Source organism: Ovis canadensis, chromosome 2, assembly GCF_042477335.2.
Source record: "Ovis canadensis isolate MfBH-ARS-UI-01 breed Bighorn chromosome 2, ARS-UI_OviCan_v2, whole genome shotgun sequence".
Lineage (NCBI taxonomy): Eukaryota > Metazoa > Chordata > Mammalia > Artiodactyla > Bovidae > Ovis > Ovis canadensis.
Window position 1 is genome coordinate 255,306,082 of NC_091246.1, and position 137,967 is coordinate 255,444,048.

The 137,967-nt window shown below is 55.6% G+C and overlaps 5 protein-coding genes and 2 long non-coding RNA genes across 33 annotated transcripts; 4 read left to right on the forward strand and 3 right to left on the reverse strand.

The window, feature by feature from the left end:
• The first annotated feature begins 17,316 nt into the window (after positions 1-17,316).
• Positions 17,317-40,970, forward strand: FAM131C (family with sequence similarity 131 member C). Of its 4 annotated transcripts, none has more exons than XM_069579307.1 (8): positions 17,411-17,573; positions 34,376-34,479; positions 35,908-35,943; positions 36,188-36,281; positions 38,682-38,867; positions 39,297-39,407; positions 40,192-40,503; positions 40,619-40,970. In XM_069579307.1, the coding sequence occupies exons 1-7, from the start codon at positions 17,552-17,554 to the stop codon at positions 40,434-40,436; spliced, it is 798 nt and encodes a 265-aa protein (XP_069435408.1). In that variant the 5' UTR covers positions 17,411-17,551; the 3' UTR covers positions 40,437-40,503; positions 40,619-40,970. The 4 variants fall into 4 exon arrangements, with proteins under 4 accessions (XP_069435407.1, XP_069435408.1, XP_069435409.1 ...); XM_069579308.1 differs by having other exon boundaries at positions 17,423-17,573; positions 40,638-40,970; XM_069579306.1 differs by having other exon boundaries at positions 17,317-17,573; positions 40,192-40,970.
• A 451-nt stretch (positions 40,971-41,421) lies between these two features.
• Positions 41,422-67,835, reverse strand: CLCNKA (chloride voltage-gated channel Ka). Of its 24 annotated transcripts, XM_069579285.1 has the most exons (21): positions 67,683-67,835; positions 53,869-57,099; positions 53,219-53,324; positions 52,670-52,798; positions 51,801-51,929; positions 50,888-51,027; positions 50,509-50,586; positions 50,337-50,415; positions 49,735-49,860; positions 49,364-49,448; positions 49,185-49,286; positions 48,614-48,698; positions 47,992-48,165; positions 47,491-47,560; positions 47,214-47,324; positions 46,629-46,842; positions 45,673-45,806; positions 43,253-43,341; positions 43,027-43,110; positions 42,213-42,299; positions 41,422-41,870 (listed from the first exon to the last, which is right to left on the reverse strand). In XM_069579285.1, exons 2-21 carry the CDS (start codon positions 53,959-53,961, stop codon positions 41,823-41,825), a joined length of 2,163 nt encoding a protein of 720 aa, XP_069435386.1. In that variant the 5' UTR covers positions 53,962-57,099; positions 67,683-67,835; the 3' UTR covers positions 41,422-41,822. The 24 variants fall into 24 exon arrangements, 16 of the variants coding, with proteins under 16 accessions (XP_069435386.1, XP_069435387.1, XP_069435381.1 ...); XR_011254799.1 differs by lacking the exon at positions 67,683-67,835 and having other exon boundaries at positions 41,422-41,718; positions 45,654-45,806; positions 53,869-55,548; XR_011254798.1 differs by lacking the exon at positions 67,683-67,835 and having other exon boundaries at positions 45,654-45,806; positions 53,869-55,548.
• HSPB7 (heat shock protein family B (small) member 7) lies at positions 57,873-61,796 on the forward strand. Its single transcript, XM_069579327.1, has 3 exons — positions 57,873-58,327; positions 58,805-58,950; positions 60,032-61,796. Exons 1-3 carry the CDS (start codon positions 58,132-58,134, stop codon positions 60,209-60,211), a joined length of 522 nt encoding a protein of 173 aa, XP_069435428.1. The 5' UTR covers positions 57,873-58,131; the 3' UTR covers positions 60,212-61,796.
• Positions 67,610-70,065, forward strand: LOC138434478 (uncharacterized). The gene is made up of 4 exons (XR_011254805.1): positions 67,610-67,728; positions 67,812-67,933; positions 68,233-68,395; positions 69,922-70,065. It is a non-coding gene; the product is annotated as an uncharacterized lncRNA (long non-coding RNA).
• Positions 70,066-70,827: 762 nt separating this feature from the next.
• Positions 70,828-77,837, reverse strand: SRARP (steroid receptor associated and regulated protein). The gene is made up of 2 exons (XM_069579328.1): positions 75,459-77,837; positions 70,828-71,609 (listed from the first exon to the last, which is right to left on the reverse strand). Exons 1-2 carry the CDS (start codon positions 75,544-75,546, stop codon positions 71,188-71,190), a joined length of 510 nt encoding a protein of 169 aa, XP_069435429.1. The 5' UTR covers positions 75,547-77,837; the 3' UTR covers positions 70,828-71,187.
• LOC138434475 (uncharacterized) lies at positions 72,383-75,023 on the forward strand. The gene is made up of 2 exons (XR_011254802.1): positions 72,383-72,750; positions 72,955-75,023. It is a non-coding gene; the product is annotated as an uncharacterized lncRNA (long non-coding RNA).
• Positions 77,838-132,120: 54,283 nt separating the features above from the next.
• Positions 132,121-133,211, reverse strand: LOC138433104 (adapter SH3BGRL). The gene has a single exon (XM_069575172.2). It carries the CDS (start codon positions 133,148-133,150, stop codon positions 132,806-132,808), a length of 345 nt encoding a protein of 114 aa, XP_069431273.1. The 5' UTR covers positions 133,151-133,211; the 3' UTR covers positions 132,121-132,805.
• Positions 133,212-137,967: the final 4,756 nt, after the last annotated feature.

Below are 137,967 nucleotides of genomic sequence, written 5' to 3' on the forward strand. Positions count from 1 at the left end.
CTCAGCTGTGACCAACACAGAGGCTGCCCCTTACCCTCCAGGAGGTTAATGAGAAGTTGGTCGCAAATCAGTGGGATCTGGGCATTGCAAGGAGATTCAAGCAGGGGAGGCTTCCAAGAGGAAGTGATATTTAAACTGAGGCCTGAAGGATGTGTAGCAATTATCCAGCAAACACGTCTGTGAAGGTGCTGAGCGGAGCTGGTGAATCAGCCTGGAGGTCGGGGTGGGGATGGAGGGGCAGGGAGAAGCTGGGAGGCGGCCGCAGCACCCCGACTGCCTTTATGGATCCCCTCTTCCTGCCTCCCCCGAGAGATGGGCCTACAAAGATGAGAGGCCCCGTGCTTGAGGGAAAACAAACGCCCTTGACCTTCAGCGCCACGCAGCCTCTTTCAGGAAAGGTCCTTGGCTCGCCTCAGTCCTGGGCTCCGGCCTCCTCCTCTGCTCCTGCCTGGGGCGGAACGGGAGTGGCCGCGTCCGCTCGGCTCCAGAGAAGCCGGATGCAGGGCTGAAAGAAGCCACAGAGCCGGCTCCCTCAACCGCGGCTGCCAGGGCGCCCTCTGCTCAGCCCCGAGGCCCTTCCTGTGCCACCTCCGGGTCCATCCTCCCATCTGTTTGCCTTGGACAGGATCCCTGCGCTCGGGAACCTGAGGGACAGGGTGACGGGGTGACGGGGTGCAGAGGAGGCCTGAGCCTTCAGAGCAAGCTCCAGAGATGCTCTCTGTCCAGCTGGGGGTGCAGCGACTGGAGACACATGGGACCCCCAGCCCCTCTCTTGCCCCCATGTCCCCCTTGATGTGGGCCCGAGCCTGGAAGGGAAGGTCGGTTAACCCTCAGGAACCAGGAGCTGAAGGGGCAAAGGGGAGGTCGCTTTTCTTGACCGCTGAAGGGTTATTGCAGGGAGCTGGGTGACCCTACCTGAGGAGGGACTCCTTTATCCCACCCCATCCCATTGTCCAGATGGATAAACCGAGGCTCAGGTCACGTGCAAATAGGGGGCAGAGGCGAGAGCTGAACCCAGGTGCCCTGCGTCTTCTCCCATCCCCGCCTCAGACGCCCCCATGGTGGGGGGCCCTCAAGGCTCACACTCAGGCTGCACTGGATGGGACCGCAGGAGTTAACCGTTCTCCAGCTCCAGAGCCTGAAACTCGGCCTCCGGGGAACAGATGGGGGTGACAGGCCCATCCCACCCCGTGACATTTCATCAGAGGCTGACACCTTCCTGGCCCACAGCTCCAGGGCCAAACACAAAATGCGCTGAACAAAACAGGTCCTGCGCAGTTTTTCTAAGCCTTTGTCAATGCCTCCCAGGCAAAGACCCCCAGAAACGCAGCTGAGCAAAGTTGGCTACTGCTTGTGGCAACGAGGGTGGAGGCTGAGGGGCGGCTCCACGAGGAGCAGCTGGGCAGGACTTGGGAGGGCTCCGCGCTGCTGTTAGGAGCTCTGGGAAAGGCTCGAGGAGTTCACTCTGGGCTGGATGCATCCGGAAGCGGGGTGATTGTGTGGTGGGGTACCCTAATGGTTTTAACCTGGAAGTGAAGAGGGGTGAACTGAAGCTCAAGCTGTGATCAGCAAAGAAGCAGTCGCCACTCACTCAGCTGGGATGTCTGGCCATTTGTGCGGTTTGGATCGCATTCGTCTTTTGTCTGCATCAGACTCGATTGTCGAGTGGCCTTGATTTTTGTCCTGATCCCTCGTGGTCCTCGAGGGGCCCTGTCTGATGCTGGTGATCTGTGAAACTGCTCTGCTTAATGGGAGTGCATGGGGGCCCAGGTAGGGGGGCCGGGCTGCTCCCGGATGTCTGTAGGGCCTGTGTTTCTCTTTCAAACCGTGAAACGAAATACGTGGAGCCTGGGAACGCGGCCACCTCACACAGGAGACCTGTAACTGGATGGACGCCAGCCGTGCCTTGTGTGTGGGTCCCAAGGCTGCGGAGGAGGTTCGGGTGAGAGAGAAGCCCAGAGCCTCTGGAGTCAGGCCTGGGCTCAGAATCTGCCTCTGTTCAAGCTCTTAGACAGATCACCTTCCTCCTTGCAACTGCACCCACCCACGAATACTTAGCGAATGCCTACTGCATGCCAGGGAGGGGTAGCCTTGGGCGAGAGCCCCCACTTTCTGGACGCAGTCTCAGTTTAGTCCAGTTCAGTCGTGGCCGACTCTGCGACCCCATGGACTGCAGCGCGCCAGGCTTCCCTGTCCATCACCAGCTCCCGGATTTTGCTCAAACTCATGTCCATTGAGTCAGTGATGCCATCCAGCCATCTCATCCTCCGTCACCCCCTTCTCTGCCTCCAGTCTTTCCCAGCATCAGGGTCTTTTCTAATGAATCTGCTCTTTGCATCAGGGGGCCAAAGTCTTGGGAGTTTCAGCTTCAGCATCAGTCCTTCCCATGAATATTCAGGACTGATCTCCTTTAGGATGGACTGGTTGGATCTCCTTGCAGTCCAAGGGACTCTCAAGAGTCTTCTCCAGCACCACAGTTCAAAAGCATCCATTCTTCGGTGCTCATGGTCCAGCTCTCACATCATACACGACCACTGGAAAAACCATAGCCTTGACTAGACGGACCTTTGTTGGCAAAGTAGCGTCTCTGCTTTTTAATGTGCTGTCTAGGTTGGCCATAGCTTTTCTTCTAAGGACTCAGTCTACCCCTCTAGTAAATGGGAAGAAGGTTGGTCCGTAAGATTAACTACTGTCTATCTCCCAGGGTTGCTGTGAGGTTCACTCAAAATCTGTGTGGAGTGTCTCAGGCACGGTCTGGCACATGCCATCTAGTCTTCCCAGGGTCCCCCACCTCTCCTGACCACCCCTGCCTTGCTGGCCCTCTGTTGGTGGGAAAGAAGAAGAGGCGCGTTCCAGGTTTAGCCTGCTCGGGGGAGTGAGTCCCAGGGACCTGAGATGCCAGCTGGTTGCCGAGCAGGTCTGGGGCTCACCAAGCAGGAGGAGGGCCTGGCTCCTGCGGTCTGCGTGTTCAGCTGCTTCCTGGGGCTGGGCCATGGGGTACAGCAGTGTGGGAGTGGTGACCCCAAAGCTCGGAGTCTCCCTGAAGACAGCCCAGGTGCCCCAGCTCTGCCCAGGTACCCGCTCCACCTGGCTGCACCATGGTCTGGATGCTGCCTGTTCTTGGGCCCAAATCTGTGCCCTATGGAGGCGCCTTCCCCGGCCTGCTGCAGAGCAGTGGTGCCAATCGCTTACTGGGGCCTGGGGAGGCTGCGAGGGCCCCGGGTGTGGGGGTGGAAGACTGCATGCCCCGTCCTGCCCTCTCCCGGTTGTGGAGGAGGGTGGTGAGAGAGGAGGGCATGAGGCCAGTCCTGGAGGAAGCGTGTGTATCTGCTGGAGGTGGCAGAATGGAGGGCCCATTGCAGGGCCTCAGTGGTGTGGCAGATGGGGGCCTCCGCAGATGGGGCCTCCATAGATGGGGGCCTCTGTAGATGGGGCCTCTTCAGATGGGCCCTCCGTAGATGGGGCCCTCCATAGATGGGGGCCTCTGTAGATGGTGCCTCTGCAGATGGGGGCCTCCATAGATGGGGGCCTCTGTAGATGGAGCCTCCATAGATGGGGGCCTCTGTAGATGGGGCCTCCGCAGATGGGGCCCTCCATGGATGGGCCCTCCACAGATGGGGCCTCCATAGATGGGGGCCTCTGTAGATGGGGCCTCCACAGATGGGGCCCTCCATAGATGGGCCCTCCGCAGATGGGGGTCTCCATAGATGGGGGCCCCCGCAGCTGGGCCTCCGCTGAGGCCTGTGCGGGGTGTGGGCATGCACTGACAGGGCCCTGGCACCTGGGGAGGCGCCCCTGCTCTCCTGTCCATGTGGTGCCCCACAGTGGTGGGTGGTTCTCAGAAACAGCCTGGGCTGAGGATCTGAAATAGCCGGGGCCGCCCCTCAGAAGAGCGGCCTGCTGGCTGTGTGCCCTTGGCCAGGCTGCTTGCCTTCTCTGAACCTCCTTCATTCACTCCACGAGGGTCGCTTGAGCTCTGGCCGAGTGGCAGGCATCGGGAAGACAGGGACGGACAGTGAGAAAGTCCAGTCCCTCAGGCAGCCACGAGTCTCACCTGAGTGTCCCCGTTTTTAAGGTGGGGGAGGCAACGCCCGTCTCCCAGATAGTGTGTGCCAAGGGCAGGGCCTCGGGTCTCAGTGGTCCGTGCAGACTGGTTTTCCTTCTTGTCCTGGAAACCTTGGAGCCGCACCCCTCCTTCCAAAGGACACAGCTCTCAGCTGGTGGGGACGGGGGCCAAGGGGGCCCCTTCAGGGTGCGACCCAGCGCCCAGACGGCCCTTGTCCTGCTCTGTGAGCCTGGGGAGCCAGTGGCAGAGGCAGGCGGGCCGGGGTGGTGGAGGTGGGGGCCTGGGATCCCGAGAGCCTGGCCCCTTCCCAGCACCAGCGCAGGGAAGACGTGGGCTAGGTGCGGGCCTGGAGCACAGAGAGTCTCAGTGGGCCCCCCGCTCACCCCTACCCTGCCCAGGATGGGCACAGGTGAGGGACGGAACTCCTCTAACGAGTCGGGGCACCCTCTTCTCCCTGGGCGGGGCTCCGGGGAGGGGACTGGGGAGAGGGCAGCGGAGGTGACTGCCAGCTTCCCGCTGGGCTGCTGTTTACACCCAGCTGGTGAGCTGGCTCTTGGCTTCGCTGCCTGCTCACCCGGCCAGGTATGTCAGGAGAGGCACCCAGTGCTCTGACCTTGCTGGACCTGGGTCAGGAGGGGTGGCAGTGGAGGAGGACTCTGGGCCCCCGCTTAGAACTGAGTGTCTGGTTTCTCTTGCCGCCTGCTTTCTGACGTGGGCTGAGGGCAACTCCTCTGAGTCTAAGGAGCTGCAGATCCTCTCGTGGGGGGAGGCGGGTAGTGCCGCAGGCGCCCCTGGGCCGGCCAGGCAGTCCCACGGCGGGAGCTGGTGACCTCTCTTCCCCACCCGTGGACTTGGGGTGGGGGGGTGCATCTCTACAAGGGCAGCTGCCAGCTGCTGGCTCAGAGGCAGGTGAGGAGGAAACAGGCCGCAGCTCATGCGGGAAAGATGCAAGTGAGGCCCGAGAGTTGGAATAGCCAAGGGGGGTGCCGGCTCAGCAGAGACGCTTGCAGTTGCTGACCTGAGCCGTCTCAGGGCTGGCCTTTGACAGCAGTGGGGAGATGGTCCAGCAGAGATGGAGGAGGGACTGGGAGTCTGGTCCCCTCTCCTGACACCAGCTGGAGGGCACGTGGATCCCGTCCCAAACCCACCTACCCACCCATTCCCTTCCGCGTCCTAGCCATCGCCATGGAAAGAACCAGGCTTGGGAGCTGCTTGGTCAGAACTGTGCAGCGAACCACTTCAGCCTCTCTGGGCCTCAGTTTTCCTCTTCTGTATGATGGCAAAGTGTATCTGCGTCTCAGGGCCTGTGTGAGGCCACACGATGTCACACCAGCGGTCAGATTGGCGTTGTCCAGTCGCTCAGTCGTGTCCGACTCTTTGTGACCCCATGGACTGCAGCACGCCAGGCCTCCCTGTCCATCACCAACTCCCGGAGTTTACCCAAACCCATGTCCATCGAGTCGGTGATGCCATCCAGCCATCTCATCTCTTGCCCTCCATCTTTCCCAGCACCAGGGTCTTAGCAGTGAGCCTTCACATCAGCCAGCTGTGCCAGGCAATTTGTATCTGCCACGCATGGTTTCATTTATTCCTCTCGTCAGCTCTCTGAGGCAAGCGTCATTATAGCCCCATTTGACAGTCAGGGAAGCTGGGGCTTAGAGAGTCCGGGAGACACGCGGTGAGCTGGGAGAAGGGAGGCCCGTGGCTGCTCCTGTCGCTCTCAGAGGGCAGAGGAGGGAGGCGGGGGCTGGGGTCGGGGCCTGGACACGCGGCAGCTGCAGGAGAAGAGACCCGCTGCACAGTCCCGGGCTGCAGCTGGCCCCTCGGAGGGGGTCTCACCATCCAGACAGGGGTTTCCTTCCAGCCGCCTTCCCGACTTTCATTTTCCGCAGCAAAGGGTCCCAGCTGCACGGCTGGCTCCCTAGTGGCAGGGACTGGCACCCAGGCCCCCACCCCCAGCTGAGGTTCTGTTCGGGAGGACGGCCTCGGCTTCTCAGTGCTTGCCCCAGGGGGCACCGCCTCCTCCCAGCCCCTCTGCTCCAGGCCGGAGCCCTGCCTCCATCCCGTGTACCTTCCCTGCTTGCTCGGGCTCCCGTTGCCCCGGTCCAGGCGTCCTCTGGTCGGGGCACTCACGCTGGGGCATCCAGACAGAGGCGGGGAGGGGTTCTGTTTTGGCCCAGTTCTGACCTCACTTTCATTTTACGTGCAAAGAGCAAGGTGCAGGGAATTAAGGCTCCATCAGCACACAGCCTCGGAGGAGGAGCCGGAGTGGACCCCAGGGAGCCCACTCTGGAGCCCACACATCCACCCCCACTCACCCAGCCTCTACTAAGCCCCGCCCCCCCTTTTCCAGACCCCCGCTGCTGCCCAATCTTCGGCCTCCAGTCTGCGCCTTCCAGAAGCCACATCTGACCGTCTCCCGCCCTCTGCTGAACCTGTCAGGGGCTCCGCTGTGCTTCCTGGCCTCCAGCACCCTCCCTGTGGTGACTGGCCAGGCCACGAGCCAGCTGGGCCTGGGGCCTCCTCCTGGCCCTGCGTCCAGAGTGAGGGGGGCAGCAGTCCCCCGTGAGTCGACAGGAAACCCCTCACATGTGCTGGGTCCCACCTGGGCAGTCCAGCAGGGCCCCTGCCCAGGGCTGAGCCCTCCCTCTGGAGACCCCCAGGCTCCTGGGAACCAGAGCTGGTGAGTCAGCGGGCGGCTGGGGTGCAAGCACACACTGGCCCTGCTGGGCGCCCTTGGCCCTCTCCTCCCCAAGCAGCTCCCCTTCCAGGGAGCAACGAGCTGACCAGCTGCCTCCTGGCAGGCAGGCTTGGGGGACAGGGCGGTGAGGCCTCAGCTCCGTGCATCTCCACCTGCATCTCCACCTCCCGGTAGGGAGGCCTCCGCCACAGGGCCCACCCCACCTGCCCAGCTGCCCCCTGCAGGTTGCTTTCCGGCCTGGGTCTGGCTCAGCCTCAGGGCTGCTGGTCACGTAGCCAGGCTCGCTCCTCCTCTTGTGGCCGTGCTGCTGAGCACAGCGGTTTCCTGCTGGGAGCACACAATGAGGCCTGCCCCACGGGACCCACCCGGGGAGGTGCTCCCGCCGGCGCTGAGGCACTGAGCGCGGCGACCTGGGACGGGCGACGCCCTCTCTGAGCCTCGGGTGCCCTGGTGAGAAGTGAGGGGTGAAACAGGGTCATGGGAGGCCACTCTCCCACGACGATAAGAGAAACTCGCTGTGAGCACCGAGTGTGCGTCCTCACTAACACCGCAGAAGCTGGCGCCCAGCGAGGCGAGCCCCCTCCGTGCCGGGCTCCCCTCCGTGCCGGGCTCCCCTCCGTGCCGGGCTCTCCCTCCGTGGTCCAGCCCCCACTCCGCGGTCCAGCCCCCCTCCGCGGCCTGGCTCCCTTCCACGGGCCGGCCTCCCAGAGCTTCCTCCTGCTGCTCAGAGGTCTGTGACCCGCGCCAGCCCCACGTGCAGCCCATGTCTCCCCCATCTCCCCCCAGAAGGCACCCAGCCCAGATGGGTTGAGCACCAGAGGCATCGTTGGCTCAGATCCAATCAGAGGGACCTGGCCTACAGTGACCCGGGTCTGCAGACCCTGGGGGGCAGTGGGACAGAGGGTTAGGGCAACATTGGAAGCAGAACTGAAAATGGAAGTGAATTGAGGAGGAAGGGAGAAATGAAAGCTGAAAACGGCCTCAGGGGCAGACGGAGCCTGCCACCTTGGGACCAAGAACCGTGTGACAAGCCCCCAGCCAGGGGTTCTGCAAGCCTGGGAGCCCAGCATCTCGCAGAGCTAACTCCTGACCCCCGCCTGCCTCCCCCTCTACAGGACCCTCAGCCTCGACAATCCCTATCTGTCTCCCAATTTGGACCGGGCTCTCCAACCCAAAGCCTGGGCCCCAGGGTCTGACCGTGAATCAGAGCCTCCTAGTGGCGGGGAGAGGGGACTCGGCCATACGCTCCAGGATGGACCCCAGAGCCCCCTGGCCTGACTCTGCCAAGGATCAGGGTTTGCACAGGGGGTTCCTGGGAGAGCGGGCCCCAGGGAGGGTCTTCCTCAGTTCAGGGCAGGTGTCTGTGGATGAGGAGACAGCTTTCTGCCCGGGCGCTGAGGTTTCCCTGGGGGTAGGGGTCGTAGCTATTGTCCCCACGGCATGTCTCCCCCTCCTCAGGCTCAGTGTCCAGAGCCTGACAACGCCCCTGCCTCCTCGCCAGCCCTCCAGGATTAGAACGGACTCTGGTGATGGTCAGCCATGACCTGCATCCTGCCCCTCTTCCAGACCTGCAAGTGTCTCAGCCACTCAACTCTGAAGCTCCGGGTCCCCAGAAGGATCAGCCCTGGACAAAGCCCCAGCGGTGCATCCTCACCTCCTGCCCCCGGCCTTCTCCTCCTGGCACGGAGCGTGGCCGCCCTGCTCTCCTGGGCAGATGGGGTGCAGGATTCCAGCGCTCATGTCTGAGTTTCCTCAGCGCTGCAAAGGTCCTTAAAATAACCCCCACTCCCTAGGTTAGTTGCTAAGTTGTGTCAGACTCTCTGCAACCCCACGGACTGTAGCCTACCAGGCTCCTCTGTCCATGGGATTCTCCAGGCCTGAATACTGGAGTGGGTTGCCGTGCCTTCCTCCAAGGGATCTTCCCAACCCAGGAATCGAACCCGTGTCTCCTGCATTGGCAGGCGGATTCTTTACCACTGAGCCACCTGGCAAGCTCCTAAACTTTGAGGACCAGAAGGTCAACGTGTATGGAAACCTCCACCCAGTGAGGTGCAGCATCCTGAGGACTTTAATTGTTAACAGGATTGACTTGCTGTCCCTCTGCATGCCTGTTCCCCCCTGCCTCCCTGCATTTCTGACTTCCTTATCTCATGGTTGCCGCTGCCTCGGGCCTCCAAGCCTGCTGGAAGAGCCCTCCATCCTCAGACAGACCCTGCCCCAGAGCCACTCGCTCTCACGCCACCACAAGCCTCTTCCCAGGTCAGCTTCTGCCTCTCCCAGCAGGCCTTGCTGGGTCTCCTCCGTCAGACCGCCCAGGGCTTGTCGCCACGAATCTGGGGAATTAGGGCCCGGGTGGCAGGGCTTGTGGGAGGACAGGGGCAGGGTCTTGGATCCTGCATGTTGACCCTGCTTCCCACTGTCCTCCCAGCTGGAATAGGAGCGTCTCACCCGTCAGCTGAGTCCTGGGGGCCCTGCTGTCAGCTCTACCCTGACCTGGTTACTGCCACTCCCTGCACTGGGAAGAAACACTTTCCCAGAGCGTCTGTTTCTCCCCCGACTCACCCCACCTGCTTCTTGGGCTGCGAAGGCAGGAGTGGGCAGGGCAGGGCTGGGCAGGGCTGCAGAGACCAGCTGGGCTGTTTGTGTTGGTGGTTTTCCTCTTTAGCTGGTTTTCTAGACAAACAACCTGGGAGATTGTGGGGCCAGAGCCAGACCCACCCCCTTATGGGACGGGAGGGGTCACAGTGGAAGCTGGGGTCCCAGAGCCAGGCTGTCTTAAGGAATCCTGCAGCTCTGTGATGCAGAAGCTATTACCCCATTTTACAGAGGAGGAGACTGAGGCTCAGAGAGGCCTGAGGACATGCCCAAGAGCACACAGCTGGGGAAGGAGCTGGGAGGGGGTGAGTCAGCAGGGAGCAGAGGTTGGGGGTGCCGCACGCACGGGACACTTTCCTCCGATCCTCCCGCACCTCACCGCGGCCCTCCTCCCCACTCTGTGCTCCCGTCCCCCTCAGGCAGCCTCTTTCCTCTCCAGGTGGCCCGTCCTCAGCCTGTCCTCACCGCTCTGCTCCTAAGTGGACGCGAACCCCTCTTGGCTTCACCGGTCAACGTGCAAACTGTCCAGATTGGGTCACAACAGCAACATTTAAGAAGCTGGCCAGAGTCAGGACCTGCTCTAAGGTGTCACCCACGGCTAGCTCTTTCGGTTCTCACAACAGCTGTGTGAGGCGGGTGCAGTTATCACTCCCATTTTATAGGCAAGGAGCACGAGGCCCGGAGAGGCAACCTGGCTGCGGGCGGCAGAGCCACCATTCAAGTCCAGACAGCCCCGACGCTTCTCCAGTCTCCGCCTGGCTGTCCAGCCCAGACCGCCTGCTTTCCCGTGGGCCCCCGGCCCGGGGGGTCACTACCCCTGCCCGGCCCGGCCACGATGCCCACCGCTCGCTTCAAGTGCCCACCGCAGCCCCCCCGCGAGGTCGGGGGTCTCTTGGGCCCCCTTCATCCATGTCCGCGCTGCGCAGCCAGGTCCGCGCTCACGCGAGTTCGGCCTCCGCTTGCCCACAGCGCCCCCTGCCGGTCACAGCGAACGGTGCCCCGGGACCCCCGGCTCAGGCCAGGCCCCACCGCCCTAGGAACCCTCTGGGTTTACAGAGGCCCTTTCTTCCAGCGAGCTGTGATCTCCCTGGCCGGGGCCCAGCCTCAGGAGCGTGGGAGGGCTCAGCATTTCTCTCCCCACTTTACAGAGACAGACCGAGGCCTGGAGACAGACGGCGCGAGCCCCAGCGTGCCGCTGCAGATCCAGAGAACAGCTCCTTTCTTCCAACCTTTTCAGCTACAGATGAACAAACTGAGGCCCAGAGGAGAACAGGCTTGCCCAAGCGATACCTGGGCTAGAGCCCTGGGGTCTTAAATACTGTCCAGGGCTTTCCCACGACATCAAGAACTCTGCCTGCTGCTCAGCAAGACTCGGCCAAGTCATTAAACGTAATGAGCCTCTGTTGTCCCGAGTGTAAAACCAACACTGCTTCCCGCTCTGCCTGCCTCCCAGGGGACAGGGAGACGGGGGACAGTCATGACCGGCTGAGGTCTGGTGAGGTGAGAGAGAAGGCGGGGAGCCCTCACTGCGCATTTCAGCAGGACCCCACCCCTGCCGCAAACACAGCGCAGGGGGGGACTCCAGTCCCAGGCCCGCCCTTCAGACAGGCCAGTGCGTTGCATGTCCTGCCCCCACCGACTGCTCAGAGAATCAGGGGCGGGAGGGAAGAGGCGGTGGCCGTCGCACCTGCGTCTCAGCTCCTGACCCTCGCTGTGCCCCTCCTCGCACGACTCACGATTTGTTGCTCATCCCAGTGACTTGGTCATGTCTGCCTCCTCTGCCAGACTCTAAACCAAGCGTCAGCAAACTTTCTCTGCAAAGGGACAGGTAGCGAATATTTTTAGCTTTGAGAGCCACAGGATTTTTGCTGCAGGAACACAGCTGTGCTGTTGTCAGGCAGGGCGGCCATAGGTAAACAAATGAACACAGATGTGTTTCCATAAAACTTTACTTTAAAACGATGGCCAAGGGCCGGATTTGGCCCTTGGATCATAGTTTGCTGACACCTACTCTAATCTCCAAGACAGCTGGGACCTGTCTGATTGCTCTCAGCTGTATACCATTATCTGAGCAGACAGCACATTGCTGATGCTGATTTGATCAATATTTGACGAAGACATGCATGAGGAGGGACACAGGGAAGGCCTCTGCGGCTGAGACTCGAGGGGTGGATACCGGGGACATGAACTAATCGAGGGGAATGCACAGTTTGTGCAAACATCCAGAGGCGGAAATAGGGGCAGGCTTGCGGACGGGCCCTCCTGGAGTCTCCCGGCTGCCCCAGCACGGCTACAGCTCGGGCCCATCTTGTAAGGTTACTGGAAGGATTAAACAGGACAGGACTGGGAGGGCCTCAGTACAGCAGCTGGCATACGGGAAGGCCTAAGCTGCCATGATTATCACTGTTGCTGTTATTTACGCAAACATACCCAACTGCCCCCCAAGCACACACCAACGGCCCCCTGAAATCAGGGGGCTCTCCCACACTGAGGGTGTGCCTCTGAGGCCCATGAGAACTGCCCCTGAAACAGCTGGGGGACAGCTGTCCTGATGCAGGAGACACGTCACCCCGCTTATGCAGCGGCTGGAAGCTTTCCGAGAGCAGGGCTGCTGCCGCCTTAGTGCCCCGCGCTGTAACTGTTCCTCCTCCATCAGACCGGGGGCGTGTCCCCTGTCCCTCCCCCGTCTAGTCCTGCTGGTCGCCTGGAAGGGACTCCGACCTGTCATCTCAGTCTAGCTGGAATCCCCCAATCTCGAGCCTGGAGCTGAGAGTGCAAAACTCTGAGGTCTGCCTGCGGCCTTTTCTCTCACTTCCCTGAAAGGCCCCAAGCCCTGGTCTCCGGGACCTCTAGGCAGGGCCTGACCTCCAGAGGAAGCCCCTGGCACCTGAAGCCTCCAGGCAGAGCAGGTAGTCCCTCCAGCTGCAGGTTCCAGGCCCAGCTGTGCTCCTAACTGGCCTTGGTTGGCTTCCCAGGCCTTTCCACATCTGTACAGTGGGAATCAGGACCAGGTAACGTGAGCTCAGGAGTGTTGCTGGCCTAAGTGAAGACTGTGTGCAGACCCGGTCAATGCAGCCTTGTATTCTGAAGCATGGAAGGAAGACAGCAAGTTTGTGCTAATAAAAAGGCCCCCTGGGACCTCCCTGGTGCTCCAGGGGCTGAGACTCTGTGCTCCCAATGCAGGGGGCCTGGGTTCGATCCTGGTCAGGGAACTACATTCCACATGCCGCAACTAAGACTCCACATGCTGCCACTAGGACCCAGCACAGCCAAATAAATAAATATTTAAAAACAAAAGGTGTCCCTTACTAGGGCAGACCCAGCCCATGCCAGGGCCCAGGGCTTGGTGACCAGAGCACGGGCAGGGTTTCCGTGTCCTCCTGCTCGGCTGGGCCCCCTCGGGCGGCACACACCACGCACAACCTCACACAGCGGGTGAGTCCGAGTCGCTAAGCTCCGGTGCTTTCCAGGTAAATTGGCCTCGGGAGGAAGGCCAATGACAGCGGTGAAGAATGAGGCTGTCTCAGGCTGCCCCCTGGTGGTCGGACGGCGCATGACACACACCGCCCCGGAGACGCGCCTCAGGGGGCCCTTAACCAGCCTTCGTCCCTGCAGGGGGCCTCCTCCCCGCCGGCAGGGTCAGGGTACCAGCCTCGGATCCCTGAGAAACGGATCCTGTGATGAAGCAGCTACTGCAGGCCAGGCCTGGGCTGGGCACTTTAGAGATGGGCTCAGTGAACCGCGTCACTCACCGGCCGGGGCCGGCCCACCCGTGTCACCAGCACCCATCACAGCGTCTCCTCCGCCACCTGGGGGCGCCTGCGGAACTTCCCTTTTTCCGTCTCCCGGTCCCGCCCAGTCGTGAGGGAGGAGGGGGAGCTCTCACTCGGCGTGTGGCTCACTCCCTCTGGCTGGAAGCCCCCGGGCCCGACGCTGGACTGCGGAGTGGGCACCGTCTGAGGCCAGCTGTGCGCGCCTTGCTCAGGTGTCTCAGAAAGGCCCCCAGCCCTGGTCCTCAGGACGCCCGGGCCAGGCTGGGCCTCCGGAGAGGTAAGGCGCCGCACTGGGGGCCTCATCCGGGCTTCGACAGCCCCTGGCCCGCGCCCCAAGGGTGACTGGAAGGGAGGCTGGAGAAGGAGGATGGGGCTTCCCAAAGCCCTTTGGATGAAGATGAGATCCCAGCACCTGGGGATCCGGGCCCATGGCCTGGCCAGCTCTGCTGCCCCACCAGCTCACCCTCTGCGTGCCAGCCACCCAGGCCTGGCGGGGAGGGAACGGTGCGGGGCAAGGGGAGCCACACGCAGAAATAGCTCAGGTCAGGGAGGCCAGCAGTGCACGGCCGTTCCCGCTGAGTGTGGCAGAAGGAGAGCTGAAGGCCAGCTCGCGGAAGAAGCACACACTCGTCCCCCTGAGCACTGGACCCTCCCTCCCTCCTCCAAACCATCGCCCCCGTGCTGGTCTCCCTGCCAGGCCGGGCCCCACTCACCTTCCCCTGCGGGCTTATCGCCGTCACCCCCGCTGGACGCTCCCTCCACCTGAGAGACCAGATCAAGTCCTCCTCTTCCACCGTCTCAAGAGCTCTTGTCTAGAACCTTCCAGGGCGCTGAGTCTCAATTTGCCCGGGCCGTTATCAGCTTAATGCCAACCTCCCCCACCAATCTGTTCTCCCTCCCCAGGGAATGTGTCTCCATCACCACCCCACAGCGCCGGGCACATAGTAGGTCTCCAGAAGTATCTGCTGGATGAAGGAGAGGTGAAATCAGACAGCCCTGGCTGCAACCACTTTCCGGACGTGTGGCCTCGGACAAGTCGCAGGTTCTCACCTTCAGTCAGTGAATATTTACTGAGCGTCTACTAGGTATTATTCTGAGCACCGGAGGTACACCCAGGTCCGTCTGGTTTCCAGTTCTGTTCTCTTTCCGCTTATCCAGCTCTGTCTTTCCTGAGAAAACCGGTGTTGAGGAAGATGTCTGAGGCTGGGAGGTGGGCACCTCCAGCCTAAAGTCTCGTCCTTCCCCACTGGACCCTGGGTGTCATAGATGCCAGTCCCCCTGGGCCCGTCAGCACCCTGCCTCCGAGTCTTTGTGGACATAGAGCCCTCCTTCATCTCTGCATGCCAACATCCCTCTTAACCTTCAAACTTCCACTGTGGGCTCACCCTGGCCTTGACACCCATCCTTCTGACCCTTGGCAGAAGCAGCTCTCCCCCGACCACCCGTGGCTGGTGTGGGGGTGCCCCGCTGGCCACCCTGACCAGAGTTACTTGTGCACGTGGCTCCCTGCACTGCGCTCCCTGCACTGCGCTGTGCCGCCTCCTGGGACTGGGCGGGGACCGAGTCTGAGTCATCTCTAACCCTCCGCTGGTTGACCTTGACCTCTCTCCCATCAAACCCCGCAGCGTCTCCTCTCCACGCTCCAGCGCCCAGCCTGGGGCCAGGCACTCGGCATGGTGGACGTTCACCGTCCACCAGGAGCAGCGGGGCAGGCCACGCAGAGGGGTGCTGGCTGGACCCCCCAAACCATGTTGTGAGAGCACAGTCGGCACTCTCCTCTGGCCCCTCCCCTACCAGGAGCTCCCCTCCCCCATGCATGGCTGGGGGCGGGGGGGGGGGTGGTGGAAGGTCACCAGGCAGATGGGCTCTGGGCTGAGACGGAAAACGACAGCCTGGTCCCAGGGAAGGACAGCCACACGTCTCAGCGCTGTCGGGGAATCGTCCGCTTCAGCAGAATTCCAAGGACTGGGAAGGTGCATGTGGGTGTGCTGGGGGGGGGGGGCAGCCCACCCCCCTGAGGCCCAGTCTCAGCCGAGGGCCGGGGCTGGGCTGACAGGCAGCAGGCCTGTGTTCCAGTCCTCACTCGGACGTCAGCTGGCTGTGTGACCTTGGGCAGGCCCCTGCCCCTCTCTGAGTGCCCATCTGGACAAGGAGAGCAGCAGGCAGTGGAGAGCGGACCAGCGTGAATGCTGAGGCCGGGCTGGCCGGAGCCCCACCCTGGACTGTCTCTGGCTGGGGAGCAAGTGACCTGGGGTGGCACACTGCCCAGCCTCCCCATGGGCCTCTGTCTCAGGCTGAAGGGGTGCCGTGGGCTCCCCAGGCACCCTCAGCCCCCCGTGAGCCTGGCACCCCCACTGCCCCCAGAGCGGCCGGGCCGCCAGCGGGGAGCCTCCGTGGCTGTGACCCAGCATCCTGTGTCCGGGTGAGTCACAGCGCTCCCTCCAGCCGGAGCCAGGTGCCCAGTGCTGGGAGGAAGAGAAAGGACCCCAGCTCCCCTCCCTGGGCTGCAGGCGGACGGGCGAGGTCAGAGCTCCCCTCTAGAGCAGGCTTGGTGGGGAGGGGCTGGGGGTCCGAGGCGGGCAGGGCATGGCGGCCTGGAGCAGCCCAGTCCGAGGGCTGCGCTGCGCTCCAGGACCAGCACGTCTGTCGTGGGCATGCTGGCACCTCCTAGGCGCTTTGCATGCGTCCGCTGAACGGAGTTTCCTCAGCATTCCCGCTGCGTGAGGAAATGCCGCACACCTGCGTTCACCATCACTGCTATTTTTAGCTCTAAGCACCTACTACGGCTCAGTTATTTTGCACAGATTATCTCACGGATCCTTACAGCAATCCCGTGAGAGGCTCAGAGAAGGGAAGCAACTTGTTCCAGGTTGCACAGCGGGTGTGAGCTGAGCCCACGTTCTCACCAGCGGTGGACACCCCTGGCCGGGGTCTCTCCCCACCAGGACTTTTCTCCGGAGAAGGCGCCAGGCCTGAGGAAAGAAGGGGCAGCAGCGCCCACCCCAGCAGCCCACCCCACACCGGCAGCCACCAGGCCTGGATCCTGCCCGGCTGGAGGCCCCAAGCCCCACCACACGGCCACCCCAGCCGCCTTCATCCGTCAGCACCCTGCTGGGCGGGCACCAGGGAACCTGGCCTGCTTACTCGTAAAAGGGGCACCGTGCCATCCAGCCTGCCTGGCACACACGGAGGTGTCAGGATGGAGCGAGACGGAAGGAGGCGAAAGTGAGCGCTCGGTGCCTGAGGGCTGTGCTGGGCGGCTGGCTGGGGGGCTGGGGTGTCTGAGCACGACGGCGTGTGAATGGGGTGCGTGTGAATGCAGGTGTGTGTGAATGCGAGTGTGTGAATGTGAGTGTGTGTGAATGCGGGTGTGTGTGAATGCGGGTGCGTGTGAATGCGGGTGTGTGTGAATGCGGGTGTGTGTGAGTGCAAGTGTGTGTGAATGCGGGTGTGTGTGAATGCGGGTGCGTGTGAATGTGTGTGTGAATGCGACTGTGCGTGAATGTGTGTGTGAATGCGGGTGTGTGTGAATGGGGTGCGTGTGAATGGGGTGTGTGTGAATGTGTGTGTGAGTGTGTGTGTGTGAATGTGAGTGTGTGAGTGGGGTGTGTGTGAATGTGAGTGTGTGTGAATGCGGGTGTGTGTGAATGGGGTGCGTGTGAATGTGTGTGTGAATGCGGGTGTGTGTGAATGTGAGTGCGTGTGAATGGGGTGTGTGTGAATGTGGGTGTGTGTGAATGCGAGTATGTGTGAATGGGGTGCGTGTGAATGCGGGTGTGTGCGGTGGTGAGCGTGTGGGTGAAGCATATGTTCACACGTGCAACTGTGCGCACGTGCACTCACGGGTGGGCATGTGAGAGGGTGAGTGTGAGTGATTAGAGGGGCCCCGGTCACCCGCCCTCAGGCGCCCGAGGGGACCGCAGGCCCTGACCCTGACCTACCGGCTCACCGTCCCCACCGGCTACATCCCCGGCCTGGCCCACCGACCCCCAGTGAGGGGCTGACGGGCTCGCAGGAGCCCTGGGCAAGGCCCGTGACCCCTCCGTTTCTTCCCTGCAAAGCGGTTCACCGCCGGCCCTGCGCCGCGCCCGGCTGGCCGGATGCTGGAGCCCCCCCGCCCCCGCCGCCCGTCCCTGCCCTTCGCCCCGCGCCGCGGGGTCCCCGCCGCCCGCTTCGCCTCCGCGCTCAGCGCCGCCCCCGCCGCGCGGCCACAGGTGCGCGGGCCGCCGGGGCTCGGCCCCCCCGCGCTGACCGCGGCGAGGCGGTGCCAGGCTAGCGGGCGGCGCGATCCGGACGCCCGGGCGGCGGCGGGAGCCGCGGGCCCGAGCCCTCCCCGCTCGTCCGCGCCGGCGCCGCGCGTGGGCCCCGCGCCCGCGGAGACATGAGCGCCCGGCGGCCCGGCCCCGTGGCCCCGTGATGGGCTCCTGCGTGTCGCGAGGTGAGGGGGCCCGGGCCGTGCCGGGGGAAGGGGCCCCGCGCCGGGTCGCGCGCAGTCCCTCGGCCGCTCCGAGGAGCCTGGGCGGGGGCGGGGGGAACCACCTGCCCTTCCCGGCGGCCGCACCCCACCGGCGCCCTGGGAGACGCGGGGCCCCGCCTGCATCTGCACCCCAGCAGGCGGCGGGAGCCGGGTCTCTCCCTTCCCGGCGGCCGCACACCCCTGCCTGGGGCGGGGGACACGGAGCGTCTGGCGCCCCCGGCCTCTCCGGAGTGACTCGGGGCACTCGCGGCGCAAGCCGACCCTCGTTCCCACGCCCCCACCCCCCCGCCCGAGACACAGGGCCCACCGCTGTCCGCGTACCCCGCTCCCTGTCTTCAGAATGAACACCCGCGGCAGGCATTAGCGGGAAGAACAGGGTCTAAAGAAGACCCCGGCCCCTCCTGCCGGCGCCTCACCCCGCCAGCCTGGTGCGGCCTGTGTCTCCGCCCGGCTCTCTGCTGCCTGCTGGTGCCTGACCCCTGGCTGTCCCCGGGGTGGAGCAGGGAGCCCCGGGAGCCGCTCTGGGGGGCGGTGGGGTGGGCAGGGAAGGGGTGGGCAGGTGTTGGAGGCTGCGCGGGGTCCCTTCACCCCGCAGCGGGAGCAGCAGGGCTGAGGTGAGGGCGGACAGACCCTGGCTCCCACTCTGCGGTATGAAGCCAAACCCACTGACCCCAGGCACAGCCTTGGGGGGCCGCCGCCGCATCCTGCACCCCAGCCCTTCCTCAGGCGTGGAGGGGTAACCAGGCCTTGGGTAGGGGCTGGGCAGGCTCCAGGGGACCCGCCCTGGGAGATGAGGGTTGGGGGGTGGTAAAGGGCTCTGCCTGGGGGCTCTGCTCACCAGGCCCCCAGGGTTCAGGTAAGTGGCTCAGGATGTCTCAGGAGGGTGGGATCGTGCATGGGGGCTGGGCTGTGTGAGGTTCTTTCATTCATTCATGAAGCTGACGTCAGCCTGACCCCTACTGTGTGCCAGCCACTGTGTACACACTGTGTGCCTAGAGCCGGTGAGCCCAGCATAGGGTCTGCTCTGGGCCTCCAGCCTGGCCGGAGGGGAAGGTACTATGTAGAGTGGAGAGTACCTAAGTTTCTTTGGAGCCGGCAGGCTCTTGGTGTGTCTGCAGAAGCCCGGAAGGCTGTGCAGGCCCCTGGTGTTGGGGTCCCGGGGTCCCCTTTCCTTTGGCCCTCCTGCGCACCCGGCCGTCCTGTGCCAGGCGCCGGAGGCCCGGCCCCAGGAGACTTGCCCGTTAGCCACAGACCAGGGTGGTGCTGTCAGGACTGGGGCAGGGGCTCGGGTCCTCTGACGCCCCCGTAGCTGGTGGACCCTCTGCCGTGCCCTCTGGGGGCACCCTGAGGTCTGCGCCCTTCCTGCTGTGGTTTGGGCTCCTCGTTGTATATCCTGACCTTGTGCCCTCCTGACGGCGTCTGCCCACTCCCAGTGCCAACATGCCCGCAGGCAGGGTGGATGCAGGTACAGAAAGCGTGAGCTCCCCTTGAGCCGAGGACACCCGTCGTCCCATTGCTCTGGCTCGGGGGGTCTGAACCCCTGAGTGGAGGCCACCTGCCCCCCTAGCTGTCCCTGCTCCTCCCAGAGTGCGCGCGGCTCACCAGGGGCTGGTGGGAACGTTCCAGGCTCCACTCGCCAGTCTGGGGTCTGTACTAGCACAGCCCGCATTTTACAGGCAGGGAAACAGTCTGGGGCTGCGTGGTTAAGAAAGAGCAGAAGCGAGCCTTGAACGCGGTCATGCTGGCTTCGGCACCCGTGCCCTTGTTCTCTGTGCCACACAGCCGGCCGTTGGACCTAGGGCTGGCCTGGCCTGCTCCTTCCAGCCCCCGGCCTCTGGATTCCAAGAGCCTCTGAGTCTCCACGTGCTGAGTCACTCAGTCGTGTCTGACTCTGTGCAACCCTATGGGCTGTAGCCCTCCAGGCTCCTCTGTCCACGGGATTCTCTAGGCACGAACACTGGAGTGAGCAGCCATGCCCTCCTCCGACCCAGGAATTGAACCCGTGTCTCTTAATGTCTCCTGCGTTGGCAGGCGGGCTCTTTACCACTGGCGCCACCTGGGACGCCCGGGAGCCTCCACAGCAGCCCCCGCACTCCACGTGCCAAACTCGCAGCCCGAAGCCGGGCGAAGCCGCATCCTTCTGCTGCCCACAGCCACCCAGGGCCCGCAGGCGACTGCAGCCGCCCAGCCAAAGCCCAGGCTTCGGGCCACAGCTGGGAGAGCCACCCCGCCCAGCCCTGGGCAGCAGTTAGCCCCCTCGAGCCAGCCCTGAGAGGGTAGGAGTGCGAACTCTGGAGCCGGCCGGCCTGCTCTGCCCCCGCGGCAAGTTACTTAACCCTGCGTATGTGTCTCAGTGTTCTCATCTCTAAAATGGGAATGGCACTGCTATGGATGTCTTAGGGGCACTGGAAGTGAGAGTGATAGTCGCTCCGTCGTGTCCAGCTCTTTGCGACCTCATGGACTGTAGCCCGCCAGGCTCTCCAGTCTATGGAATTCTCCAGGCAAGAACACTGGAGTGGGTTGCCATTCCCTTCTCCAGTGACCTTCCCAACCCAGGGATCGAACCCAGGTCTCCTGCATTACAGGAGGCTTCTTTACCAGCTGAACCACCAGGGATACTAGGAGGGGATTAAATGACTTCCTATAGAGCACTCAGACCACTACCTGGCACGTAGCAAGCCCTTTAAGTGTTAGCTGGCACTTTAGTTTTTAATTTTTGTTAGTATCCTTCTGTGCAGAAGCTAATCCAGACCCTCTTGGCTGGGAAAGGGGAAGCTACAGGGGCTTTGGCCAGCCTTGCAGGAAAAGACACACTGAGGAGTTGAGGACGTGGGGAAAGTGATTGGGCCCAGATAGAGGCACCAAATGCCTTTCCTCAGAGCTGCTTCGTGTTGTCTTGAGTGCTTATCCTGAGCTGGCTGAGGCATCACTCTCCTGACCTTGTTAGACCCCATTCAACCCCGGAAGGGGGGCGTAGGGCTCAGAGATGGGTAGGGTCTTGGCTGAGGTCACACAGGCAGGACCCAGAGAGGTAGGATATGAATCCAGGACTGCCTGATCTTGGAGCCTGAGCACAGAACGCCTGCCTGTTGCTTTCTCGGGCCAGCCCCGGTGGATCCAGGGTGATTTGAAGGTGGGGTCGGAGTCGGCGTCCTTGGAAAAAACTTATTTAATTACAGATAGAGAGGGATTAGAAAATTAGCAGAGAAAAAGAGGCCAAATAACTTGGTTTACATGGAATACCAATCACCACCTACGTAGGCCGCAGGCGTCTTCCCGTTCTCCCGAAGGAGAGGAGGCACTGAGGCCCACCTGGTCTGATCTTAGAAGCCCAGACAAAATTAGCAGGCTTGGTGGGTACCCATGCACCAGATGGGAATTCGGCCGGAAAATAGTAGGAGAGAAAAAGAGGCTGAATAACTCGGTTTACGTGGGATACCAATAAAATTCAAGACAAGGAATTTGCACCATCTACGTTGGGCCACCGGTGCCACTTGAATATCGGAAGGTGCCCCTCCCTGGGCTCCTTCTCGCGTGGGCTTGAAAACCGGGGCAAATGAGTAGACTTGGAGGGCACCCACGCTCCAGATGGGAATTTAGCCAGAAAAACGGGGAGCAGAAAAGAACAACATGAGGGAATCAGTGTCTCCGGAAACTGATCCGATTTCTTTATTTTTGGGTTTGCTTATATACCTTTTGTTACACATAGGGATGAATACAGAGTCATGTGGGGGTCAGCAGTCCTGACCTTTATCAAAATCAGGTGCTTCACATAAATGTATAAAAAAAAGTCTGAGGGGTTTTACATCATCTTCTGGCCATGAGACCTGCAGATGTTTTATGACCCTTTCTTTCTGATAACCAAAAAACTTATTTTTTCCAAGGGTGTTTTTTCTTAAACCAGGCACCACCCTCCAAATGAAGTTGCATTCCTATAGGGTGAGGGTGTAGCGAGTTACAATCAAGAAAGGAATTTATTTAACCCAAGGTTAACATGCTTAATCTTAAAGGTTAATACTTATTTCTCCTATATGCTTAAAGGTTAATACTTATTTCTCCTATATGCTGGTTATATTCATTATAAGGGTAGGGAATATGGAGATTTAGCAGCAAACATCAGCCCAACATATGAAAATCCTTTCACCAATGTTCCCCTTAAGATCTATTTAGTCTTAAGATAGTGATAAAGTTACATTTTTACATAGCAAGGACACAGTGATTTATAACAAAGTACAGTGATCTATTACAAAAGAGAAAATTCATTAGCTCAAAAAGTCTAGTATTGCTAACATCAAACTACTATATTTCCTTTTCTATATTCCAAATACATTGATTAACATATTCCCAGGTGCCTAAGGATATGGAGGCCTGGAGGCAATCATTGACTCAACAATGAGAAAAGCCCTATGCTAATTAAGACTCTCAAAATACTCCAAAACTCTCTGTGCTGTTTATGGTTGAGAGGTAGTAAACAGTCATGAGGCAGGAGTATGGATAATCCTGTCACACAAGCTAGTCTGCCAGCAGAGAGGTTTGACCTGAGACACCCTTATCCCACCCAGAGCAGGGAATTAGCAGCAATTATTGACACAACAAATGAAAAACCCTTCACCAATATAATTCCTAACCAACACACTATACTAATAATTTCTAACTCCCCAAAAGAATTCGCCTTTAATAAGTCTAAAACATCTCATGCCTCTCAGGTTGGGAGGCTGTAAACAATCACATGTGGCCGGAGGAACCTATACAGGCAGGCTAGATAACCTTCAGAGGAGTCCCTAAGCTGAAACACTCTTGTCACGCCCAGGAATTTTTATTGCCTTGGAGCTGCACGTTTACTCCTTCTCCGAGAGAACCGGTGGGGAACAGCCCCCCATAAAGTCAGAGGTGCAGGTGAGAGCATAAAACAGACTCTGGCTGTGGGGTTAGATGCTCGGGAACAGGGGGTTTCCTGAGGCTTGATCACGCCTTTGCGTGTGCCAAGCCTCCTTCCTCATGACCTTTGCCGTGGGTGGAGTTCCTCACGCTGGCCCCCGGCACACTAGGAGAGGGGTGCTGAGCATGCGGCCCGCGCTTGAGGCAGTCAACCCTGGAGGCACGCCCGTGTCGGCATTCGCTTTGGCTTTGCTGGCACCCACGGTGTCTGCCCGCCTCTCTCCAGCTCCAGGTCTCTCCGGGCCCATCTCCTGCCACTGGGGTGAGACTCTCTGCCTGCCCCTGCCCCCTGCTCAGACCACCCGTCACCCTCCTGCCCCACCCTGGGTCCAGTGCCCTGGGAGCGGTGAGCTGTGAGACCAGGGAGTTCCTTCTGGAAGGGCAAGCATCTGATGATGCCTGGGAGGGGCTGCAAGCTCTAAGGGGCCGACTGGAGCACCCCCCGCACCTCCAGTGCTCTGACCCCTGACGGTGACCCCCCATCCCCCACCCCCAGTGCTCTGACCCCTGACGGTGACCCCCCATCCCCCACCCCCAGTGCTCTGACCCCTGACAGTGACCCCCCATTCCCAGCACCCCCAGTGCTCTGACCCCTGACTGTGACCCCCCCATCCCCAGCACCCCCAGGCCCAAGAGCAGAGTCCCTCTGGGCACTGTGGGGAGACTGGGGAAGGGGTGGATGGGGCCTTGCCCTTTAGAAGCTCACAGTCTGAGGCGGGAGACACCACCTTGGACAAACAGCCTGAGGACCTCTCAGGAGCTCAGTGCTCGTCAGCAGGCAAAGCACAAGCTCTGGGGTCTGACTGGCCCAGGTTTGAGCCCCATTTCTGCCACTTACTAGTAGGTGCCCTTAACCTCTCTGAGCCTCAGTTTCTCCATATGTAAAATGGGTGTGAGTGAGTGAGTGAGTGAAGTCACTCAGCTGTGTTCGACTCTTTGAGACCCCATGGACTGTAGCCTGCTAGGCTCCTCTGTCCATGGAGATTCTCCAGGCAAGACTGCTGGAGTGCGTTGCCATTTCCTTCTCCAAGAGATATTCCCGACCCAGGGAGCTCCTGCATTGTAGGCAGACGGTGTACTGTCTGAGCCACCAGGGAAGTAAATGGGCATTCAGTTCAGTTGCTCAGTCGTAGCTGACTCTTTGTGACCCCATGAACCGCAGCACGCCAGGCCTCCCTGTCCATCACCCACTCCCGGAGTTCACTCAGACTCACGTCCATTGGGTCGGTGATGCCATCCAGCCATCTCATCCTCGGTCGTCCCCTTCTCCTCCTACCCCCAATCCCTGCCAGCATAAGAGTCTTTTCCAATGAGTCAACTCTTCGCATGAGGTGGCCAAAGTACTGGAGTTTCAGCTTTAGTATCATTCCTTCCAAAGAACACCCAGGACTGATCTTTAGAATGGACTGGCTGGATCTCCTTGCAGTCCAAGGGACTCTCAAGAGTCTTCTCCAAAACCACAGTTCAAAAGCATCAGTTCTTCAGCCCTCAGCTTCCTTCACAGTCCAACTCTCACATCCATACATGACCACTGGAAAAACCATAGCCTTGACTAGGTGGACCTTTGTTGGCAAAGTAATGTCTCTGCTTTTCAATATGCTATCTAGGTTGGTCATAACTTTCCTTCCAAGGAGTAAGTGTCTTTTAATTTCATGGCTGCAGTCACCATCTGTAGTGATTTTGGAGCCCCCCAAAATAAAGTCTGACACTGTTTCCACTCTTTCCCCATCTATTTCCCATAAAGTGATGGGACCGGATGCCATGATCTTTGTTTTCTGAATGATGAGCTTTAAGCCACCTTTTTCACTCTCCTCGTTCACTTTCATCAAGAGGCTTTTTAGCTCCTCTTCACTTTCTCCCATAAGGGTGGTGTCATCTGCATATCTGAGGTTATTGATATTTCTCCCGGCAATCTTGATTCCAGCTTGTGCTTCTTCTAGCCCAGCGTTTCTCATGATGTGCTCTGCATATAAGTTAAATAAGCAGGGTGACAATATACAGCCTTGACGTACTCCTTTTCCTATTTGGAACCAGTCTGTTGTTCCATGTCCCGTTCTAACTGTTGCTTCCTGACCTGCATATAGGTTTCTCAAGAGGCAGGTCAGGTGGTCTGGTATTCCCATCTCTTGAAGAATTTTCCACAGTTTATTGTGATCCACACAGTCAAAGGCTTTGGCATAGTCAATAAACCAGAAGTAGATGTGTTTCTGGAACTCTCTTGCTTTTTCGATGATCCAGTGGATGTTGGCAATTTCTCTGGTTCCTCTGCCTTTTCTAAAACCAGCTTGAAAATGGGCGTCATGGTGCCTAGTTTGCAGAGCGGCTGTCCCCTCTCGGGCTCTCTCTCCCTGGTCCCTCTGCCTTTTCTGAACTGGCCTGGAGACGGGCGCCATGGTGCCTAGTCTGCAGAGCTGCTGTTTCCCTTTCTGACTCTCTCTCAGCCACCCGGTTTGCAGGATCTTAGTTCTCTGACCAGGGATGAGCCTGGGCCCCCAGCAGTGGAAGCACTGAGTCCTAACCTCTGGACCATCAGGGAATTCCCTGCAGGGTTGCTGTTAAGATAAAATGGGAGACAATGGATGGCAAGGCCTAGCAGAGGAGGTGTTCAGTCAACAGTGTAAGGAAATCACTGTACGCCGGACTATGCCACGTAGGGCTGCTGGTAAGGTAACGGCCTAATGCAGCTGAGGCTGATCTAGGCAGGCTGCTGGAGGAGGTAAGGCTAGATCAGGGTGTTCAGGGAAATTGGGCTCTTGTCGCGTAGGCACGCCAGCCTGGGGAGTGAGGGGCTGGGATTCACGCGCGGGGCAGGCCTGTGGGGGGAAGGCCGTGCCCACCATGTTGTGTCCAGGGCAAGGCTGCAGCTGGACATGTCACGTGGCCGTGGTCCGCCCCATGCACTCAGCCCGGGGGCCCCGAGACAGTCCAGGGAGGGCATCACAAGGGACTTCGGGCCTTGGCTGCATCTCAGATCCTGTGTGTTTCGAGAGGAGCTTCACCCTCTCTGGGCCGCTGAGCGGGAGCAGGGTGAAGCCTGGGACCCGCATGCCCCCCAGGGCGTGGGACCCGGGCAGACGGCAGGCACTGACTGATCGCTAGGAGTGCCAAGGCCCAGCGCAGGGGCTGGAAGGCCAAGAGAGGAGTCTGGGGGGTTACATGGCAGCCTCACCCCAGGCACGAGTGGCGAGGACCAGTGTGGGAGCTTTGCTGCAAGAGGGTGAAGCATTGGGAGCAGCTGCCGGGGTGGCTGGACCCGGCGGACTGAGGAGCCGGTATGGGAAGGCAGGGGGCATCCTTGGCGCGCTGAGCAGCTCTGGTGGAGGCAGGGCGTGGGGGGGACGGAAGGAGAGGACGGCGCTGCCCTGCAGGGTCAGGAGGCCCTGCTGCCGCAGTGACCCCGGGCCTGTTCTGCGCCTGGCCTGTGGTGGAGGGGCAGTCAGAGAAGGGGCCTTGGACCCTGGGTTCAGGGGAGTGGGCTGTGCGCTGGGAAAGAGCGGGTGCCCCACGGCTCCCGTGGGAGAGGAAGGCGCCCCCAGGAGCGCAGGCTGGGGTCTCTGCAGGCTGTCCCCCAGCCCCCACCTGCATGAAACGCTGTGTTTTTCCAGTTGCCTGTGGTGACGTGGCCGCTGGTCCCAGCTGGGTGAAGAGCAGCCTGTGATTTCCCCCAGGGCTGGTTCATTACCTGACGTCTCCATGGCAACCAGCCTGTGACATCCCGGGGCCAGAGTCCTCAGGGGGAGAAGGCGGCTTTGGCAGAGGCACCCGCAGCCCTCCTGAGCTGTGGAGCAGGGAAGCTGGGGAGGGGCTGGGAGCAGGAGTCCGGGTCTGTGCCGCGTGGGCAGTCGTGTCCGAGCCCGTCTCCTCCAGGCTTCAGCACCACCTGCCATCCCCCCTCATTCCCGCTCTGTGGCCCCAGTTTCCAAACAGCTTCCGGCGACGGGCCGGGGCCTGGAGGGAGCCCTGCACCCTCAGGAGTTCCTGGGGCAGCCGGTAGCCAGCGTCACCCGGCCTGCACCTTGGAGGCCCCGGCTGGTGCGTGCAGGAACCCTCAGAGGGCAACTTTCAAACTTTTTTGACTGGACCCGTAAGAATAAGTGTGCTTTGTGTCATAACCCAGGACACACACGTAGAAAACCCTTACTGTGCACACACAGGTGTCTGCAGTTCAAAAGAGGCTTCACGAAGTAAGGCTTAGCCTGATTGTGCAGTGGGTTCTGACATTTTCTGTTCTACGCCATTCTGTTTCATTCTTTTAAAATACGACCAAGGAAATTGCTTGCTTGACCCACTGAAGGTTCCGCCCGTCCCCCACCTGGTTTGAACACCAACTCTGAAGGGCCTGGAACATGGCGTCTGTACACTGGAAAGTCTGAAGCCCGGTGAGGCGCAAGATCTGCCCAGGGTCACACGGCCAGAGCTGTGGGTAAGGAGCACAGTGCGTTGCGTGCTCCAGGAGCACACAGCCCCATCCTCATGGCCCTGCACTGCCTCCTGCTCCTAGTTCCTGGATCACTGAGCTCTGGACCCAGGGCTGGAGCTTCACCCGACTCCACTGCCCGTTCTCCAGCCCCTGCCCCAGACAGTCTCACTGAGCCGCCCCGGACCTGCCAGCCCGTAACACCTTTCGGGCAGATCACAGAACCCTCTCGCCTCTTCTGGACACGAGTCCAGTCCATCCAGCTCGGATGACACTTTCCTCTCCCGTCCCATCTCGCCCTCCCCTCATCCCCTGTGGCCGAGGCTTGTTGTTCTGTTGCTAAGTTATATCTGACTCTTTGTGGCCCCATGGACTGCAACACACCAGGCTTCCCTGTCCTTCACCAACTCCCAGAGCTTGCTCAACTCATGTCCATTGAGTCAGTGATGCCGTCCAACCATCTCATCCTCTGTCGTCCCCTTCTCCTCCCAACTTCAATCTTTCCCAACATCAGAGTGTTTTCCTATGAGTCAGCTCTTCGCATCACGTGGCCAAAGATTTGGAGTTTCAGCTTCAGCATCAGTCCTTCCAGTGAATATTCAAGACTGATTTCCTTTAGGATGGACTGGTTGGATCTTGTATTCCAAGGGACTCTCAAGAGTCTTCTCCAGCACCATAGTTTGAAAGCATCAACTCTTTGGTGCTTGGCTGGCCGTACAAAGGGTCATGGTCTGCTCTTTGCTCTGCTGGCCTCTCTCTCCTTTGGGTCCCATTCTCCTGCAGCATGCTGGAGTCGGCCCAAAAACCTTGAGAAAAAATGGGGCAGAGACCGTTTTGTGTTTGTGTCTGCCTGGAGCTCTAGCTGTCCCCCTCGGCTAGCCCTGGCTCTCGGGTGACTCCTCCGTGCGGTTGGCACCCAGATGTTCATTTCTCCCTTCTTACATCGAATGTTTAGCGAGCACCTACAACGTGCCAGGCCCTGGGCAGGCGCTCGGGCCTCTGTGGCAAATAAAACAGGCAGAGTCCCAGCCCTCCCAGAGCGTGTGTTCTAGGGGAATCCATGAAGAAGGAAACAGACACACGCTTTGTGGAGTGACGGGTGTGAAACAGGGTGAGGGGCTGGAGAGGCGCGGGCGTCCTCTTAAATGAGATGGTTCGGGAGGCCGCACTGGGGTTGCAGCATCTGAGCAGAGACCTGGGCGGAGCGAGGTGTGAACCGTGTACTCAGGGAGAGAGTCCCAGGTGGGGGAAAGAACAGCCGGCGCACAGGGTCCGAGGCAGGAACGCCTGGAGTGAGGGGCAGAGAAGGACTAGGGGTGGGTGGCGCCAGGGTCTCCCAGGCTAGCACGGGAGATTCTCCGAGCCCACGCAGTGGGAGGGGGTGGGCCCATCATGGAAGACCTGGCTGGTCTGACCTCTTCATCCCCTGCTCAACTCGCTTTTCTCCCTACAGTGGTCCACCTTCCAGCTTCTTGGGGCTGGGGTCCCATTGCCTGCAAGCGGCCCTCTTAGGGGCACCAGCAGGCCTCACACCTGGCCCCTTTCTCTGTGTCTGCCGGACCCGTGATAACACAAGCCTTGCCTTACTGGAGGTGGGAGGGCAGGCCGCCCCTGCCCCAGTTATGGACATCCAAGCAGGGAGGGGTGAAGTGGGCAGATGAAGTGGTGGCCTCTCCTTTGCAGGCCTCCCAGATCTCTGCAAGTGAGTCCCTGACATCCCCTCATTCAGCCTGTGGGGAGAAACGGGTAGGGTCAGAAGACGCTTGCTCCTTGGGGTGGGCGGGGGGAGAACTATGACAAACCTACACAGCATATTCAAAAGCAGAGAAAATCACTTTGCCGACAAAGATCCATACAGTCAAAGGTATGGTTTTTCCAGCAGTCATCTATGGGTGTGATTTTCATTCTTTATGTGATTCTCCATAAAGAAAGCTGAGCGCCAAAGAACTGATGCTTTCAAACTGTGGTGCTGAAGACTCCTGAGAGTCCCTTGGACTGCAAGGAGATCCAACCAGTCCATCCTAAAGGATATCAGTCCTGGGTGTTCATTGGAAGGACTGATGCTGAAGCTGAAGCTCCAATACTTTGGCCACCTGATGTGAAGAGCTGACTCCTTGGAAAAGACTCTGATGCTGGGAAAGACTGAAGGCAGGAGGAGAAGGGGATGACAGAGGATGAGACGGTTGGATGGCGTCACTGACTCCATGGACATGAGTTTGAGCAAGCTCCGGGAGACAGTGAAGGACAGGGAAGCCTGGTGTGCTGCAGTCCATGGGGTCCGAAAGAGTCGGACGCGACTGGGTGGGTGAACAACAAGAGTCAGGAGGGGGTTGTCGGCTGGGGCGGCAGAGCTGGTTTCAGCTGCTTTGACTCTAGAGGGTGTCCGCTGCCCCCCCACGTCCACCTTCTGAGTGGTTTTCTTCAAAAGCGGGTCCTCAAAGCCTCCTGGGCCTCAGTTTTGGATCCTAGTAGACAATTCCGGAGGAACCAGAACCATCTCCCTCAGTTGCCCGTCTTACAGATACGGAAGTGGAGGCTAGGAGAGGTGGAGTCGCTTGTTCAGGGCCCACGGGAATAAAGGGATTTGAACTGGACAGTCTGGCAGCAGAGCCTCAGGCAGCTGTCTTCAGGGCAGCTCCTGACACTGGGATTTGCGAGCGACGGGGACGTGAAGGGAACCTTCCAGAGGGAAGCAGTGAAGTGGAGAGAGCGGGCGGAGGAGACGCGGCCGGGAGAGGGCGCCCGCCGTCCCGCAGGGTCAGGCTGATTCCACCGGGGTCTCGGATGAGAGTGGCGCCCGGAGTTCTCCCGCCCGAAACACAGTACCTGGGGCCCTGCCCCTCCGGTCACGGGCGAGGGCCACTCCGCCGGGAGCAACATCGCTTCCTGGCTGTTTCAGCCCAGTTGCGCCTCAGGAGCTGCCTGGTGGAAGCCCAGCCCGCGGGGCGGGGCGGGGACTGTGGGCAACAGAAGCGGACGGGGGCCCACGGGGTCTGGGGGCTGCGTGGGGCGCCCACAGCCGCCCCTGCCTGCTCCCCCTCCTCGTTAACCCCGATCTCGGCGTCTCCGGTTCTGCCCACTCTCCTCCGCCCAGCCCTGCCTTTGGGGTGGCCTGGCGCCTCCCATCTCCAGCCTCAGACCCTCTGTGGCCTCCGCCTCCTCCCGGAAGCCGCGTCTGTGTCCACGCCATCCGTTCGTCTGCTTCTGTCCAGGCGGCCCCCAGCCAGAAAGGGTGACGGGAGCCGCTGCCCAGGGCAGGACGGTGGAGGCTGGGAGGGGAGGCAGCGGGGGGGGGCGGGGGGGGGAGCCTCTGTAGGCATCGCCCCAGACCGCTCCTTCGACCCGGGCTTGGCGCAAGCCCCGCCCGCCTCACCCCCTCCCCGCCCCACCATCCCTGCGCCCACCCAAACCGTCCACCTCCAGACAGCCCCTCCTGGCCAGCTGCCCCATCAGCGCTACCATGCAGCCCCCAGTCCCCGCCGAAAATCATCACAACTCCTGTGCTTTGCGAGAGGAGGCGCCTCAGCATCAGACCCGCAGGATTCAGGTCCTGACTGCCCTCGGCGGGGCCGTGTGCCTGGGGCTGTGACTCCCCCACCTGCCCTGGGTTTCCTCACCTGCCAAGCTGACCACGGAGCCTCCTCTCTAGGTCACGGTGAGGACTCTGCAATCACGCCGGGACAGGAGGGTGAAGAGAACAGCAGTCCTCAGGTGATGCCCTTCCTGCCGCTCAGCCTTGGGTTTGAGTGAGGGGCTTTGCGGGGCTTCCTGCATGTAACTGTGAGCTCCCTGAGGGCAGGGACAGAGCTGATCCCACCTCGGTCCCCAGGTGCCTGCACAGTGCAGACGTCCAGGAGATGGGTGCTCAGTGGCTGAAGGGATAAATGGCTACATGGGTGAATGAATGAATGGCCAGGCTACAGCTCTTCATATAACTGGACTTTTCTGGATACCCAGACCTCAGCTCGGAGCAGCTCTCAGAGCTTGTGAGTTCTGGGTTAATAGTCTGTCTCACTTACTAGAATGTCAGCTCCACGAGGGTAGAGAAATCATCTCTGTCTTTTTTTTCGGATCATGCTGCACAACGTACGTGATCTTAGTTCCCCAGCCAGGGATCAAACCCACGCCCCTTGCAGTGGCGGCGCAGAGTTCTAACCACCAGTGAGAGAAAGTAAAAGTGTTCGTTGCTCAGTCGTGTCCGACTCTTTGTGACCCCATGCACTGTAGCCCACCAGGCTCCTCAGTTCATGGAATTCTCCAGGCAAGAATACTGGAGTGAGTAGCCATTCCCTTTTCCAGGGGATCTTCCTGACCTCAGGATCGAACTCAGGTCTCCCACACTGTGGGCAGATTCTTCACCGTCTGAGTCACCGGGGAAGCCCAGGCTTCACCACTGTCTCTAGTACTCAGAACAGTGGGTGGTACATAGTAGTTGCTCAGCTAATGCCGTTCAGCGAATGGAAGAGTAAGCACGCACATTAATCGAATGAATGGTAAGAGTGTCCCTGTCATCCTGGGGGACTGGAGGATTCCTCCTAGTTAGACCAAGGATTCAGCCCAGCAATTCTAGTTGCTTGGTTCAAGGTGGTCAATCCCTCAGCAACGACTGTGAACCTAGGATGTGGTAGGCCCTGATAATTCGGCAGTGGTGGGCCGATCCCTGCCCTCCCGCACAGAAGTACTTTTACCAGAGGGTAGAAGGCATCCCCCAGGTGTTTACAGAGCCCCCACTAAGTGCAGGTGCTGTGGACGCAGAGCCCCAAGCAGAGCCGCCAGGGTCTCCACCCTCGCGGCGCTCACATTTGTTGTAGGGGGAGCCGCTGGACCTTAAATAAGCACAGATATCAGGGTGAGGACTGTGGGGGGTGACTGGTGGCTGCTGTGGGGACAGGGAGGTGGCCAGGGATGGCTTCTCTTGAGCTGAGCACTGGATGATGAGGTTCCAGAGGATCTGGGGAATGGGTGTTCCAGGCACGGGGGGGACATCAAGGACGAAGAGCAGGCCTGGCCGTTTGAGGAGCAGCACGGAGCGGAGTGCCCAGGACAGCGGGCGCAGGCACGGGCCGGGGACTGTGGTCAGAGCGGGCCGGCTGGAGGCCCCCAGGCCATGAGGCTGGAGCTGCCTCTGTCCCTAAGGTGATGGAAGGGAGGCAGCCGGGCAGATGGAGACAGCCTGACCGGGGGTGTGACGTCCCCGTGATGCTGGTGGAGAGTGGATGGCCCAGCAGGGGAGGGAGGAGGCTGCTGGTGGAGAAGGTGACAGCTCTCACGGGGCAAGGCTGGAGCAGCGGTGCTGATGGAGAGGGCTAAATCTGGGGCAGGGGTCAGAGAGAGGGCTAGGGAGACTTGCTGGTTGCTGGACGGGGTTGGCGGGAAGAGTTGGGGAAAGTGCCTGGGCTTGTCGTCGGGACAGCTGGGTGGACCGTCACGTTGCTCTCTAAAGCTGGGGAAGGAAGATGGGTTGTGGTTTGCAGGTTCCGTTTTGCCTGCGTTTGCTTGAGATGCCTAGTGGGCAACCATGTAGGGAGCTGGAAATTCAGCCAGGAGCTCCAGCAAAGAGTTGGGGCTGGAGGCATAAATGTGGGGGTCAGCCGCAGGGGTGAGACCTCCTGGGAGAGGGGAGAAGGGAGGTGAGAAGGGGCCCGGGATGAGCGGTGGGTCAGCTCTGGGGTTGAGCAGAGGAGGAGGAAGAGGAGCGGCTGTGGAGGTGGGGGGTCAGGAGAGGGTGCGGCTGGAGGAGGGGCACCCTCGTGCCTGCTGGGGGGCCGCCGAGGATGGGCCGGAGGATCCCTCTGAGCTTTCTGGACACGTGCCAAGGGCTGTCTCAAGGAAGGCTGGTTGGAACCAGTGCAGGAGAACAGGAGAAGACGGGGAGTAGAGGCTGGACACAGCTCTAAGTTGGGGGCAGAGGCGTGAGCAAGGAGCGGAGGGGCAGGGGTTGGGAGAGTGTCTTCCAAGGGTGGAGAGCCTTGGGTTGTCAGGACGGGAGGGGCTGGGGGCCAGCCCAGTGGTGAGCGGACCCCACGCGGCAGGAGACAGGAGAGGCAATGCCGGCAAGAGTCCCTGAGCCCAGAGGCAGCACAGCCACACCGATGGGCCGACTCTGGGGAGAGAAATTGGGACAACATGGGAAAGAGAGAGCACGGAGCCCCGGGGGAGGGCAGGCATGAGACCCCGGTGGACGGGCTGGGCTTGGGCTGGGGGACAGCCCTTCTTTTGTCACAAGAGGGAAGGCAGACGGTGTGGCGTGCGGCGGGGCAGATCCGAGGTGGACAGGATGGGTGACACCTGCCGAAGGCTCCTGGATCGCACCGAGAGCCGGAGAGCAGCCGGCAGCAGGGTGCAGGGACCCGCAGGGGTGTCCCTGTGAAAGTTCGAGAAGGAAAGAAGACCAAGCAGTCAGCCTCACAGGATGCAAACTCGCAGGAATCAGACACGTAGAGGGATCCCTGGGTAGACTGCGGCTGCTGCTAAGTCGCGTCAGTCGTGTCCGACTCTGTGTGACCCCATAGACGGCAGCCCACCAGGCTCCCCCGTCCCTGGGATTCTCCAGGCAAGAACACTGGAGTGGGTTGCCATTTCCTTCTCCAATGCATGAAAGTGAAAGTGAAGTCACTCAGTCGTGTCTGACTCTTAGCGACCCCATGGACTGCAGCCCACCAGGCTGCTCCTTCCATGGGATTTTCCAGGCAAGAGTACTGGAGTGGGGTGCCATTGCCTTCTCCGGGTAGACTGGTGGACACCAATTTCACTTGACACCCGTGACTTTCCCTGGCAGCCAGCAGCTCTGAGGGTCCCCACAAAGTGGGCGGAGGGTTAGGCCAAAACAGAGTTAAGAGAGGCGAGTCAAGGGCATCTGCAAAGGAGACCTTTAAGGATATGCCAAGGAGTCTTAGCTGGGCCAGGAGGGAAGTGGGGACATGAGTGTCTTACGAAAGACAGGCGAACAGACAGATTGGGGGTCTCCGTGAGGTCAAGCAATCGCTGGAGGACTGGAGTTAGTAAAAATGGAGTAACAAGGAGAGGGCAGCGAAATCCTACTGGTGGGATCTGGCTGGACTCCTCACCTGCTGTGGGCCTGAGTCTGTTTTCTTTTTCTTTTTAAACATTTTATTTATTTGGCCGTGTTGGGTCTCACTTGCAGCACGCGGGATCTTTCGCTGCACTGCGTCAGCTTAGTTACTCCAGGGTGTGTGGGATTTTAGTTCTGTTATCAGGGATTGAACTCACATCCCCTGCATGGCAAGGCAGATTCTTAACCATGGACCACCAGGGAAGTCCCTGAGTCTGTTTTCGATGAAATGATGTAATAATAAAGTAACGTCATCTCTCAGAGCTGGCTTGAATGGGCTTCGTAACAACAGAGCTCTGGGCTTGTCTAAGTTTCTCGTGTCTTCCTTTTTTCCAGATTTGCTCACAAGTGCCCACAAGGACTGCCCCATGCCCCAGGGCACGGCCCCCCTGAACCCAGACTTGCCCTCTATCGTGGCTTCAGACCGTGTCACTGGAAAGGTAATTGGTCGTGCTTCGTCCTCCTGGTTCCTGGGCTATGCTCTGGAAGCAGAAGCTGTTTTAGCCTCCTCCTCTCCCTGCCGGGCCTGGCTCCTTCCTGCAGGGTCAGGCCGCCCAGGGTTGTATTCAGCTGATGAAGCTCTGAATGGAGCGGGGCATCCAGGCACTGAACCTGGTCTATATAGATAAGAGTCCCATCATGAAGGGCCTCCCACCCAGATTCACCCAGTCCTGCAGAGAAGATGTTCTGTTATGAGCCCACGACTCCTTGGCCGCCTGCACTGCGGACTGGGGGGTGAAGGAATGAGTTCTCAGCTCATTCAGACAGATCACGCCGGACTCGCCAGGGCCTCAAACCGGGCGCAGAATTTTGACCTTTGCCCCAGAAGCTGTGGCCTGAACTCACAAGTTGATATATCTATCACATATATATATATATGTATATCATAAACAAATGTACACACACACACACACACACACACGATTCCCAAGTGGTGCTAGTGGTAAAGAACCTGCTTGCCAATACAAGTAGACGTAAGAGACGTGGGTTTGATCCCTGGGTCTGGAAGATCCCCTGGAGAAGGGCATGGCGACCCACTCCAGTACTCTTGCCTGGAGAATCCCATGGACAGAGGAGCCTGGTGGGCTACAGTCCATAGGGTCACAGAGTCGGACATGACTGAAGCTACTTAGCACGTAATTACATTGTTTAATCTGTAAGTCATATCTGAATCTTTTTGACACCATGGACCATAGCCTGCCAGGCTCCTCCATCCGTGGGATTTCCCAGGCAAGAATACTGGAGTGGGTTGCCATGCCCTCCTTCAGGGGACCTTCCTGACCCAGTGATTGAACCTGCATCTCTATTGTGTTGGCAGGTGGATTCTTTACCACTGAGCCACCTGGGGAGCCCAGTGGTAAAGGACTGGCATGTGTGTGTGTGTGTATATATATATATATATATATAGAGAGAGAGAGAGAGAGAGAGAGAGAGCGAGAGAGCGAGAGAGAGAGGGAGCGAGCGCCCGCACACCGAGTGCTCAGCGCTGTGCCCGGCCCTTTGCCTACGTTATGCTGTTTATGCTTCCCCACACCCTGTGAGATGAATGGCACTGTCCCATCTTACAGAGGCGCAGACTAAGACTCTGGGATGTTAGGTGACTAGTCCAAGGATGTACAGGAGAAACGGCAGTCACAGTCTGAGCCCAGGCCTGCTCGGTCCCCCACGCCCCCTGCCTCTCCTGCAGAGTCACGGTTGCCCCGCACCCACCTGCTTCTCTCTGCGTGCCAGGGGACAGGAGGGCATGCCCCAGGAGCAGGCAGACGGGCTCAGTCAGGGAGCACCGCCCCCTGGGGCTGCAGGGGCCGTGCCCTCTGCCGGCACAGCGTGCCAGGCCCTGCCTGCTCCTTTTTCTCCTCTTGTTTCAGGACAAACAGATGGGTTTCTGCTGGGATCCTTGGCAGGTGAGTGCACTCGCCCCTCCCACAGTCTGGCCAGCCCCAGCTGACACTGTCGCCCTCGCTCTGTGGGCCCAGATTGGGCCCACAGCGCTGCCAGCCCTGGGGGGTCTGATGGACACAGGGCTGGGGAGGGTCCTGTGGGGTTGGCAGGGCCGCCCAGGACCTGGGGAGCGTGGGTGGTGGGGTGGGAGGGGTGGGGGGCCATCTGGCCGGTCTACCCCCTCGCTCAGCCCTCCCCTTCCTACAGAAGTGCTTCCAGACCGCCAACGGCTACCTGTCCGACTCCAGGTCCTGCTCCAGCAGCTACAGCGTGGCAGCCCTGGCCACCTCGTCCCTCGTGGGTGAGCTCCGGCTGCCCCTCCTGCCCTGGGAATCCTCACCGTGTCCCCTAGCCACTGGCGGCGGGAAGGTCAGAGCGGAACTGCCGCTGGAGGGGCTGCAGCCCTGTTGGACGCAAGAGTTTTCTAAACGCCGCGCTCCGGGCTCCGTGCGGGACTCTGCAGGACGTGGGGGTTAACCCCCTGCCCCTCGGGGGCGTTCAGTTGCTGGGTCCTCCTGAAGTTGTGGGTGTCTCCCCGGTGCTCTCCCTGCCTCTCTGCAGCAGATGAAAGCAGCCAATTTGTGATGGGTTCCCTAGAAGCAGAGCCGAGAGGGGCACTGTGCTGGGGCGTCACCGAGGGGTTGTACTCGAAGGAACCCTTCAGGGAGCGAGGGGAGCAGGGCAGGGCAGGGGCGGGGCCGGGGCGGGGCGGGGCAGGGGCAGGAGTCGGGGCGGGGCTCAAGACAGGGCCGGGGCGGGGCAGGGGCGGGGCTCAAGACAGGGCAGGGGCGGGGCTCAAGACAGGGCAGGGGCGGGGCCGGGGCGGGGCTCAAGACAGGGCAGGGGCGGGGCTCAAGACAGGGCAGGGGCGGGGCTCAAGACAGGGCAGGGGCGGGGCTCAAGACAGGGCAGGGGCGGGGCCGGGGCGGGGCCGGGCGGGGCTCGGCGGAGGGTGGCTTGCAGGTCTCCTCCCTCCCAGCCTGACCGACAGAACCCGCGGCTCTGAGGCCGGGGCTGACTTCACACGGCTCCTCCGTCCGTCAGTGTCGGCCGCCGCTCGGGAGGACTCCCGGCCCCCAGGCCTCTCTGGGTGAGGCAGCTCCGTCAGCCGAGGGCGAGGCTCCCGAGGGCGCAGGTGTCAGCACAGCTGTGCTCCGTGGCGCCCGCAGCAGCAGGGGGTGGTCGCCCCGGCGCGGCCTTCGGGGCTCTGCTCGGCCGGCTCTGCTCACAGGCTGCTACATCCTCAGCCCCTCGCAGCCCCCCGAGGTTGTCCCCCTTTTCCTCCACCCGAAATCGTCTCCCTCCGCCTCACCCGCCTCTCGGGGGACGCTGAACCGCCGCTCCGGAAACCTCCGCCGGCTGCCAGCGCTCCCCACCGTTCCGACCTCCGTCTTTCCCATTCTCCCGGAGTTTTGTCTCAGCTTCCTTCATGGGTGCCTTCCTTTCTCCCTTCCGTCCTTTTTCTAAAGCAAGTCGACATTAGCTTTTTTGAATTATTATTTTTAATTATGCATCTGTCTATCTGCTTGGCTGTGCCAGTTCTTAGTTGGATCATGAGGAAGCTCAGCTGTTGCCCGTGAGATCTAGTTCCCTGACTGGGGATTGAACCTGGGCCCCCTGCGTTGGGAATGTGGAGGCTTAGCCCCTGGACCACCAGAGGAGTCGCCTTTCTTCCTTAAATGTTGCCTTCCCTCATGTCCTGCTTTCTGGGACCAGTGACCCACAGATCCATGTTCTCAGCCTGGGCTGGAGGAGACACCGGGGATCATCCTTGACAACGTTCTGTCCATCAGCCTGCTCATCCAGCTGGCCTGCTCCCAAGAGCCCACCCCCGCCCCGCCCCTGCTCCCCATCTCCCCACGCTGTCTGGTCCCTCACTGACTCCCTTCAGTGGCCCCTAAAGCCTACCCTTGGCCCTAAGTCCTCCAGTGAGGACATTCTTCCTCAACGGCAGGTCCGCCCTGCGCTGCCCTCCTGCTCGTCACGGTGCCGTTGACAGGAGAGGGCTGGCCCACCCCCAGTCCGGGCCTTGTTGAGCTTCCCAGACGCTTCTGCCACCCTCTTCCCAGTGTTGCCCCGTGGCTTGCCCCTGGTGGTCCTGGAACCACGCCCGACTCTTCTATGCCTTCATCCCCTTCTTATCTCTGAAATAGCCTCCAACCTTGCCTCTTTTTATCCAACCCAAACTGCCTTCAAAGCCTGCCTCCAGCCACCTCTTCCAGGAAGCCTTCCCTGCCTGCTGCAGGTCTCACCCTGGGAAGAGCAGGCAGTGTCTAGGCACAGAAGACGCTGTCCCCTGGCTTGTTAACTGCTGGAGGAAGGGACAGCTGGTGGGTCTTGAAGGATCCACGAGTGAATCTCCTTGAGCAAACGGGTGTGAACTTGGTCAGAAGGGAGCAAGGGGTGTGGCAGGTCTGGAGGAGAAGGGCCAGGTGGGCAGGAGCACTGCCGGGAGCAGGCTGCTGGCAGGGCGTGGGGCCTGCGGGGGGGTGGGGGAACGTCTGTGCAAGGGGGCCTCGGGGTGTGGGAGGCTGTGAGCAGGCGGGGCGTGAGGAGTGAGCTGGGTACCGGCACTGCGGGTGGGACTCTGAGGACACGGCTCTGGAGGGACATGGGGGACAGGCCACTGGACCGGCTGGAGGTTCTTGGAGGGCTCAGCTCTTGGGGCTGGGGCTGGCTCAGCCGCCCTCAATCTCCGCAGGAGTGGTGCAGAGCATCAGGGACCACATCACAAAGCCCACGGCCATGGCCCGCGGCCGCGTGGCCCACCTCATCGAGTGGAAGGGCTGGAGTGCCCAGCGGGCGGGCTGGGAGCTGCCCCCTGCCGACGACGACGAGCGTTACAGCCGCCTTCCGGACGAGCTGCGAGAGGCCCGCTTTGCTGCAGGTCAGCAGGGGCGGGGGTGGGGGACGGACTGGCTGGGTCTGGTCCTGAGAGACCCCGGGGTCCCCCCTGAGGGTTGTCTGCATGCTCAGTAGGTTCAGTCGTGTCCAGCTCTCTGTGACCCCGTGGACTGTAGCCCGCCAGGCTCCTCTGTCCATGGGATTTTCCAGGCAAGAATACTGAGTGGGTTGCCATGTCCTTCTCCAGGGGGTCTTTCTGACCCAGGGTTTGAACCTGCATCTCTTATGCCTCCTGCTTTGGCAGGCGGGGTCTTTACCACTGGTCTGGGCAGGGAATCACAGTGCTGAGTGCGGGGGCATTGATGGGAACTCCGATCCCCGGGGCCACAGATGGGCAGCCTCGAGAGCCAGTATGTGGCGCCCGCCCACCCGCAGCCTCTGCACCCCCGCCGAACCTGGTCCGTCCCCACAGGGGTTGCCGAGCAGTTTGCCATCACGGAGGCCACACTGAGCGCCTGGTCCTCGTTGGATGATGGAGAGCTGGGCCCGGAGAGCAGCCCCGCGGACGTCCTGCAGCTCCAGGGTACGGCCCTGGGGCCTGGGTGGGATGCCGTGGGGCCGGGGTGGGATGCCGTGGGGCCGGCGAGCGGGCTTGCTCTGCTACCTGAGCCCTGGGACCTCAGAGAAGCCCCGCCGACCCTCAGCCTTAGGTTTTCTTCACCTGAAAAGGGGGGCTGGTGATCCTTGCCCTGCCCGTTGCCCGGGAGCGCCATGAGCACAAAGGGGAGAATGATAGATAGAGAGGTAGGCGATGGGCTGGATGAGGGACAGAGACGTCGGTACATTGGTGGCAGACACCGTGCCCCGCGCTCCACACGCGTTGCTTCCGTTTATCCTGTGACGCTCTGAGCAGCAGGGCGGCTATTCTCTCCATTTCACAAGTAAGGGAAACCGAGGCCTCAGGCTCTGAACCTCAACCTCAGGCACCGTCAGGCACCCTTGTAGACCCCCTGGTTACCCCTGAGGGCTTCAGGGAGCCTGGGTCCTGGGTGGAGCTCGCACACCCACTGTGGCCTGGGGAGAGCACTGGCCAGCCCAGTTCTCAGAGCACAGAAGGATTCGAGGCCAGCAGGCTGGCTCCAGAGTCTGTTGTTAGCCATTCTGCTCACTGCCGCCACCACGCCATCACCCAGGGAGAAAAGGGCTCAGAGGTTCCGTGACATGACCGAGGCCACACAGCTTGGTGCTGATGAAGCTGGGTTCCGAGGCAGGCCCTCCGCCGCTGGCCCCTGCCGCCTACCCCAGGGAGGGCGAGGGGCAGGGCTTCCCCGCTCCATCCTCACCCCCACCTCCCGCTGCTTTTGCAGACCTGGGGAGCGTCTGTCTCCAGGACAGCCTTCTGAGTGTCCACTCGCAGGATGACCGTCTTCTGGCCTTCTCCTCCCTCGACGGCTGGCCCTCCCCTGACGAGCCCCCCAGCCCTGGACGGCAGCTGCGGCCGCGGCTCCCAGGGGCCCTGGGGCCTGAGGCGGGGGCCGGACTGCAGGGCCCCCTCCGCTCCGGGGACGGCGGCCTGCCCTGCGAGGAGGAGGACGAGGTGTTCTACAACTGAGGCAGGCCGGGCCACACCTGCCGCAGCCCGGCGAGCAGCCCAGAGCCGTCAGGACCTCGGGCGCTAGGTGGGCGCTTTGTGGCCGCCTCGGGGCAGGCATGGGCTGGGGCGGTGCTCCTGTGGACACTCCGCGCCTCCCCCATGGGAGCCGTGACCCCCTTCCCTCTCTCTACCTGGCTCAGGAGGGCGCCTCCCCTGCAGGGTGTCTGCCACGGGCAGGTTCGAGGACTCTCAGCAGACACCCGGGCAGACTGCCCAGAGGAGCCAACAGCCACACAAGGGCGTGGGGACCCCGCTTAGCCCCAGGCTCAGCCCTCCGCCCTCCGCCTGTGCTCCGGCCCCGTCAGAGGCGGCGGCTCCTCGGGGCGCTGACCCCTGCTCCTCAGCGCTCCTCACGGGACCCTGTGCCTCGGGGTGTCTGCCGGCCCCTCACTCTCCGGATCCACTCCCCGGGGCCCTGCTTCCCCTCCTCGCGCCCCCCTCCACCTCCAGGAAGGTTCTCGGCAGACATTAAAGCGGTGGGTTCTCCCTGGATGACCTTGGCCTGGTCTCTGCAGGGGACAGCACGTCCTTGGGCTCCCGGCTCGCAGGAGAGGGCCCTGATCCCTCAACACAAAGACTGCCGGTCACCCTGCTGCTGGCGGCCAGGATGGTCCCCATGGAGAGGCTTAAGGCTCTGTGGGCTCCGAGGACCCCGCTTTGTCAGCCCCGGCTCAGCCGAGGAGGAGGCTGAGGCTGGAGTGGAGGTAACTGGGAAACAGGGTCATGCGTACCCATGAGGACAGGCATCATAAGACCCAGTGGGAGCCCGCTCTCCCCCATAGCTCCCTGCCAGGAAGGGGGCTCAAGGAGTAGGGGTCCAGGGTCCAGGCCTGCAACGCCCACACGGCCACCTGGGGGCGCCCGAGAGCTCACTCGGGGTTGGTAAAGGCGAGGCGCCAAGGCAGCAAGACACTTGGACGCTGACGCGAGCGCGGAGCGCAGCTCTGGGAACCGGCTTTATTTGCGTTGAAAGCCTCTGGTTGGGAGTCACACAGCCCCCAGAGGGCACCTGCGCCTGCCCTTGCTGACAGAGGACACCAGGCTCTTCATCTGTGAGTCGGATGCTCCCTTGCAGTACCCACCACACGGCAGCTGTCTTCTGTCTCACGTCCTGGGCGCCCAGGGTGGGGTTTGTCCCTCAGAACATGTGGCACTTGTCCCACGGCGATGGGACATGGCTACCGTGGGGTCCTCGCCAGTGCTAGGCCAGCTGCCTGCCTTGCCGAGGAGTTGAGCTGGGCTGGAGGGGAGGGGTGTGTTGGCGCAGAGGACACAGGCAGGGTCTCTGCCCTGCTTCCTTCGCGGGGGTAGCCGAGTGGCTCTGTTTCATCCTGCCAGGCTGGCTCACTTTGGGGCCGGAGGGTTTGTCAGGTTGGAAATTGCTTTCTTCAACTAGAACAGAGACCAGAGGGGGGAGAGTGCAGAAGAGCCTGCAGGTGGAGGCTGCAGTGCGGTCCGCCTCCCCTAAGGGCTGATTCTGGGGTGAGTTTTAGAGCCAGTGCCTCTCTACTGCAGAGGTAGGATCACTGAGGCCCAGAGGTAATGGCAGGGCTGGCCAGCGGCCACAAGAGAAGGTAGGCGTAGCTGGACCGAGTGGCCGGCTCCTCTGGGCCAGAAGTGAGGCTCGTCAAGCCCCACGGGGCCCTCCCCATGTGACAGCGGTTACTGGTGCCCGCCCCCACGGCTGCTCAAGCTTGGCTGCTCCCCTTTGTTTCACCCTCGGGGCTACGGTACCTCCACCCAAGACACGAAGCCCACAGCTCTGCCCTGAGACGTCACAAAGAGGGACTGAAGATTCAACAGCTCGAAGAGGTTGTGTGCCTGCAGGAGGGGGGTTAGGAAACGCTGGAGGACAGGCTCCCACCCCAGTTTCTTCTCAGCCTGTGAGTCCTGCGCAGAGATGAAGGCCCTGGCCAGCCTCTGCCCTGGGGTGCTGTCCCCGCTCCCCCTGCCCGCCCTGCTGTTTTTGAGCCGCTTCCGAGCCTGGAAGGCTGGGCAGTTGGGATGGGCCTGCAATGTCCACTATGACCACCAGGGGCCCCCAGAGTCCACACAAGGGACCAGTGGGCCTTGCCACTCAGGACCATCCAGCATCAGCCATGGACAGGGCGGTGGAGCCCCCTTTAGGCCCCCAGCCCGCTCCGTCCCTCCATGGCCCATGTGCCAGGCTCTGGGCTTGCAGCGGGGAGGAACCAGCAGTCAGAGTGATTAATTTGCCCAAGATCACACAGGCAGAATGTGGGAGACCTGGCACTGAAACCCACGTGTGCCTTGATGAAAGACAAGCTTTTAACCACTATTTCCGTCCATCCAGAGTCTTCGGCTTCCTAAGCTCTCCCTCTCCCCGAGTCTCTGTGTCCCAGCAGCCCTGGGACCGAGGGGTAGAGAGATGGGGACTGCATGCCCCTTCCACAACGAGGAGGTTAGAGGCAGGAGGAGCAGAGAGCCACACTGTGTGTTGAGGAACCCGAAGCTGAGTTTCCCTCTCAGGTTGCTCCCCTCTATCCCAGGACCCAGGTCTGCCCACAGCCCGAACTTCCCCCATTACCTGGTGCAAGGAGGTCTCCGGAGACAGCTTCAGGGTCACTGGCTCTACAGGGCACCCCTCAGCCAAGATGTCCTGGAGGCACCGCTGCAGATGGGGGAAGGGTTATGGGGGCCTGGGCTAGCCCCCCTCCTGGGCTGCCCCTCTCAAACCACAGGTGATCAGCTGGCCACTCCCGAAAACCCTCCTGACTCCCCATCCCCTCCTGACCCCTCGCAAGAGTGCTCACCTGCTGTCCTGGAGCCAGGGAGGGCGGCTCAGCTTGGAGGGCCTGCACCAGCTGTGCTCTTCGCACGGTGCCCATCAGGATCTGGGACTCTGGACAGGCAGAGAGGGAGATGGAAAGAGCCACGTTGTGAAAAAGGAACTTCTGTTTCCTGGGCTTCTGTGATGCGCCAAGAGCTGTGCTGGGTGTCCTCGTGACTCTCAGGAACCTGCAGCAACCTGTGAGTCAGGAACTACTATCGCCCATTTTACAGAAGAGGAGACTGAGGCTCAGGGGCACACAGAGGTTAGTTGTCTCGCCCAAGGTCACTCAGCTTCTGAGGGCAGCTGGGCAAGGATGCCAGGGGGCCGGGAGGTCACTTGCCCACCCTGAAATGCCCCATGTGGGGAGGCCTCACGCAGGAGCAGTCTGGGACACCTCCGTGAAGACAGCTGTGCCCTGGGGCTGGGCTTTGCCTCTCATTTCCCAGGGAGGGCGTGAGTGCAAAGGCCTCCTTGTTCCTGTGGGGGAGGGGCCACAAGCTTTCAGGGCGTCACTGGAGTTTGCAAGCATTCCATTTCAAAGGATAGCCTGACATTCTGGCCATTTGCCAGTAAAAGAAAAACTTCACAACTGGATGTACACATGTTCCCCCTTTAAAAGCAAAGCTGTTTCTTGGGTGAGCAGCTGGGGCACACAGCCTGGGCCTGGTGGCTCTAAGGGTAGATTTGGAGTTGGTCTTGGCCACCACTTCTGTCTTTTTTCCAGGGAGTGAAGCTTAGTGGGGAGACATTTTCTAATGGGGTGTCTGGCATGTTCTATGGGACAATGCTATAAGTATCCCACTTTGAGTGGGAAGAAGGGCCTGGCGTTTGGCATGAGAGCCTCTGACAACTCTGTCCTCCCTGTTTTCCAGCTGAGGCAGCTACAGCTCATAGAGCTTAAGGGGTCTGTCTATAGTTCTGCTGCTCGTAATAGCTTCACACTTCTTGGGTTCGGGATGTGGACGGCACATATGGCTGTGCAGGCTGCTCAGTGCCCAAGAAACCTGCTCACAGGACAAGTGGGGACCACAGTCCAGCCTTGCTATGCTCGCCCAGGGCGCACCTTTGTTCATTTATACAAAGGGGACATATGGGCTGGCGGAGGCCCTGAGTGGACATGGCTGTCCCCTCCCTAACCCCCTGCTCATCTTTCCCACTCACACTGTCCTTGTCCGAGAGGGCAATGATGTTCCAGCTAGGCCCTCCCTCAAGATTCAGCTTACGAGTCTTTTAACAAGGGCCCCCATCCATTTTTCTGTGAAAAGATGTCTTTCTGATGGTGCCAGGAAGGTACTGAGGAAGGTACTTCAGTTCGGGAAGGCTGGGCGGGGAGGCTGAGGGAGGAGCCTCCTGGGAGGAAGGTGTCCTCCCACCACTCTGCCCCTCCTCCCCAAGCACACCGACCCTGATTTCTAGGACTCACAGAGTGCCTTGCCAGCCCCCTCTCATCTCTCATTCAAACATGTTGGGACGTCCCTGGTGGCCCAGTGGTTAAGATTTTGCCTCCAGTGCAGGGGTGTGTGTGTTCAATCCCTGGTCAGGGAGCGAAGGTTACACAAGCCTCATGGCCAAACCAAATGAACAAAACCCCCCAAAATAGAAGCGACGTCGGGACTTCCCTGGGGGCACAGTGTACAAGCATCCACCTGCCAGTGCAGGAGACAGAGGTTACGTCTCTGGTCCGGGAAGATCCCACATGCCGCGGTGCAACGAACCCAGAGTGCCACAGCCCCTGAGGCCGAGTGCAGGGACCGGGAGCCACAGCCCCTGAGGCCGAGTGCCCGGGACCAGGAGTGCCCAGGACTGGGAGCCACAGCCCCCGAGGTCGAGTGCAGGGACCGGGAGCCACAGCCCCTGAGGCCGAGTGCAGGGACTGGGAGCCACAGCCCCTGAGGCCGAGTGCAGGGACCGGGAGCCACAGCCCCTGAGGCCGAGTGCCCGGGACTGGGAGTGCCCGGGACCAGGAGCCACAGCCCCTGAGCCCGAGTGCTGCAGCTGCTGAGGCCCTCGAGCCCTAGGGCCCTTGCCAAAAATAAATAGATAATTTTTAAAAACCCAGAAGCAATATTGTAACAAATTCAATAATGACTTTACATGAAAAAAAGAAAAAAAGGAACCTTTAAAAGAAAAGGACTGCAAGGTCAAAAAAATATCAATAAGTAAACATATCAAGCACCCCAAGGTGGGATGGTTATTATCTTCATTTTACCGATGAGGAAAAAGTCTCAGAGAGGTGAAGTGACTTGCCCCAGGTCACACAGTTGCAGAGCCTGGGTCTGGATTCAGGTTCCTGACAGGTCCAAGGCCCTGCTCACCCTTTCCTGAGTCTGACTCTCCCAGGTGCAAGAGGGAGCAGATGGAAGCCCCTTCCCCGTTCACACCCTGCTTCCTGTTGGGCACCTGTGCTCGCCACCAGGGGATACTCAGCCGCATCTGTGGAGGCCACGACCTTGGCCACCTCCTCCTGCGGTGTGTCCTTGGCCAGCGTAGTGATGGCTTGGCTCATGAAGTGCTGCACCGCCACCCGGTGAGAGCTGCGGGCAGAGGGGTGCTCCCGTCAGGCCCTGGAGCAGTGCGTCCTCCAGACCTGGGGCAAGCCTGGGGGCCCTGGGGAGTTCCGCTGGTTCTCCTGTGCAGGCCAGGACTAGGGGATTCCTAGGAGGAACAGTTCCTCACATCCCAGGTTGGGAGGAGCCTGGGGAACGACTCTTCTATGGCCTGGCTCTGGATTCCCAGCCCCCAGACCTCTATCTCCCCAAGACCAGCTCCAGCTTCGTCAGAAGCCATCCCTAGAGAATTTCATTTGAAGAAAAGCTTTACAGCATAAAGGGGGAAAGAAACTTCAAAGTTTGAAAATGACTGGAGTAACCACCCCCATTTAACAGATGGGGAAACAGTCTGGAGAAGGCGGCAGCTCGCTCATCTTTGAGTTCGGCCTTGGACCCAGGAGCCTCAGAGGCTCTCCGTCCTGCTTCGCTGGGGACAGAGGCTGCTCGACCCTGTGTGGTCGAGCGAGGACCTCAAAGCCTGCTCCCATTCTAGTATTCCAGCCCCACCTCCAGCTCCCAAGGCCCCAGTGAGGACCGCAGGGCAGGAGCAGGGGGATGGCTGTGCGGCCTGGATCAAGACACGGCACCTCTCGAGTCCCAGCATCTGTCCTCCTGTTGTGAAGAGACTGATGACCAGGAAGACACTGAGGCTCGGGGGGCCGAGGACTCATGCGAGGCCACGTGGGGAGCTGGAGAGCACGCAGACTGGAGAGCCGTGAGTGCCAGCCCCTCCCACACTCACCCAGCAGCGGGTTCAGCCCACCCGGACACCGTCGCCTCGGGCCAATCTGAGCAGGCACCGCTCACCTGATTTTCCGGCCCCGGATCCACGGAAGGTATGGCAGCTTCTTGACGATGATGGTGCCGTCGTAGAAGGAGGGCTGGCAGCTCTGGGCGACGGCGTTGGCAGCCAGCACTGCCATCAGCACGGGCAGCGCGTGCACGATCTGACCAGTCATCTCGAAGGCCAGCAGCGCGGTGGAGATGCTGTGGGTCACGGCCCCCGAGAACGCAGCAGCCCCTGCAAGCCAGGGAGGGGGGCACAGCCAGGGAGCATGGTTCAGGCTAGGAGACAGCTTCGTGCAGAGGGCAAGGCTGCTGTGAGGATGGCCGTGGGCTTGGCTGGGAATTGTCCAGAGGCTACAACTGGCTACTATTGGAAATGCCTCAAGCCTGGGCTTGGTGAGGTAGAGAGCAGTAAGGGAGAGGGGGCATCAGGGCCCAGAGAGAAGCTAGAAAGAGCAGTGGGGGCTTAGAGGAGGGGTCCGGGGAGGGGCGGGGCTCATGGGAAGCTACTGACCTCCCGATGCCCTGCAGAACTGCTAGCTGATTCTCCAGGTCCAGCCCAGACCCACGATGCGCGCCCACCCAGTGAGAACCCGGCCCACTCACCTGCCAGTGCGTACCCCCCAGGCATGATGGGGTTGGTGACTCCTCCGGCCACGATGCCCTCGGGGAAGGCCACAGAAAGGGCCTCTCCTAAGAGGCGCCCAATGGCAGCTCCTGGCCACAGGCGTAGTGTGAGGGTGGGGGCCAGGCTGACCTGCTTCCCAGAGCCCTCCCCACCTGGGGACCAGTATCAGCACCATACTGGGGAGGCAAGTGGATGAGCAGCCACGGCCCTGTCCCGGTACCCTGAGCCTCTCAGACCCTCGACACCCAGACTCACCGAAGATAAATATGGGCATGAAGTACCCGGCGGGCATGGGGATAGTGGTGGCCAGAATCAGCATCCAGAACTGCGGGGAGAACGGGGCGGGGTAGTGGGGGCGGAGGTTAGAGGGGGCAGAGGAGGGACCAGCTGGGGCGGGGAGTTTCCCTGGAGGAGGAGGAGGCCAAGGCGCACCACCCATCACCAGCGTCCAGTGTGAGCGAAAGTGTGAGCTGGGGAAGGACCTCCACCCTGGCAGCATGCCTACTGTGTGCCTGGCACTGCACCACAGCCTCTCCTTTCTTCCCTCCCAACCTTCTATGATGTAGGCCCAGTGAGGACCCCATTTTAAAGATGAGGAAAGCAAGGCTCAGAGAGTTTAAGCAACTTGCCAGGGACAACACAGCGGGCAGAGGTCAGGGCAGGGGGTCTGGGGGACGCTGCAGGCCCCGAGCTGCGCGCATGTCATGGGGAGGCGCCCAGCCCACCCAGGCTCTGTGCACACCCCTGGGGGCCCACCTTCATAACGAGGAAGAAAGCGAGGGTCCCGAAGACGGTGAACTGTGGGTGGTACCATTCGAACCACAGGTTCTGGGGGTCGGGCTCCACGGGCCAGGTCGGGGACGCGTTCCGGGTCAGCAGCGCCCAGGAGTTATTGTCGAGCAGGGAGTCCAGATACTCCTTCATGGACAGCTGGAGGGGAGAGGGTCAGAGCTCTGCCCAAGGGCCGGGCAGCAGTGCCCCCACCCCTCCCCGGCTCAAGCCCTCCTCGGCCACTTTCTGCTGGGGGGACTCCTCCGTTGCTGCAGGAGCTGCTCTGTGCTAAGTCGCTCAGTAGTGTCCGACTCTGTGCGACCCCGTGGACTGCAGCCCGCCAGGCTCCTCTGTCCATGGGGTTCTCCAGGCTCGAATACCGGAGTGGGTTGCCACGCCCTCCTCCAGGGGATCTTCCTGAGCCAGGGATCAAACCCAGCCCTCCCACACTGCAGGCGGATTCTTTGCCATCTGAGCCTCGCAGGGAATTGCCGTGGCCTCACGTGAAAAGCACCACACGGCCCTCCTCTTCTGGGTGTTGAGGGGACTCAGGGAGATGGTGGACACAAAGCAGACAGTGATGGGTGGCTCCCCCCCGGCCCCTTACCCGAGACGCCATGAAGCGGCCCACGCCAGGGGGGTAGGTGATGGAGGCGAGGACCAAAGCCGCCAGCGCTGAGTACAGAGGCTTGCTGTGGGGGGTGGGTGGGGGTCAGCGCCAGGCCACCCATCCACTCCCCTCACCCCACCCCACGGGCAGCCCTGCCAGTCTGGGGGTGACGCTGAGGCAGGAATGGGGGGAGGGAGCAGGAGCAGGGCTCTGATCTGGGGGCCACCCCACACCACCGGGTGACCGGAGGTGGCAATATAGGAGAGTTCAGGACAGAGGCCACTGTCCGCCAGGCAGGAGGGACCGGAGTGGAACCGGCCTGGCAGAGGAGGGCTGTCTGAAACGGCAATGCCAGGGCTCGGACTAGGTTGGGAGAACAGGGCTCAGTGAGGTCCTGGGCTTCCAAGGCAGTGGGGTGGCAATTAGTGAGGGAGGGCTGGAATGTTGGCGCTGGTGGCCGAGTAAGGGGGAGGCACGCCCTGCGGGGGCCTGCAGAGGGTGCTGGTGACCGGGGACGGGGGGTCTGGGGCACCACCCTGACGGGCCCCGGTCCCCACCCAGGGCCCACCTGGTGGCCATCAGTTTGGAGAGGACTGGATTTGTTTTGACAAAGCCGAGAAACTTTCGCTGGCAGAAGAGGTAAGCGCAGCTCGCCACGCCGCAGATGGTCCTGCAGGGGCGGGTGGTGAGTCCAGAGCCCCTCCTGGCCCCAGGGCAGCGGTGCAGGCGGGCGGCGCCCCCACTCACCCCAGCGCCACGAAGAAGAAGATTTCTGGCAGGTCGAAGGGGACATCCACCCGGAAACTGGTCTTGTAGAGGGAGGTGATGGTCTCTGGGGAGACAGAGAGTGGGGTCAGGGCCCAGCCCAGCCGGAGGCTCAGAATCAACGGCCGGAGAGGACCCCGGGCAGGTGTGGCCCCAGACGCCCTCTCCCTGCCAGCCTCCCTGACTGGCTTCACCCTCTTCTACCCCGGGGGCTCCCATCTGTCACGCCCAACACAGGTCAGTTCCTTCCGCATGCCTAGGAGTGGGGCAGTGGACGGGAGGGAGCGGGGCGGGAGGGGGAGAGATGGGAGGGGGAGGGGGCAGGGGGCAGGGGCAGGGGCAGCGGCGCTCACCCTGCTCGCTGTTGAAGACCGCCAGCAGGCGGAACATGAAGGCCCCGCAGGTGGCCGCGAAGAAGCCCCTCCAGTAATCCCAGACCGAGAAGTGAGAGGACACGACCTCGATGCAGAACAGGACGCCTGGGGGCGACACGGGGCTGAGAGCCGGCCGTGCTGGGGCAGGGCCACCCGCTCCCGGTTCTGAGCTGAGGCCGAGGGCGGGCACGCGCGGCGGGGCCGGCGCCCCCATCCTGACCCCTGCGGCGGGGAGGGTGCCCGCCCCCGTTTCCCAGACGAGGAGCGAGGCTGAGAGCCGGGCTCCGCCGCTCGGGACGCGCAGGGGGGCCGCGTTTAAAGCCCAAGTCTGCCCAGGGGACCGCCGCGCGTCCTGGCGCCCACCCGCGCCGCCCCGCCACCCTGGGGACGGTCAGCGCTCCCGGGAAGACGGCGGGGAGGCCCGCGGCCGCCCCGTCTGCCCCCCAGGTCCCTGCGCTGGGCGGAGTGGCCGGGCGGGGGGGCGTGGGGGCCGGGCGTGGGAGCCCGGGAGCTGTGGGGGTCCCGGGGGGTGTGGGGGAGCCCGGGGGGCGGTGCGGGACCCGGGCCGGGCGGGACCTCACCGCTGAAGGGCGCTGCGAACACCGAGGCCACGCCCACCGCCGCCGCGGCCACCAGCATTTCCTGAGGCCTGCTCTTGTTCTGGAGGGATCCAGAGTCCCTGGCTGAGAGCCAGCCCCCGCCCGCCCCTCCCTCTCATTCCTCCCACGGAGGGGGTCCCCACGAGCCCCTTACCTCGGACTCCCCAGTGGCCTTGGCGCGCACCCGGCCCAGGTAGGCAGCGATCATCACAGACAGGTGCACGAAGGGGCCCTGCCGGGGAGGTGTGGGCACAGGGCTCCGGTCGGCCTTGATGGGAGCCCCAGCCCTGCTCTTCCCCTCCCCCTCCCTCGGTCCCAGAGCCCCTGCTCATCCAGGGACAGCGTGCCTCACCCCCCTCCCTCCACCCCACCTCCCAGGTTCCTGAGTCACACTCTGGGGACCTGGCCTGCCTCCACCCTCAGGCGGGCACTGGCCTGAGTTCCTGCTGACCCGGTCTCCGTGGGTGATGCAGAAAAGGCAGCGGGGGCTGTAGGCCAGTGGGGGGGAGTGGTGCCCTCTCGCCCGTCCATACCACTTTGCCTAGGAAGATGGTGCTGCCGCTGGCCAGGGTACAGGTGAGGCCCACCACCTTGGCCCCAAAGTTCTTGATGTCCAGGTAGTCCTCCAAGACCACGCCTGACAGGATGGTCTTCAGCTCCGGAATTCCAGAACCTTGGTGGGGTGGATGGACAGGGGGCGAGGGGAGGGACCACCTTCAGGTCAGCCCTTATCCCTTTACCCTGCGCAGGGTGTCCCATTCGGGTCTCGTCAGGTCCCCTAAACCCTGTCAGTGAGGGGTTGTAAACTCATCCTGCAGATGAGGGCTTCCCTGGGGGCTCCGACAATAAAGAATCCACGTGTAACCGGGAGACCTGGCTTCAATCCCTGGGTCGGGAAGACCCCCTGCAGAAGGGACAGGCTACGCACTCCAGTATTCTTGCCTGGAAAATTCCATGGACAGAGAAGCCTGGCGGGCTGCAGTCCACGGGGTCACAAACAGTCAAACATGACTGAGTGACTAACACTTTTCACTTTCTGCGGATGAGAAAGCTGAGGGTCAGAGAGGGGATGTGAACATCCACCTTCCTCCAGCTGAGCCTGCTGGACACCATTGCAGGATGGGGGCAGCCAGGAGGGACTCTCAGGCCTCGTCCCCGTGACGCACCCCTGCACCCCACTCTGCTGGCTGGGGCTGGAGGCAGAGCTGTGAGGCCTGGCAGAGACTCGCGCCTCCATGAGCCCCTCAGAGCAGAGCCAGCACTGACCCGAGAAGGCTCTGTCCTCTTCACTGTGTGACTTCGGGCAAGTGCCACGACTCTTCCGAGCCTGGCTTCTCTGCTGAGAAGTGAGGTTACTGCTTCCTGCCGTCCCCCAGCAGGACGTCTTTGGCCGGCAGTCACTGCCGGGCAAGGCACGCAGGTGGACGGTGTGGCGACTGGGCTTACCTCCCGAGAAGGGCGTGATGCTCTGAGAGAAGCCTGAAGAGAAGGAGACCAGGGCCACGGGGTACACGGTCCAGGAGAGATACCGGAGGAGGTGGCCGTCCCCAACCTCCCGGTACAGCCACTTGTGTGCTGGGGACAGCGGGGCGTAAGGGAGCCGTCCACAGGCTGCACAGCCCGCAGACACCCGCTTGCTGGCCAGAAAGTGCACCCCAGGGGCCACCCGCAGAGAGGTGGCCAGGGCCGCCCCCCGAGAGGAGGAGGAGCAGGACCCTGGCTCCCCATCCCCTGTGAGCGGCAGGCCCCCAGGAGGGGAGGAGCAGGACCCTGGCTCCCCGTCTCAGCGCTGCCGCTCCTTAGCTGAGTGGCATTGTGCGAGCTGGTCAGCATCGCTGAGCCTCTGTTTTCCCATCTGTCAAACGAGCTCTGATGGTAACTCCCTTACACGGTGATTGTAAGAAAGCCAGATGGGGTCAGAGCAACTTCCTGTCCCTCACTCCCCTCGCAGGGGGACCTCAGGGGGAGGGAGCCTGCGGAAGCACGGGGAGGGGCTGTTCTGTGCCTGGTGGTCTAGACGAGGCCCAGTAACCCCGGGTCACTGGGCTGAGACCGGGGCAGGGGGAGCAGCGGCAGCGGGCAGCGGTGGCATAAAGCTCAGGGAAAGGACGGTTTGGTCTCTCGTCACCGTGCAGACACGGAGTCTGAGGCCCAGGGAGGTGCCCAGGGTCACCCAGCATGCCAGGACCAGACCCAGTGCCCTCCCTGCCCCCGCTGCACCTGGCGGCTGCCCGCTCCCGCCTCCCCAGCATCCAGAGAGCGTGCCTGGAGGCCTGGCTCCTGAGCAGGCGGGTGTGTCGGGGTGGGGGGGTTACCTCGGACCACACGCCCAACGGCGAAGCTCATGGTGAAGCTGATCAAGGCCATGAGCACCCCGAGGACCGTCAGGAAGTACCAGTCCTCACCCACGCGGAACAGCTTCTGCTTCAGCCAGTCCAGGCCACCTGGGGCAGGGGCAGCGGGTCAGAGCCCAGCGCCGAGGAGGGCAGGGAGGGAAGGTGCTGTGTGGGGCTGGGGTCGGGTGGGCCAGTCCTGGGGGCCTGGGAGGGGCTCTGCCTCACTTGTGGGACGGCAGGGTTTGTGACAAGTGGAGGTGGAAAGAACGCTGGCCTCTAGAGAGACTGCTCAGTCGTGCCAGGACCCGGGGGCCGTGTTCCCGAAAAGCAGAGAGCCAGCCGCGAGCATGTCTGACCCACAGACAGGCGGACAGACCCCCTCCCTCTGCCCCGTCACCCAGGAAATGCTGGACCTGGGGAAGGAGGGGCCTCTCCCAGGCTCCAAGGCGAGTGGGGAGGCGGGCTGGGCAGGGTGCTGTCGTGAGGGGACTCCCACAGGGGGTCGGGGGTGGGGAGCCCAGCTCTCACCTCGGATGCCTCGGCGGACGCGGGGACATGGGCCCCAGAGCTCCCGGAGAGTCACAGGGTTCCCCGAGGAGCCCTCACGAAGCCCCACCAGCTCCTCCATCGGCCCCTGAGGGAGTGCACAGGCAGACGATGGACCCTGGTGGGCGGCTCCAAGGCCCTTCCCCTCCCTGCCACTGGGCCCTTCCCATCTCTGCTTCCCGGATGGGAAGGAAAGGAGGCGTTTTCAGGAGCAGACACAGCTCTGATGTGCCTTCATTCCTGAGGGGGTCCCTGAGGCTGTGCGGGTGCGTGTTAACATTCGGGGTGGGGCTGGGGGCTTAGAGCGGCCCCTTCCATGTCTAGCAGCTGGTTGGCCAAGGCCAGGCCCCCGGCTCTCTGGGAGCCATCACTCCACCTTCCCAGGACGCTTGGCTGTTACCGCTGCTCGGGGCAGCCTCCCCACCCCTCACTGTGGGGTCCCCAGGCCCATCCGTGAGCCCCCGCTCCCGCAGCTGAGGCTTGGGTCAAGAAAACCCCAGGTCCAGAGGGAGAGCCCCTGAGGGTCCAAAGGCGGCGCTGGCTCCCACCCCCAGCCTCCCACTGGCGCCCTGCGCTGGCCCCGGCAGGTTCCGTCCGAGTCCATCCTGGCGCTGTACCCCGTGGCCGCTCACCTCGCTCAGTCCGCTCTGCTGTGGCCCCAGCCAGCGCGCCTCTGACAGAGACGCCTTTGCTTGCAACTCAGGTGCACCTGGACAGGTGTGCATTCCACCAGTCAACACCCTGGCCCCCTCCTCCCCGCCCCTCCCCGCCGGGGTTCACCCTGGCCATTAAGAATGTCCTTGACAAACCGACTGGAACTGCCCCGGCCAGCCGAGCAGTGCAGGCCAGAGCCGCGGGAGGGGCCAGGGCGGGAGCTCCCCAACCTGCCAGAGCCACGCAGAGGCAGGGGGCATCCTCCCGAGCTGCAGGCTGGTCAGAGGGCCTGGGAGGGGGACGCTCGTGGCGCAACAGGACAGCTAGGGTCATCTGCAGGGGCTGAAGCCAGAGCTGCAGACTCGCAGAGCTGGGCAGGGAGGGATTTGGAGGATCAGAGAAGAGAGAGTGGAAAGGCCCACCCAAACGGTGATGCTGTCCCTGACCGACAGGGCTGCTGGGAGGAGGAGCTTGATGCACCCGCTCCACGCTCTGCTGGGGCAGGATAAAGTCTGTGGCCTTTACCCAGAAGCCTCAAGCACAACCACTGCCCCTGGGTGCTATGGTGGGAGAGGCAGTTTCGCAGACTGGGGGGTCTGGACGTGAGGATCTAGTCCAGGCTCCTCCCCCCGCCCCAACTCCCTGTTCCTGCTCCAGCCTGTCGGCCCCCTGCCCCCAGCGCTGAGTGAAGCAGGTTATCAAGGCAGGATCTTGGAGAGGTGTCCAGGCTTGGGAGCCAGGCAAACCAGGGTGGAACTCTGGGCTTTGTCCCTCGGCCTCTGTGACCCTGGGCAAGCGCCCTTGCCTCTCTGAGGCTCCATTTCTTTGAAATGGGCTGACACCTCTCAGCTGCCTGGGTTTCCCTGAGCACTCACTAACTTGGAGGAGGGTCGAGCACAGCGTCCGCACACGGCAAAGATGCAGCAATAATGAACGGAGCATCGGAGAGGCGCCCTCGCTCATCTGCGATCACAAAGCCGACGCCAAGCCCAGGCTCCGACGCGGCGGCTCCTCTGCCCAGAGCCCTGCAGCTCCTGTGGCTTAATCACTCGGGATGAGGGTTTAGGCAGAGAGCAGAGGGTCTCTGCCCGATGCTGCTTTGTGAAGACTTGGGCTGAGATCTGGGACACTCCTGCCCTCTTCCAGACAGCACCCCCTTTCTGAAAATCACGATGGTCTTTCAGTGATTTAAACTCCTGAGGCCCTGAGCCGCCCTCTGCCCCTAGACGTCAGGCCAAGTCAATCCAAGCTAGGCACGCGCGTGTGCTGTGAGGGGTGGGGTGGGGGCTCACTGCTTTGCACGGACTGGGGCCCACCGTTGATCGGCTGCTCCAACCTGTGTGTAGTGACAGCGTCACCGGCCGCCCTGTTGACACCCCAAACCCGCATCTCCGGTCTCAGGCAGGCTCGGCTGGCCAGCCAGCAGCGCACGGCCACACCTCGTCCCCAGCCCTGCGAGCATCGGGAACCTGGGGAGAGGGCGGCGGGCGGACACTGTGCCCGCGGCGAGTCCCCCCAGAGCCAGGCCCCGCATTGCAGCCCCCGGCGTCTCCTGCTTCTGCGTCAGGCTGTGGGGGCGGAGGGCAGGCTTGATGCCAGGACAGCTCTGTCACGGCTAACTGGTCCTTCACCGCTCGGAGCCTCGGTTTCCTCTTCTGTCCCGTGAGGGCTTCCGTGGGGCTCAGGCTGCGAAGAGCCCACCTGCAACACAGGGAGCCCAGGCTGTATCCCCGGGTCGGGAGGGCCCCCTGGGGGAAAGGGCGACCTTCACACCAGTATTCCCGCCTGGAGAATCCCAGGGGCGGAGGAGCCTGGTGGACCACAACCCACGGGGTCACAAGGAGTGGGACGCGACTGAGCGACTGACGCGTCACTTCTCCCAACGAGGGGAGCGCGAGCGCCGTGGGGCAGGGCCCCGTCTCTACCTGTTCATCACAGTTACGGGTCCCCCAGAACCCCGACAGTGCCTGGCACAGAGCAGCTGTTCAGCAGCTGCCTGCTGAGCCGTGAGTGGTTTCCAAACGTTGGCCTGTGGGCTGGTTGAGCAGGGAGCTGACGGGAGCAGATTCCCATCAGAATCTCTGGGTATGTGGGAAGAGTCTGTGTTTGTTAAAAGTTCCTCCAGGAGGCTGAGGTGCCCTGGCAGGTCTGGGATTGAAGACACTGCATCATCTCTGAAGCCCCTTCTGTCCCTAGGATCTGAAGGGAGAGACAGGCGCAGAGACAGGGGAATGGCCTTAATGAACTTTCAGGGTCCCTCCTGGCCTCTGAAGCCAGTAGATCCAGTGTCTGTATGGGTGACACCTTGGGGACGGGGGAGGGGGAGGCACGGGGGGCGGGGGTGGGTAATGGGAGCTGACGTCCAGGAGCAGTGACTCAGGCCTCCGCACCATGACCGTGTGTCTGCATTTAGCCACAGGCTCTTGTTTCCTGGCGGGCGGGCGGCAGACCTCTGGGCCCCCCAGCCCCACCCCTACCGTCCCTCCATCTCACCTCTGTGCTGGTGACTTCCTGGCAGCCCTGCTGGAAGCCCCTCTTTGGGGTGGGGTGACCCAGCCAGGCAGGAATCTTCACTGGAGAGACAGACCCCTCTGTTCCAGCCGCCACCCTGACCCCACTGCATGGACCACGAGCTCCAGTCATCACCCTGTAGCTGGACCCCCACCACACGCACACCAAGGAAGAGGCTGTGCGGGAGCCAGGCAAGAGAGGAATGGTCTCCATGTTCAGGAGCCCCATTCTGATGGGGCAAACAGGTGACCACCTGCCCCAGGGAGCTGCCAGTCTGAGAGGGGACGGGACACTGGAAGCCCAAGTCACACCCTGTGCCAGGGTGGGCAAGGCCAGCTGGTACAGCGGGCACCTGGGCAGGACGTTCTGTGTGGGCTGCAGCAGTCAGAGAGGCCGCCACAGGGAGGAGGAACCAGAGCTGGTCTGGGCATGGGGGGAGCCAGCCTGGGGCCCCAGGCTCCCAGGTCACTTCTCTGGCTTCACTCCCTGATGCCGCATGACGTCAGGCCAGGCTCCGCGGACCTGTGTGTGGGCAGGGGCCTCTTGGGGGGTTCTGGGCCAGCCTGTCTCCTTACACGGAAGTTCAGGGTGCCCTGGCTTCCTGGGGGGTTTGGGTCAGATACCTCCAGTTTCAGATCCCGGCCCCGCCACTTTCCAGGTGCAAGCCCCAAGCTCTCTGTGAGGCCCTGTTTCTCCATCTGTAAAATGGGAACAACCTCTCCTTGCAGTGATCAAATGAGGCCACGCTGGAAAGCTCCCAGCCAGGAGCCTGGCCCAGCAGGTGCCTCAGAACTCAGAGCTAGAACGACCATCTGGCCAAGCCTCGTTTACCCTGCTGCCTCCCCGGCCTCTCCTCTGAGCTGGAGGTCAGGCAGACACCTCCTGGGAACAGAACCTTCTATATCATTAAGGACCATTCCTGAATCATCTGCTCTCCTCCCCTGAGTCCAGACCCAACCCACTCTGCCTCAGCTTTCTCCTCTGGGTCTTGAAATGTTCCAGAGTTGGGGTGGTGAGAGGCAGGGAGACAAGCCTGACATCTGGGTTCCTTGGGGGGCTGGGATGGGAACAGCTGCACTTTCTATACCCGCCTCCAGGGCCGTCTCAGGCCTCCCAAGAGATGGCCGTGAACGTTATCTGTCCTGGCTGGGAAAGCCCTTGCCTCACACAGGGATCCTGTGGGTGGGGGTCCCCCATGCACCCCTGACCTTGCATCTCCTGACCTCCCCAGATCCCGGGCCTTGGGGCTCTGCCCTGATCCCTGGCACCAAGGGCTGAGAGAGAGAACCCTCTGCAAGAGGTCTGCAGTTTGATGGGGGAGGCACAGTTCTCCGACTGCTGGGGGAAGACAGACTTAGAGACAGGCACGCACAGCGTCCTGAGGCAGGCTGGGGTCTGAGTGGGGGGGGGGGTATAGCACAGGACCCCGCGCCGTTGCCACGGCAGCTCCGGGGCTGGAGTTATCAGCCTGGAATGCTGGGCGGTGAGCTCAGCCTCGCGGGCGCCCGCGCTGGACTGTCAGCAGGGCCGTCTCGCTGGAGAAGCTCCCCAGCCCCTCTGGGCCACGGAGAGGACTAAATTTAGCCGGTAGACAAGGGGCTGGCCCTGCGCCCGGGGCGGCCGGGCCTTATAAAGCGGCGGTGGCCGGGGCCCGGCAGCTCCCCGAGCCCGCTGCCCCCGTGCTGCCTGTCTGCCCAGCCCGCCGGCCGGGGCCCGCCGCTGCCCCGTGGATGAGCCACAGGACGTCCTCCACCTTCAGAGCGGAGCGGAGCTTCCATTCCTCCTCCTCCTCCTCCTCCTCCTCCTCCTCCTCGGCCTCCCACAGTCTCCCGGCCCAGGACCCACCCATGGAGAAGGCCTTGAGCATGTTCTCCGAGGATTTTGGCAGCTTCATGCGGCCCCACTCAGAGCCCCTGGCCTTTCCAGGCAAGTGCTCAGGGCCCCGTGGGGAAGGGGGCCGCGCAGGGCGGGACCACCAGTTCCAGGGCACCACCCGCTGCCACCGCGCCTCCAGCGACAGGCGCTACCCCTGCAGCCCCGTGCGGCCTGACAGACAGATGTGGCCGGCACAGGCAGGCCTTCAGGAGACAGTGCTGGCCTGGGGTCAGCTCTGGTGCCGGGGTCTGCGGGGCCTGGGGCCAGGTCCTCTCTGGAGTCCTGAGAGCTGTGGGGCTCGGGGGAGGCATGCAGACCCCCCTGCAGGCCTGGGGTGGGTCCCTGCAGAGTGTCATACACGCACACCCCTCCCCCACAGCCTCTGCTGGGCAAGGCCCCGCCCCCTCAGTGCAGCAGGGATGGTTGAGGGGGCAGTCAGGCTTGGGGTCTGCCCCTTCACCCTGCACCCGAGAGGGAGCCAGAAGCCTGGCCCTGGGGACAAGCCTGCTCTGTGCTCTGCCCACCCAGCACTCCCCACAGCCCGTGCTGGGGGGCCAGGCAACATCAAGACCCTGGGAGACGCCTATGAGTTTGCTGTGGACGTGAGCGACTTCTCACCTGAGGACATCATTGTCACCACCTCCAACAACCACATCGAGGTGCGGGCTGAGAAGGTGAGCCCGTCCCCCCGCCCCACTCCTGGGCTTCACACCCCTACGCTCTGCACAGGGGCTTCCTCCCATGTCCCATCCTGGGACCCTGCACCCCGACTGTGCTCCCTAACCCCCAAGACAAACAGGAGGCCTTGCTCCTGCGGCTGGTGGGCCACAGGACCCCTGTCACTGCCCCAGGTTCCCAGGTGCTTTCTTCAGGAACCAAGGGAGCCATGGGGAGGGGCGAGGGGCAGAGGGGTGCAGGAGGGGGCCCTCGGGAGGTGAGGTGAGAAAGGGAGCTGAGAGGAGGAGGACGGCCCTCCCCCTAGGCCTGTGGGTGGTGGGCACCCCATGCCCGGGGGCAGCCGGGGGAGGAGCTCTTGCCCCTGATGCCCCTCAAGGCCTTGTTTCTCCTAGACCCAGAGGCCCGGCTAGTGTCTCATCTCGGGACCCTGAACTGGGCTCAAGGCTGGGCAGAGCCCTGCAGGTCAGGCCCTCACACCCTCCAAACCCCACGCTGCCTCCACCCATAAGTTCTCAGGGTCAAGAGGCTTGCACCCTGGAGGTGGCTGTGGCTGAACGGGGAATGCCCCTTAGAGGAGAGGGGCTGCTCAGGGCCGCCTCTGATCCCCGAGGCCCGGCTTCCTCCTTTGAGCCTAGAGGGCCCCCATCAGGGAGCCAGGCCCTGTGGATGCTAGGACCAGCGGGCAGCACGTGCCCGCCCTGCCCCCGCCAGTGACTCAGCCGCCCGGCTCCAATAGACAGTGTGTGCTGGTGGCGTCAGGGGGCGCTGCCAGCAGCTGACGGACACCCATGCGCGGGAATTCGAGCGCAGGGACCCGGAAACACCCCTCCTCCTCTGAGCGCCTCCACCAAGCCCCGCCCTCCTCCGGGCGGCTGGGGTCCTTTGAGCTCCTCTGCGCTCGTCCTCGCTAGGCGCTCAGCCCGTGGGCACCACTGCCCCGGGGCAGCTCCGACGCCAGGCCCTCGCACCTGAGAGCAGGGCCCAGGGCGTGTGGGGCCCAGCTAGGGCGGGAGCAGGGAGCAGGCGGGGGGCGGGGGGGGCGGTGCAGCCCGCCCTGACCCTTCGCCCCTTCCGCAGCTGGCCGCCGACGGCACCGTCATGAACACCTTTGCTCACAAGTGCCAGCTGCCTGAGGACGTGGACCCCACGTCGGTGACCTCGGCCCTGCGGGAGGACGGCAGCCTCACCATCCGGGCCCGGCGCCAGCCCCCCACGGAGCACGTGCAGCAGACCTTCCGCACGGAGATCAAGATCTGAGGCCGCGCCTGCCGCGCCCCCAGCTGCCCCGCGCCGTGTTCTCCCCACTGGCCAGCCAGAGTGGCTCTCCTGACCCCTCGTGACAGCGCTGGGGACATCTCAGCCCAGGTTCCGGGCCCTGACACCCCACCCCACCCCAGACCTCAGGTGGGCCATCCCCACCCCCAAATGAGGGCTTCTGCTCTACCCAGGGCAGGCCGGGGACCCCCGCCTCCCTCGTGGCCCCCAGACTGCAGATGCGGCCTTAATCCAGAACAAAGGGTTTGGGATGGGAACAGGCGATCCCAGAGAACCCGGTTTGGAGAAGGGGCTTGGGACAGGCAATCTGGACAAATAATCTGCAGGACAGACAGACAGACATATTCTTTCATCTTTGGAGTTTCTGCAGGGCAGGGGAACTGGACACCCGGGACCCCCTTGGCCAAGGGGAGCAGGAGGGCGGAGGGAGATCGCTGGCAGAGGTGCCCAGAAAACCAAACTGCCCAGGCACAGAGAGGCCAGGAGACAGCCCTGATGGTCTGCTTCCCCGCAGCTGCTCTCCAAGGCCGAGCCCGCTGCCAGGCTGCCCGCCCACAAGGTGCCCCATCCAGCCCACTGCCCCCGGGCAGGGCCATGTTGTGTCTGTATATAGACGGGGTTTTCCCAATACAGCTGGTTCGTGATAAACGGTGTGAACCCTCTGTTACCTGCTCATGCCTCCAGGGAAGGCTGGGCCGAGGGGCGGGGCTGACCCTTCCTCCTCCCACCCGGAGACCTGGGCTCCCAGGACTGTCTCCACTGCAGACGAGTACCCAACAAGAGGAAGTATGGATGGGGCTTGAGTCCTCAAGGTAGGATCCCAGCTTCCCGCCAACCTTCCCTTGTGGCCGTCCGCCTCCCCCATCCTCCCTATCTGTAATCTGTGAAATTATAGGCGTGGTGTGTGTGTATAGCACACACACACACATGCCTGGTTACCCTTGTCCTTCAAATACAAAGCGTTACCGTCGGTTGCAGCCGAGTTCAGAACATTCTATTTTTCTTTCTCAATTTTTGGTCACACCCTGCAGCCTGTTGGGCCTTAGTCCCCTAAGCAGAGATTGAACCCTCACCCACTGCGTGGGAGGTGGAGCCTTAACCACTGCCACCAAGAAAGTCTCAGAACACTCTAAAATGAGGTGTACAATCTCCACTTGTATCAGTGGGGACAGAGTCTGAGCAGCTGAGCGGCCAGCTTGCCCACTGAAGGCTGGGTGTGGACCCAGGATGTCAGAAGCCTCTCTCCAACCACCCGAGCCCCTCCGCGCAGAGGGGAAAGCTCCCCATTCTGCCTTTCAGCCCTGCACTTGCCCCACAGCTTCCTGTTAGAGAATGCCCCACCCCAGTCCCTCCTCATCCCAGGCCCCGCCAAGGACCTCCTGCCAGCCTCCATTCTGGTGACCCCCAGCTGCCCCCCCCCAACCTGGCGCAGCCTCCCACATTCACAGGCAGGGCTGGGGGGTGCAGCAGGGGGCCCTGGCTCTGTGAGGTGGCCTCAGGGGACAACAGGGGTGGGGGAGTCCTGGCGTTGTATCCTGCACACACAATAAACAGCAGAATCTCTGGCTCTGGAGGTCACCCGCCTGAGGTTTTCAAGCTTGGGGTAGGGCAGGGATGGAACGCTGGATAAGCAGCGTCTTTCCTAACACTGGGGGGGTGGGGTGGTAGCTCAGGTAAAGGTCAAGACCGCACAGAAACGTGGGCTCCTTTGACCTCCTGCCTTGACTCCCGGGCCCGCGTGGGCAGTCTTCTGGGAATGGTTTCCCTGAAACCCTGGCGTTGTCTTCCCTTCCCACTGCCAGCCCCTGCTCCTACCTGCCAGGCGCTGTCCCAGGCACGGGGACACCTACAGTGGGCCAGCTGCACTGGGCGGCTTTTCAAGCCTGTCTTGTACCAGCCGGGTGCTGACCACCAGTGAGGCTAAGGGACCAACCTAGGGGCACACAGCCCCGGGCAGAGGCCGGCTGGGACCTGGCTGGGGAGCAGACCGGTTCAGGGAGTCTGGGCGCCCTTTGGAAGGACGCCCCACACACACACCATCGGAGTTCCGGGCAGCTCGGTGCAGTCTGGAGGAGGGGAGGGGAGGGAGGCAAGGGGCGCGGTATTTCCAGTCTCCGTGACTCACTGATTCCACCGGGCTATTTGCAGCCCCGACACTCATCGCTGAGGAGTTGGGGGGAGGAGGGACCAGCTCTCCCCCTTCTCCGACCCCCACTTGGGGCCAGGCTCACCTTGGCGTCCCCAGCCCAGCGGCGTCCCTCCCTGGGCCAGGAAAGGGGGTGGCGAATGGGGCAGAATGTTCCCCACCCCGCGGGCCCCAGCGGCCCCTCCCCAGACTGCGCGCAGAGAGGCTGAGGGAGCTCTGGAGACAGAAGGCACCCTCCTGCCAAGGTGACCCGCGGAAGAGGAGGGCGGGGCTGGGGACCGCGGGCTCAGCGCGTTGGCTCCGCCCCCTGGCGACCCGGCTGGCGGCGGGCTTTGTCTCCACTGGCCCCCCACGCTTTCCAGGCTAAAAATAGACCTGGCTGCGGGTCCTGGGCTCCGCCCCTACCACGTGAAAAATAATTATAGCAGCCCCATTCACTGAGCGCCTAGTGTGTGCCAAACACCTGCTCATGCCCACCATCCTGCGAGGTGGGCACCGAGGAAGCCAGGAGGTTCAGAGAAGTCAAGTAACTGGCCCAAGGTCACACAGCTGGGAAGTGGCATGGCTAGAACGTGAATCATTGTGGGTCTGGAATGTCCTCTGCTGGGTCAGCTCAGATCAGTCCCCCACTCCCTGCCCTCCTGTATAGAGAAGGGGAACCCTTACATCTTATAGCTTTAGCAGAGGGTGTGGGCAGGAGGCAGGGGAGGTTGAAAACATGCAACCTTGCAGGGCTGGGGATCTGTGAGCAAGTCCAGGTCCAGTACCTGATGGGTGTGAAGGGCCTGGGAGGTGCCATCACTTTCAAAGGCCTAGCCCAGACCAAAAGCCTCCTCCTCCCGGAAGTCCTCCAGAGTTACCAGCTCAGAGTCACAGAGCTCAAGGAACCCTAGGTCCAAAACTTGTGTTTAAAAGAAGCTCAGATTCAGATGAGATGAGCACATGCCTGGGGCTGAGGGCAGACCTGAGGCTTGGTTGGCCAGCCCCATATCCTTTGGGAGTCACTCCCAACTCCCCATGGTTTGACGGGGGGGGGGACCCAGGCCCCGGGAGGGGTAGGGCCTTGCTCTCAGTCACACAGCAAGTCAGTGGCAGAGATGGGGTGAAGACCAGGCCTCTGGAACTGCAGGCCAGAGCTGCTTTACTGGACCACCCCCCAACCCCAGCCCACCCTTCCCTGACCCGCCTCCCTGTTGTGCCCCTCCATCGGCCCTCAGCCCTGTCCGCTTCCCGTCTGCCTTGGTCCCAGGTCTGCGATGGCAGAAGATGCCTAATTTTGCCTTCTTGCTCCCAAGCCCAGCATGGGAAAGGAGCTAAGTTAATGCTTGTGGAATTTTTTAAAAAGCTCAGAAGCCTTAGTAATGAGTGGAGGGTCCCTGGTGGCCCAGTGGGTAGGAATCCACCTGCCAATGCAGGGGATGTGGGTTCATCCCTGGTCCTGGGAGACTCCACACGCCGCGAAGCAGCCACGCCCCTGCGCCGCAGCTCCGGAACGCGCGCTGCAGCGGCTGAAGCCGGCGCCTGCAGCCTGTGCTCCGCGGGGAAGCCCCTGCGCGGCAGCGAAGAGCAGCCGCGCCACCGCGACTAAAAGCCAGGGCGCAGCGGCGAAGACCCAGCGCAGCCAAAAATACACAAAGAGGATCTAAAAACTTCCTTTTTTAAAAAAAGGAGTGGGGGCTCAGGACCTCCCTGGTGGTCCAGTGATTTGGGTTTGACCCCTGGTCGGGAACTAAGATCCCACATGCCGGGCCGGGGAGTGGGGCCACTAAGCCGGAACGCGGCGCATCTGCCGAGCTGGTACGCGGCGCATCTGCCGAGCTGGAACGCCACAACCAGAGAGTCCGCGAAGAATCAGCGAGAGGCTCCTGTGCGTGGTAGCTGAGACGCGATGCGGGCAAATAAGTTAAAAAGCGTAGTTCAAGCGGGGCCCTAGACATGGGCAGGTGACTAACGATCGAAAGTGTATGATGTATAGATTTCATTAAAAAAGAAAAAAGGATTGGAGGATCAGTTGTAGACTCTGGAGCCACACCACCTGGGTTCAAATCTTGTCTCTGCTGCTTGTGATCTGTGACCTTGAGTAAGTAACTTAACCTCTCTGTTGCACCATGGCAAGAATACACAGAAGAGCTGGACAGAAAAGATCTTCATGGCCCAGATAACCATGATGGTGTGATCATTCCCCTAGAACAAGACATCCTGGAATGCGAGGTCGAGTGGGCCTTTGTTCATCACTATGAACAAAGCTAGTGGAGGTGATGGAATTCCAGTGGAGCTATTTCAAATCCTGAAAGATGATGCTGTGAAAGTGCTGCACTCAATATGCCAGCAAATTTGGAAAACTCAGCAGTGGCCACAGGACTGGAAAAGGTCAGTTTTCATTCCAATTCCAAAGAAAGGCAATGCCAAAGAATACTCAAACTACCGCACAATTGCACTCATCTCACACGCTAGTAAAGTAATGCTCAAAATTCTCCAAGCCAGGCTTCAGCAATATGTGAACGGTGAACTTCCAGATGTTCAAGCTGGTTTTAGAAAAGGCAGAGGAACCAGAGATCAAATCGCCAACATCCGCTGGATCATGGAAAAAGCAAGAGAGTTCCAGAAAAACATCTATTTCTGCTTTATTGACTATGCCAAAGCCCTTGACTGTGATGAATATAATAAACTGTGGAAAATTCTGAAAGAGATGGGAATACCAGACCACCTGACCTGCCTCTTGAGAAACCTGTATGCAGGTCAAAAAGCAACAGTTAGAACTGGACATGGAACAGACTGGTTCCAAATAGGAAAAGCAGTACGTCAAGGCTGTATATTGTCACCCTGCTTATTTGACTTATATGCGGAATACATCATGAGAAATGCTAGACTGGATAAAACACAAGCTGGAATCAAGATTGCCGGGAGAAATATCAATAACCTCAGATATGCAGATGACACCACCCTTATGGCAGAAAGTGAAGAGGAACTAAAAAGCCTCTTGATGAAAGTGAAAGAGGAGAGTGAAAAAGTTGGCTTAAAACTCAACATTCAGAAAACTAAGATCATGGCATCTGGTCCCATCACTTCCTGGGAAATAGATGGGGAAACAGTGGAAACAGTGTCAGACTTTATTTTTGTGGGCTCCAAAATCACTGCAGATGGTGACTGTAGCCATGAAATTAAAAAATGCTTACTCCTTGGAAGGAAAGTTATGACCAACCTAGATGGCATATTAAAAAGCAGAGACATTACTTTGCCGACTAAGGTCCATCTACTCAAGGCTATGGTTTTTCCCGTGGTCATGTATGGATGTAAGAGTTGGACTGTGAAGAAAGCTGAGCGCTGAAGAATTGATGCTTTTGAATTGTGGTGTTGGAGAAGACTCTTGAGAGTCCCTTGGACTGCAAGGAGATCCAACCAGTCCATCCTAAAGGTGATCAGTCCTGAGTGTTCTTTGGAAGGACTGATGTTGAAGCTGAAACTCCAATAGTTTGGGCACCTGGTGCAAAGAACTAACTCATTGGAAAAGACCCTGATGCTGGGAAAGATTGAAGGTGGGAGGAGAAGGGGACGACAGAGGATGAGATGGTTGGATGGCATCACTGACTCAATGTCATGAGTTTGAGTGAACTCCGGGAGTTGGCGATGGACTGGGAGGCCTGGTGTGCTGCAGTCCATGGGGTCACAAAGAGTCGGACATGACTGCTCGACTGAGCTGAGCTGAGCTGAGCTGTTGCAGGATGAAATGGTGCTAGCAGGCCGCCCGCTGTGGCTGTCTTGTGATGCACTTAAAGGGCTTGGTGCCTGGTGGCTGACTGCAGTTCACACAGGCCCTGTGCTGAAGCCTCCCCGAAGGGCTCACGTGGAGCCCCCTAGTCTCATTTCTGTCTGGATCCTGACACTTTGTCTCTGGCTCCATTAAGATGGAGACTTGGGCTGGAAGGGCAGAGGAGCTGCCTTGTGCCTGGGGTCCTCTTCCCAGGAAAAGCATGTGAGGCAGACAGAAGAGGCAGGTTCCTGGGACTCCCTGGTGGTGGTGGTGCTGCTGCTAAGTCCCTTCAGTCGTGTCCCACTCTGTGTGACCCCATAGATGGCAGCCCACCAGGCTCCCTCGTCCCTGGGATTCTCCAGGCAAGAACACTGGAGTGGGCTGCCATTTCCTTCTCCAATGCATGAAAGTGAAAAGTGAAAGTGAAGTCGCTCAGTCGTGTCCGACTCCCAGCGACCCCATGGACTGCAGCCCACCAGGCTCCTCGGTCCATGGGATTTTCCAGGCAGGAGTACTGGAGTGGGGTGCCATTGCCTTCTCCGTCCTGGTGGTGCAGTGGATGAGAATCCGCCTGCCAGTGCCGAGGGCACGGGTCCAATCCCTGGTCCCAGATGATTCCGCATGCCACAGAGCAACTACAGCCCTCGCCCCACAATCACCGAGTCTGAGCTCTAGAGGCCTCGAGCGGCACCTGCTGAGCCTGGAACCTGTGCTCTGCGACAAGAGGAGCTGCCAAAACGAGAAGCCCCAGCACCGCAAGGACCGCCCATGCTCACCGACCTAGAACCCCCGAGCGCAGCAGCACAGACCCGGCGCCACCAAAAATAATTAATAATAATAATAATAATAATAATAAAGTGGTCAGTTCTCCAAGGCCCTCCTGGAAGACCTGTCTGGGCCCTAGGGGTGGGGGAGGTGGGCCAGAGAAGCACCTGGAAGCCTTGGTTTCCTCTTCCACAAACAAAGATCAGGTCGCACCCTCCCAGGCCTGCTGTGGCAGCCAGAGCCAGATGGTGTTCAGTGTAAGCTTGGGAAGTGCTAAGCTCCTGTAAAATCTCTGTGCTTGTTTTCTGAACGAGGAAACCCAAGCTTCCACCCTCTGACTCTGCCCTCACCTGGGAGAGGGTCCTGAGGAGCAGGGAGGCTGGGGTCTGCCAGGCTGGGGCCCCAGGCAGGAGCCTCTGGTGGCGGGATGGTGCCGTTTGGGGTCAGCGCAGCACGCCTGGGCTCACCCCGAGCAGCCCCAGGCCCGTCCTGAGCTCTGGAGCCCCCCAGCGCCTGGACTCAGGGGCAGCTCTCCCTGGGGGTCTGAGGCATGCTGTGGGGGGGTGGGAGTGGGGGCCCTGGGGAGCCTCCGTGAGGGGCATGAAGCCGGGCCCCTGGGCCCAGAGAGCCAGAGGGGAGAGAGCGTGCCGCGAGCCTGACGCTCCCTCCCTGCTTCCCTCCCTGCCTTCTGCTTCCTCCTCCCTTTCTGCCCTCACAGTTCTTGAGCTGCACCATAGGGCACTGGGGACACAGTCCTGATGGGTGTGGCTGCCAACCCGAGACACTCTCACCGGCTCGCACTGCTCGCTGGTTCAGGAAAGGCTTTCTTCTTTGTCGGTTCGTCCTCTCAACAGCTTTTCGGTAAGTCTCTGTGATCCGGCAGGTGGATCCAGCTCTGAGGCCCAGCGTTGCCGTTGCAGCTGTTGCAGCCCCGCTCTGCCACCCGCTGTCTGCATGACCTTGGGCCAGTCGCTCCACCCAGCTGGGCCTCAGTCTCCTGACGCGTTCAATGGGATGGTCCCCACGGGGCTGTGGGGAAGAGGTGAGGTTTCCTCCTCCACCCGTGTGCCCAGCTCAGGGGGGGCCTCAGTCACGTGTTCAACCCTCAGATGCCCCTGCCCTGGGGCCTGCTCCTTGGGGAATGACCCCTGGGGACTGCTCCTTGGGGAATGATTCTTCGGGATTGCTCCCTGGAGAATGATCCCTGGGGAATGATCCCTGGGAATGATTCTCCGGGATTGTTCCCTGGAGAATGATCCCTGGGGAATGATCCCTGGGAATGATTCTCCGGGACTGCTCCCTGGGGAATGACCCCTGGGGACTGCCCATTCACTCCTCCAGCCCACAGGCGGAGCACCTGCACCTCAGTTCAGGCTTACCACGCTATGACTGCGCAGTCACACTGCCTGGGGGTTGGACTTGGTGACCTTGGGTAAATCATTTCATCTCTCTGTGCCTCACTGTCTTCACGGGTCCAGTGTGAGAGGAACTAAAGTGGCATGTGGTGAGTATAAAACTATCAAAAGCGGCTATTCCGGAGGAAAGGGACACGGATTCGAGTAAAAGCGGGGCTTCTGAAAGCTTGGCCCTCCCCCAGCCCGGAAGGCGGGGCTGCCCCGTCTGAGGCTAGGGCGCCACCTGCTGGCGGGAAGCTAGGCCTGCAGCCCCACCCTCTTCCTGACGGCTCTCAGACTCCCAGCCCTGTCTGGGGGCTCTGCTAGTCCAGTGATTCTCAGCAAGGGGAGGACAGAGGAGGGGATGTCAACGGTCCAGGCTCCTCTCTCACCACGTCTCTAGGACGGATCATTACTCCCTTTGCCTGGATTAAGATGCAGCTTCCTCCCCTGCCTTCCTCTCCCAGCACAAGAGCTAAGGAATCTTTTTTTATAAGGCAGGTTGTGGTTTCCAGCAGTCCCCACCTCAGAGTAAAATAGAGAGCTCCTCGTGGCCTGCGAGGCCTCCCGTGAGATGGCCCCTGCCGCTTCTCTGGCCTGTTCTCAGTGTGCACGCACATCCTTTCCCCCAGCTGGAGGACAAGCTCCTTGATGGCAAAGCCTTGTCTGTCTGTCACTGCCCATCCCAGGGTCTAGCCCAGAGCCTAGCACACAGTGGGCACCCAACAAATACTTGGTGAACGAGTGAATGGCTACTCCAGCCAGACTGAATGACCGCCCCTTCCCCCTGGAGCGCTCCCCACCCTTGTCGCTTGCCTTGGTGTGACGCACTCACTGGCCAGCTTCTAGTTTAGACGCCACTTCCTGCATGAAGCCCGCCTTGCTCTCCTCTCCTGAGTGGCCTGGGCGCCCTCCTCCAGCCCCAATCTCGTTCTGTGTGCCTTACTGCTGCACGTACCAGGAGTCACGACAACAGTCGTCTTCTTTCTCGCCTCCCCTACCAGGCTACGAGCTCCTTGTGGACAGGGTCTGCTCTCTCTCTAAACAGGTCCCCTCTGTTTAGAAGAGACCCTGCCAGGAGGAGAGGCCATCTGCTGTAGGGCTGGTTTGGGTTCTAAGCCCAACTGCACCTGTCTATGGGCCTTGAGTGCAGTCCTCAACTGCTCTGTGCCATGGTTCTCTAATCTGCAAAATGGGTTTAAAAAAAGGCGCTTCTCTGTACTGGCATTTGGAAGATGTCATTTCCCTGGCACAGAGCAAACGGTCAATACATGTTAGCCACCAGTGCTTGTGTGTGCATGCTAAGTCGCTTCCGTCGTGTCCGACTCTTTGCATCTCTGTGGACTGTAGCCCACCAGGATCCACTGTCCGTGAGATTCTCTAGGCAAGAAATACTGGAGTGGGTTGCCATGCCCTCCTCCAGGGAATCTTCCGGACCCAGGAATTGAAACTGTGTCTCATATGTCTCCAGCATTGGCAGGCAGATTCTGTACCATCAGTGCCCCCTGGGAAACCCACCAGTGTTTGTAGGAACCCGGTAAAGCATTAGTGAATAAATGAACATTCAGCAATTTTAATCCAAGAGCCTTGAGAGCCTCTTTGTCAGCTCCTCTCAGACCTCCCTCTCCCCTCACAGCAGTGCCCGCTTCCTGCTGAGGACCAGGACTGCCCCGCGGGGGAGGCCCAGAGCTCCCGCACCTACTTTTCTGTCCCTAGGGGCAGTGCAAGCCTGGCATGCAGTGGATGCTCAATAAATAATACCTCATGTTCATCTGTTCAAGCATGGTACTCCCTTCCCTTTCTGAGTACTTCCACCCCCTCCTGAGAAGCCAGTTCCCCTTATTTCCCACCCCACCTGGTCCTTAAATCGCCCATCCTGAGTCCCGTGCCCTCCCGGTGATCCCTGGTGACCTACACCCTCGCACTGAGCGAGGATGGCTGCAGCCACTTACCGCCCCTGCCCGTTGTGCTGGGAGGTTCTGACTCCTGCCCCTGGGTGAGAAACCAACCCGGTGACCCTGGGGAGGGTAGTTCCCAGTGCTGGCACCTTCTTCATCTTTTAGATCATACTTTGTCCCCACTCAGAGAGGCCGTTCCCAACCACAACATTCCCTATGAGGAATGTTTCCAGGCACTCCCTATGAGCCCAGTGGTTAGGACTCTGCGCCCCCGTTGCAGGGGCACAGGTTCGATCCCTGGTTGGGGCAGCAAGATCCCGCACGCCATGCAGTGCGTGCTAACTGGCTTCAGTGGAGTCCGCCCCTTGCAATCCTGTGGACTGCAGCCCGCCAGGCTCCTCTGGCCATGGGATTCTCCAGTCAAGAATTCTGGAGTGGGCTGCTATGCCCTCCTCCAGGGCGTCTTCCCGACCCGGGGATGGAACCTGTGCCTCATTGCAGGCAGAGTCTTTGCCGCTGAGCCACTGGAGAAAACCCTGCATGTCAAGAGGAGCAGCCTTTAAAACAAAACAAAACAAAACACCCACCTCTTTGTTCGGCCATTTTCTGTCCCACCCCCTTGCTCAGTTTCTACACAGCACTCATTACACTGTTCAAATAGTCTTTATTCGGTTGTTTAACCTTTCTCCCCCACCCTCAAGAATACAAGCTCCAGGAAAGCTGCAGTGTCTTTTCCAGTGCTTTGCAGAGCTGGCGTTTGGGAGATGCTGCATTAGAATACGCTGCGTGAGTGAGTCAGCCTCATTCTACGTGGCGGTGCCTTTTCCTGCTGCCGCTGAAAGGCTAGCAAACATGGAGAGGGAGGAAGGAGTAGGGAACTAGTCTGTTTCAGATGTCCTTTAGGATCTAACTCTCCTTCCCTGGCTCAGGTACAGAAGCCTTCTGCTCGGCTGGGGATTGTGCCCGGACCCCCGGGCCTCTCCGCCACGGCCAGGCTCGGGCAGTTAATCCGCTTGTGCGCAGACGCAGGAGGAGAGGGCCTTGAGGGAGCCGATGACCGTTCCCCACGCGGAGGACCTGGAGGACACGGCCTTCACGGGGCTCCCCTTGGCCTCGGGAGCCTCCGCAAGGCCTCCGGGGCTGGCTGCGGGGGGAGCTGGGGGCGCAGTCGCTCTGCAAGGGCCCCTGGCCTGGGCAAGGCCCCCCCCACCTAGCGGGGCTTCCGGAGGCAGGTTGGGGGCCTGCTTTCCCCCGCATAACAAGATGTAGGTCTTCATCGGAGGGACGGCAGGTCCCGGGCTGGGACCAGGGGTGCGGGGTGGCCCTGGGGCCGCTGCCAGGGGGATCTGCTTCCCTCGCGCACAGTCGATGACGAAGGTCAGGTGGGCTCCGGGGACGGCCTTCTGCCGGCGCGCTGGCCTTCCACCTGGAAGGGAGCAGAGGGCCGGGGGTTCGTGCTGGCGCAGCGCAGGGCTGGCTCCAGCGGTTCGCGTGTTCGTCCTCTCAGCGGGGAGTTTTTCTGTTAATTTAATTTTTATTTTATATTGGGGTATAGTTGATTTGGGCTTCCCTGGTGGCTCGGGGTAAAGAATTCGCTTACCATGCAGGAGACGGGGTTGGATCCCTGGGTTGGGAAGATTCCCTGGAGAAGGAAATGGCTACCCACTCCGGTATTCTTGCCTGGAGAATCCATGGACAGAGGAGCCTGGGGGGCTACAGTCCACGGGGTCGTAAAAGTCTTAGCAATCAAAGAACAACAGTTGATTTACCATGCTGAGTTAGTTTTAGGTGAACAGCACAGTGATCCAGTTATATACATATCAAAGATCTATCCGTTCTCTTTTAGATTCTTTTCGCATATCTGTTACTACAGAATTCTGTATGAAATATGTATTTACTTATCTATTCGGCTGCACAGGGTCTTAGCTGCAGAATGCCGAATTTTTTACCTTTGTGTCATGTGGGATCTTTTAGTTGAGATGTATGGGGTGTTTTCCCCAACCAGAGATCAAACCCAAGCCCCTGGCATGGAGAGCACGAGGTCTTAGCCAGTGGACCAGGGAAGTCCTGTTATCACAGAATACTAGGTAGACTTCCCTCAACAGGGATTTACCTGTGTTTCGTGTGTGCTGAATTGCTTCAGTCGTGTCTGACTCTGAGACCCTATGGACTGTAGCCCACCAGGCTCCTCTGTCCATGGGGATTCTCCAGGCAAGAATCGTGGAGTGGGTAGTCTTTCCCTTCTCCAGGGGATCTTCCCCACCCAGGGATCTAGCCCATGTCTCTTACGTCTCCTGCGTTGGCAGGCGGGTTCTTTACCACTAGTGCTACCTGGGAAGCTCTAACTGTAGGTTAGTTGACACACAAAAATGGGAAGCCAGTGGGGCTTAAGAGCATGAATTTCAGCACTGGGGAGGCCTGAGTATAAACCTGTCTCCTCCCCACCCCCCATCAGCCCTCTGCCTTCCAGGAGCACAGAGCCCACTGCATCAGAGCCTCTCAACCCCACCACGCCTACAAGCTGCCTGGGCATCTTGTTAGCATGCAGATTCTCTGGTGGTTCCATGGTAAAGAATCTGCCTGCAATGCGGGAGACCTGGGTTCAATCCTTGGGTTGGGAAGATCCCCTGGAGAAGGGAATGGCTACCCACTCTAGTATTCCTGCCTGGAGAATTCCTTGGACAGGGAGGCCTGGCAGGCTACAGTATATGGCTCTCGAAGAGTCAGATGTGTCTGAGCGACTAACGCTTTCACTTCACTTTCTGGTACAGCAGGTTTGGGCTGGGGCCTGACGGTCTGCATTTCTGAGAGGCGCCCAGGGAATGCTGATGCTGCTGGCCCACAGACCACAGTGTGGTGAGTAGTAGGAGGAAAGCCCGACTTCCTTTTACAGGTGAGGGAACTGAGGCTCAGCTGGTGCAGGTGTCAGTGGCCTCAGGAAACACTGCTGCTCCCCCACCCCCCACCATACTCTTATCTCCCTGTCCTCTCTGCCCTGGGGATCCTTGCTCTGTCTTTCCCCACCAAACAGGGAGCAGCCATGAGCCAACCCAGGGCTTATCAATGAACCAACCCGGGGATTTATCCATGAAGCAAATGCCAGAGCAGGTCTCTCCGAATCCAAAGCCTTTGCTCTTTGAAAAAAAAAAAAAAGATTTCAAGTTGCCCAAATGATAAACAAAACCATCCTCTTGACTACGTGCTCGTCACCATGACCCAGGCTCAGAAGGAAGCTTCTCTTCTGCTAAGTTAGTTAACGCAGGAAATGTGGCTGATCCTTGAACAATGCCAGTTTGAACTGTGGACCCACTTACATGTGGATTTGTTTTCGAAAAGTACCCATTCCTACACAATCTGTAGTAGGTTAAGTCTGTGGATGTGGACTCTCAGATACAAAGGGATGATTGTAGTTATAACCTGATTGTCCACTGCCGGGGGCCAGCGTGAGGAATTCCGCCCACGGCAAAGGTCATGAGGAAGGAGGCTCGGCATACGCAAAGGCGCGATCAAGCCTCAGGAAACCCCTTGTTCCCGAGCATCTAACCCCAAAGCCAGAGTCTGTTTTATGCTCTCACCTACACCTCTGACTTTACGGGGGGCTCTCCCCCATAACCATTTCTCTCTGAGAAGGAGTAAACGTGCAGCTCCAAGGCAATAAAAATTCCTGGGCGTGACAAGAGTGTTTCAGCTTACGGACTCCTCTGAAGGTTATCTAGCCCACCTGTATAGGTTCGTCCAGCCACATGTGATTGTTTACAGCCTCCCAACCTGAGAGGCACGAGATGTTTTAGACTTACTAAAGGCAAATTCTTTTGGGGAGTTAGAAATTATTAGTATAGTGTGTTGGTTAGGAATTATTTGGTGAAGGATTTTTCATTTGTTGTGTCAATAATTGCTGCTAATTCCCTGCTCTGGGTGGGACAAGGGTGTCTCAGGTCAAACCTCTCTGCTGACAGATAAGCTTGTGTGACAGGATTATCCATACTGCTGCCACTAGGCACATGATTGTTTACTACCTCTTAACCGTAAACAGCACAGAGAGTTTTGGAGTATTTTGAGAGTCTTAATTAGCATAGGACTTTTTCTTCTTGTTGAGTCAATGATTACCAGGCCTCTATATCCTTAGGCACCTGGGAATATATTAATCAATGTATTTGGAATATAGCAAAGGAAATATGGTAGTTTTTGATGTTAGCAATACTAGACTTTTTGAGTTAATGGATTTTATCTTTTGTAATAGATCACTGTACTTATAAATCACTGTGTCCTTGCTATGTAAGAATGTAACTTTATCATATCTTAAGACTAAATAGATCTTAAGGGGAGCATTGGTGAAAGGATTTTCATTTGTTGGGTTGATGTTTGCTGCTAAATCTCCATGTTCCCTACCCTTATAATGAATATAACTAGCATATAGGAAGAAATAAGTATTAACCTTTAAGCATATAGGAGAAATAAGTATTAACCTTTAAGACTAATCATGTTAACCTTGGGTTGAATAAATTCCTTTCTTGATTGTAACTCACTACACCCTCACCCTATAGGAATGTAACTTTATTTGGAGGGTGGTGCCTGGTTTAAGAAAAAACACCCTTGGAAGAAATAAGTTTTTTGGTTATCAGAAAGAAAGGATCATAAAATGTAAGCAGGTCTCACTCATGGCCAGAAGATGATGTAATATCCCTAAGACCTTTTTTTTATATATACATTTATGTGAAGCACCTGATTTTGACAAAGGTCAGGACTGCTGACCCCCAAATGACTCTGTATTCATCCCTATGTGTAACAAAAGGTATATAAGCAAACCCAAAAATAAAGAAATCGGATCAGTTTCCGGAAAGACTGATTCCCCCATGTCACTTCTTTCTTGCTCCCGTTTTTCTGGCTGAATTCCCATCTGGAGCATGGATGCTATTTCACGTAATCCAAGTTATTCAGCCTCCTTTTCTCCACTGATCTTCCTACTACACTATCCATTTCTAATCTCTCTATATCTGTGATTGAATATGTATTTTTCCAAAGACGCTGACTCCGTCCCCCCACCTTCGAATCACCCTGGATCCACCGGGGCTGGACCCCGGCAGTCCACTGCTCGGACGATCAGTGCCCCAGCCCCCAAGTTGTTCAAGGGTCAACTGTAAATGAAGCTCACCTGTGGCTTGAGAGTCTTGGCAGCCCGGGAGGGAGGCTGTCTGTCCTTTCCTGCCACCCCCACTCCACAGCCTCCCCAGCCCCTCTCAGCTGCAGGGCTGAGGCCCCCTCTGTCACCTCTTACCTGAGCTGGTCTCCAGGCTCACCTCAAGGCCCCTGGGGCGGGCACTCGGGTGTCTGGTGTCTTCTGAGGGGGCCGTGACTGCTGCCATGGCGCCTGGCTCAGCACTGCCAGAGGAAGCCGTTTCCAGCAGCCTTGTCCAGAACGCGGGTCCGCACCCAGGACCAGACCTTTTATATTCACCAGATCCGGATCTGCCGAGTGAATTCCACCGGGAGCCACAGGAACTGGCCTCGAGCAGTTGGGGGATTGCTTTGATCAACAGGTTTATGTCAACAGGATTGCAGTCAGGCGGCTGGGAGGCAGGCCTTCTACCAAACACACACAGTTTCTTCCAAGCTCAGCGGCTTCCTCCCTTGGGACGAGGCTGGGGACCATCTCTTCCAGGTCTCAGTTTCCCGAACCTCAGTCATTGCCTGGCTGCATTCCCAGTTTTTAGCTGTTTTATTTATTTTCAGTCCCACCTAAGAGAAGAGACTGGCAGAGGATGAGATGGTTAGATAGCATGACTGACTCAATGGACAAAAATTTGAGCAAACTCCAGGAGACAATGGCGGACGGAGTTCTGGATGGTGGGAAGTCCAAGATCAAGATGCTTATCGATTCTGGTGTTTTGTGAGGACCTGCCTACGGTTCATAAATAGCTCTCTTTTTGCTGTGTCTTCACCTCACAGAAAGTGCAAGAAAGGTCTCTGGGATCTCTTTATATAAGGGCATTAACCCCATCATAAGGGTTCTACCTTCATGATCTAATCAACCCTCCCCTAAGACCCCACCTCTTCAATTCAGTTCAGTTCAGTAGCTCAGTCGTGTCCGACTCTTTGCAACCCCAAGGACTGCAGCACACCAGGCTTCCCTGTCCATCGCAAACTCCCAGAGCTTGCTCAAACTCTTGTCCATTGAGTCCATGAGCCCATCCAATCATCTCATCCTCTGTTGTCCCCTTCTCCTCCCACCTTCAATCTTTCCCAGCATCAGGGTCTTTTCCAATGAGTCAGTTCTTTGCATCGGGTGGCCAAACTATTGGAACTTCAGCTTCAGCATCAGTCCTTCCAATGAATATTCAGGACTGATTTCCTTTAAAATAGACTGGTTGGATCTTCTTGCAGTCCAAGGGACTCTCAAGAGTCTTCTCCAACCCCACAGTTCAAAAGCATCAGTTCTTCGGTGCTCAGCTTTCTTTATAGTCCAACTCTCACATCCATACATGACCACTGGAAAAACCATAGCCTTGACTAGACGGACCTTTGTTGGCAAAGTAATGTCTCTGCTTTTTAATATGTTGTCTAGGTTGGTCATAACTTTCCTTTCAAGAAGCAAGTGTTTTTTAATTTCATGGCTGCAGTCACCATCTGCAGTGATTTTGGAGCCCAAAAGAATAAAGTCTGTCACTGTTTCCCTTGTTTCCCAGCCTATTTGCCATGAAGTGATGGGACCAGATGCCATGATCTTAGTTTTCTGAATGTTGAGTTTTAAGCCAACTTTTTCACTCTCCTCTTTCACTTTCATCAAGAGGCTCTTTAGTTCCTCTTCACTTTCTGCCATACAGGTGGTGTCATCTGCATATCTGAGGTTATTGATATTTCTCCCTGCAATCTTGATTCCAGCTTGTGCTTCTTCCAGCCCAGTGTTTCTCATGATGTTCTCTGCATATAAGATAAATAAGCAGGGTGACAACATACAGCCTTGACATACTCTTTTCCTGATTTGGAACCAGTCTGTTGTTCCATGTCCAGTTCTAACTGTTGCTTCTTGTCCTGCATACAGATTTCTCAGGAGGCAGGTCAGGTGGTCTGGTATTCCCGTCTCTTTCAGAATTTTCCAGTTTTTTTGTGAGCCACACAGTCAAAGGTTTTGACATAGTTAGTAAAGTAGAAGTAGATTTTTCTGGGACTCTCTTGCTTTTTTGATGATCCAGCAGATGTTGGCGATTTGATCTCTGGTTCCTCTACCTTTACTAGATTTCAAAATATAAATTTTGGGAAGATGTATTCTATCTACAGCATCTTTTAGGTCAATCAAATTTTAAGTCAGTTATTTCTTTTATTGAAAAAGAGAAATACTTGTCTACTGAAAACAATGCACAGCCTAAAGTTCAGGGTTATGTTTTTTCAGTGAATTTACTGAGGACTTAAGTCCGAAAGAAAACCTGATCAGGTGAGTTAAGTGTAGAGCTGGGAGATATAGGAGTTTAAAACAAAACAAAACAAAACGCAACACATCAGGTAGTTGAGGCATGAAAAGATCACTGTCAGGGACTTCCCTGGTGGTCTAGAGGATAAGACTCCCAGCTTCCAGGGCACGGGGCTCAGGTTCGATCTCGGGTCAGGGAATGAAGACCCCACATGGTGTGCACCGTGGCCAAAAAATAAAAAAAGAAGAGAAAAATATTACTGTTAATTAAAGAAAATCAGACATCTCACATTAATGAACTTAGTGCTTTTATATGTGCGGGAAGATGCGCGAGTTTGGGCTTGTTGGAATTATTCCCTTATAGGCACCTTAACTGTCCTGTTTCTCTCCCTCCTGAGCCCCATCAGGGTGCACCGTTGGGGTGGCTGCAGTGGCAGCTGGCCTGTTGGTTGCAGTTGTGTTTGTTTGCTGACAAGGCAGGTGGCGTTCTCTGCAGCAGCACTGCTGTGGATGAGCCTGTATGGTAGAAGATGCAGCCCCAAACAAGACCGTGCCCTGATCCCCAGAAGCTGTAAAAATGCTCCTTTACACAGCAGAAGGGATTTTCGCAGGTGTGACTAAGGGTATTCCAATCTGACACCGATTCCGATTGTGCTTTTTTCCACGTTACCAAGCAGTTAACGCTTTTCTGACACTGCCTACCTGGAGATTGCTTCAGATTTCACAGATTAAGAGGTCAGTCCCACAAGACTGCCCCTGGCACAGATAGCAATCACATGTCCTGGTGGTCAGATGGGTTTCTGACCTGCAGATGGGAGGGTCCCAAAACACACTCCTTGGATTCAATTCGTTTGCCAGAGTGGATCAGAGAACTCAGAGGAATGTTTGGCTTATTAGATTGCCGGTTTCTTATAAAAGGATATAACTCAGGGGACTTCCCTGTGGTCCAGTGGCTAAGACTCCACACTCCCAACGCAGGGGGCCTAGGTTTGATCCCTGGTCAGGGAAAATAGATCCCACATGCCACAACTAAGCGTCTGAATGCCACAACTTAAGTTCCCGCGTGCTGCAGGGGAGATGAGAGATCCCACATGCCCAGCTGAAAATCCTGCATGTCTCAGTGGAGACCAGAGAGCCCATGTACTGCAGCTGAGGCCTGGGCAGCCTGAACAAATAGATAAATGCATGTCTATTTAGGAGAATGTGACTCACGGAGAGCCGGGTGGAAGAGATGCGCAGGCACGCTGTGTGAGAGGGCGAGGAGCGTCCACAGCCTCTGAGAACGCCACTCTTCCCCGATCGCCACTAGTTCACCAACCCAGAAGCTCTCAAAACCCTGTTCCTTAGGGTTTTAATGGAGGCTTCAGTGCGATCATGACTGAGTAAGCCATTGGCCATTGCTGGCCACGAATCTCCAGTCCCTCTCTCTTTCTGCAGGTTGGGCGGTGGGCGGGACTTCCGGCCCTCTCACCAAGTGCTTGGTTCTGCTTCCATCCTCAGGTGATATTACTGTCGTTCAGTGTCTGACTCTCTGCGACCCCACGGACCGCAGCACACCAGGCTCCTCTGTCCTCTGCTATCTCCCAGTCTCCAAGAGTTTGCTCAGATTCACGTCCCTGGAGTTGGTGAGGCTATCCAACCGTCTCATCCTCTGCCGCCCCCCTCCTCCTTCTGTCTTCAATCTTTCCCAGGGTCAGGGACTTCTCCAGTGTGTGAGTTCTTCACATCAGGTGGATGTAGGGCCTTTCTAAGAGTCACCTCATTACGATAACAAAAGCCACCGTTTTCCCTCTTCTCAAATGGGAATTTCCAAGGCTGGTAGGAGCTCAGTGCCAGGAACCAGTAGGAAGACCAAATATATGTTTACTTAACAGATCTGGGTTCAATCCATGCATCAGGAAGACCCCCTGGAGGAGGACATGGCAATTCACTCCAGGATTCTTGCCTGGAGAATCCCCTGGACAGAGCAGCCTGGTGGGCCACGGTTTATAGGGTCGAAAAGAATCAGACACGACTGAAGCTACTTGGCACGCATGCATTTATCAGAGGTGTGGCCTTTGATGTAGGGATATTGGGAGGATTATCTAAGTGAATACACTGTAATCACACCAGTCCTTAAACCGTTTTCCAAGCTGGGTTAGAGAGATGTGGCAATGGGACAAGGCCAGAATGAAATGAAATCAGAGACTCAGTCTGCCATTGCTGGTGTTAAAAGACAAACTGGGATGCGGCAAACATTTTAAGAGTTTATTTGAATAAAAGTCGACTTCAATCAGGTAGCATCCAATCTGGATTATAGAAGGGACCCCTGGGCAGTGGCACAAAGGCAGAGAGGAGCAGAACTGGAAGTTACGCTAGGCAAGAAAGCGGGTTGGTTATCACAAGGCTACTTTCCCTCTGGAGACAGCAAGGGCCCATTAGGCACGTAACTAGTGCCAGTCAGGTGGTTCCTGATTGACTGGTTTAAGATCCCACTTCTGGAACAGCCAAAACCTTGGTGAAGTTAAATCTTTGTTTGGTGATGTGAGGCTTAGTGTAAGCAATTCCATTCAGGCCTTGTATTGTTTAGGGGCTTTTTTAGCTTTATTTTAAATGGAAGTAGACTTCCCTGGTGGCTCAGATGGTAAAGTGTCTGCCTGCAATGCAGGAGACCCGGGTTCCATCCCTGGGTTGGGAAGATCCCCTGGAGAAGGGAATGGCAACCCACTCCAGTACTCTTGCCTGGAGAATCCCATGGACGGAGAAGCCTGGTGGGCTGCAGTCCATGGGGTCGCGCGGAGTCGGACGAGACTGAGCGACTTCACTCCACTTCATAGTGTATTTACAACATGGTGTTAGTTTCAGGTGCACAGCTTTGTTGCTGTTGAGTCACTGAGTCGTGTCCAACTCTCTTGTGACCCCACGGACTGTAGCCTGCCAGGCTTTTCTGTCTGTGGAATTTTCTAGGAAAGAATAGGGGTTTCCCTGACCCAGGGATCCATTGAGCCCGTGCCTTCCGCGTTGGCAGGCAGATTCTTTACCTCTGAGACACCAGGAAGCCCAGCAGATGTGAAGCATCGTTCCGCAAAACCCATAACCCTGGTCTAATCATGAGAGAAACACTGGAAAGATCCAAACTGAAGGACATTCTCAAAATACCCACTTAGTACAGCTCACAGCGTCAAGATCGTGAAAGACACGGCAGGACTGAGAAAACATCACAGGCAGAGGAGGCTGAAGGAGACGTGGGGACTACACGCCATGTGGGATCCTGGGCCGGATCCTGGGAGAGAGGAAGGGCACTAACAGGAACACTGGGGAAACCAAACAAAGCCTGGAATTCAGTGAGCAGTCACGTATCAGCGCTGCTTCCTCAGTCTAAACAAGTGCTCCCCGGTCACGTAAGGCGCTAACAATGGGGAAACTGGGCGTGCGCTGTACGGGCCTCTCTGCATCCACTTTGCAGCTTCTCAACAAGCCTACAGTTACTTAAAAATTTAAAAAGTATTTTTAAAAAGTTAGTGGGGAAGACGCTCATTGGGTGCTAGTGAGGGTAACCGGGACACCTTCTCATTTCCCTGATAATTCAAAGGAAATGAATGTCAGGAAGAAAGCGCGAGTGAGGGTCTGGGGAATTTGGACTCCTCTTAGATTACTAGTGGGCTTGTTAAGTGTTTCAGTCACTCTGAGTGGGGGGATAAATTAGGAATTTGGGATTAACAGATACACACCACTATACACAAAATATATTAACAGTGAGGGCCTATTGTACAGCACAGGGGACTATGTTCAGTGTCTTGTGACGATCTGCAATAGAAAAGAGTCTTAAAAATAGTATGTATATGTCTGTGCGATGGAACCATGGAGACACTGCCAACCAGCTGTAATTCAGGTTTTAAGAATGGCGCCGTCATCTTGAAAAATGATTTGGCGGTTCCTCACAATGTTAAAGGTTGAGTCATCGTAGGATTCCCTGGTGGTCAGTGGTAAAGAATCCACCTGCGAACGCAGGAGACATGGGTTTGATCCCTGATCTGGGACGATCCCACATGCGGCAGGGCAGCTAGGCCCGTGAGCCACAGCACTTTGCTCCTGAGCCCCGGTGCTGAGACCACCGAGGCCGGCACCCCCCGGAGCCCCCGCCCCGCAGAGACGCCGCCCCCGGGAGCAGTGAGGAGCGGCTCTGCAGCGACCCAGCACAGCCAGAAAGAAACGAGTTTGCAGAAAGACCCACAGAAAATCCTGTAATGTGGAGCTTATGTTCCACTATGATGAGTCAAACAATAAAGGACACAGTGCTTAGAAAGTTATCATAGGAGCCAACAATTCAGTCAATATGTATATCCGAGTGAGAACACGTCCACACAAGACCTGCACACAAATGTTCACGGCATCATTATTCAGAACAGCTTCCCTGGTGGCTCAGCTGGTAAAGAAGGCGCCTGCCGTGTGGGAGACCTGGGTTCAATCCCTGGCTCTGGAGGATCCCCTGGAGGCGGGCCTGGCACCCCACTCCAGTACTCTTGCCTGCTGAATCCCATGGACCAGAGGAGCCTGGCGGGCTACAGTCCACAGGGTCGAAAAGAACCAGACATGACCGAGCAAGTAAGCACAAAGTGAAAAGGACTCCCATGTCCGTCACTTGTCGAACAGATAAACCAAATGTTGTGTATTTATGCAGCAGGATATTATCCGACCATGAAAAAGAGTGAAGTACTGATACATGCTACAGTGTGGACGAAGCTTAAAGTCTAAGTGACAGGAGCCAGTCATTAAAGGCCACCTTTGATTCCACTTTATATAATGTCCGGAGTAGGCAAAGCCGTGAAGACCAAAAGCAGATCAGTGCTTGTCAGAAGCTGAGGGGAGGAAGAAGTGCGGTTTGGCAGAGTGATGGAAATGTTCTGAAATTAGAGAGCAGTGTTGGCTGTGCAACTGTTAATATGCTAATAACCAGTGAATCTTATGCTTCACAATGGTGGATTGTGTGCTATGTTTACAATCTCAATAGAGCTGTCATCTTTGAAACAATGAGCGCTGTCCTGTCTTCCCTGATGAACTGTTTTTCTAGAAAATCACGTGGTCCTGGTTGAGGGAAAGCTCTTGTTCACAGAATTTCAGCTAAAAAATGTGGGAACAACGATAGGCTCAGAAATGCGCCATTTTACAGCCTCTAATGAAATTGCTGACTCAGACAAGCATCTTCAAAGGGAGAAAGGACTACGGAAGGTTGATGAGAAGCTTTCCAAAGAAAGAGTCAGGCTGCTGCCACTCAAACCACCCAACCACCCATTTTATCATCACTAAAGGATCGTGAAAATCCCCTGGAGGAGGGCGTGACAACCCACTCCAGTATTCTTGCCTGGAAAATTCCATGGATAGAGAAGCCTTGGGGGCTACAGGTCATGGGGTCTCAAAAGAGTCAGACACAACTGAACACACACAACCACACACAAAGCGCTCAACAGCACCTGGGGAGCCTTCTTACGGAGCTACTCAGGCGTCTATGGCTATTTTACCCGAAGCTGATCGCAGAGCAGCTAATCGCAAAGCAGCTGATTGCAAAGCAGCTAGTTGCAAGACAGTGTAAGGAAGGAAACAGAGAAGTCCAGAGTGTGGGCCATTCTACAGGACAAGTGACCCCAGTTCTGCAATAAAGCAACGGAATGGCAATGAAACGGCAATGAAACAAACAAACAAAAAAGATAAAAATACCAAAAAGTGAGACAAGGAGAAATGATTACTTTGGAACAAAAGTGGCTCAAAAGCCAAAACTAGCAGCTTGAGAGCTGCGAGTTAAGCTTTGTCTGCGGCAGAATGAGGATGCGGCCTGGAAGGCAGCACCGCAGACAGCTCCGAGAGACGGCTGCAAAGCGGCCGTCGGGGAAGGTCAGTACAGGAGGTTTTGTTGAAGGGGGAGCTCAGTGCCATTAGGCACCCATTTTACAAAAGGTTTTTGTGAGGATCTGATGTCACCGCGAAGGGATTTAGTGCTTCTCTAGCAATGAGATGCACGGATTGTGATCACAAAATCTGTTCCTAAAAAGATCCAATCATCCAAAGACCTCTTCCACCAGACTCCCTAGTGCACACAATGCCTGAACTCCCTCAGGGACTGCTGAAGGTCAACACAGAGGCAGATGGCAAATGCCTCTGTTGTTCAGCTGGCAATGCTCTTCGTAACTGCCAGTTTGTAGCTGACAAAACAAAACCCCCCAAAACACCCCGCCCAACTGTTACTGCAGTGAAAGAGGACCTTGTATAAATCCTGGTTGGAAAAAATAATAAAAAGACATTTCAAGGCAATTAGGGAAATTTTGATTCTGGTTGGATATTAAATGATTCCAAAGAACGTTTTGTTAGGCATAATCAGGGCATTGCATAAATGTAAGATCTTTTCAAAAGAATTGCACATTGAAATATATAAAGATGGAATGACTTGATATCTAGGATTTGCTTTGAAATACTTCAGCAAATCTTTTTAAAAAGTGAGTAAGTGAAAGGACTTTCCTGGCCATCAGTGGTTAAGACTCTACTTCTGAAACAAGAGGAAGGGAGAAGGGCACAGCTTCTGAAAGAATGACATAGCCCAAGGATACAACATAAACGGATTAGAATCAAATGGCTCCAAAGGGCAGACAAGTTGACTTTGATTAGACCTTGATCCTCAGCGAGCAAGCTAGATGGCACACCCAGAGGAGCTGTGACAGTTCCAAGGCACCATCCAAGACCAAAAAGTGGGCGGTGGCCCAGCTCTTGGAAATCTCCACCCCTTCCTCAAAGTAGTTGGAATAACCCTCCCACTCATTAGCCTATGGGCTTCCCTTGTGGCTCAGCTAGTAAAGAATCCACCTGCAATGCAGGAGACCTGGGTTCGATCCCTGGGTTGGCAAGATCCCTTGGAGAAGGGGAAGGCTACCCACTCCAGTCTTCTGGCCTGGAGAATTCCATGGACTGTATAGTCCATGGGGTCACAAAGAGTCGGACACAGCTGAGTGACTTTTGCTTTCACTTCATGAGCTCTTAACACTCCATCATTCAGTTCAGTTCCGTTCAATCACTCAGTCGTGTCCGACTCTTTGCGACCCCATGAATCGCAGCACACCAGGCCTCCCTGTCCATCACCAACTCCCGGAGTTCACTCAGACTCACGTCCATCGAGTCCGTGATGCCATCCAGCCATCTCATCCTCGGTCGTCCCCTTCTCTTCCTGCCCCCAATCCCTCCCAGCATCAGAGTCTTTTCCAATGAGTCAGCTCTTCTCATGAGGTGGCCAAAATACTGGAGTTTCAGCTTTAGCATCATTCCCTCCAAAGAAATCCCAGGGCTGATCTCCTTCAGAATGGACTGGTTGGATCTCCTTGCAGTCCAAGGGACTCTCAAGAGACTTCTCCAACATCACAGTTCAAAACCATCAATTCTTCGGCGCTCAGCCTTCTTCACAGTCCAGCTCTCACATCCATACATGAGCAAGGAAAAACCATAGCCTTGACTAGATGGACCTTAGTCGGCAAAGTAATGTCTCTGCTTTTAAATATGCTGTCTAGGTTGGTCATCACTTTTCTTCCAAGGTGTAAGCATCTTTTAATTTCATGCTGCAATCACCATGTGCAGTGATTTTGGAGCCCCCCGCCCCCCCCCCCCCGATAAAGTCTGACACTGTTTCCACTCTTTCCCCATCTATTTCCCAGGAAGTGATGGGACCAGATGCCATGATCTTAGTTTTCTGAATGTTGAGTTTTAAGCCAACTTTTTCACTCTCCACTTTCACTTTCATGAAGAGGCTTTTTAGTTCCTCTTCACTTCCTGCCATAAGGGTGGTGTCATCTGCATATCTGAGGTGTTTGATATTTCTCCCGGCAATCTTGATTCCAGCTTGTGCTTCTTCCAGCCCAGCGTTTCTCATGATGTACTCTGCATAGAAGTTAAATAAGCAGGGTGACAATATACAGCCCTGACGGACTCCTTTTCCTATTTAGAACCAGTCTGTTATTCCATGTCCCGTTCTAACTGTTGCTTCCTGACCTGAGTATAGGTTTCTCAAGAGGCAGGTCAGGTCATCTGGTATTCCCATCTCTTTCAGAATTTTCCACAGTTTATTGTGATCCACACAGTCAAAGGCTTTGGCATAGTCATTAAGCCTATGAAATTACCCAGTCCATAAAAACTAACCATGCCACATCTTGGGCTGCCAGACGCACCCTCTGCAATGGCCCACCCTCTCTCTACGGAATGTGTTTCTCTCTAAATAAATCTATTTATTATGTATCACCTTGTCTCTCACTGAGTTCTTTCTGCAATGAGACATCAAGCTTCTGTAGGTCCTGAAACCAGGGACTGTGGGTTTTAGATGGGTTCAAGTCCCAGCCACGTGGGTTAGAGTCCCCAAACTGGACTTTGGCTGAGTTCTGGTCCCAGCCGTGTGAATGCTGCAAGGAGCCAGACACGACTGAGCGACTGGACTGAACTGATGTTAGTTCAAGTCCCAATCTAAGGTAATCAGTTTCACTTCCCTGCAGGAGGCACGGGTTCGACCCCTGGTGGGGAAGGGGTGGGGTGGGGGGAAGAAATGTCCTAGGTACATTTAGCGAAAGTTAGCTGCTGAGTCTGGGTGATAGGCCTGCCGCAAATATCTCACTATTTCACTACTCTGTGTTCTTCACAAAGCTTTCTTTTCTCTTAACTATTTATTATTATTTTTGGCTCACTGAGTCTCCGTCGCTGCAGGTGGGCTTTCTCTAGCTGCGGTGAGCTGGGGGCGGCTACTCCAGCTGTGCTGTCCGGGCCTCTCGTAGCCGCGGCTTCTCTCGTTGCAGAGTGCAGAGCTCATCAGCTGTGAGCACGCACGGGCTCAGTTGCCCCGAAGTGTGTGGGACCTTCTTGGACCAGGGGCTTAACCAGGGTCCCCTGCTTTGGCAGGTGGGTTCTCTACCACTGGACCACCAAGGGCATCCTACAAAATTTTCAAAATGAAAAGGAGTTTAAAAGTGAATGTCAAGGGTTTATGCCGAGGATGTCCGTGGAGAGTAAAGAAAACCATTACATGACAGGTGAGCAGAGAAAGCGTAAGAGCAGCATTTATAAGTTAAACACTGCTGTATAATTCCCGGTTGCAAAGCGTTTGTAGTCAGCGTGAGAAACTACACTGTGTAAATAGACAGCTGTCGGTTTATCTACAGTGTTTTAGGTTTATATCCTCAGGCTGGTCAACCAAATAAAAAAATTCTGCTTATTCGGAAAATGCAAGGTATTCCACATGTCAGCAGTGACTGAGCTTTGGGAAGACTTTAGGGTGGGGGGGGGGATGAGTTTTAGGCTGGAAACTCTGGAGATGGTGAAGGGCCCTGTGCATCACTCTGAGGGGAGGGGCTTCTGGAGCGGAGAAGCTCGGGGTGAGGGAGCTGGCTGGCAGCACACCGGGGCACTAGCCCTTCGTGAGAAAGCAGGCGAGGCAGTCCTCAGCCAGCCAGTGTGCGTGCACTTACTCCGGCCTTCTCCCAGCCGCCCACCCCAGGGTTCTGGATTCCTTCTCTATTTCTCTGAAGAGTTTCTGGCATCTCAGTGTCATTTAATGAAGATCACTAGTGAGTCCAGATTTTATTCAGCCACCTGTGCTGTTAGACCCATTCTCAGCCGAATCATTAAAACACACAAATCTCTGTGACGGGCATTTATATAATGATCCATTCTGCCAATGTAATTCCGTACATTCGAATGTGAGCTCCCTTCCTCCTGGACCTAGCGCCTTTAGAACCCAGTTGCATCCATATTCCCCGGTTTCAGCTCCTTCATTAGCTAAGGCTCTTCCTTAACTCTCTTCCTCTTCCTCCTTCCTCCCTTTCCTTTCTTTCTTGTGGGTGAGCCACTTCCAAGGTCAGACTGGGGCATTTTGGAATTAGACTTTCTGTACAGATCTGGAGAGAAAAGAAGGGTGGTGGACGGAGTGGTCTCTGAGAGGAACCAGCGTCTCCCTGCAGAATAGCTTCCTTGCTGTTTGTTGCTCAGTTGCTAAGTTATGTCCAGCGTTTTGCAACCCTACGGACTGTAGCACATCAGGTGCCTCTGCCCTCCACTAACTCCTGGAGTTTGCCCAGATTCAAGTCCATTCAGGTCATTTCACATGCTAGCAAAGTTATGTTCAAAATCCTTCAAGCTAGGCTTTAGCAGTATGTGAACCCGGAACTTCCAGATGTACAAACTGGGTTCTGAAGAGGCAGAGGAACCAGAGATCAAATTGTCAACATTTGTTGGCTCATGGACAAAACAAACAAGTTTCAGAGGAACATCTGCTTCACTAACCACGCTAAAGCCTTTGACTGTGTGGAACACAACAAAATAACTTCCCAATTGGGCTTCCCTGACAGCTCAGTTGGTAAAGAATCCGCCTGCAATGCAGGAGACCCTGGTTCAATTCGTGGGTTGGGAAGGTCCCCTGGAAAAAGGATAATCTACCTGCTCCAGGATTCTAGGGCTTCCCTTGTGGCTCAGCTGGTAAAGAATCTGCCTGCAGTGTGGGAGACCTTGGTTCCATCCCCGGGTTGGGAAGATCTCTTGAAGAAGGGAAAGGCTACCCACTCCAGTATTCTGGCTTGGAGAAGTCTGTGGACTGTATAATCCACGGGGTCTCAAAGGGTTGGATGCTGAGGACTCTCATTTTCACACGAGGCTGTTACATGCCCTCCAGGGAAAGCAGTTTGGCTTCCTGCCATGGGGGGAGGGGCTGCCTCTGCTGGCAAGGGCGTTTCCTTGAATTTTGGATTTCGGGAATCAGGGGAACTCAGTCATCTGCATCCACCCAAACACCCCATTTCAATTCCTAAGTGCACCTTGTTCCCATTCAATGCATCTGGCCAGGTGCAATTATATCGCAATTATATTACAGTTTCGCAACCCACTGGTCACTTCTGTTGAATTTTTGACTACACAAGCCCTGTGGCTACAAGAGATAAGAAAACAGAATAGTCAGGAATGGCCTAGTTCTCTGGCTCTGTCTTGAAATTTTAAATCCTATTTCTTTTTTGAACATCTTCAGTGTAATTATCACAGTTATATTAATTCACAGTTCACCCCACAGTTCTTATAGCCTTCACTCCCATCATAATGGCCAGCTACAGCAACTGCAGCTAAAGAGAATCTTGATGAAAGTGAAAGAGGAGAGTGAAAAAGCTGCCTTAAAACTCAACCTTCAAAAAACTAAGATCGCGGCATCCAGTCCCATCACTTCATGGCAAATAGATGGCGAAAAAGCAGTGGAAACAGTGACAGACTTTTTTTTCTGGGCTCCAAAATCACTGCAGGCGAAGAGGTGACTCATTGGAAAAGACTCTGATGCTGGGAGGGATTGGGGGCAGGAGGAGAAGAGGACGTCTGAGGATGAGATGGCTGGATGGCATCACTAACTCAATGGCCATGATTTAGAGCAAGCCCCCAGAGTTGATGATGGACAGGGAGGCCTTGCGTGCTGCGATTCACGGGGTTGCAAAGAGTCGGACACGACTGAGGGACTGAACTGAACTCAACTGAACTGAAAATCACTGCAGATGGTGACTGCAACTGTGAAATTAAAAGATGCTTACTCCTTTGAAGAAAAGCTGTGATCAACCTAGACAGCATAGTAAAAAGCAGAGACATTACTTTGCTGACAAAGGTTTGTCTAGTCAAAGCTATGGTTTTTCTAGTAGTCATGTATGGACATGAGAGTTGGACTATAAAGAAAGCTGAGCACCAAAGAATTGATGCTTTTGAACTATGGTGCTGGAGGAGACTGTTGAGAGTCTCTTGGATGGCAAGGAGATCCAACCAGTCCATCCTAAAGGAGATCAGTCCTGAATACTCATTGGAAGGAGTGATATTGAAGCTGAAACTCTAATACTTTGGCCATCTGATGAGAAGAACCAACTCTTTGGAAAAGACCCTGATGCTGGGAAAGATTGAAAGTGGGAGGAGAAGGGGATGACAGAGGTTGAGATGGTTGGATGGCATCACCGACTCAATGGCCATGATTTAGAGCAAGTGCCCAGAGTTAATGATGGACAGGGAGGCCTGGCATGCTGCAGTCCATGGGATGGGAAAGAGTTGGACACATCTGAGCGACTGAACTGAACTGAACAGCAGCTGCTCCATCCACCAAAGCTTTATCTTCAGTAGACAGTTTCCTCTAGGCAACAATACTTATTGTACTATTTTTTTTTCCCTGAATGAAATAGACTACATCTGAATTACCTTCAGATTTAATGGCCTGATTTCCATCTTTGAAGGTCAGTTTTACGCAGAAATAGAAATCTCACTGGGCTTTCTCTTTAATTAAACCTTATATTTTGATTTTTTAAAATTTTAAATAGTTTTTGGCTGCACTATGGGGCACGTGGAATCCTAGTTCCCCAGTCAAGGATTGAACCTGTCCCCCCCCTGAATTGGAAGTGTGTAGTCTTAACCACTGAACTGACTGCCAAGGAAGTCCCAGATTTTTTTTCATTTTGAAATAATCGTAGGTTCACATGCAATCGTAAGAAACGATATATAACAATTCCATCCTCTTCCCCATCCTTCATGGGCTTCCCAGGTGGCTCAGTGGTAAAAGAATCCATCTGCCAATGCAGGAGACACTACTTCAATCCCTGGTCTGAAGATCCCCTGGAGGAGGAAATGGCAACTCACTCCAGTGTTCTTGCCAGGAAAATCCCATGGACAGAGGAGCCTGGTGGGCTACAGTCCATGGGGTCACAAAGAATCGGACTTAGCGACTAACAAAATGATCTCCTTAGGAAAGACAAAGAGCTGCATCCCAGCCCTTTAACTTCACCTGCTTGTCTGGCAGGCATCACCTGTGGGCACCGCCCAGGGGCACCTGCGAGGTGGGGGAACCTCATGGCCCGCATGAAATGTGCGGGGTCGCTGGGTTTCTAGTGTGGTGCTCACGGGCCAGTCGGGGGTTGGAGTCCACGGGGACACAGTTGAGGAAGGTTCTGGTCCGGTATTAGAGCAACTTAGGTGAGGAAGGTGGGGCCTCGAGCCCCGTGGCCTTGCACACTGCAGACAGGAGTGTGTGCAGGTGTGCACTGGTTCATGAGGGTGCCTTTCACTCTGGTGGTGTCCCTGGAGGATCAGGTCAAGAGAGAGCCACGTGGGCTGCCAGAGGAAGCGTGTTAGATGCAGCTGATTTGAGATGGTGACTTTTATTTCATGAGCAGACAGAGCAGACTGGGCCTCGTGGAGGCTATCCCAGGACCATGGGTGGGAGGCCTTGTGCTGAGGCCCAGAGGCAGAGCCCAGAAACAAGGTCGTCTCCAGACCTGCCTGAGCCCCTTCGCAACCATCACTGGAAGCCCCCGGATCACCACCAGCAGGCCTCCTGACTCCACATTGGGCAAAGCCACCCAGCCCAGAGCGCACCGCTGTTGCTGCGCTGTTCATTCACTCAGTCGTGTGTGGCTGTTTTGCATCCCTATGGACGGCAGCCCACCATGCTCCTCTGTCCCTGGGATTCTCCAGGCAAGAACACTGGAGCGGGTTGCCATTTCCTTCTCCAATGCATGGAAGTGAAAAGGGAAAGTGAAGTCTCTCAGTCATGTCTAGCAACCCCATGGACGGCAGCCCACCAGGCTCCTCTGTCCATGGCATTTCCCAGGCAAGAACACTGGAGTGGGTTGCCATTTCCTTCTCCAGGGGATCTTTGTAACCCAGGGATCGATCCCTGGTCTCCTGTATTTGTGTCCCCTCGGCTCTCCCTGGCCTGTCGGGCACTGTGCTCACAGCACCTTCCTTATCTTTGCTCCTTGCTCTTAATAAACTCACTCCCTTTGAAAATGCTCTGTGTCTGAAAATTCTTTCCCAACCTGCGATCACACTGCTGTGACAGGTCTGCTCCCTAAGACTCACAAGGAACGTAACCCTGGCCTGTGGATGTTAAGGTCATCCTTGCCCTTGGGCTGTTGACCAGGCACTTTAAGGTCAACTCAGCTGCTTTAGATTCTTGGGCCATGAGTGATGGTGGTTCTCAAGGTGAAGCTCAGAAACGTTCCAAGCAAAAGGAGCAGAGACACTGCGGGGAAATTGTTTCCACATTGGCATTCTTGCAGCTTTGGACAAACTACAAATGTTCTCTGCACAGGTGCAGATTACTCGGTAGCTTCGTGGGGCCCTAGAGGCCTTTCCAGCAAAATACCTGGATGCTGGCACTGCTGCGCCCTCTGCCCCTGTGCCCACTTCTTCCCAGCTGCATGTAAAGCACTGGTGGGCACCATGGGGCAGAAACAGGTATTTTGGTGTAGTGCCACAGCTGGGCACTGATGCTTGGGGTCCAGGACTCACCCCCACCAGAGCCAGCCCCCCATGAAGTCCCAAAGCTCTCCCAGCACACCTGCCCTATGCCCCCCTTCCTCAGAAGCCCCAGAACCTGAATTAGGAACAACTCTGAGTACTTGTGGGCTTCCCTGGTAGCTCAGATGGTAAAGAATCCGCCTGCAACACAGGAGACCCAGCTTCGATCCCTGGATTGGGAAGATCCCCTGGAGAAGGAAATGGCAACCCACTCCAGTGTTCTGGCCTGGAGAATCCTATGGATAGAGGAATCTGGTGGGCTACAGTCCACGGGGCCACAAAGAGTTGGACACGACTGAGCGAGTGACACTTTCTAAGCACTTGTGGGGAGCTGCCCGCCGAGTCCTGGTCTCCTTGTGGAGGTGATGGGCTCTGGTGTCTCAGAAAGGCTCCTCCCCTGAGGGCTGTGCGATGAGCGCAGCCCTGGCTTTGCCAAGCGGTGCATCCCCGAGGAAACGCTGTGACCCTAACTGCAGGCTGCCAGCTCTCCCTGTTGACAAGCTTAGCTGTGAAATAGCGAAAGTCACTCAGTGGTGTCCGACTCTGTGGCCCCATGGACTGCAGCCTGCCAGGTTCCTGTGCCCATGGAAGTCTCCAGGCAAGAATGCCAGCGTGGGTATGCATTCCCATCTCCTGGGGACCTTCCCAACCCAGGGATGGAATCTGGGTCTCCTGCATTGCAGGCAGATTCTTTACCATCAGAGCCACCATTTATCCTGAGACTTGTCAATCTTTGAAGAGTCTTGTTCAGTTAGCACCATTTGTTTTTTAAAAACTCTTGCATCCAATGAGAAAAAGGAAAACCTGTTATACTTACTTGTTGGCACTCCCTTCATTACTGTCCATTAGGCCCTTTCACATCAGACCTATTTTTGGGAATGGGCAGCATTTACACATTTAAGACCAAATCTGGAAGGGCTCTGTGAGTGCCCCTGGTGGCTCTAAACAGAGGGGCCAAGCTCTGAGAGCTCAAACTTCTCTCTAGGGGTGACTCTGCATGCCCACTGTCCAATGCCCACTGGAGCATTTGGTCCAGGGGACGGTTGTGCCCATGGTTGGGAAGTCACCCCCTTAGGCTCCCCTGTTGGTGCCCTTCACGAGGCTCTGGGAGGCCCCCTTCCTGGTTTACTGGCTTCGCTTGGGTGGGATTCCTGCCTTCTAGATGCAGTTCCAAGGGGCAAGACATGGCTGTGCTTGGCACTGTGTTGGCTCCCCCAAGTCAGCCCTTGGCCAGTAAAGCAGGAGGTGGTGGGGCTGGAGGAAGGCGGGGTCTCTGTGCACTAAGGGAACAGAAGGCTGGAAGGCCTGCTGACGTGGGCAGGTTGGTGGTCAGTAGTGGGACAGTGAGCCCCGAGTTTTGCCCATGTACTCAGGATACAGCAGGTGAGAGTTAAAAACCCAAGGCTGTAGCATGAATACCTGCTTTTGCAGAGGTGGTGCTTTTTGTAACTTGCAATGCAAACCTAGGAAAATGGAGTGATATGTAATCCAAGGATAAAACAACATTCAGTAAATGCTCCGATTTTCAGGGGAGAGAAAATGCCCATTGTAGGGCAGAGCTGGGCGTTGAGGCTGACTCTCTGGTGGGTCCGATGGACAGCCCTGGGACACCTATGGGCTCTGCTGGTCCTCCTTCGGGCTGGGGCTGGAGATCTGGCTCCACCTGCCCTCCCTGGACATGTAGGAGGTGTCTTTCCTTTGGCTGCCTCTCTGGTGGGTGTCCTCAACTATGAGACGGTCCACCTGCTTCAAGTGCATGGTCCACGGGCACCCAGCAGACTGTGGAATAGTCTCACCCCAGGAAGCCCTGCACCCGCTGGCCCCCTCCCTGCCTGAGCTCTGCCTCTTTGTGATCCACGGTCGTACCACATGGGAACTTAGGAGGTGGCATCTGCCTAACATCTGAGGTTTGTCCAGGATGCAGTGAGTCTTCAGGTGTCCTTTTTTCAGTGTTAATTCCCCCTCCCTCCCACAAACTTGACCTTACTTTTTTTTTCTTCCTTTTACCTTGGAGTCCTTTGGAATGCAGAGCAACTTCAAACTTGATGTTCCGTGTGGGTCCCAAGTGTAGCTCCTTGGTCAAGTTGGTGGGGGCTTCCAGATCATTTTCTGCCAGAGTTAGTTTTCATACCTGAGTTTCCTTTTAGGGCTCCCAGCGTCAACTGAGCAGACTCGGGCTGAGCCGTCCACCCTACTTGGAGCACCTTTGGGGAAAGGTAAGTCGTTTTATTCTATTCCCTCTGGGGTTTAGATGGATTAAAAAAAAAACAAACTATTTGTTTATTCATTTTCATCTTCTCAATTGCATCATCTTTTCGGCCTTTGATTAATTTCTGTAACTGGGTTCTTTTTGCTGTCATGGGGTGAAAGGTAGAGATAAGCGCGATGTCCAGGCCTCAGGGTGACTAAGCTCGGGTGTCAGGGCTGCCAAGCCTGCGCTGCAGAGCCCGAAGGCCGCGCTACGGAAGCCCGCGAGCCCTGGAGCCTGAGCGCCCAACCAGAGAAGCCGCCTCAGTGAGAAGCTCGAGCACCGCAGCGGAGAGCAGCCCCTGCTTCCCGCAAGGACAGAAAGTCCAGCAGCCGTGGAGATCCAGCACAGCCAAAGAAATGCACACAAGTAAGCATTAAAAAGGAAACGTGATTTCTAAGACTTGAAAAAGCAACCATCACCACAGCGAGGGTCCGTGGGTCTAGATTTGGGGCTAGACGCTGGTTTCCAGGCACCAGAGCGCTGAGTTAGGCGGCCCCCATCTCACAGATGCTTCGGAACACTCAGGAAGCTGCAGACAGGCTACAATGTGCTGCCCGCTGCAGCAGCCCGCACTTGCATGAGCTTTCTTGCCAGCAAAACTCGGCCAACCTCAGCAGGCCAATGGCTTCCAAATCTTACCTACTGGCAGAACCTACCTGTACCTGGGATTCCAACTGCTACTGAGTCTGGGAAATAAAATGTTTAACTTTTTAGATTCTGAAAGGAATGGAGGGCAAGTCTCAATTGACTACATCCAACACAGATAGACTCAGAATTAGAAACTTACATGTTTAGTATTGGGAAGACAAGAGGTTTCCTATCAGATTTGGTAATATTAATATTTTCCTGTAAAAGAAAGGGTGACATCAACTGTTGCTGAGTGTTGTAGTTTCTCTAGCTATTGTGAAGAGAGGAGCAGTGAACTGGCCAGACCGACATTTGTTGAAGTCCCTCTGAAGGCTGGCAGTCATGAGTTTGTAGAGAACAGGCTGCCCCACTGGGTACTTTCTCCAGCTGTGCTTGGCTCTTTAGGTGTTGGCAAAGGGAAAAAGGAGCAGTTGGATTGATCCAGGGTTGAAATTCTTACAAAATCCACGTGACAAAAAGACAAGAAAGCAAAGGAGATCAGGGTTTTTGCAAGGGTGTTGTTAAAGCTATGGATCATGAAAATAAACAGGGTCAAAAATGAAGAAAGGAGAACTGTTAGGAACTATTAGGAAGTAGAAAAGGCAATGGCCTGGTGGTGCTGAAAAGCTGGAAAGACACCGTGGAGGCGCAGGTGAAGTCTGCAAGCTTTTATTTTCAGGCACCCTCACTGACACACAGGCTAACCCTGGACATCCCCTAAACAGGTAAAGGGGCAATGTTTAGCTCAGGAGATAGAAAAACGTAACTGTGGTTCTACAGCTTTGAAGCCACAACTAGGTTCACATCTCTGCTTCACCACTTGTAAGATGAGTGACAAAGGGCAATTCATTTACCCTGAAACTCCGTTTTCCCTTCTTCAAAGTGGAAGAAAAATATCGTATGATGGTGAGAGGACGAGATAATGCACGTAAAGCGGTTGACACAGTGCCTGGCACACAGGAAGCTCTGAACACGTAAAAGCTGTTACTTTTATGTTTGAAGCGTAGAAGTTTCAAGGAACTGTTGAACCCTTCCTAACCCAAGGAAGGGTTACAACGAGAACAATTCTAAGTGGAAGAATGGATGCTTTTGAACTGTGGGTTTGCAGAAGACTCTTGAGAGTCCCTTGGACTGCAAGGAGATCCAACCAGTCCATCCTAAAGGAGATCAGTCCTGGGTGTTCATTGGAAGGACTGACGTCGAAGCTGTAACTCCAATACTTTGGTCACCTGCTGCGAAGAGCGGACTCATTTGAGAAGACCCTGATGCTGGGAAAGATTGAGGGCAGGAGGAGAAGGGGACGACAGCGGATGAGATGGTTGGATGGCCTCTCCGACTCGATGGACATGTGTTTGGATAGACTCCAGCGATTGGGGATGAATAGGGACGCCTGGCGTGCTGCAGTTCATGGGGTCGCAAAGAATCGGACACGACTGAGCGACTGAACTGGACTGAACTGGATTACTAGGCGCATGCGCCTGTCCGCGAGCTGCTCCAAGGGCGGGCGCTGCGCATGCGCCCGAAGTTGCGCCGGGAAGCCAGCGCGGTTCGTTCCGCCCGACTCTAACATGGCGGCGCCCTCGGTCTGCCCTGAAGTGCCGTCCCGCCTTCTTGCGGCCGTGACGCCCTCTGCTGCGGTGGGGCCCGGGCCGCGGCGGGTGAGGGTGAACAAGCACTGGGGCCGGGGGCGTCCCAGGAGTCGGGCGCAGGCGGCAGCGGATGCGGCGCGGGGGGCCGCCGGGGACGGCTGTGTGTGGGAGGGGAGGGCGGTGGACTGGGACCGGACCCGGACTGAGGGGTCCCCGCACAACACGAGCGTGCGGGGCGCTGCCCGCCGGGCGGGGCCGAGGACACAGGCCTGCGAGGGCCTGGAGGGGCTGGTCGTGGTGGAGACCGATGCTGCGCCTGCGGGACCATCCTTCTCTCGTTCGCTCCGCCAGCGGTGGCCCAGCTCCTCGTGGGTTCTGAGGGTGGAGAGAGCGACCCAGACCGGCGTCGTGGTTACAGAGTGCAGGCTGTGGAGCCAAGCCGCCGGGTTTGGATCCTGCCTTGGTGCTTGCCAACTGTGTTCTTAGGCACGTTGGTCCCTCGCCTCCTGCCTCAGTTTCCGCATCCTTAAAGAGAGTTGAGAATGAAATCTGCCTCCTAAAACGGTTATAACGGTTAAATGAGATAACAGGTGTCAAGTGCTGAGAAGGCTTGCTGGCACAAAGTAAATGCTGTGTGCGCTTGTTGCTGTTATTTTTCGTATCATCACCACCACCCAGAGCTCAGAACCTCACGTGGGAGACATCCAGAAAGGTAGACAATTCTGATAGGATGGAAGAAAAGCAGAAAAGCTCTTGCTCTGGAAACACTGAATGGAGGCGCCTCATTCCATTTAGGCGAATCCAGGAAGGCTTCTGTTCCCCAGGAAACAGAACTGAAGGATGCTTGGGGAGTGCGGGCAGAAAAGGGGAAGAGTGTTCTCAGTTGAAGATGGAATGTGTGAGAAAGCTGCGTGGGGACAGAGCTGAAAGAGGCTAGTCTGCGGTCTGGTCCTCAGGCTTGATTTGGGGAGGGGAAGCAGGCATGGGGCATGAGGTGTCCTTAGATCCCCAACCACCGGTCCTGTAGTGCAGTCTCCCCTAGGGAGGCTTTTGAACCTAGCTGTGGACTTGCAATTTGGGGTTAATGACTACACATGTGAGAATGAGATTTGTGGATTACAAAGGTCACTCTGGTGAAGACTAGATTAAAGGGAATGGGCCTGGAGGCACATGAAGAGGCTATCAGAACTGTGGAGGTAAGAGATGACTATGGCCTTGAGTTGGATTAGAGGCAGAAGGTGGGGAGAGATGACCAAAGTTGGTGATGACTTAGATGGGGGATTTAGAGGCTGCGGGAGAGGTCAGGCTTGGCTCTGAGTTTTTGACTGGTGGATGTGATGCTGCTCAGTGGGATAGGGAACAGGATGGGGAGGGCGTTTAAGGAGGAAAGATACAGTTTGTTTTGAGTATGTCTGTAGTAAATGCCTGTAAAACATTCAGATGGAGCTGTCCCGTGGTGATCTAGCATCCATCAAAGGTCTCTACAGTTGTGGGAAGGGGAGTGTCACCTGGGTGAGGGTCTGGAGCGAGAAGCTCAGGGTCTGGGACATCCCAGAGGATGCTAGTGCTGGAAGACTACTTGGGCACAGCCTCGTTGCTTTTGCTTATCAACCTTGTGCTGTCGTTGGTCAGCAGGCTTTCCTGAGCGTAGCGGGTGGGACTGGATGAGTCCACCTTTGTGTCCCAGCTGCCCAGCACAGGGCCTGGCGTGCAGCAGCGACGTCACAGTCCGGCGTGGCGCGTCTGAGCACTGGCTTTGTGGCGCCAGGCTCTGCGCTCAGTGCTCTGCATTTGCCTGTGTTCGGGGGACACAGAGCAGCTCTTAGAATCCTACCGGTTCTCTTCAGATTCTCCACTTGGTCTTTGATTCAGGTAATGCGCTGGAGGGGGAGAGCCAAGCGGGAGTTTCCCTGGACAAGCCATCGGAACAGAGTAGCCTGGGCTTCTTGGAAATCTGAGGTATGTCTGTTAAGACTCAAAGATGAAACAAACCAGGAGGTCGGTTTGTTTGTCCTTCTTCTCTAGGCTCACCATGATTCAACTCACCTTTTCAAGACAACCTTTTCTTTACAAGTGTTCAGTAATGACAAAATCCTGGTAGTTTGCTTAGGAGAATGGTGATGTTGTCCTTTTGCTGACAAAGGTCTTGCTAGGTTAATCCCTGGGCAGTGGTCACACCTTGTTTTAATTAAGTACAGTCTAGTCTAAAATGCTCCAAAATACAGTGACTGAAAGGAAGTAAAAGTTTATTCCTGCCCCTTATCAGTCTGGAAGTGTGCAGTCCAGAACTGGTCAGGGCAGCTTGCTCTGTTCTGTGAAGTGATCCAGAAGCAAGGTTCCATTGATGGCGTAGCTCTCCTTGCTCAGACCCAGGCTCCCGTCTCATGGACCGAGCAGGCTGCTCTGGTGCCTGCCGTTGTGTGTGCACTCCGTATGGCAGAGAGAGAAAGAGTAGGGAGCACATGCCCTTTCCTTTTAAGGTTCTAATGTTTAAATGCATATTTTTGTACAGTGTGTCCCCAAACCGCCGCCTCTGGTGTGCAACCAAAGGAGGAGTCACGACTGTTCGGTGCTGGAGGGAAAGCTGGCTGAGAGAACCCGTTCTGTCCCCAGCGCGACTGGATTGCTGACTCTGATGGTAGGCCTGAGGGAAGGCCACTCACTGGTGACACAGGGTGGGGTGTGTCCCGGGCCTCTGGGCCCCGAAGGCCGGCCCCTCTGGCTTTGGGTTGTTTGTGTCGCTTGGTCCAGCGAGCCCAGGCTTGCTCACACAGTGCTTTCTGTGCCTGGCGTGTCAGACACTGCACTGAGGCTCAGGCTGTGGAGGTCAGGGAGCTGGGTCCTGGGGTCAAGGAGCCCTTAGCCACATGGTAATCATGGTATGGGCTTCCCAGGCGGCTCAGTGGTAAAGAATCCAGCTGCCAACGCAGGAGACGCAGGAGTGACTGTATAGGAGGAAACGGCAACCCACTCCCGAATTTCGCCTGGGAAATCCCATGGGCAGAGGAGCCCAGCAGATTACAGTCCATGGGGCCACAAAGGGTCGGACACGGCTGAGCACGTGTGGACTCACAGCGCAGCGGGAAACGCCAGAGGACTGTCCAGAAGCGTGTGGAGCACAGGAGGATGCCGGATGTTGCACGGCTCTGTGAGCTGGTGAAGAGCCGCCGCACACCACGTGCTTCGGAGTGCGCTAGGCCCCCGCAGATCGGGCCGCGAGGCTCTGGGGCCGGGTGTGTATCTCTGCTTCCCTGGTTAGAGGCTCTCTGTCCGAGGGCCAGTCTCTCCCTTGTTGCTTCTTAGGTTCCTCATCTGTGAAACAGCAGCAGCAGTGTTGACTCCGGAGAATTGCTTTGAGTGTGACGGGAAATCAAGCATGCGGCTCACAGGGCCTGCTGTGAGCGTGTCGGTGCCCTCCTGCTGCACCGTGCGGGATGGTTCGAAGCCAGAGAGACTGGTTCGAACTGCAGTCACAGAAGGCCCAAACCTTGGGGAGGCCAGGCTGTGAGCTGTCCGTCTTGAGGCAGCTTGTCCAGGTTGGACTCAGAGGATCAGGGACTGCTCTGTGCGCTCCCCGTGTTTCTCAGGAGCTCCACCATGCTTTCTGATTAAAGTGGTCTGTCCGGATTCTCAGAGGCTCTCCTCTGAAAGGGCTGGTGAGGGGTCCTTTGGGAAGGAAAGGATTCCCTCTGCCTGATTAACTCCTTCAAGCTCAAATGCTTCTGGGAAACTTTCTCCCAGTCCTAGCCACCCTTCCCACCCGCTCCTCAGCTGATTTTGGGCTCCTCCTCCGTGGCTTCCTAGCATCCTTCTATGGCCTAGCAGTACGTTCTTACCCCCTGTGATGTTACGGGTTTCCTCGCCTGTCTGCCTGGGAGGCCACAAGCAGCTCACGTGCAGGCACGGGGCCTTGTCTCCCCAGGTATTCCCACTGTGTGGGTCATTTCCTGGCACGGAGCTGGTGCTCAGTAAACACTGTGGAATGGATGGATGCTCAGCCAGTGGGGTTAGAGAGACCTCCGGTGCGGCGAGGGTTTGGCGTGCTGTTGATCACGAGAGGACACGTGATGGTTTCGTTGGTGTCTGTGTGTAACATGGCACGTGAACGTGGTGAACTGTGGCCTGAACTATGAGAGTTTAGGTCAGAGACTGTCTCTCTGTCTTTCTGTCCTTTTCTAGTAGAGCAGTTTCTCAGCTCTGACGTGGTGCCGTTTGGGGCTTGGTGAGTCTTTGTCGTGGGGCTGTCTCGTGCACTTCAGGGTGCTGAGCAGTACTCCGGGCCTCTGCCTGCAGGTGCCAGCAGCCCCCGTCTACCTCCAGCTGTGACAAATGGAAACGTCTCCAGAGGAGGCCATGTGTCTCCCGGGGCAGAATTGCCCTCAACTGAGAACCTCTGAGGGCTTCCCAGATGGCTGAGTGGTAAAGAATCCACCTGCCAATGTGGAAGAAATGGGATCGATCCCTGGGTCAGAAAGATCCTCTGGAGAAGGAAATGGTAGCCCACTCCAGTATTCTTGCCTGGAGAACCCCAAGGACAGAGGAGCTTGGTGGGCTACAGTCCATGGGGTTGCAAAGAGTGGGACACACCGGAGCGACTAGACAACAAAAACCAACAGAGAATCTCTGGGGCACAGGATGCTGGTTAGAAGCATGAACTTCTAAGTCAAAGATACTTGAGCCGAACATAGCTGGTCCTTGTACTTACTAGCTGGGTGCCTTTGGACAAAGTACTTGACCTCTCTAAGCCTCCATTTCCTCGGGTGTGTAGTGGGAATAATGATGACCTCACGCTAGCTTTATTGGCTGGAATTATTAATGAGGTAATGTGTGTAAACTGCTTTATCTAGTCTTTGAGTCCACAGTTGGTATCTAGTCTCACCATGTGTTAGTTAGGAGAGGATGGTCTAACCACAGCCTATGAGGGTGGAGAGAGCAAGCGTGCAGAGTTGAGGAAGAAGAATGCTTAGGGCAGGAAGGTGAGTGGCCCTCTCAGGTCTGACCCGGTTCCTCTCCCAGATGACTGTTAACGGTGTCTGTGTGTCCTTGTGTCTGGGCCCTTCTGTACACGTGTGTGTCTGTTTGTGTGTATAGGGGAGACATTTTAAAAAGCGTCACGCGGCTTGATTTTGTTGCACATAAACTGAGCCTTCGGTCTAGAATGCCGAAAGGGCAGCCTCTGTGGGCAGAGCTTCAGTTGGAACAGTTTGCCACAAAAAAGACCCAGGTGTCCCACTCTGTACCGTCCTGGAATTCCCTCGAGAATGGTGCCACATGGGTGGCAGAGGTTCTCAGACTTGGCGTGTGGCAGGGTAACTGACACCACCAGAGGAAGGGACCCCAACCTCAGGAAATGAAAACCTCCAAGCACATTTAGTGCACAGAGCATATCGTCCTAGAGACCGTAATTCACCACAATTTACTTTTGCCAGCTGCATTTTTAAATGATTGAAATAATGGAGGTCTCAAGAGTAGGCATTTTTGCAGTGAGTGATTTTAGCATTTGCTCCAGGTGTCTGGCACTCTCGGAGGTCCTCGTGGGTATCACTAGGTTGACCTCAATGATACAGTCACAGATGCTACAGAAAGCCCGGGCGTGGGCTGTTACACCCGCTTGTTAGGAGAGATCAGCCTTGAGCTTCAAAGGAAGGAAGCGGAGGGCAGGGTTAGAGTTGAGAGTTGCTCACTCGAGTCTGAAGAGCAGTGTGCAGAGGCTCAGAGGTGGCAGTTCCTGCTGGGAGTCTTCCGAAAGCAGCCCTGGTGGGTTCGCTGTCGCAGCAGAAATGTCCTCAGCTTCTGGTCTTAAAAGGCCTGGCAGTAGAACCTGTTCTCCCCACCCCACCCACCCCATTTCCTCTACTGACCCGATTCATCTAAGCAGTGCCTTTCCTGTCCTGAGTGGAAGGCTCCAGGGCCCAGTGGGAAGTTGTCTCCAGCTCAGGAGCCTGGCTGAGGCTCATCTTTGTAGTCTCAGGGCTGGGTGGGCCCCTGTCAGGGACTTTCCTGGTTGAGTGTAACTCAGTCAGCTGCCCAAGTTAATGCTTCAAATCATGGCTTAAAGTCAGAAATAACATCGGTTATTTTTGTAAGCTGTCCTGTTAAATATTGAGTAGATACAAAAGAATATCCTAAAAAGCCTTTTGATGAAAGTGAAAGAGGAGAGTGAAAAAGTTGGCTTAACGCTCAACGTTCAGAAAACAAAGATCATAGCATCTGGTCCCATCACTTCATGGAAAATAGATGGGGAAACAGTGGAAACAGTGTCAGACTTTATTTTTTTGGGCTCCAAAATCACTGCAGATGGTGACTGCAGCCATGGAATTAAAAAGACACTTACTCTTTGGGAGAAAAGTTATGACCAACCTAGGCAGCATATTAAAATGCAGAGATATTACTTTGCCAACAGAGGTCTGTCTAGTCAAGGCTATAGTTTTTCCAGTAGTCATGTATGGATGTGAGAGTTGGACTATAAGGAAAGCTGAGCACCAAAGAACTGATGCTTTTGAACTGTGGTATTTGAGAAGACTCGTGAGAGTCCCTTGGACTGCAAGGAGATCCAACCAGTCCATCCTAAAGGAGATGAGTCAGGAATATTCATTGGAAGGACTGATGTCGAAGCTGAAACTCCAAAACTTTGGCCACCTGATGCTGGGAAAGATTGAAGGCGGGAGGAGAAGGGGACGACAGAAGATGAGATGGTTGGATGGCATCTCCGACTCAATGGACATGAGTTTTAGTAAACTTCGGGAGTTGGTGAGGGACAGGGAGGCCTGACATGCTGTGGTCCATGGGGTCACAAAGAGTCGGACACGACTGAGCGACTGAACTGAACTGATATATATCATGTGACAAATGCTGACTCCCCACTCAAAAACTCGAGTTTTGGGGAAAGCTATTGCTTTGGAGATGAACGGCTTGGTAATAGCCGCTCTCCCCACTTGGAATCAGGCGGTCCCAACTGCAGAACCAGACTGGGACTACAGCGCTGCTAAAGGAAGACGGGGTCAGAGTCGTTTTGTCAGAGGTGTTCTTGAAGGACTCAGGCAAGCTCGTGCCAAGACTTTAACCTCTGCCGAATTGGCAGACACAGAGCAGGAGGAGAGGGAAGCTCCCGGTAAATTCCCAGATAGAATGAGGGAAGCCCATCGCAGACTCGCTAGGGTTGATCCTGGAAGTGAAGAGGGGAGAGTGACAGGCAGACAGATTAAAAGGTAGATTCTCACTCAGCCGGCTCCAGTATTAGAACAGGCGTACGGACCAAAGCAGTCTTCAGATCATCTGTTGCCTCTGGCTCGAACAGTCAATTACAGCAGGGAATATGAGGAAAGAAAGGCAGAGAAAGATATGGGAACAGGGGGAAGCCCTTGTTATGTCTGTCAGAACCGTTCTTAAACAGCCTGAGAAAAATTTCCGGAGGGACCCAGGTGCAAAGGGATGGGCTTGCTATTACCGTGGAAAGGAGGGGCACCTCAAGCGGGATTGTCCTCAGGTGTCTAACCACCCCCGGCTCCGTGTCTGGTCTGCAAGGGACCACACTGGAGTAAAGGCTGCCCCCAGAGGCAGAGGTTTCAGGGACCTAGGTTTCAAGAAAACCAGGACTGAAGGTGCCCGGGGGTCCCCACACAAGCTGCCTTGCTAATTATATCTGAGGAACCCCTGGGGGCATATCCATCGATTTCCTTTTGCACACTGGGCCAACTTACTCTGTGCTCGCGAAGCCCCGGCCCACTTTCTGCCCGATCCGCTTCCACAGTGGGACCATCAGGACGAGCCAAGCGCCAGTATTTCAGTCGTCTCTAAGCTGCAGCTGGGACTCTGTGCTATTATCACACGAGTTTCTGATCCTGCCAGAGTCTCCCTCACCCCTTATGGGGAGGGATATGCTGAGCAAGGTCCATGCCTGTTTTCATGAATATGGTGCCCTCCCTTTCTCTCCCATTAACTGAACAAAATGTAAATCCTAGAATGTGGGCTGATGGAAAATCTGTGGGTCAAGCACAAAATGCTACTCCTATAGTTGTTAAGCTCAAAGACCTGCACTTATTTCCACATGAAAAGCAGCATCCACTGAAACTGAGGTTAAGGAAGGGTTAAAACCCATCAGCAAGAATTTAAAGGCGCAGGAACTATTGATTTCCTGCAGCAGCTCACGCAGCACTCCTATTTTGGGTATGAAGAAGTCAAATGGTAAGGGGAGACTAGCTCAAGATTTACCAGTAATGAATGAGGCAGCGGTTCCTTCATACCCCGCGGTGCCTCATCCTTATTTATGCTCTATTGTCTGAAATCCCTAAACGAGCCACATATTTCTCAATGTGCTTTCTAGAATTGAGCCTATTCTAACTCATCCCCTGCCTATGACTTTAAGACGACTGAGAGGCTTTTTGGGAATCACGGCTACTGTCGCATTCGGATCCTGGGTTGTGGGGAGCTTGCCCAGCTTTTATAGGAACTTATAACTGAAACTCAGCAGGCCCAAACCGACAGACTGGTGTGGTCTCCAGATACAAGGCTTTAAGGCTCTTCAGACTGCTCTCCAGCAAGCTCCTGCTTGAGCTCGCCTACAGGGTCAGACTTTAATTTGTTTGACACTGAAAGAAAAGGTACGGCCTTGGGAGTTTTGACACAACCCTGAGGACCTCACCAGCAGCCTACAGGAGTAGAATCTTAAACTCTGAAGTTAATATTTGAGTGACAGACATTTGGCTTCTTAAATATCAGTCACTGTTGTTAGAAGGACCAATAGCTAAGCTTAAAGTTTGTGGGAACTTAAATCCTGCCACTTTCCTTCCTGAGAAGGAAAATGAGACGCCTGATCACTACTGGGGACAATCCCCATTTCTAACTTTAAACTATGCAGCTCGGGAAGACCCCATTAGACAATCCTGACATGAAAATATTTACAGATGGCAGTTCCTTGGTTTGGGATGGGAAGCGGGTTATGCCATGGTGACAGCTATAAACAGGTTTTAGAAGCAAAATCCCTCCCCCAGCGAACGAGCGCTCAGTCAGCGGAGCTGGTGGCTCTGACCTGAGCTCCAGAGTTAAGCAGAGAGCACCAAGTAAATATCTACACGGATTCTAAGTATGCTTGTTTGACTTTACATGCTCATGGTGCAATATGGAAAGAAAGACAGTTTAAAACGGCAACAGGAGAACCTATTAAGTATTTCAGAGAGATTGAGAGACTTACAACTGCTGTGCGTTGCAAAGGGCACAGCAGGGATGGGAGTTAAGTAGCTGAAGGTAATCAGCTGGCTGACCGTCAAGCCAGAAAAGCGGCGCTTGACGAAACCCCTTCACTGCAGACGCATTTGATCTGGACAGGTCCTGTGGAACAGGAAAAACCACAATATACTGAGGAAGAATTAGACATGAGAAAAGAGGAGCCACGATTACTGATAAAGGATGGTTACAGTCCGAGGATGGACGATTAATAACTCCTGAAAGTGTTCAGTGGAAAATTCTTAAGGGTTTACACCAGAGTTTTCACTTAGGTGTTGAAAGTACTTACCAGATGGCTTCTCGTTTGTTTGAAGGTAAAAATATAATGAAAACTTTAAAGAGCATTATCAAAAGATTTGAGGTTTGTTAGAAAAATTACCCAAAGACTGGAAAACTAGCAAAATCTGGGTGACAATGAAGTGGAAAATACCCTGGAGAGGAAAATACCCTGGAAAATTGACTTTACTCATATGCCAAAAGCAAATGGATATTCTTGCTTCCAAGTTTGGGTGGATACTTTTACTGGATGGATTGAAACTTTTCTCTGTCGTAGTGAACAGGCTAAGGAGGTTATAAGAATTTTAATCCTTGAAATTATCCCCAGGTTTGAGCTGCCACAGAGTCTTCAGAGTGACAATGGCTCCGCCTTTAAAGCTGCTGTAACTCAGGGATTGTCAAAAGCTCTAGGAATAGAATATCACGTACCCTGTTCCTGGAGGCCCCAATCCTCAGGAAAGGTTGGAAAAGGTAATGACGTTATTAAGAGACCTCTGCGCAAATCAACTCAAGAGACTCAGGACCAGTTGGCTTAAAGTTCTACCCTTAGCCTTAATGAGGGCTTGAACTGGCCCCCAAAGGAGGGATTGTCTCCCTTTGAATGTATTTATGGAAGGCCTTTCTTATGCACAGACGTTGTTATAGACCCTGAAGCATTGGAATTAACTAATTATGTAACTCAGCTCTCAGCTTTAAAAGGAACTCTGAGAGGTGACTTCTGACCCAGTCTCTGAGTCAAGCAAGCCTCTATTTGAGCCGGGAACCGAGGTCCTCATAAAAACACTGGGGTCTGGGGCGCAGCCCTCGAGCCCCTCCGGGCAGGCCCTTACCAGGTTGTTCTTTCTTCTCTCACAGCTGTCAGGGTGCCAGGAACTGATTCGTGGGTGCATCACACTCGAGGAGAGAGGCGGCACCCTGGCCAGAACTAAGTGATGGCATTCTATGTGTTTCCTTTCTATGCTGGGACTTTGTGCTTTTCAGATGGGCCTGGTAATCTCCTTCTGCTGACTCCAAAAGTCCTGAGTCGGCCGTTTGACCCTCAAGACAGCGCCTTCCTGTCCTGGGCTCGCTCCTACGCTGCCTTCCGCAGTCGGCCTAACTGCTGGGTCTGCGGAGCACTCCCCTCTTCATCGGTGGAAGGCTTCCCTGGTGGACGTCTCCACTTTAAGGAAAAGACTTTCTCTAAGTCTGCGAATACCTTTGGCAACAACAATCATATGCGATGCCTCTTCTTCATCTGATGACATCTCACAGTTGTAAAGTGGACTGGTGTAACACTTTGTGCCTCAGCTATGGACGTAATGTGACTTTTACCGTTGCTGATTGTTCTGTTCTCGCTGTTTGCGTCCTGCATCTGTAACTGTAGCTGGATTTGTTTCTAGGTGCATGAAAGCTTTTAAGTTACAAATGGTTGCTCAAACTCCTGCCACTGCGCAGCTTCCTCCAGCTACTCCTCCAACTACTGCCAGGGGCCCCTGGATCAGAGACCCTGAATATGAGGGTTAGGAGAGTATGTTGCCTCACCAATTCAGAGATGGTGCCCCTTTGCTTAGGCGACGTAATCCTCCTAAAAGAAAAGGGGGACCGAGAGGGTAACCGGCAGGAAGGCCAGGGGTCTCCAAACGGAGGAAATGGGCTGCACGTGCCCGACGCTTTCTCTCTTAAGTGGCAGGAGGAGGCAGACTGCAAATGTCAGGTCTTGGGCGCCCCTGGGGCTCAGCTGGTGAAGGATCCCCTGCAAGGCGGGAGGCCCCGGTTCGATCCCTGGGCTGGGAAGATCCTCTGGAGAAGGGAAAGACTGCCCACTCCAGTACTCTGGCCTGGAGAATCCCATGGGCAGAGGAGCTGCAGTCCATGGAGTTGCGAAGAGTCGGACACGACTGAGCGACTTCACTTTCACTTCACTTTCAAAACTATATTACACAGAAGCTCTGAGTGAGCAAGCCTTGTCACTGGCCCAGGATTGAATTCCTCTCTGGAGGCCAAGAATCCTGGCGTCATTCATAGCTCAGCAACAACCTTTCGTCTACCTTTGGGCTACTGTGAACAATGTTGCTAGGAATAGTTGTGTACCAGTTGTTTGAACAGCTGTTTTCAGTTATTGACATGGATATCCAAGAGTAGAGTTGGTGAAATAAACAGTAAGCGCATTTTCATCTTTCCGAGGAAGTGCCAAACCATCGCACATCTAGTCTACTGGTTTCCGTGCCCACAAGCAAAGTGTATGGCTTCCGATATTCTGCATTGCTGTTAACATTTGATCTTGATTCTAATTGTTTAGTGAATGTGAACAGACATTGCTTTGTGACTTTAATCTGTATTTCCATCATTACAGAAAGGGAATACACCCAAGACAATTTTTAATTTAAACGTCAGCATACTGCCGTAGCTGTTGCATTACCCAAAGCTACTAACAGTTACCCTATATATTAAAAAAAATTAGTCCCCCAGATCACTCATCAAAATTCGTTAGGATAACGCAAACAGTTCTACCATGTTAATAAATCCAAACCTACTACAAATTTATGAAGATTTTGGAAAAGACCTCATAAAACTAACAATACAATGAATGTCATCAATATTCTTACTTGGAATTGAAACATGGCATTGAAAGGAAAAATCATTGTATTTTGACTGTAAGAACAGTAATGATGAACATTTGAAAATTCAAGATATTAATCATAATTGTTAACAGTGCACTTATTGATCTGCCGTCCCCATCAAATATCATAACGAAATTCCCATTGTTTGCTTTGTATTTGTTTACTTTTGCAAATAAAATCACAACAGGTTTATTTCTAGCAACACATTGTACATGAAGTACAAGTCATATGTACCAATATGTAAACAGTCTATAGATTATTTGTCACTTACATGGAAATGGAGGTTCCATGTTCTTTCTTTTATTCATGTAGCAAGAAGCCTGCCATGTGAATTTTACACTGTATCAGAATTGTGAACATTAGAATCAGCTTACTGTTTCTTTAATAGCCATAGTGTTCATATGTTACCTGTTGCAATGAGTCTAAATGTCCTTTTGAGGAGAAACAGGTTTATCAGGCTTTCTTTTAGCCATTCCTCCCATTGGCACTAAGTTGTTCAAAAGGATCAGAGGAGGATTCTGGTCCTCATTTGATTCTTTGCCTTCTATTTTATCCTCCCATTTTTTTTTCACTTTTTTTTTTAATAAATTGCAGTTTTAGCAGTCGATTACTAATCTTTCATGAAACAGAGTCTAGTAATCCAATAGGAATCTCATCCAGTTCTAGCAAAATCTCATTTCATCCGAACTACAAAGTTGAGGATCCCTTGGTTGCTTTGTTCTCATCAATAGTCTTAATAATTCTAATAGTATTCTCATCTGACCCTCTAGGAAACCCAGCAAATTATACGCCGTCTAACTCCTTCAACACTCCACCTTCACATCAAACTGAACTAATGCTCGTAATTTGCATATGCTGTTCTGTGGTCTGTCCACACTAAGTGGGTGTATTGTCTCTAATGCTCCCAAATGCCATTTGGCAGTCATCCCAGTAGTCTGTATATCAGAGCAATAAAGTGCGACATTGACGCCCCTCAGCTCATCTTTTTTTGATTCCCAGTAGGGAGAAGGCAATGGCACCCCACTCCAGTACTCTTGCCTGGAAAATCCCATGGGCAGAGGAGCCTGGTGGGCTGCAGTCCATGGGGTCGTGAAGAGTCAGACATGACTGAGCGACTTCACTTTCACTTTTCACTTGCATGCATTGGAGAAGGGAATGGCAACCCACTCCAGTGTTCTTGCCTGGAGAATCCCAGGGATGGGGGAGCCTGGTGGGCTGCTGTCTATGGGGTTGCGCAGAGTTGGACACGACTGAAGTGACTCAGCAGCAGCAGCAGCAGCAGCAGGGAGAAGGCAATGGCACCCCACTCCAGTGCTCTTGCCTGGAAAATCCCATGGGCAGAGGAGCCTGGTGGGCTGAAGTCCATGGGGTCCCTAAGAGTTGGACACGACATTAGCGACTTCACTTTGACTTTTTCACTTGCATGCATTGGAGAAGGAAATGGCAACCCACTCCAGGGTTCTTGCCTGGAGAACCCCAGGGACGGGGGAGCCTGGTGGGCTGCCATCTGTGGGGTCGCACAGAGTCGGACACGACTGAAGCGACTGAGCAGCAGCAGCAGTGGGCCTATTGACACGCCCGAGTTGGAAGAGACTGTATCGATCACCGATTTATTAGCGGTGGAGAACTAGCATCTGTTCTATACTGTGTTGTAGATCTCGTTGTTACAGCACTAATAAGCATTATTAAAAGTGACCTGCCGAAGTGTAAGAGTCTTTGTCAGAGATGGAGAGTGATGTATCTCCTTAAGACTCAAGGAAGGTGCTCTAGCTCTCCCATCAGCACAGGAAGTTGAAATTCAGCTTAAACTGTTTCCCGAACAATTTGCTTACAGGACATGAACACTGTCATTAAGTAGCACACAAGCATTCAAAATTGAGGCCATAAAAGCAAACAGTACTGTTTGCTTGGAGAATTATATCCCTTCTACATATATAAGTACAGTACTATGGTTTATTATAGTAGTTTAATAAACCATGGTAATTTTAATTTAAATATTCATTACATGATATGTAAAATCATGAGTGATCTGATGTGTATAAGTATGGATATCAGCCAGTTGATATTGCAGAAGACATTGAACAGCCCAATCCACTCTAGATTCCAGCTGGTATTCGCTTTTACAGGGTCGCTGGAGTCATTGATGCTCTATGAGAGCCGCGTGTATCTATCACATGTAACATATTAAGTCAGATAATCTGTGGTCGACATGCTTAGCATTGCTGATAATCAGAGCTTAGTTATGAAGATGTGGAAAGTCCACGTCCATTTGCCCCCAAATATGCCTCTTAATTTCTGGCCCATGCTCCCTGTGGATTTCTATAAATGAACTGTATGTGATATCTGGTCCTTACTTCAGGGCCATCTCACGTAAAATCATCTACTTTCCCCCTTAAATAAGACATCACGATGAGCTTAGGCCTAACCCACCATGCTCACACAAGTGGTTTCATGCAATTGCTATTTTTTAATTTTGGGGAGTTTTGGGAGTCTGCTATGGATAATTTGGCCACCTGATGTGAAGAACTGACTCATTTGAAAAGACCCTGATGCTGGGAAAGGTTGAAGGTGGGAAGAGAAGGGGACGACAGGTTGACATGGTTGGATGGCGTCACCGATTCAGTGGACGTGCGTTTGAGTGAACTCCGGGAGTTGGTGATGGACAGGGGGGCTGGGCGTGCTGCCGGACACGCCTGAGCGCCTGAACTGGACTGGACTGTGGGTGTCAAGCAGCTTCTGGCTGACACTGAGTATTGTATGCTGACGTCAGGAACCGTTGCATGCTATTGGTTGAATGGTCACAGGACAGAGAGCGATGGCGTTCATAGGCACACATGCCCGTTCCAGGCAAGTAGTCTGTTTAATCAAACCCTCGGGAAAGAAAGAGAGAGAGAAAGAGAGTGCTGACTCACGTCCCACTCTTGCGACCCTACGGACTGTGGCCTGCCAGGCTCCTCTGTGCATGGGATTCTCCAGGCAGGACTACTGGAGTGGGTTGCCGTCTTCTTCTCCAGGGATCTTTCCGACCCAGGGCTCTAACCCAGGTCTCCAGCATCGCGGGCTCTTGCGCGCTGCAGATAAATGGTCTGTGTCTGTGTCTCCACGCACAGACAGCCGCACACACGCAGTGCACTCTCACTGAGCCGCAGAGGAGGGTGGAGTGATGCCTTTTACAGCCACACACACGCAGTGGACTCTCACTGAGCCGCAGAGGAGGGTGGAGTGATGCCTTTTACAGCCGCACACGCAGTGCACTCTCACTGAGCCGCAGAGGAGGGTGGAGTGATGCCTTTTACAGCAGCACACACGCAGTGGACTCTCACTGAGCCGCAGAGGAGGGTGGAGTGATGCCTTTTACAGCCACACACACGCAGTGGACTCTCACTGAGCCGCAGAGGAGGGTGGAGTGATGCCTTTTACAGCCGCACACACGCAGTGGACTCTCACTGAGCCGCAGAGGAGGGTGGAGTGATGCCTTTTACAGCCGCACACTCAGTGCACTCTCACTGAGCCGCAGAGGAGGGTGGAGTGATGCCTTTTACAGCCGCACACACGCAGTGGACTCTCACTGAGCCGCAGAGGAGGGTGGAGTGATGCCTTTTACAGCCACACACACAGTGCACTCTCACTGAGCCGCAGAGGAGGGTGGAGTGATGCCTTTTACAGCTGCACACACACAGTGGACTCTCACTGAGCCGCAGAGGAGGGTGGAGTGATGCCTTTTACAGCCACACACACGCAGTGGACTCTCACTGAGCCGCAGAGGAGGGTGGAGTGATGCCTTTTACAGCCGCACACTCAGTGCACTCTCACTGAGCCGCAGAGGAGGGTGGAGTGATGCCTTTTACAGCCGCACACACACAGTGGACTCTCACTGAGCCGCAGAGGAGGGTGGAGTGATGCCTTTTACAGCAGCACACACACAGTGGACTCTCACTGAGCCGCAGAGGAGGGTGGAGTGATGCCTTTTACAGCAGCACACACGCAGTGGACTGTCACTGAGCCGCAGAGGAGGGTGGAGTGATGCCTTTTACAGCCACACACACGCAGTGGACTCTCACTGAGCCGCAGAGGAGGGTGGAGTGATGCCTTTTACAGCCACACACACGCAGTGGACTCTCACTGAGCCGCAGAGGAGGGTGGAGTGATGCCTTTTACAGCCGCACACACACAGTGGACTCTCACTGAGCCGCAGAGGAGGGTGGAGTGATGCCTTTTACAGCCGCACACACGCAGTGGACTCTCACTGAGCCGCAGAGGAGGGTGGAGTGATGCCTTTTACAGCCACATGGGGAGGGGCCTGGAGACTCTCAGGCTAAGTGAAGTCAGAGAACAACCCGTGTGCTGCGGCATCAGTCATACGTGGAATGGACGTTGAAACGGTGATGCTAGTGAGCTCAGCCATGGAGCTGAGGCAGACCTGCAGAAATAGGGACGAGCATGTGGTCACCAAGGGAAAGGCGGGGGGCACCCAAGGGCAAAGGCGGGGGTCACCAAGGGCAAAGGCGGGGGTCACCGAAGGGCAAAGGCAGGGGTCACGGAAGGGCAAAGGCGGGGGTCACGGAAGGGCAAAGGCGGGGCTTAATTCGGAGCTTGGGCTTCTTAGCAGATGCACGCTACTGCACATGAAAGGAGCCACCAGGACCTTGTGTGCAGTGTGGCGGCGGTGGTTTAGCTGCCAAGTTGTGTCCGACTCTTGTGGCTCCGTGGACAGAAGAGCCCGCCAGGCCCCTCATTTCACGGGAGTCTCCAGGCAAGGATACTGAAGTGGGGTGCTATTTCCTTCTCTAGGGGATCTTCCCGACCCCGGACTCAAACCCAGGTCTCCCGCATTGCAGGCAGACTCTTTGCCGGCTGAGCTGTGAGGGAGCCCCCTGGATAGTATAGGAAGCTATATGAAGGCCCTGTGACGGTGTGCGATGGACCAGAGTCTCAGAAGGAGCATATGGAGAAGACATGGAGAAACAGGCATCGTGCCACCACCTAGAGCGACCGCAGCGCCGCTCAGCACACGCTTAGACACGCCACGAAGACACTCGCCGGTAAGCGCCCCGTCACTGGCCAGTTACACGTGGCTCCTTGTTCTCCACAGCTGCTCCAGCATTTATTTGCTGACTTTTTAATGATGGCCATTCTGACAGCTGTGAGGTGGTAGCGCTGAAATTTATATTTTATTTTCTTCTGAGTAAATGTCAAAACTATGGACTGTCTGTCTCTTTGAGCCTTGCGTATCTAAGTACTTGATTAGTACATTTCAAAAGCTGGGTCGTAGTTCTAATAACTTGGGTTAGAAAAATAAGGGCAATATATTATTTTTTTTTTTCTAAAAGAAATCCCTATGCTGCTTTGCGTATTTCCTGTACATGTTTGCATACCAACAAGGAGGAAAGGAGGATTTCTTTTCTCTAAGCCCTCTGTGGGACTTAGTTTCAGTAGATCTTTCTGATCCCGGTGTTTCTGAGCAGTATAAGGTGATTCGCCGTGGTGGGTGTGACTGGCCTCGTTTTAGGAGGTAGTCACTCCAGTCCTCCTGCCTGGAAAATCCCATGGGCGGAGGAGCCGGGTAGGCTGCAGTCCGTGGGGTCGCGAAGAGTCGGACACAACCGAGCGACTTCCCTTTCCCTTCCACGTGGAGTGTGCTTCCACGTGCTCTTGGACTTTGAACAGTGTGAGTAGGACGTGCCTCTTGAAATTGGTTTGAGTTCTTTTTTTGATGATTTTCCTAGGGACGTTACTTGAAGGGCGGGTGTCATTTACAGCCTCTCAGGCCTTTTGAATAAAACTAGGCTTCCCTGGTGGCTTAGTTGGTAAAGAATCTGCCTGCTATGAGGGAGACCTGGCTTCGATCTCCGGGTCGGGAAGTTACCCTGGAGAAGGAAATGGCAACCCACTCCAGTATTCTTGCCTGGAAAGCCCCATGGACAGAAGAGCCTGGCGGGCCACAGTGCATGGGGTCTCAAAGAGCTGGACACGACTGAGCTACTAAACCACCACAGGCCTTTTGAATAGTAAGACTCCTTGAGAGCTGGTTTTAAAGTTGTTCTACTGGATGTAGCCACAAGGTGGCAGCAGTTCTTCGTGCTCAACTCTGGTTCCATGGACAAGCAGAGCCTCAGGGAAAATCCTATATGTGGACTGTCAATTAGAGTGAAATCCTTTGATTTCTGACTCATTGGAAAAGGCCCTGATGCTGGGAAAGATTGAAGGCAGCAGGAGAAGGGGGTGACAGAGGATGAGATGGTTGGACGGCATCACCAACTCAATGGCCATGAGTTTGAGCAAGCTCCGGAGTTGGTGATGGACAGGGAGGCCTGGTGTGCTGCAGTCCACAGGGTCGCAAAGAGTCGGCCACGCCTGAGCGACTGAACTGGGCCAGGAGAAACACCAGACACCCAAAGCTTTGGCGTTCTGCCTTACCCTTGATCCACAAGACACGTCCTAACTCCTCTTGCCTGGGTCGGGAAGATCCCCTGGAGAAGGAAATGGCAACCCACTCCAGTGTTCCTGCCTGGGAAACCCCGCTGACAGAGTAGCCTGGCGGACCACAGTCCGTGGGGTCGCAGAGGGCTGAGCGAGCCAGAGCACACAGGCAGTGCAGGAAGCACAGACCTGGGTCGGCAGCACACGTGGGGCAGAGCGTCGGGAGTCTCAGCACCTGTGAGCTCCTGATGCCCAGCCCAGTGCGCGATGAGTGCAGATAAAGTGCCCCTATGTCTCACGCAACCTGGGGAGCTCAGGGGAAGGTTTCGCTGCCCACACTGAGGGGCAGGCCGGACGCTCACCTTGGTGTGTAAATACATAAAGCCCAGGTGCTGCTGCTGCTAAGTTGCGTCAGTCGTGTCCGACTCTGTGCAACCCCACAGATGGTAGCCCACTAGGCTCCTCTGTCCCTGGGATTCTCCAGGCAAGAACACTGGAGTGGGTTGCCATTTTCTTCTCCAATGCATGAAAGTGAAAAGTGAAAGTGAAGTCGCTTAGTCGTGTCCGACTCTTAGGGACCCCATGGGCTGCAGCCCACCAGGCTCCCCTGTCCCTGGGATTCTCCAGGCAGGAGCACTGGAGTGGGCGCCATCGCCTTCTCTGAAGCCCAGGTGAGTCCATGGTAAATGTTATGTTCTCGAGGTATTGACTCTTATTGTTCACTTTGTGGTTCTAGTAACTATTTGCTCCAGGAAAAATGTAAACAATTCTGAATAATGAACATTGGATTTCTGATCAGCTATATCTTCTGAAATTCAGTTTTTCTGATGGCTCCATGTGGCTTCTGAAGGGAGAAAATTGTGAGCACACAAAGAATCACTTCGACCCGCATCCTAGTTAACAGGTGAGGCCAGTGAGAGTGTAAAGGAAAAACAGACCACTGCAGGTCCTGGAGATGGGCCAGTCTCCTCCCGTCCCCAGCAGCATGTTAAAGGGCATAATTCAGGGCTGAGGTTAAGGGTTCCATCTCCCGTCTGTCTCCTTGGAAGCAGGAAATCAGTCTCTCCTGTGAAAGGTACACTCTGGAATCTGAGGCCTGAGGGTGGAGGGCTGCAGGCCCAAACATCAAAGTGGCTAACCAAGTTAACGCGATGGTTTTCAGCATGTGAGCTGGGTATTTTGGGTATGTCGTCTGTCGCCTGCGTGGTGTAATGTCGATCTGTTAATGTCTCTGTTTGATCTCGGTCAACTTAAACAGGTCTGCCTGGACGTGGAGCATTGTCCAGCGAGAAACCTCCAGCATAAAACTTCACAAACCACTTTGAACACATTGAAACACTGTGGGCTCTGGGGATGCCTGGACCCCCCAAAACTGGAAAAGGCAGGAAGGAGCCTGGGAGAGCCTCTGGAGGGAGCGCTGTGCTGGGACACCCTGACCTCAGACATCTGGTCTCCAGGACTGACCAGGGGCAGGCTTCTGTTGCTCCAAGCATCTGTGTGTGGTCGTTTGTCTCCACCGCCCCAGGAAGCTCATGCAGCTGGTGGGTAGCTCCCTGTCCTGCTCTAAAGCCTCCTGCCCACTAGGGGCAGCCCCCTGCGCCTGTGCTGTCTGCACCCACCATGAGGTTCATGCTGAGCGCTGGCTCCCCTGCTGGCACTGGCGTTTTGGAGGCTGTGGGCGGACACCACCATGTGCCCAGCCTCCAGCCGGGTGCCAAGTCTTTAGTGCGCTTTCCTGAGGGGCAGGGTGGGGGTGACTGTCAGGGTTCCGCCCTTCATCGCTGGGGGAAAGAGACACCCAGACACCCTCGAGGGACGGGGCGGGAAGGTGGTGAGTGACCGGCTCAGAACCCCTCCCCCGGGCAGCCCCACTGCGCCCTGAGGCGCGTCTCAGCTGTGAGCACCCGGCCTGTGGGAGCTGGGAGCCTCCCAGCAGGTCCCGAGGTGAGGTGGCCCCGCAGACCCCGCCCCTTCCGCCAGGTCTAGTAGGGGGCGCCCCTTTTGCCACTACAGGAGCGGTTCTGGAGCTGATCTGTGAGTGGTTCTGGGGTTTGCAGGCGGAGCCCGTTGCTGTGCCCCTCCTCCCCACGTGAGCCTCTAGAGCAAGCCTGACCTGCGGCCTGAATGCCCCCCGCCCTGCAGGATTCTCAGGAAATAATCGAGGGTGCTGTAGCAGCATCTGGACCCTCCTTTAGCAGGGGTGTCCTTGTTCTCAACCCTTTAACCTTGTTCACCCCTTTCACAGGATGTAACGAAAGTCTTTAAGGTCAGTGGTCTAGAGAGAAGAGAGGAAGCTGCGAACAAAGCCGAATGGAACCAGCTGGGACCACAGTGGTGGTGAATCTGACTTCGGGCAGACCCGAGTCTCATTTTGTGGTGTATTATTGATGTAGGGGATAGATGTACAGGATAGATGGGCTCTAGATTAGACATTTATAACTGGCCTCTTGTTTGCATTTCATGGGACGTGAAGAAGTGGGCTTCAGGCTGGATGCTTACAACTGTTAGCATTTCTGAGAGAAGGGAGAGGTGGGCTTCAGTCTAGGCATTTGCAGTCAGCCTCCTGTTTGCCCTCTGAAGTGGAAGTAACAGCAGAGAGTAACTAGCCAGCGTTCGTCCCTTATAAACACCTTAAGGTAATAGTCATGGTGAGGACGGGGAGAGGGCGGCAGCCTGTGTGATAAAGGGCTCGGGGATCTCTGCCCGAGACTTCTGGGACGCGGGGGCCGCTGCACATGCGCGGGAAGGCTCTCGGGTCAGAACTCAGGGGAGGGTGCCAGGCCATGTGCCTCCTGCTCCTCCCAGGAGCCTTCACTGCGCGGTCCATCCTGCCTGAGGGCTGAGTGTGTGCCCAGGGGAGGGTCCCGGGGCCGGTCAGGTGTGGGATGAGAAACCAGGTAATCGGCCTGAAGGATGACAAAGACCCGGAAGAACTGCCCTAAATGACTGACTGCCATAAATGGCCGCCTCTTTGCTGCGCTCTCCCTCGCTGGGGACACCCACACCGTCCCCCTGCCTTGCTTCTGTCTTAGCCATTCCTCTGTGTGCTCTCCCGCTTGTTGCTACGCTGTGTCCCTAATAATAAATTTTATATCTGCATTTGCAGTTTCGGCCTCCATGGTAAAAACATTCTTAACGGAGGGCAAAGATCTGGGGAGAAATAACTCCTGGCCTCTAGCCCCTGCTGGTGTGGTGGCTAGGAGTCCTGCTTTGCATCCAGGCTTCCCAGGCTCCATTCCTGGGCAGGGAATTAGACCTCACTTCAGGTCGCTGCTCGCTGCTCACTTGACCATTATAAGTGATACACCAATCACTGGCCATGACTGAACATGAAGAGCCAAAAAAAGGTAGGAAGGAGGAGGCACGCCACTGACTCGGAGGCCCGCCCTCCGTCGACGCCGTGAGCTGTGTCCCCGCTCCTGCATTCTGCGGCCTCTGAGCAAGGCCTGTGCTGTGTCGGCCTCAGCTTTGGCTTCATAGTCGCCTGCTTGAACCTTCCCTGTTGAGGCAGAGCCCCGGCCAGGCTAGGGCCCGAGCAGGGCCCATGGACTGACCTGGCGGCAGTCTGCAGGGGGCGGTGGTCTCTGCCTGGGGGCGGGGAGGGAGCGCCTACATCGCAGTACCGCCCCCGGGGCCTGGCCTGCGCGCTCGTCCCTGCCCCGACGCCGCCCGACGGCCTGCCTCGGTGACGCGGGCTGCCTGGCGTGTGGTCAGGAGGGATCCAGAAGCAGCAGCTGGAGCCAGGTCAGCCGTGCCTCCTCACGGGCGGTGGGTGTCCTGGGGGTCAGGACTTGGCGTGCAGAAAACACGCAGAGCCGCAGAAGCTCACGCGCGCTGCGGGCTTGAAGCGCGCGTGCAGGGCAGGCGCTGCCACCGGGCCCTGCTCAGAAGCTTGTGCAGTGGCGGCCGCGCCCGCGCCCCTCGCCGAGCGCTCCAGGCCCCCTGGTGGGCACAGCTGGACCCGCGCCCCGTGGGCGCCCCGGCCCCGAGCCTTCAGGGCCAGTGCTGGCAGGGCCGGGGCATGGGAGCGGTCACTCTGCCAACCGCCAGGCCCAGCCCGCCCCAGGCTCCGCTGCAAGTCTGCTCTCCGGGTCCTGCAGACAGACCTGCAGGAAACGGGGGCTGCGAGTCCTGTCCTGATGGTGTGCTGTGGGATTTCCATGAGGCCCCTTTCTGCGCTGTTCTGAGCGAATGGCTCATCAGTCCATGCTACCATCAGCCCACAAGCAGACTGAGAGGCTGAGGCTCTGAGAAGCCAGGTGACCCATCCAGAAGGACAGATGTGCGGCCGTGGAGCGGGCTGTGCGCCCCCTCCCAGGGCTAGTGCCCACTCCCAGCAGCTTCACATGTGCCCCCTCCTCCCCGGGCGGCTCCAGAGCCTCCTCTTAGGGGGACTCAGCGCCTTTTGCCAGGACTCCTGCCCACACCCTGTGTCTGGGGTCATCCGGAAGGCCGCCCCTCTGAGGCAGGTTCAGTCACCGTCAGCAGGGCTGCTTTCCTGGGCCACACTCACCGCCAGCTCGCCCACTCCCCCTCAGACCACAAAAGCCCCCTCGGGCCCTGCGCCCCTTGGCTCTGCCTGGGCGCTCACTCCCCTCCGGCCTGGCCCTTCCCTCTCACGGCCCCTGCAGGGTCTCCAGGAGCTCCCACCGCCCAGGGCAGGCTGTCTGCTGTCCTGGGGAGGCCCCATGGTGTCAGGTGCAAGAAGCAACAGGTTCCTGTGGGGGCTCCCACTCAGCACAGCAGCCAGCACCCACCTCCCTCCGTCCTCACTCTGGATGGGCCCAGGCGGGTTCAAGGCCCCACTGTGTGCTGGTTCTCATCTCCCGGCGCTGCCTATGGGCGAGTCGCCAAGCTACTCTGTGCCTGCTGCACAGAGGGGGTGCTCATTCACACACCCCTCCCAGGAGCACAGGGTTCTGCTGGGCAGGCTCCTCCAAGGGTACGGGGCTCACCTGGGCAGGTACCCACAGGGCTCAGCACCCAGGAACCGAGTACAGGGCCCTCATTGCAGAGCACCCCCAGTCCACCTGTTGGTCAGGTCTGACTCTGAGCCCCTCAGAGCAGGACCTGAGCTAACAAACAGCTGCTCCTGGACAGGGCAGTGACCCTGGGCTTCACTACACAGCCTCCTTCCACCGAGTCTTCCAGAGACTTCCACTGCACCCGGGTACTGAGCCCTGTCTCCACACCCCACCCCTCCTCTCCCTGACTTGTGGGTTCCCCTCATTAGGAGAGGGTCTTCTTGAAATTACCTCCCACTCATGGGCCATATAAAATGATTAGAAAACAAGCCAGAGCTCCAGCCCCATGTCTGTCCTGACCCCCAGGACCCACCCCTGTTCCTTGCACCCGGCAGGCACATCAAGGCCCCTTTCTGCAACTGTGAGCCCCAATGGGGGAGGGTTGGCTGACCTGACCCCCGGCCAGCCCTTCCAGGTGAGCCTGAGTGGGTGTCAGAGCCCCTGCAGGTAGACTCGACGCATACTCTGCGGGCTGTGCGGGCTGGGCTGGCGAGACGGCCTTGCGGTTGCTGTTTGTGATCAGGTCTTCTCTAGACCAGGTAAGGAAGCGGTGGGTCACCTGTGCCTGCTGGGGGCCGGGGGCCAGGGGTGAGGAAGCCAGAGAAGAGGCGGTGGAGCAGGACTGGAGAGGCAACTCAGGGAGGGGACGGGAAGCTTCCCGAAGAGCCCCGGGTCAGGACCACCTCGGCAAGCACGCTGTCGCTGGGGCGGCCCCATCCCTTCTCTCCAGCCTGTGAGGTCTTTGCTCATATCCGGGTGTTTTACCTGGGAATGGTGGATGAGGTTCAGGAGCAGCTAGCCTGGGGCTCAGCCAAGGTTTACTTAGAGAGGCCTCCGTTGGGTCCCCAAACTTCCCACTGAGGATGCTCCTTGGGGAGTAGGGTAGAGGAGGAGGTGGGGTAAGGGGGTGGGGACGGTGAAGGGCTGCTGGCTGCATGTGAGTCCCCACCCCTGACCATCTTCACAATTGATCATCAGTGTGGCGAGTACCCTAACTGGGTTTTCACCTGTGTAACTGGTGAAAGCAGTGTCCTCAGTCAGGACTGAGATGTTACCCCACTTGTTCTGGTGTAAGAACCTGGGGAGGCGTGTGCAGCCCTAGGGACAGGCTTCAGACGTGACCCCTCAACATTCTGGGGTCCAGCCACTGCTTTAGCATTTCTGAGGGCCCAGTGCTGACTCTGAGGGCTCTGTAACACACCCTCCATCTGCCTTTACTGAGACCCCTGCTTCTAGGATCCTACAGAGCAGGGTCTGTGTGGCTGCTCTGTGGCCTAACAAATGATCACAAGCTGGGTGGCTTAAAACAACAGGAGTTCATCCTCCCCCAGTCTTGGAGACCAGACCCCTGAGATCAAGGCGGCACAGGGCTGAGGTCCCTCCAGAGGCTCCGGATAGGGTCCTTCCTGCCTTTTCCAGCTTCAGGGGCTCCAGAGGTCCCTGGGCTTGTGGCCCCTCCTGCCCATCTCTGCCTTCCTCTTCATGCGGCTTGTCCTCTGTGTCTGTCTTCCTTCTTTTGTCCCTTACAAGGAACATTCTAGTTAGATTGAGGGCCAGCCACACCCAACGTGACCTCACCTTGACATCTTTAACTGCATCTACAAAGACCCTTTTCCCAGATATGGTCTTGTTCACATGTTCTGGAGGTACACACCATTCGGGGCCACCGTTCACCCCATTATCTGTGTGAAAATCACCCTCGTTTTAGGAAATCACCAAGGCCCCATAGAGACAGGCACAGATGGCAGCCATGTGGGCGGGGGGCTGGGGAGAATGAGGAGCATGGAATCACCTGGAGAGGATCAAGGCCTGACTTCATGAGAAGGTGAGCTCTTCCACCACGGGGCCCGTGGAAACAGTCACTCCATCCTGTCTATGCAAAGGGGCCCGGTGTCAAGTCCAGAAGTGTCTGCCTTGCAAAGCTGGCTCTGCTGGATGTCATCATCATTACCGTCATGTAGCCAGTGACAATGGGCTTAGGTGTGGAGGGGAATTAGTGTGGGACTGGCTGTGGGCTCTGGAGGAGGAGCTGACAGTCACTGGGGCACAAGGAAGTGGGAGCCTGGGAGGCCCCCTGTGTTACTGAACCAAACTTGGGTCCTCACGCCTGAGTGCAATGCCAGGTTGTGGTGAAGGAACGGGAAGTGATAGTTACAAAAGCCGATACATGGAGGACAGCTAATCCATGCTCCAAACCCCAGACTCCCTGAAGGGTTTCAGCAAAGCAGTTTACAGGCCGCCTGAGGGAGGGGGTCACAGAGTTTGTGATCCGCTGGTGCACGGTTCTCTGGTTGGTGAGGTAACAGGCGGCTAACCTCACAAATCCTCAGGCATTGGATGTTGCGGTCCTTTAATGGACCAGGACCTGGTGGTCCGGAGGTGACGATAAGAAAGTGAAAGAGAGAAAGAGGCTGATACTCCCTGGTTTAGGCAGAAAACCAATAAAGTCCTTGACACAGGACTTGCGTCTCTCACAAAGGCACCGGGCGCCCTCTCGGGGTTGGGGGGTGAAGTCACAGGGTGCCCCCTCGAGAAAGTCTGAGAAGCCTGGGCAGGGGAGTGAGCAAGACAGGTCTCTGTGCTCCAAGGAATCAGCCGAAGAGAGAGAGAGAGAGAAAGAGAGAGAAAGAAAGAAAAGAAAGACAGACAGACAGACACGGGGACCCAAGCTCTGATGGAGCAAAGGTGCTTTGATGAATTTTCTGTGAGTATATATAAGCTGTGGTACAAGAAGTTTCTTACGACTATGATAAAGATCAGAAAACCAAGCGTATAACAACTGTTAGAAGGGAACAAGGGATTAATAATTGCCACAAAGTCAGAAGACCATCCATATCTCAAGAAATGGGATCGAGACTAAGCAGTTTTGTAGTAAAGAGAATGTTTACTAAAGGAGACTCAAGCCTGTCGCACACAGCGGCCCTGGCTCCTGGGAGCAGCGTTCTGCTCCGCTTGGAAAGAAACAAAGGACTTGGGAGAAGCAGCACGCAGGAATCGTTCTGTTAAACACTCCCCGACAACTGGACGCTCCGGCGGGGACGTGTTCATGCTCATCTAGTAGTTAGCTTCTTCCACTCAGTGAGGCTTCTGGTGTCTGTGAAACTCCCAAGGTATGCATCAGATGCTGTTACCTCCAAAATTCAGAGAGGAGCTGCCGCAGAGGATACAGGATGGGGTCTGTCCTGGGAGGGCCCACAGGCTCCTGCTCGGTCACACCTGGTGTCTGAGCTCAGCAGCTGGAGAAGGAAGGTGGGGCTGCCTCCTGGGCATGGGGAGCAGCAGGATCACAGTCCTCGAGGGGCCTGTTAGTCCCCAGGGTGAGATGAGTGGCAGTGGATGGACAGACGCATCTGGGCTGGGAGAGGGGACCAGGTAGGAAATGTCACTGGAATTGTCACCGGGAGGAAGAGGAAAGGCGGGAGGGGGCAGGTGGCTCACAGTCGACCCCATGCAGGTGATGGTGGTCTTCTGGAAACAACTCAGAGCTGGGAGGACGCTGTCAGGAGGTCAGCTTCATTCTCCTGTTCCTTTGTAAAACATGGTGTCAGAGTTTGAGACACCCTCAGGAGACTTCTGAGCCCATTGCTGCTGTGGCTTCATCAAAGGGGCTCAGGCCTTGCCCACGTCCCCACTGGGGATGAAGCCCATGAGCACTGGGGCCCACAGACTTCAGGAAACACTTAACCTCAGGGCTGGTCTCCCTTCTTCCAACCAGCTGCTGGTCAGAGGCCACATTCTCCCATCCTGACTCCACCCCCGGAGCCTAGGAGTACTCCAGTGTATAGATGGCCTACGCAGGCTTCATGTTCCTGTCGCTGGACGTTTTGGAGGACTCTGTCTTGGCTGTTGTAGATAGTGCTTCTCTGAAAACAGGGGTGCACGTATCATTTCAAGTTTTGATGTTCTCCAGATCTGAGCCCAGAAGTGGGGGTGCTGGGTCCCATGGCTCATCTGCTCCCTCTCCTCAGGACCCTCCACGCTGTTTTCCGTCGCGGCTGCACCCTTGTGCACCCCCACTCAGAGTGTGGGAGGATTCCATTTTCCCTACGCCCTCTGCAGCATTTATTCTTTGGAGCTCTTTCTCATGATGGCCGTTCTGACTGGTGGGAGGGGATTCATCAGTGTAGATTTGATCAGCATTGATTTAACAATGAGTGGGTCTTCCCTGGTGTGGCTCAGCAGCAAAGAATCTGCCTGCAGTGGAGGAGATGCGAGAGATTCAGAATTGATCCCTGAGTCGGGAAGATGCCCTGGAGAAGGAAAGGGCAACCCAACCAGTATTCTTTCCTGGAAAATTCCATGGACAGCAGAGACTGGCAGGCTACAGCCCACGGGGTTGCAAAAAGTTGGACACAACTGAGCAACTGAGCACAGGAATGAGTGAGGGGGGGTGTCTTTCCAGGGGCTTGATTCGTGTATAGCCAGACATAGATATGTTCTTTTTCAGGTTCTCTTCCCATGTAAGTTATTACGGAGTGTTGAGGAGGGTTCCTTGTGCTATGCAGTGGGTCCTTGTGGATGATTTTATAAAGAATAGTGTGTGTGTGTTAATCTGAACCAGCTCATTTCTCCCTGCCCTCCTCTTTTCCTCCTGGGGAACCATAAGCCTCTTCTTGGGAACCATAAGTCTGTGAGGCTGTTTCTCTTTGGTAAAGAAGTCCGTGTGTCTCCATCTTTAGATTCCACCTAGAAGTGATGCCATTTGATTCTTGTCTGGCTCTGTCTCTCCTGCTTCACTTAGAATGGTCACCTCTACTTTCCTCCCTGCGGCTGGAAATATTGTTACTTGACCCTTTTAACGGCTGAAGAATGCTGTATCATGTCTAGGGGCCCACCTTCTTTCCCCATTGATCTGTGTTCTGCTCTTCGATGGCTGCCGTGTCCTGTTCACGGTCCTAGTGCAGCTGTGACCAGAGGGCTGCAGGCGACTTTTCAAACTTTGGTTTTCTCTGTATCTACACCCAGGTGTGGGATTGCTGGATCCTATGGTACTCGTATTGAAGGAGGATACAGAAAAGGCTCTATCTTGAAAGTAGGACTCCATCTTGGGCCAGACTATGGACTTTGAGCTATATGCCCAGTATCTATGGAAACAACATACCAACTGGAAAACCAGGCTCCCGGAAGGAAGAGCCTCCGGGCTCGTACCTAGAGTCTCCATGCCTAAAAGAATACCCTACTTATCTGTGTAACTGAGTTGAATCATACATTCTATTATGCTAGTTTGGTATGACCACAGGCCTAATTGTCCACTGTTAATTGCCTAGGCTTAAGGCATATGAAGCATGGGTTAACTTTGATTGTATCTTTCTTTTTCCTTTATTCAGACTAGTTTCAGGGAACCTTATACACCTAGGGTATATAACGTTTTCACAAAAACTGGTTGGGGTCCTTGGCTAAGAGGAGACTCTGCCTTGGGCCCACTGGTGTAATAAACGGCACTCCACTATCTGCATTGTCCTTCTGAGTGAGTTTGTTTCCCGGAACGTGTGGCTACAACACTATGTTTAGTATTTTAAAAGAAACTTGCTACTCTTTGCCTACTGAGTAGACCGATTTACATTCCCACCACGAGTGCAGGGGAGCTCCCTTCTCTCCACATCCTCTGCAACATGAATTGTTGGGGATTCTCTGAGATGGCCATTCTGACTGGAGTGAGGTGATAGCTCACTGGACTTTTGAATGGTCTTCCTCTAGCCATGAGTGATGCTGAGCACCTTTTCAAGTGCTTAATGGCCATGTGTATGCCTTCTTCATGAAATGTCCATTGAGATCTTCGGCCCATTTCCTATTGGGTATTTTTGTTTTTTGATGTTGAACTGCTTGAGCTGTCTGTATGTTTTGGAGATGAATTCTTTGTGGGGATCTTTGTTTTGAAATATATATATTTTTTCTATTCTGAGTGTTGTCTTCTTTTTTCATTTAGGGTTTCCTTTGCTGTGAAAATGCTGCTAAGATTAATTACATCACTTTGGCCTGATTTTATTTTATTTATTGTTACTCTTAAGATGTGGATCCAAAAAGAACTTGCTGTGATTTACAACAAAGCATTTTCTGCCTATATTTTCCTCAAGGGTTTTAGAGTGCCCATCCTCACATTGAGATCTGTAAATTATTTAGAGTTTTTTTGTGTGTATGGTGTTAGGGAGTGAGGATGGGCTATTTCCTGCTGTATAAGTAAACAGGGATGTCATAGTCATCAGCAATTGCAGCCCTCCAGTGTGAGCCAGTGAGCCCTCAGGGAACTCAGGGAGGAGAAGAATATCTCCTCTCTCAGTTCAGTCGCTCAGTCGTGTCTGACTCTTTGCGACCCCATGAACCTCAGCAAGCCAGGCCTCCCTGTCCATCACCAACACCCGGAGTCCACCCAAACTCATGTCCATTGAGTCAGTGATGCCATCCAACCATCTCATCCTCTGTTGTCCCCTTCTCCTGCCCTCAATCTTTCCCAGCATCAGGGTCTTTTCCAGTGACTCAGCTCTTCGCATCAGGTGCCCAAAGTATTGGAGTTTCAGCTTCAGCATCAGTCCTTCCAATGAACACCCAGGACTGATCGCCTTTAGGATGGACTGGTTGCATCTCCTTGCAGTCCAAGGGACTCTCAAGGGTCTTCTCCAACACCACAGTTCAAAAGCATCAATTCTTCAGCGCTCAGCTTTCTTTTAGTCCAACTCTCACATCCATACATGACTACTGGAAAAACAATAGCCTTGACTACATGGACCTTTGTTGGCAAAGTAATGTCTCTGCTTTTTAATATGCTGTCTAGGTTGGTCATAACTTTTCTTCCAAGGAGTAAGGTCTTTTAATTTCATGGCTGCAGTCACCACCTGCAGTGGTTTTGGAGCCCCCAAAAATAAAGTCAGCCACTGTTTCCACAGTTTCTCCATCTATTTGTCATGAAGTGATGGGACCAGATGCCATGATCTTAGTTTTCTGAATGTTGAGCTTTAAGCCAACTTTTTCACTCTCCTCTTTCACTTTCATCAAGAGGCTCTTTAGTTCTTCTTCACTTTCTTCCATAAGGGTGGTGTCATCTGCATATCTGAGGTTATTGATATTTCTCCCGGCAATCTTGATTCCAGCTTGTGCTTCTTCCAGTCCAGCATTTCTAATGATGTACACTGCATAGAAGTTAAATAAGCAGGGTGACAATATACAGTCTTGATGTACTCCTCTTCCTACTTGGAACCAGTCTGTTGTTCCATATCCAGTTCTAACTGTTGCTTCCTGACCTGCTTTCTACAGCTTTCTCAGGAGGTAGGTCAGGTGGTCTGGTATTCCCATCTCTTTCAGAATTTTCCACAATTTATTGTTATCCACACAGTCAAAGGCTTTAGCATAGTCAATAAAGCAGAAATAGATGTTTTTCTGGAACTCTCTTGCTTTTTTGATGATCCAGCAGATGTTGGCAATTTGATCTCTGCCTTTTCTAAAACAAGCTTGAACATCTGGAAGTTCACAGTTCATGTATTGTTGAAACCTGGCTTGGAGAATTTTGAGCAAAAACAGAGCCTTTTCCCAACTCTCCCTGGACACAGAGCAGTTGACGATGCTAGTGCCCTGTTCCACCGCACTCCACCACACCCTCTCAGACAGGCCCACGCTCGCCCATCCTGTGTGTGTCACAGGAATTACTCAGTGGCGCAGGCAAGCATTCTGTGGCCCTTCAGGGACCAGCTCCGTGTCCTTCCTGTAGAGCCGGCTCACAGCCCAGCTCTGCCACCTCCGCCTCTCACCATGGGCTTCCACTCTGTTCTCCCAGTATCACCCTCAGTGCTCTCCTCCGGGCATCTGTTGGAGCTCATGGCCATGCCACCACCTCAAGGCCAAGGTGCCTGTGGAAGAAGAAGATGCTAAGATAGCCCAGACCACTGTCTGGAGCCAGGTCTGTTTTCCTTGGGTGGAGTGTTCAGGGAAGGAAAGTGCGGGGAAAGTCAGGGTAGGGGTACTGGTGGGATGGACGGGATGACCAGCTGTCACAGACCAGCCTAATGTGAACTAGATTTGGCTTCTTTGATTCCCTTACAATTCAGCCCTTCTGAGGAAAGGCAGTGGGAGAGTCGTGTCTGTGGGTGACGGAGGGAGTCTGGAGGAGACCTGGAAGCCCCTAACTGCTGGACTGGGGTCAGGCTGAAATCAGGGCTCTGTTCCAGTGCAGGAAAGGGAAGATTTCTCCAAAAAGCATTTTTGGGATCTCCACCTGGATACTCTGGGAAAATCTGGGCATAATATGGGCTCCACGTCTAAGGGACAAGTCCCTTGGCTTGAGGAGATCTGGGTCACATGGGCTGAAGGAACTGGGGTTCCTCAGAAAGAGGAGTTTGGGGGAGTCATTTGGCTGATGTAGAATGCACAGGTTGAGAAAACGTGGGATCTTTGAGGCTGAGGAAATTGGGGGGGTCTCATTAAGGGGCTTTAGGTTTCCAACATGCAGGACAGTTGGGGTCTTAAGGAGGACGGGATTAAGAGTTCCCAGGCTGAGGTATTCAGGGTCTCTGAGGTTAAGGAAATTTGGTCTGTCTGCAGGTGCTATTTTTAGGGTGCCTCAGGCTGAAGGGAACTGTGGTTCCTCTAGGTATTTGAGGATCGCAGCACAATGGGATTCAGTGTTTCTGTGGGTGAAGGGACTTGTAGTCCCTAAGCTGACTATACATGAGCTCCCTTCAGGTAGGAGCCAGGTTCCTCAAAGTTGCCGGGACTTGGGGCTTCCCAGCCTGGAATTGGAAGCCGTCAGGCTAAGGGTTTATGAGGGTTTCTCAGGGTGCGTTCCCGTCGGTCACCCCCGCTGTCCTCCGGTGCTCGGAGCTGGGCGGCCTCTAGCCGAGCCTCGTCCCGTCCTCTGCGGCTGTGGCGAAGCCAAGGGCGAGCAGCCGACTTCTACAGGCCTGGCAGGCACAAGCCTCCAATCGGCGTTGCCAGCGAAGCAGTCCGGCCAATAGCCGCCAGGATAGCGGGGAGCACGCAGAAGGCCCCGCCCCGCCGCTCGGGGATTGGCTGCTCTGCGTTCCACGCGTGTCTGTCAAGAGGCCTCCAGCGCGCAGATGCATCTTGGCCGTTTTCTTTGCTTGTTTTCAGGCGTCGCGTCTTAGTCCTGGAGCCTCACGTGGGCAGTGGGTCCTGAGGCTGGATGTTTCCTTCCAGTTCCCTGAACTAGAACCTGGGCTCCACCCGACTTGTAGTCCTGCTCTCGAACTTTCTCCTGGGCCCACTGGTGCCCTACCTTGTCAAACCCGGTTTTGGCAAGAACTGTATGTGATGAGTATCAGGGAAAAACTGTGTAATTAAATTCTGACAAGACACAAGATAAACAGCATATTGGTAAAAGATTTAAACGCAACGCATGGAATAATAAGTATATTAGGAAAAACCTGGAGGATTTTTAACCTCAAAGCAGTTGAAGCAGTACTGATGAGTAATCTGTATATTTAATGTAGGTATGGGCTTCCCTGATGGAAAATCCTTCTGCAATGCGGGAACTGTTTGCGTTATCCTAACGAATTTTGATGAGTGATCTGGGGGACTAATTTTTTTTAATATATAGGGTAACTGTTAGTAGCTTTGGGTAATGCAACAGCTACGGCAGTATGCTGACGTTTAAATTAAAAATTGTCTTGGGTGTATTCCCTTTCTGTAATGATGGAAATACAGATTAAAGTCACAAAGCAATGTCTGTTCACATTCACTAAACAATTAGAATCAAGATCAAATGTTGGGAAGATCCCCTGGAGGAGGGCACGGCGACCCACTCCACTATTCTTGCCTGGAGAATCCCCATGGACAGAGGATCCTGGCCAGCTACAGTTCATGGGTTTGCAAAGAGAGATGACTGAGGGACTTAAGCACAATGTATTAAAAGGCTGCAGAAATGAACTGTAAATAAACCCCCAAAGCCCTGTAAGTGTTTTCCATGAAAGGAGGCATCAAATTGGAGGACAATGGATCCACAGAGGAGAGTTTGCTTGACACTTACTGGCTCCACAAGATAAAATGGGGACGCTGTTTCTGACCCTTACCCAGCTTTGCTCGCAGAAAAATAACATGATTTCCGTGTATCGGAAGCAAGACAACTGACTGTAGAATTATTACCAAGGCGGGCCAGGAGTGCTGGCTGGGAGTCTGGATGGAGAGATGTTAACAGAAAGTGGGCTTGCCTCTCGGGGGTGTTGGACCAGAAGATAAGCCCACCCAAGGCTCGTGGGAAGGAAAGGTGTATTACTTGCCGAAGTACGGAGAACACCAGGGAGCTTTCCAGAGCAGTGTCCCTCCAAACTGCAAAGTTGGTGAAGTTTTAATCTATGGAAACAGGCCTGTTCAGGCTTCCCTGGTGGCTCAGATGGTAAAGAATCTGCCCACAGTGCAGAAGACCTGGCTTCGATCTCCAGGTCGGGAAGATTCCCTGGAGGAGGGGATGGCAACCCACTCCAGTATTCTTGCCTGGAGAATCCCATGGACAGAGGAGCCTGGCAGGCTACAGTCCACGGAGTTGAGAAGAGCCAAAAACAACTGAAGTGACGTAGCATGCACGCTGTCTCCATGGTGGCTGTTCTCAGTAGACATTGCAGCATCGATGGAGGAGGGGTCTCATTTCTCCCCACACTCTCCACCCTTGGTTCTTTGTAGCGTGTTTGACAGTGGCCATTCTGACCGGTGTGAGGTGATACCTCATTGTAGTTTTGATTTGGATTTCTCTAGTATTTAGCAAGCCTGACATCATTTCCTGTGATTTTTTAAAAGGGTATGAGTGAAACCTCTTGCAACTGACTTCTTGAATGTCTGCCCTGTTTTTCGATGAACACTCCTAGAACGTTTCTTGAGGGCAGCTGACAACCACACAGGCCTTCTGAATATGAAGTGTCCATCAGCACAGCTTTTAACGCTGTTAGTATGGAAAATGGCCACGGAGGGCAGCATTTCTTCATCATTTTAGTTCAGTCGCTCAGTCGTGTCCGACTCTTTGAGACCCCATGGACTGCAGCACTCCAGGCCTCCCAGTCCATCACCAACTCCCAGAGTTTACCCAAACTCATGTCCATTCAGTCGGTGATGCCATCCAGCCGTTTCATCTTCTGTTGTCCCCTTCTCCTCCTGCCTTGATACTTTCAAAGCATCCGGGGCTTTTCCAAGGAGTCTGTTCTTTGCATGAGGTGGCCAAAGCACTGGAGTTTCAGCTTCAACATCAGTCCTTCCAATGAATATTCAGGACTGATTTCCTTTAGGATGGACTGGTTGGATCTCCTTGCAGCCCAAGGGACTCTCAAGAGTCTTCTCCAACACCACATTCAAAAGCATCAGTTCTTTGGTGCTCAGCTTTCTTTATAGTCCAGCTCTCACATCCATCCATGACTACTGGAAAAACCATAGCTTTGACAAGATGGGCCTTTGTTGGCAACGTAATGTCTCTGCTTTTTAATATGCTCAGTTGGTCATAACTTTTCTTCCAAGGTGCAAGCGTCTTTTAATTTCATGGCTGCAGTCACCATCTGCAGTGGTTTTGGAGTCCCCAAAAATAAAGTCTGCCACTGTTTCCTCATCTACTTGCCATGCAGGGATGGGACCAGATGCCATGATCTTAGTTGTTTGAATATTGAGTTTTTTTTTAATTTTTTTTTAATGTTTTTGAAAGTACTGAGTTTATTTTAAAACATTGCATCAAGGTTGAATTTCAGCAAACAAAGCCATGTCTTCATTATATGCTGATTTTGACAAAGAGCACAGACTTGCATACATAAAATGATATGATAAAGTAATTCAAAGTAAAATGTGTTTGCTTTCAGTAATGTGGAACCAAATTACAATAGTAGTGTGGAACTAAAGCACAATACACATGTCTTCTGGCTGATGTAGGCCATAATGTTTCTTGTCTTCTAAGAAGTTTTCAAAATTAATATTTAAAAAATTGATCCTTTTGTCTGATACTTATGGCATTCACTGGGATAGAGGCATAGAAAAGATTCTCTCTGCTTAGATTAATGCACTCATACAGTAAGCTGAAACAAAAATGTCAAATATGTCAGAGATAGTGGCATGCATGATCATAAGTTGTTTTAAAAGGGGAAACTTAGTTCCAATCTATTTTAAAAGGTAATTAAAAGTCTGAGTTCTTTGCAAAAGGATGTCATTTTAAACTTATTTGCCATCCCACTTACATAACATACATATGCATATTTCTTCAGGGCAAGCAGCTTAGCAACATGATTGCATGAAAGTAAAGCAAGAAACTTTGTGGTTAAGCAAGAAACTTTTCAACTGAATATATCTTTTTTTTTTTTTTTGGTGGGAGATCATCTGTTCTGGTCACTGCAATATGCAACGAAAGGCTACATTTAGAAGCCTAGAAAACCTGTGATTCAGAACATAGAACTCTTTTAAACTTTCAAGTACAAAGGAATGGGAATGTTATAAATGCCACAGGAAATTACAATGTATGACATATCATAAACATTATCTGCAACTACTTTTTAGTCACAATAATTTCACATTAAAAAGGTACAGACTTTTGTTCACTAAAATTAATGAGGCAATTTGGGAACAAGAGACAAATTCTCACTTGCCTTTTAAAATTATTCAATGTAGAGATACGGATATAATTAAACTGCAATAATAATACCAAAAAAGGGAACAGGTGCTTGCTTTTCAAAATCACTGAAGTACATAAAATGCCTTAGCAGACAACAATAATATTCCATGACACCTACTTAAAATTTCATGTTCATTTCCTATTTTCCTCATCACAATGTTAACATTTTAATTATGTATTCATTTTAACTGTTTGCATGTGAAAGTACCAACTAATCAATTATTTCAACATTAAGCCTACTTCTTTTGAAGCCATGATAATTTTGATATTTTATAAAAAGCAATGGAGACTCCTTTTTTAGGATGCTTAAGGCAGAATATTTAAGATTCATGCTTGCTGCTTTGCCTGAGCTTCTGCTTCCTTTGAACCAGGTGGGGCTGTCAAACCTAAAAAGGCATACACTGCATTATTTTCTCTGGCTTCAAAGAAGGCATCATAATCCCCACGGTACTGGCTTTCATTGAAAATCTGAGGTGGCAGGGGGTATCCTGTGGCTGGCCGATTGTTTTCAGGTACATTTTCTCTCATCCACTTCTGATTTTCTTCATTGGCTGCAATATCTTTTTCTTCAAATCCTATTTTGTTAGCTTCTAAGAAACCAAGCACATCTTGCTGTTTTTTCTTAATCGCCATGGAGCCAGAGGAAGATGCAATATACACACGGATCACCATCTTGGGAACAGCTTCTGTAGTTCTTTGAACCCTGCAAACGGCTGGAGAGCAGCTGCAGCAAAGGCTGAATATTGAGTTTTAAGCCAACTTTTTTCACTCTCCTCTTTCACTTTCATCAAGAGGCTTTTTAGTTCCTCTTCACTTTCTGCCATAAGGGTGGTGTCATCTGCATATCTGAGGTGATTGATATTTCTCTTGGCAATCTTGATTCCAGCTTGTGCTTCTACCAGTTCAGTGTTTCTCATGATGTACACTGCATAGAAGTTAAATAAGCAGGGTGACAATATACAGCCTTGATGCACTCCTTTTCCTATTTGGAACCAGTCTGTTGTTCCATGTCCAGTTCTAACTGTTGCTTCCTGACCTGCTTTCTACAGATTTCTCAGGAGGCAGGTCACGTGGTCTGGTATTCCTGCCTCTTTCAGAATTTTCCACAGTTTGTGGTGATCCACTCAGTCAAAGGCTTTGGCATGGTCAATAAAGCAGAAATAGATGTTTTTCTGGAACTCTCTTGCTTTTTCAATGATCCAGCAGATATTGGCAATTTGATCTCTGGTTCCTCTGCCTTTTTGAACATTGGGAAGTTCATGGTTCAAGTACTGTTGAAGCCTGGCTTGGAGATTCTTGAGCATTACTTTACTAGTGTGTGAGATGAGTGCAATTGTGTGCCGGGAGCCAGTGTGAGGAATCCCGCCCGTGACAAGGTCATGAGGAAGGAAGCTGACATACGCAAGGCGTGCTCAGACTTCAGGGACCCCTCTGGAAATTCCTAAGCATGTACCCCAACAAAAATCTGCCGGCTTTTGTGCTCTGCTTTTCCACTCTTTTGACATTTTCTGGGAAGTCAATTTAGGGCTTTAGTCTTTTGCATTTGAAAGAGTGTTTCAATCTAAATACCCCTCTGATGGCTTTCTAGCCTGCCTGCAGGACTCCTACAGCTGCGCATGTGATTGTTTGAGGCCTCCTGACCGCAGGAGGCACAGGAAGCTTAAAACATCCTAGGAATGTAGGGGCTTCCGAGGAGTCAAAATCTTTAGAATAGGACTGACTAAAGGTTTCATTTGTTGAGTCAATATTTGCTGCCAAATTTTCACATCCTTTAGTTGTAGATATAGTTAGAAAAACAAGTAGTAGACCTTGTGTTAGCAACATTAGATCTTTGAGTTAAGTACCTTCTTTGTTATATCCCACTGCACCTTTGTTCTATAGAGATGTAACTTTAACGTTAATGCTTTAAGGAGATGTAGATTAAAGAAAAACACTTCAGGGGAAACAAGATTAACATTCATTAAGGAAGAGAGCCAAAAGGTGTTAACAAGCCTCTTGGCCAGAAGATAATGTAAATCACCTGAGACCTTTTGTATACAAAATGATGTATAGAAAGAGCCTGAGCTGCGCTACATAATCTTGTGTTACCCATTGATCTCCGTGTTTTATCAAAAGTATAAAAGGCCTTCTGAACAATAAAGGAAGGGGCCAGGGGCCAGGGGCCAGGGGCCAGGGGCCAGCTTCTTGGACCAGCTTCTCTAACTAGTCTCCCGGCCTGGTTTCTTGGGACTCTGGCTCCCCCCGTGTGTCTCTCTCTCTTTCTTCTTCTCTCTCTTTCCCTCTCTCTGCTCTTTACTTTAACTTCAGGCTGAATCTCCACCTGGAGCGCGGAGGCTCGCCAGGTCTACTTACTTGCCCTGGCTGTTAAGACCCGCGAGAAAGGGAGCTTAAGGCGAGGCACCCTTAGATATTCAAGCGGGCGCCGGTGGCCCAACGTAGATGGTGCAAATTCCTTGTCTGGAATTTTATTGGTCTTCCGCGTAAACCAAGCTATTCAGCCCTCTTCCTCCACTTAATCTTCTTACTACACTATAGTTTCTTAATCTAATCTTTCATTAATAAATAAACAAGTCTTTCCACGCCGACGCCGTCCACCCTTCGAATTCCCTGGATCCACCGGGGCTGGACCCCGGCAAGTGGCGCCCGGAACAGGCTATTCAAAGGTAGGTTCCTCGGAGCAAAAGCTCCCCCCGGAGCACTCTCTGTTGCTCCCCCCGGAGTGACTTAATCAGTCCCCCCGGAGTACTTATGATACTCCCCCAGTGTTGAGCGTTCGGGACGGCTAGGACCCCACTCAGGGTGCCGCGGACCCCCCTGTAGGATAGACAGGGTGAGGAGGAGTGGGAAGTGTTCAAGGGTTTAAGAGAAACCTGGTGCTCTAGAGGTTGAAAAGAAACCTGCTATCCTAGGGTTAAAAACAAAACCCCCCTCGCCAAAGGTAAAACCTTTTGTTGAGGTAGACTTTTCTATAACTCTTAATTTTCTGACACGGGTAACAATGACTCAAAACAATGACACCTCTTTATACAAGTAATTTTGTAACTGGTAAACAAAAAAGACAAATTAAAGATTAAAAGGCTAGTGTTACGAGAGCAATGTCCTTGGTTTCCCAGAAAAGGGATTTAGATACTTGGGTAAAGCTAGGAAAACAGCTAAAAACTTATTATACTTTGCATGGGCCTGTAAATGCTTTTGCTCTGTAAAACATGATTACAAATGTTCTGGACCCCCGTCATGAGGCTGTTAGTTAGATAACCTATGGGAGAGGCTATAGCAGTTGATAGTAGTGGGTCTCCACCTTCTACGCAGATCATATTTTCTGCCATTGGCAAACAAAAGGAGACAGACTGTACTCTTCCTCCCGAGAAAGGAGGGTGCTTACAGGACGCAGCGGCCGAGCGCCCTGGAGAGCCCCCTCCCCCTCTACACAAACCAAACCTTTAAAAAAGGTATCTTATTTAAGGCGACCACTGCAACCTCTGCTTGCGCCTCCCCAGGGCTTAAAAACTCCCCACTTTATATCCAAAGCCTCCATTGCTTAAGTTTAAAAAGGATAGTGACAATATTTTTGAGCAAAAGAGCTTTTTAAACAGAGCTTGCTCCTTGCATAAAATCCCCTCAGGAGGGGCCTCACCCCCCAAAAACAAAAAAAAAAAAAAAGGGGGGGGGGAGAAAAACAGAGAAAAACAAAAATATTCGTAATAAAAAGGATTTTACAAGTGCAAAATGTTTCTCTTGAGGCCAAATAGAACATTTTTTGCCAAAATGTCCTGCTAAACAGAAACAACAACCTGTACCAAACAATCCCAGGTAGCTCAGGCCTAGACCTCAGTTCCACCACCTCAATAATATTAAACCCCTGATGTGCCAGTTGCTCAGATTCCAATGGGAGTGGCTAGTCCCCTGCCTGAGGACATTATAAGACTTGTGCTGGGGCATAGCTTGCTTTCTTTTCAAGAAATTTCAGTAGTGTCTTGTGTAGTAGATTCTGATTATACTGAAAAAATTAAAGTTTTGATATCACCACCTGCTAAAACTGTGCAATTAAAATAAAAATAGCACAGCTTTTGCTTTTACCTTATTACCAGACAAAAAAGACAGACCAAATAAAAGCCCCAGAGGATCTAGATCTAGCCTTTTGGGTGCAAAATATTGCAGCTTCTAGGCCTTTAAAAGATTTTTTAATTCAAGGATATAAAATGTCATGGCTGTTAGACAATAGACAAAACGTTTCTTGCATTGCTGGAAAAGACTGGCCCAGCTCCTGGCCCACACATACTACTGAAAATAACTTGGTGGGGATAGGAAGAGCCCCCACAGTAGCCAAAAGTGCAAAAATTTTAGATTGGCAATTTGAGGATACCTGTGGAAATTTCCAACCTTATGTAGTCCCTTCGCTCCCCCTTACCCTGTGGGGGAGAGACTTGCTATCTCAAATGGGAGTGTTACTTTTTAGCCCTGATAATAAAGTGATCTCTCAGATGTTGCATATGGGCTATGATCCATCAAAAGGATTGGGTAGACAACAGACAGAAATAATTGAGCCAATTTGCCCAACTCCTTGCAAGCTACGTGCTGGATTGGGATATCCAAATTTATAATGGAGGCCAGTGTTTTTGCTGCCTACCCCATTACGTGGATACCTCAAGATCTGGTGTGGGTGGAACAATGGCCTCTGCCTAAGGAAAAATTACTGACATATTAATTAAAAAGATTAATTCAAGTATACTGATTTATTAAAGTGTTTAGTAAAGAGCCATCAAAAATTGTAATTCCATATAACAGACAACAACTTGATGCTTTTCAAATGTTTGATGATTGGCAGATTGCTATAGGAAATTATTGTGATCAAATCTTGCATCATTTACCCTCACGTTTTGTTAATTCAAAAATTAAAAAGGGAGAATTTATAGTTTTTCCTCCATCAGATTTTACAACATGTTCTCTTTGTAATAAGTTGAATGCTGATTCATTTGGAACAGTAAAATAAAAAGCCATTGGTAAAGCAAAAAGATCTTCTCCAGATAACAAAAAGATCCCGACCCAGAATTTACTGCCGGTCGAGGAAGTGTTTAAATTTTTTCCACAGGGCGCAGATTCGTCAATTTGGATCCTGGACAGACTGATTCTCCACAAAAGAAAAAGGGAACTTCTCTGCCGCCACCGCCGCGGGAAACAGCCGCGCGTGATGGCAGGAGAGGCAAAATAAACATCAAGATCCCTGCGGGACTGACAGCTGCTGCAGCGCAAACTCCAACCAGAAAATGACTCTATTTACTCTATTTTGGCTTGTCTATCCTCTCCTTATGTTTTTCTTTTCACCAATGATTCCAGAAAACTTAACGTACCTAATGTAATGACTTGTGAACCATGGATGCTTTCATCTTGCTTAACTCCTCAAAATAATGTCTGCTCTTTTGTGGTTTTAAAGATGTCCTGTAACTGTAACAACTTATTGATATGATAATTATGTTCTTGCTGTGTTACAA

Bases quoted from the DNA above. Each gene is read 5' to 3' on its own strand.
- FAM131C (XM_069579305.1), top strand. From the start codon at position 29,752: ATGAGAGTGGCGCCCGGAGTTCTCCCGCCCGAAACACAGTACCTGGGG. The intron at 30,679-30,796 runs GTGATGCCCTTC...CTCGGTCCCCAG, and splicing joins AAGAGAACAGCAGTCCTCAG to GTGCCTGCACAGTGCAGACG.
- SRARP (XM_069579328.1), bottom strand. From the start codon at position 75,546: ATGGCAGCAGTCACGGCCCCCTCAGAAGACACCAGACACCCGAGTGCC. The intron at 71,610-75,458 runs GTAAGAGGTGAC...GCTCCCTTCCAG, and splicing joins GAGCCTGGAGACCAGCTCAG to GTGGAAGGCCAGCGCGCCGG.
- LOC138433104 (XM_069575172.2), bottom strand. From the start codon at position 133,150: ATGGTGATCCGTGTGTATATTGCATCTTCCTCTGGCTCCATGGCGATT.
- CLCNKA (XM_069579279.1), bottom strand. From the start codon at position 53,961: ATGCACACCTGTCCAGGTGCACCTGAGTTGCAAGCAAAGGCGTCTCTG. The intron at 47,561-47,991 runs GTGGGCCCCCAG...TTCTCCCCGCAG, and splicing joins CTTTCTTCCTCGTTATGAAG to TTCTGGATGCTGATTCTGGC. The intron at 45,807-46,628 runs GTGAGCGGTGCC...CTCTGCCCGCAG, and splicing joins ATCCGGGGCCGGAAAATCAG to CTCTCACCGGGTGGCGGTGC.
- HSPB7 (XM_069579327.1), top strand. From the start codon at position 58,132: ATGAGCCACAGGACGTCCTCCACCTTCAGAGCGGAGCGGAGCTTCCAT. The intron at 58,328-58,804 runs GCAAGTGCTCAG...CTGCCCACCCAG, and splicing joins AGAGCCCCTGGCCTTTCCAG to CACTCCCCACAGCCCGTGCT. The intron at 58,951-60,031 runs GTGAGCCCGTCC...CCCCTTCCGCAG, and splicing joins TCGAGGTGCGGGCTGAGAAG to CTGGCCGCCGACGGCACCGT.